At 38.7% G+C, this 144179-nt stretch overlaps 3 protein-coding genes and 1 long non-coding RNA gene across 7 annotated transcripts in view; 2 read left to right on the top strand and 2 right to left on the bottom strand.

The window, feature by feature from the left end:
• LOC116542855 overlaps positions 1-10580 on the bottom strand; it is a 19517-nt gene extending 8937 nt beyond the window's left edge. The window contains exon 1 of the long non-coding RNA XR_004265381.1: positions 10312-10580. This is a non-coding gene — a long non-coding RNA (uncharacterized LOC116542855). The remainder of the gene's footprint in view (positions 1-10311) is intronic.
• Positions 10581-30245: 19665 nt separating this feature from the next.
• On the bottom strand, positions 30246-39614 carry OXSM (3-oxoacyl-ACP synthase, mitochondrial). 2 transcript variants are annotated; one of them, XM_032267987.1, is made up of 4 exons: positions 39293-39614; positions 34635-34884; positions 32791-33801; positions 30246-30688 (listed from the first exon to the last, which is right to left on the bottom strand). In XM_032267987.1, exons 3-4 carry the CDS (start codon positions 33768-33770, stop codon positions 30286-30288), a joined length of 1383 nt encoding a protein of 460 aa, XP_032123878.1. In that variant the 5' UTR covers positions 33771-33801; positions 34635-34884; positions 39293-39614; the 3' UTR covers positions 30246-30285. The 2 variants fall into 2 exon arrangements, with proteins under 2 accessions (XP_032123878.1, XP_032123886.1); XM_032267995.1 differs by lacking the exons at positions 34635-34884; positions 39293-39614 and having other exon boundaries at positions 32791-34621.
• NGLY1 (N-glycanase 1) lies at positions 39078-99851 on the top strand. Of its 3 annotated transcripts, XM_032267965.1 has the most exons (12): positions 39078-39313; positions 53310-53424; positions 55463-55708; positions 66282-66447; positions 79945-80164; positions 82627-82748; positions 83963-84108; positions 86464-86574; positions 87918-88082; positions 91398-91583; positions 98536-98713; positions 99149-99851. In XM_032267965.1, the coding sequence occupies exons 1-12, from the start codon at positions 39183-39185 to the stop codon at positions 99322-99324; spliced, it is 1962 nt and encodes a 653-aa protein (XP_032123856.1). In that variant the 5' UTR covers positions 39078-39182; the 3' UTR covers positions 99325-99851. The 3 variants fall into 3 exon arrangements, with proteins under 3 accessions (XP_032123856.1, XP_032123862.1, XP_032123868.1); XM_032267971.1 differs by lacking the exon at positions 87918-88082; XM_032267977.1 differs by lacking the exon at positions 98536-98713 and having other exon boundaries at positions 99149-99214.
• Positions 99852-111855: 12004 nt separating this feature from the next.
• Positions 111856-112974, top strand: LOC116542803 (60S ribosomal protein L15-like). Its single transcript, XM_032267953.1, has 2 exons — positions 111856-112067; positions 112468-112974. Exons 1-2 carry the CDS (start codon positions 111896-111898, stop codon positions 112908-112910), a joined length of 615 nt encoding a protein of 204 aa, XP_032123844.1. The 5' UTR covers positions 111856-111895; the 3' UTR covers positions 112911-112974.
• The last annotated feature ends 31205 nt before the right edge of the window (positions 112975-144179 follow it).

Below are 144179 nucleotides of genomic sequence, written 5' to 3'. Positions count from 1 at the left end.
GATGCCAGCTGTTATGGGTCTTGCCTTCTGCAAAGGGTGAGAGAAAAATAAATAATAAAACTTAATAAGGAAGTAGATTTTATAGTCTGTTGGAAGGTGGTAGAGTGTGGGGGAGAAACAAAAGCTAAGGAGCATTAGAAGTCTAACAGGTTGGCATTTTTAATGAGGTCATCAGGTAAGCCTCTGGAAGAGTGGCATGCAACAAGGACATTAAGGAGGGAAGAGTTAGACCTCTAGGGCTCTAACACTCATCATTAGATAAGGATTGCTCTAGGCTGGGCGCCTGTAATCCCAGCACTTTGGGAGGCCAAGGGGGGCGGATCACCTGAGGCCAGGAGTTCGAGACCAGACTGGCCAGCCTGGTGAAACCCCCTCTCTACTAAAAATGCAAAATTAGCCAGACATCGTGGCACAAGCCTGTAATCTTAGCTACTCAGGATGGGGAGGCAGGAGAATTGCTTGAACCCAGGAGACGGAGGTTGCAGTGAATCAAGATTGCACCATTGCACTCCAGCCTGGGTAACAGAGCAAGACTCCATCTCAAATAAAAAAAGATAAGGATTGCTCCAGGCAGAGCCTGTCTGCTCCAGAAAGAGTCTGTGCAAATGTCCTAAGGCAGGAGAGCAGTATGGTGAGAATGTGTGTGTTTGTAGAGAGTAGAAAATGATACAAAGTCAGGGGGAATACACCTTTGTGTTTTTTATTAAGATGAGAGAACAGGGAGCCATAGCAAGGTTTTGAGAAGAGGCCTTGGCTGTGTCCTGCTTGACCGCTCATTGTCTCAGGTGTATTTTCCTCAATGACTCTGGCTTAGCTTGTCACCTTCAGAATCAGATGGTTCTTGTACACATTTCAAAATGTTCTGGGCTCCATTTCTTACTCCAGATATTCCTGCAGTTTTATGCAGGCTTTGATCTTTTTTGTGCCCGGGCAAATGGATTGTATCACCTTAAGCTTGACTGTGTACCTCTTGCTTTCTCCCAAGAGATTCCTTTGAGGCTGGCCCAAGATGTCTTCCAAATCACTTGGAATTCACACATTCTTTTTTTTTTTTTTTTTTTTAATTTTGACTTTTAGATACAGGGGGTACATGTGCAGATTTGTTACATGGGTATATTACACCCAGATAGTGAGCACTGCGCCCCATAGGTAGTTTTCAATCTACAATCTTCTTTCCTCCTTTCTTTAGTAGCACACAGTGTCTATTATTCTCATATTTATGTCCATGCGTGCTCAATGTTTAGCTGCCACTTGTAAGTGAGAACATACAGTATTTCCCTGCATTGATTCACTTAGGGATATGGCCCCAGCTCCATCCATATTGCTTCAAAAGGCATGATTTCATTCTTTATTATGACTGCATAGTATTCCATGGTGTCTATGTACCACATCTTCTTTATTCAATTCACCATTGATGGCCCTAGGTTAATTCCATGTCTTTGCTATTGTGACTAGCATAGTGATAAACATAATGACTGTATGTGTCTTTTTGTTATAATTATGTATATTACTTTGGGTATGTACTCAGTAATGAGATTGCTGGGTCTAATAGTAGCTCCATTTTAAGCCCTTTGAGAATCTCTAAACTGCTTTCCACAGTGGCTAAACTAATTTACATTCTACCGACAGTGTGAAAGTGTTTCCTTTTTTCTGCAGTCTTACCAGCATCTGCTATTTTTTTACTTTTTAATTATGGCCATTCTGACTAGTATGAGATGGTATCTCATGGTTTTTATTTGCATTTCTCTGGTATTAGTAAAGATGAGCATTTTTTTAATGTTTGTTGGCCACTTCTATGTCTTTTTTTGAGAAGTGTCTGTTCATGTCCTTTGCCCATTTTTTAATGAGGTTGCTTGTTTTTTGCTTGTTGATTTGTTTAAATTCCTTATAGATTCTGGTTATTAGACCTTTGTCAGATGTATAGTTTGCAAATATTTTCCTTTATTCTGTCCACTCTGTTGATAGTTTCTTTCTCTGTGTAGAGCTCTTCAGTTAAATTGGGTCCCATTTGTCAATTTTTATTTTTTGTTGCAATTGCTTTTGGGGACTTAGCCAAAAATTCTTACCAAGGCTGATGTCAAGAAGGGTATTTCCTAGATGTTCTTCTAGGATTTTTGTAGTTGAGGCCTTACATTTAAATTCTTAATCCATCTTGAGTTAACTTTTGTATATGGTGAAAGGTAAGGGTCCAGTTTCATTCTTCTGCATATGGCTAGCCGGTTATCCAAGCACCATTTACTAAATAGTGAGTCCTTTCCCCATTGCTTATTTTCGTCAGCCTTGTTGAAGATCAGCTAGTTGTAAATGCACGGCTTTATTTCTGATTTTTCCATTCTGTTCCATCAGTCTATGTGTCTGTTTTTGTATCAGTACCATGCTGTTTTGGTTACTGTAGCACTATAGTATAATTTCAAGTTGGATAGTGTGATGCCCCTAGTTTTGGTCTCTTTGCTTAGGATTGCTTTGGCTATTCAGGCTCTTTTTTGGTTCCATATGAACTTTAGAATGTTTTTTTTCTAGTTCTGTGAAGAATGACATTGGTATTTTGATAAGAATAATCTTGAGTCTAGTAGCTCTACTTTAAGTTCTTTGAGAAATCTTCAAATTGCTTTGGGAACTATGGCCATTTTAACAATATTGACTTCCCAATCCACAAGCATGGGATATTTTCCCATTTATTTGACTTATCTCTGATTTATTTCAGAAGTGTTTTGTAGTTCTTTTTGTAGACATCTTTTGCCTCCTTGGTTAGCTATATTCCTGGGTATTTCATTTTCTTTGTGGTTATTGTAAATCAGATGGTATTCTTGATTTGACCCTCAGCATGAACATTATTGGTATATAGAAATGCTGCTGGTTTTTATACATCGATTTTGTATCCTGAAACCTTACTAACATCATTAATGAGTTATGTAGACTTTTGGCAGAATCTTTGGAGTTTTCTCTGGATGGAATTATACTGTCAGTGAAGAGAGATCATGTGGCTTATTCTTTTCCTATTTAGATGGAATTTATGAATTCTTAGCCCAAAGGGGTCAACATTAGTGAGGCCATCATTGATCATGGGGAACAGAAGCCAATGAATAAAGTCTCTTTTCTGGCTTTCCCCATGCAAACAGTTTATTTTATAAGAATCCTCACGGGGTTCTGCTAGATCCAAAACTAGACACTTCCAGCACTGAGCCAACCCAATAATGACTCTTTGTACTGGCTTTCTCCCTCCCTGTGATATTCCTCCATCCTCTACCCGTGTTCCTGGGATTATATTTCCAAATAAACTGATTTTACACAAGTTTATGATCTCAAGCTCTCCTTTAAGGGAAGCCAAGCCCAAGATACTTCCCTACACTTTCAAACTGTTTCCTTATTCCTCCAGAGTGGAGCCCCCTAGAACATGGAATCTCACAAATTGTCACATTTGCCTGACCTTTACTGGCAGCCAGCTCTACACTGATTGCCTCTTCAGTTCCTTCTAGTTTCCAGTTACCTTTCACTATCCCCCGGCTGAGAAGCAGAAAATAAAACTACACAATAGGTGACCGCTAGCTTGCAAAAGCCGTGGATGCCATGCTTAGAATTTATAGGCAGAAGAGTTCCATTGAGTGTTTTTAATCAGTGTGATTATGTTTGAGAAAAATAACCAGTGGTATTATAGAATGCCATGGGAGGAAGAAAGTCTGGAGCCATGAAAATTACAAACAAAAAATGTTGGGGGATATCTGCTCTGATGATTTATCTTCAAAACTGGTCATCTGCCAATAGTCATCTGGGCATAAGAGTAAAGCCATGGCTTGAAGAGACTGGTAGATGTGCACTTCACTGAGATTCTACTATGAAGAGTTGGGTTGCTCTGGATTCTGGGCTATCATGATAGGTGCAGTAGAAGGATAAACAGATGAAGGAACTTGGTGATGTGAGAAATACAGCTGAAGGGATGGATCATGAGTCAGATTGGTTAGGGAAGGTAAAGAAGTCAGGAAGCAAGACTGGTGAATTCAAAGAGTAAAAAAGGGATGACTTTGAGAAGGAAGAAGGAGGCAAAACCTTAAAATGTCCATCTTATTCCTTTATTACAAATTCTGAGTGGAAGACTTATTATAGAAAACGGGGATACTAATCGCTTAAATGAGGTTTGAGGATTATCTCTGGATTTCTAAGATAATTGGATGGAATCTGCAGTGAAACTCAATCCTGCTTAACTTATAGGAACTATCTCATTTTCAAGTCTAAAGTGAGAATGGACAAAAACTTCTATTCATAGAATAAATTCAGCAGAAATGTTAATAGGGACTAATAGTTGTAGAGCTAGAAAAGTGAGGCCAGAACCAATAAGGAACCTTGGTATTAGCAAATAAGCGTTTTAACAATTATTAAAAATAAGATCCAGAGCCATGACCCTAAATTTATTAAGAATAATGCTCATCGTGGTCAGAAACAAAATCACACAGCATTTGAAAGACTGAATAAGCTGATTTTTAAAAAGTAAGAAAATTAACATGTTTCAAGTTTACAAATACATTTGGTCCATTAATTTGGTAATTTCCCCTTGGTTTTAGTAATTTAACTTTTCCATTTTCTTTCTGTAAATGGAAAATTAATTACTTCTTTTTCACTATTGAAAATATTTTCATATATATATATTTAAATCCAAGATAAATGCAAAAAACTAAGTTAGAAATCAGGTTTAGAAACTACCAAGGAGGAGAGAGGGAGGCAAGGAAGAAAGAAAGGGAGGGAGGGAGAGGAGAAAAGGAAAGAAACTACTAAGGAGGTTTTCGCTTGTTTGTTCTTTTATCTAATTTTAATGTATATTATCACTTCAGCACGACTGCATTTGTTACCTCAAAAAAAAAATCAGAGAAATATATCAAGGCTTTAAAAACTGCAAATCAATACAAGTACCAATGTAAAAAATGGTTAAATTCCATTGTATCAGTTGCCTATTTTCACATTAATGCTGTATAGCAAACAACCACAAATCCTCATTGAATACAAAAACAAGTGTTTAGTCTTCATCTACCTGTGGGCTAGCTCGTGGTTCTGTGATCAAGTGGATGTGGGTTGAGCATGTGGCTCTGATTTAGTTAGAAATTTATTGGATCAGCTTAGCTGGGGAAATTGTGCTTCTATTATTCTGAAACTAGAAGGCTAGCTAGGAATGTCCTTCACATGGCAATGGCAGAAGCCTAATTGCAAAATCGCTTTTCAGACATCTGCTTGAATCACATTTCTAACATTTCATTGGCCAAAGCCAGTCATCTTAGCCCAGGAGTGGCACATACACTCTTGCTCACAGAGAAAACGCTGATCACAGCCATTGGTGCAATCTGTCGTGTCCACTTTTAAGAATTTACTCAAGGAAATATTTTCAGAAGCTAAAAGCACAGCTGTACGTGGGATATTCATCAATATAATAATTACAATATGGAAAAATTGGAAACCTAAATATCCATAAATAGGGGCCTCTTTAAGCACATCATGATATAAGAAAGTGAAAAATTTGGCAGCTATTAAAATTGTTGTAGATCTTTTTTAATGCAAAGATGTCCACCACATATTGTAGGGCAACAAAAGAAAAACCTAACAAAATAGAATGAATGTTATGAGCCCATTCATGTAAAATGCATATATGCAGGTATTTCCACATGTATTGACACATAAGAAATATCTGAACCATGTGATTTATAATTTTCTCTGAATTATAGACTTTCAAATGCTAGTTTCTTTCTCTCTGTTTATTTTTTTGTAATGCAAAAGTATTATTTTTATAGAAGGAATAAAGTATTCAAAAAGAATAAGCAAATAACCCATCATTAAGATTAAATATAGAAAAAAAATGGCCTTTTCTCTTAATTTAATTCCTAATTTATTGTCAAAATTTAAATTGGGAGTCCTAGTTTTTATCTATAAAACAGAGAGTATTTATTTCAGAACAAATTTTATTTTTGATTGAACTAGGTGAAAAGCACAAAAATTTTTATGTTTTATTTCTTTTGTATGTCTTCATTATTTCATAATAAATATTTTTACATTGTTTTAAAGCACATCTGTTTCACTTCTTAATGTATTTATATTACAACTGCAATGTTTATTAGTTCTGAGGACCTTAATGCCCAGTTAGGAAAATCTTCAAATTTGAGACTATTTTTAATAATTTGCTAGAAGTCTTTAAGAAACAGGCACTCATTTAATAAAAGATTTGTTAAATTTCTGCTATGTGCAATACACTACATCAAGGATAGTGGGAATTTTATTTTGTTTGTTATTATATGTGACAAAGAGTCTACTCTCAAAGAGCCAAAAACTTTATATTTTGAAGAATATTCTCTAAGTGGGAAATGATATAAACAACTTTTTTCTCTAAAAGTATCAGTCAAATCTAGATTTCATAGAGAAGACTGATCCCATCTATGAGACTCTCATGTTAGACTTCAATGATTTGAAATGACCATGTAAGTGTTCTGGGCCCATCCTTCAATGGGCTTGAAAACTTGCTCCAAAAACTGTGGACAGTCCAACAGCCAACTTGGATTGTGCCCCAATTGCAAGCATCCTGGCCACGGGATACCCAAAGGAATATGCATTAAAGAAAAAGAACAAAAACAATAATCATATATTAACCAGCAAGCCTGGCACAATGATCCCAAATTGCCTAGTGTCTCAAAGTGAATTTTCCTCAAGACTACTTAAAGTTCTCGAGGATGGTTCGTTGTCCAAAACATCTGATATGTTGATCTTGGCTTAGTATGACTGCACATGAGTTTAGCCACCACATTTCCAATTCATTGTCTTCTACTTCCTACCAAATATGAGGATTCCAGCTATCTGCATGTTTATGTACAGTGCAGGAGCTTTGTATCATTACCAAGCAACACATGGACCCCAGACTTCCTAGTAAAATACTGAATAGTTAACACCTTCATCTTAGTTCTTTAAAAGCTGGAGGTGATATTTGTTTCTTTACTCTAAACTTGAATAGTTCATTTTCTAGTACAATCGCACTTATATGTCAATTTACATTTAAAGAATTTTCATTCAGGTCCTGTTTTCCTTCAATGATTATATGTTATTTGAAAGCAAGAACAGCCTCTATTAGCATTTGTAGTCCCAAAACACCTGTTACAATGTCTGGTGAAGAGCAGGCTTTCAATAAATAATTTTTTTTTTTGAGACCGAGTTTCGCTCTTTTTACCCAGGCTGGAGCGCAATGGCACGATCTTGGCTCACCGCAACCTCCGCCTCCTGGGTTCAGGCAATTCTCCTGCCTCAGCCTCCTGAGTAGCTGGGATTACAGGCAAGCACCACCATGCCCAGGTAATTTTTTGTAGTTTTTTAGTAGAGACGGGGTTTCACCGTGTTGACCAGGATGGTCTCGATCTCTTGACCTCGTGATCCACCCGCCTCCCAAAGTGCTGGGATTACAGGCGTGAGCCACCACGCCCGGCTCAATAAATAATTTTTAAATTAAAGGAATAAATTCTAATTCTATTTCTGTTTCTGAGCAATAAAAATAAATCTGATGAAATAAAATTAAAAGAACTGAACAGTGAGTACAGAGATGCAGTACACACTGTTTACTGTCAACATCAACTCCACATTCACTTCCCAATGCTATTGTCTTTTACAGCAAAATCTGCCTCCAATGATAGACATTCCAAATGTCAGACATTTACTTTCACAGCCTTTCTTGCAACTAGCAGTAAAAACGTAAGCAATTCTGGGTGATGAGCTATATGAAAAAATGTTTGAAGAATGATTTCTTGGAAAGATGTTTCTCCTGATTAAAGGAGAGAGGAGAAAGAAGGAATGTGAGTGAGAAAGACAGATGGAGAAGGAAGAAAGAGAGGTACAAGGAAGGAGGAGGAAAGAAGGAGGGGAGAGAGACAGAGACAGAGATGGGAGAGAAAGAAAAAGAGGGAGGAAGGGAGAGAGAAAAAAGGAGGAAGGGAGGCACAAAGAGAGAGGTTTCCTCCTCCCTTCTTGCTTTTGATTCTGCAATGTGAAGATGTGATGTTTGGAGCTGCTGCAACCATTTTGCAGCCTTGAGGGAAAGATTTAAAAAAAAATTAGACACAAATCTATCTTCTTGAACTTATTTTTTCCTTTTTTTTTTTTTTTTTGAGACAAAGTCTTGCTCTGTCACCAGGCTGGGATGCAGTCGCATGATCATGGCTCACTGCAGCCTTGACCTCCTGGGCTCAAGCAATCTTTTCACCTCAGCCTCCTGAGTAGCTGGGACTACAGGCATGCACCATCACACCCAGCTAGCTTTTAAAAGTTTTTGTAGAGATGAGGTCTTACTATGCTATTCAAGTGCGTGGAGGATGCCTGAGCTCAAGTGATCCTCCCACCTCAGCCTCCCAAAATGCTGGGATTATATGAGCCACTGTGCTCAGCCCAGTCTTCCTTTTATGTGAAATTCTTTATTGTTTAGTCACCATTCACCAAATAATCCCATCATGTGCAGCCATATCTCTGATTCTCCATTCTCTATCAAGACCTTCCTCACAGCATTGGAGTAATGAATGGGAAAAACACTGAGGACAGTAAATAGCTATGAAAATTAATTTAACTACAATTTGAAGGGAAAGATATTCTCAAATTTTTTCAACAATTGTTGATGGATTATTTCCTCAAATCCCAAAATCAACAAGTCAAGAAAATCATACCATAAAAGCAAAACCATAAAAGAAAAGCAAAATCTCCTGATGAAGAATTATCAAATTTCACATATCTCTAGATCATCCTCCTTTCAAAGTGAACTCCCAGAACCTCACTTGACCAACTCTAAAAATTAGGGTTTTTTGATGCAATACTACAACGTTATTTTAAATAATAGAGATTTTATTCTCCTTTAAGGATGGCCAGGAAACATTTTTGTGAAATAGAGCACATATGCACTAATTGCAGGATAATTGCAAAGGATCTTTTTCTGTGACAGGTTGCATACTAACCTGTCATAACTAACTTATTGTGGGTAATGGCTTAGTCACCTACATAGCAATATAATTACTCAGCATTTACAGCTATGCCTTTAAGAGTAAAGCCATGCAAATACTATAGAATAGACTGTAAGCACAGCAAATGATTCAGGAAAAGCATAAGTGATTTATTTTCTGGTTGTCTAGTCTACAATTCAGGATGATTTGTTCCTCTCAGTGCACATATTTGTGTGAGTGATCCCAAACCACTTAAATTCAGACATGCAAACCAAACGAGAGAGAGAGAGAGAGAGAGAGAGAGAGAGAGCTCAATCTTCCCCTGAACTAACAGGCTCAGGCTTGAAGCCTTCTTGCTGGCAATGACCACCATTTTCATCTGCTCAGTATACACACTTTCCTCTGTTCTTTTTGATAACAAATTTTCCACTAGCCACAGGGTTGGCAGGTGACCCAAATTGAGTCAGTCAAGTGCCACGTAACTACTGGCCCCAGTGACTGGTTCAGGAATGTACATGTGACCTAAGTGGGGCCAGTCAGAATCCTTCTTTTGGCTTACTATGTGAATCTTAGGAGAAATCCATTTTCATTCAAAGTGAATCAGCTCAGCACATTCAAAGTGAATCAGCTCAGCACACAGGAAAAAAAAAAAAAAAAAAAAAAACTAGTTTCATTGTTTGGATCAGACTTCAGCTTTTGCATTACTGGCAGGTTGCCAATTCAGATGACTTCTGACAAATACACGGTGGTTAATGCAAAGATGCCCCTTGGATTGTTGCTCCAGATTGCTTCTGTTGCTCCTCCAATGGTAGCAAACAAAAAATAGATGGTGAACTCGGCTCTAATCTGAATTCAGGTAGAAAGAAAATATTTGGATTAGCTATACCATTGAAACAATGATTAACGTAACAAAGAGATGTGAAGAGTAATTGAGAGTAAAAATTAATTGACCCAAAGAAGAGAAGAATGTGGAACAGCACTATTGAAACACTAGCCACATTTCAGAAAGTAAAATAAAGTGAAAAAAATTTACAATGTATTTAATTTAATCTACATATACCCAAATCTTATAATTTCAATTTATAATCACTATTTTTATTAGTGAGATATTTAACTTACTTGTATTAGTACTAAGTCTTGAAATCCCATGTGTATTTTATACTAACACATAGCTCATCTCCATTCAGACTGCCCACATTTCAAGTGCTCAAATTATCAGAAGCCACATGTGGCTAGCTAGATAGTGGCTGCATATTGAAGGGTAATAGTCTGGAAAATAAAACATCTTGGTTTGTAATTTTTGATGGCAGGTCCCTAAAATCCTTTTAGCCTAGGAACAAGAAGGCTCCCCTACATCTAAAACCCTACTTACCACTACACTAAGTGGAGTAAAAATTCCATCCTGGGGATTTAAATGGCAAGTAGCAATATTCCAGGTGAATATGGGTCCATCCAATCCTGTGTGCCAAGGATCTCAGAGACCTCTTATGGACTATTATGTCTACCCTGTGAAAACACAAGTATGAATTCCTACTCAGCACTTACACTGAGGTTGGTGACCTCTCTCTTGGAGAAAATAACATAATCATGAGCATAGGTACCATTACAAATTCAAGACTTTAAACCTCAAGTGGAAACTCAGTACTATATATTCTTCAATAGCTACTTATATCTTCACAGTGTTCCTTACAGCCACTGTTTATAAAAAATCATTTTTCCATAGGCAACCCTGATCTTTCTTCACAGAGTAATGGAAGCCTCAAGTAAGAATTCTATTTCGCTAAAACTGTTTGCTAATTGAACCTGCAAACTTAGATACTCTTGACCCATCCTTTTTGCCTATTGTCTGAGTCTCATTCCAGTCACCTCCCATTTTCTTCGGAATTGCTCCATTAACTACTTCCTTTGCATATTCAACCTTTTATTTCTTCTCTGCTTCCTCTTTTTCTTCAGCTTATAAACGTGCTCCAATTTCTCTTGCTTGAAAGATAGCCACATCCACTTATTGCTACTGCTTGCTTTCTCTGCATTTTTCACTGAAGCAATCTATCCTCCTTACTCCATTAAAACTGCCCTAAAATAATCAGGTACTTCCTCCTGAAAAGTCAATACAGCCTGTTCTATCTTTAACTTACTATTTCTTACCAGCATCTGACAGAGTTGGGCACAGCCTTTGTCTTGAAAATCTTCCCACCATTGACTCTATGATGCCAGTATCACTCTTGACTTCTTCCATCTCTGCCACTCTTTAACAATCTCTTTGTAGCTTTTTTCCCTTTTGTCTATTATTTAAATGGTGTTGTTACTCAAGTTTCAATCATCTACCTCCTTGGTTTTCCAAGTGTGCACCATAAACAAGCAAAAGCAGTTTTACCATCTGGGAGCATGAAGCAAATTCAGAATCCCGGGCCAAACCCCAGACCTTCTGGATCAAAATCTGCATATACTTTCTCCCTGAGTAATCTCATCCTCTGTGACTTTCATAACTACCTGTATATTAATGACGCCTACATTTGCATCTCCAGCCCAGTTCTCCCTCATGAGCTCTACTACATATATAGAATTTTTCACTAAACATCTCTGCTCATTTGCATGGCAGGTGTATCAAACTTTGTATGACACCACAGACATACCTGGCTGCATGTGTTCTAATAAGAGAGTAATTATAAGGGATCCCGCATGTTTGGATAAGGAGAAGATCATGAGAGAAGGGTAATTATAAAAGATCTCATGTTGCTTTCTGAGTTGAGCTTGACCTGAACCTTAATGGATAAGTTGGAAGAGAGGAAGGGATTTAGATAAATGGAAGATGAAGGAAAGCATAAAGCATATTTTATCTTCAGAATTGATAAGTTACCCTTTCTCTCAAGCCTGTAGACTTCTGCCAGGGAATCTAAAGAAAAGGGAACTAGTCAGAGTTTCTTTTGCTGGTATGAGAGGTCACCTAAATCTCTTGGTCTCTGTCCCCTACTAATTTCTTTTCACTTCTTGAACAGACATTTACTGAACTTCTACTACTATGTCAGGTACTATCCTAGGTGCTAGAGATAGGGCAATAAATAAAACAAACAAAAATTATTACACTCACATTCTTGGTAGCAATATTTATTTTCTTCCCTTAATGAGTTCTTTGAAAATGAATCGTTGTGCAGGGTGAGTCCCTTTGTGATCAACTCCCTGTTAAGCTCCAGGGCTCAGAAAGAATTACAAAACATCACATGAAATACTGGAAGGCAAAGGCTTTGTATTGGGGAAACTTAAAAGCAAGTCTCAGTAGGAAAAGAAAGCCTGGATCCCTCATGTTCTCTTTGCCCCGACAAAGAAACTTGCTGGAAACTGACCCCTTTGTCACCTGAAAATGACTGATATGACCCTAAAATGTGCTTACATATGCTGATACTACAAAGAGAAATAATATCTCTGCCCCTTTGCAAGCACATGAGGCAAAGTATGAAAGGAATGGTGCAAATCTACCAGTACAACTGAGAAGCTTTCTCAAAGTAGATGAATAGCTTTATCAGTATATGGAAAAACAGTATGAAACATTCTGTTATATCCTTATTTTATACAGATTTGACTTGTGATACATTCCCCATTATTTTGATAAACTAATTAAAACCAGTACCAGAGTTCAATTACAATAGTGCACCATAAAACTAGTGAACATAAAACTAGTGACACACACTCATGAAATGTGAAAGTAATCTATTTGAGTTCAGTTATGAGCAAAAAAATACAGATAACAGAACACCAAACCACAGAAAATGTACAGGGGAATTATAGAGTAACTGAAATATGGGCCATACTCCTGACACTTCCATCAAGTAATGTTTTCCTCAAACCCCCAAGGTCTTGCTCTTAAATATGTTTGACAATCATAAAGAGTTTGAACACCACATTCATCTGTTTTCTGTTTTTATATTGCATTTTAGTGATGAAAAATAGAGAAGAAAAAAAGTAAAGCTTTGATATCGGGCTTCTTGCTGTTTTATTTTATCTCAGCCCTATTATCACATATTTCCAGAAATGCACAATAATCCCAAATCACTTTCTCCATATTGGGTTGGTTCCTCAATATATTAGCTGTCAGTGTAAAATTATTGTGCCTCCTACATGACAACTAAAATCCCAAACAATGGTTACAGACAGATTTCTCTATAGCTCAGTGATTCCTCAAAGAAAATGAATTTTCTACCCAGCTAAGATTAATTACCATTGTTACAGAAATTGGAATGCATCTAACAGCTTGAACAGAAAACACTGTGCTTTGCTTTCTATCTTGTCAATAATCACATGCTCCAAAATCAGTTAGAATCACATAATCCTCCTAAAGAAATGCCTACCTACTATAAATGCTTAACTGCAGAAAAGTCAGGAGATGTGAAAAGAGGAGATGGAGATTTGAGGAGGCATTCTGGAGGCATGTTTTCATTACCTCTAGCCTGCCCCAAGAATATGCAAGATCTGGGAAGACGATACTATGGTTCTAGGAAGCCCAAGGTGGGAAGTTCCAGGCTGTTTTTGAAATGGGAGAGTTCCCTGGCCCCCTCCCATCACGAGACATGTAACACGATATGACTCTCTGTTTGGCCACCATGAGTTCAAACCCCTTACAGGAAGTGGTGCACGCAGACAGGCAGGCGCAGGAACTGGAGCAAGTCCTCTGGAGCTCTGGCCCCACAGCAGCATATCGGGGTAGGTGGCTACTACTCTCAAAGCCCAAGTGGGCAAGTGTTACAGTGCACTCTTTTAGTTTTACTGTCTGTGGATGGCTTAAGGTTAAACCAGCTTATTGGACCCTCTGCCTTTTTGCAAAGGCAGGGGTTCAGTGTGACAGCTTTCTGTATCCTGAGCTCTTGTCCAGTATCCCAGAAGAATCAGGTCACACAAAGACTTGAAGGATGAATGTAGGAGGTTTATTCAGTGGTGGAAGTGGCTCTCAGCAGGACCAATGGGGAGCTGAACAGGGGATGGAGTGGAAAGATGATCTTCCCCTGGAGTTTGGCCATCCAGTAGGCAATTCTCTGACCATCCCCAGCCAAATTCTTCCCAACATTCCTTCTTTTCTCTCCCTCCCTGCCTCACTGTTATGCCGTTCATCTATTCATCTCCTCATCTTGTCTGCTCCTGGAGCCTGGAGTTCAGCGTTTTATATAGGTACAGGATGGAGACATGGAGGCCAAAAGGCAAATTTTGGGGCATGAATACAGGAATGCCTGTTCTCACCTAGGGTCACAGGTATCCAGGCTTGATGGTGAGGGCCTTTGCCGGGGAACCATCTCTTCTACCCATTATTTCCCTCTCTCCTCTCCATATCATTTATGCTAGTTTATCTTCCTAACAAATTGCCTAAACTTCAGTGGTTTAAAACAACATGCCAGATCGGTGGTGCAGACCCATAATCCTAGTTACTCTGATGGCTGAGACAGGAGAATCTCTTGAGCCCAGGAGTTCAAGGGTGCTGTGACCTATGATTGTGCCACTGTACTTCTGCCTGGGTGACAGAGGAAGACCTTATCTCTCTTAAAAAAAAAATTGCTTTCCACAGTGACTGAACTGATTTACATTCTTACCAACAGTGCATAAGCGTTACTTTTTCTCTGTAGCCTCACCAGCATCTGTTGTTTTTTAACTTTTTAGTAATAGCCTTTCTGACTGGTGTGAGTATCTTGGTGTGGTTTTGACTTGCATTTCTCTGATGATTAGTGATGATGACCATTTTTCTCATATTTGTTGGCTGCTTGTATGTCTTCTTTTGAGAAGCATCTGTTCATGTCCCTTTGCCCATTCTTTAAAAGGGTTGATTTTTGCTTATTGATTGAAGTTCCTTATAGATTCCGGATATTAGACCTTTGTAAGATGAATAGTTTGTGAATGTTTTCTTCCATATTGTAGGCTATTTACTCTGTTGATAGTTTCTTTTGCTGTGCAGGAGCTCTTTAATTAGGTTCTACTTATCAATTTTTGTTTTTGTTGCAATTGTTTTTGGGACTTAGTCACAAATTTTTTGCCAAAGCTGATGTCAAGAAAGGTATTTCCTAGGTTTTCTTCCAGGATTTTTACAGATTGAGTTTTATATTTAAATCTTTAATCTATTTTGAGTTAATTTTTATATTTGGTAAAATGTAAGGGTTCAGTTTCAATCTTCTGCATATGGCTAGCCAGTTATCCCAGAACCATTTATTGATTACAGAGTCCTTTTCCCATTGCTTATTTTTGTCAGCCTTGTCAAACATAAGGTGCCTGTAGGCGTGTCACTTTATTTCTGAGTTTTGTATTCTATTCCATTGGTTTTTGTGCCTGTTTTTGCACCAGTACCATGATGTTTTGGTTACTGTGGCCTTATATTATAGTTTGAAGTCAAATTGTGTGATGTTTCTGGCTTTGTTCTTTTTGCTTAGGATAGGGTTGGCTATTCAGGTTCTTTTTGATTCCATACAAATTTTAGAATAGTTTTTTTCTAATTCTGTGAAGAATGAATGACATTGGTAGTTTGACAAGAATAGCGTTGAATCTATAAATTGCTTTGGGCAGTATGGCCAACAATCCCTTTACTGGGTGTATACCCAAAGGAGAATAAATTATTCCACCAAAAAGACTCATGCACTTGGCTGGTTGCAGTGGCTCAAATGCCTATAATCCCAGCACTTTGGAAGGCCAAGGCAGGCAGATCACCTGAGGCCAGGAGTTCGAGACCAGCCTGGCCAACATGGTGAACCCCCATCTCTAGTAAAAATACCAAAATTTGGGCCAGGCAGAGTGGCTTACACCTGTAATCTGAGCACTTTTGGAGGCTAAGACGGGCAGATCACTTGAGGTCAGGAATTTGAGACTAGCCTGGCCAACATGGTGAAAGCCTATCTCTACTAAAAATACAAAAAGTATCTGGGTGGTGGTGGTACAGCACCTGTAATCCCAGCTACTCAGGAGGTTGAGGCAGGAGAATTGCTTGAGTCTGGGAGGTGGAGGTTGCAGTGAGCCGAGATCCCTTCACTGCACTCCAGCCTGGGTGACAGAGTGAGACCCTGTCTCAAAAAAAAAAAAAAAAGAAAAAAAAAGCCAAAAATTAGCTGGGTGTGGTGGCTCATGCTACTTGAAAGACTGAGGCAAGAGAATCACTTGCCCAGGAGCTGGAGGTTGCAGTGAGCCAAGATTGTACTGTTGCACTCCAGCCTGTGTGATAGAGCAAGATCTGGGAAAAAAAAAAAAAGACATAGGCACTCATGTGTTCACTGCAACACTATTTACAATAGCAAAGACATGGAATCAACCTAAGTGCCCATCAGTGGTGGACTAGATGAAGGAAATATGGTACATCTACACAATGGAATTCTACACCTCCATAAATAAGAATGAAATCATGTCTTTGCAGCAACATGGATGCATCTGGAGGCCACAATTCTAAGAGAATCAACATAGGAACAGGAAATCAAATCTCACACGTTCTCATTTACAAGTGGGAGCTAAACATTGAACACACATAGACACAAACACAGGAACAAGAGACACTGCGGACTACTAGAGGGAGGAGGGTAAGAAGGGGGCATGAGCAGAAAAAACTCTTCAGTACTGTACTCACTGCCTCGGTGACAAGATCAGTACCCCACACTTCAGCATCACACAGTATACCCATGCAACAATCCTGCACATGTAACCATGTATCTAAAACAAAAGTTGAAATTTAAGGGAAAAAATTTTTTTAAAGTTCATGTGGTTCAAGTGACAAATAATGAACAAAAAAATTCTCACATGTGTTATGTCTCATATTTCCATAGGTCAGTCAGGCAAGTTGTTGATCTGAGCACACTCCTGTGAGCAGTTAGCTGGTAGGTTGGCTATGGACTGGGTAATTGGTAATGGCTCCAGCAAAGACAACTAGGAGGTCTCGGGTCTGCTCCATATGGTCTTCTCACCTTTCGCCAGCTAGATCAGGCTTATTCATATGGTAGTAGCAAAGAGAAAACAAAAGCACACAAGGCCCCTTGATGACTAGGCACAGAACTGGCATACCATCATATGCATTGCTTAGTATTTTCCAAAGCAAGTCAGTCACCAGTCAGTGCAGACTCAAAAGGTAGGGAAATGGACTCTGCCTCTTGACAAGGAGATCTTCAAAGTCACATTGCAACATATTTAAATTCAGAGGTAGAAAATTAAAGTATTTCAATTGTAAATCTACCACCCATGAGAAATCCCTGGGTAGCCTCTCTGGGTATCACATTTCTACATGGCACTTCCTTGGGGATCATGGTCTTGCTGGGTCTGTATCTTACTGTGACACTGTTTTGCACAGGCTGTTACGCTTTAAAGGGAAAGTCAGAAAAAGGATGGGGCAAGAGGGAAAGAGGAAGATGTTGCCTGTGTCTGTGGAATTTTATATTCCTTCAGCACCCAGCAAAAATACATCCAAAACCCTTTCTATGGCCTCCTGGTGGCTGGAATAAGCCTGCTTGCCCCTCAACTTTGAGAGGGGCCGTGTGCCTTGCTTTGGCCAATGGGATGGTCAAAAAAGGCTTAAAATGTGCATATGCATAAAGCTTATAATACTGCACTTAGCAGAAAAATAGACCCCATGTAGACACTGTCTTTTGAGCATGGAGCAGAATCAGCTCTGCCAACCTGTAGGTGCATGAGCAAGAAACAAATACAGCTGTATGCAACTGAATTGTGTGGCTGTTACACAGCAAAAGTTGGTGAATAAACTGAATTAGAAGAGTAGAAGAAGGCAAGGAGGCAAATGGGGATTCTAAAGGCATAAATCTGGCAGGGAGGTGATGAAATCACCACCTTCATCATGAGTTCGTTGAATATATAAATTTTCTGGAGAGAAGTCATGCATAAAGCCTTTTTTCTCACTGAGCATTGCAAGCATTGATCCAAGAGTATATTTTCATGTGTGTGTGTATCTGTGTGTGTGTATGTGTGTCTGTGTATCTGAGTGTAAATATGTTTCTTGTTTAACAGTAGGTGCTGGTTGTAGCCACCCATTAGAAGAGGATTTGGCATTATTTTTGTTAGCATAACGGGATATATTGGTGTTTGCTCGGGAACTGTCCCATATTACCCCATCTGTGAAATGGAGATTAACATGCTAAGACACCTCAAAGGATTTCGTTTTATGGTTTTGGGTTTTTTTTCTCCAAAGAGTAATGGAAAAAGTAATTGAAAACATTTTTAAAAAAATACAAAGCGATACAAACACTAAATAATAATTACTTGTGAGAATTGAAATGAGGATTGCTTTGCCAAGAATCTTGAGTTGATTATAGTCCCAATATTTGTGAGGAACAGCTAATAAGAATCTTCATTAAAATTTCTAATTTTCTACTGACTGCCTCCTTATCAGGTGAAAATTATTAGCAAATTCATATCAACCGTCATGGAATGGAATGATATTCAGGACAACCAGTTTAATTTTCTTCTGGGATACAGTTGACCAAGGTTGTTTGAAGTTACATTACCATTGAAGAAAGATGTGGTACTTTCAGTTTGAGAGAAAAATAATCTTTCCCCGTGGCAGATAAAGTTCCACAGGAATACTCTTGAATCAATAATAAAAATAACAACAGTAATAGCTGCTACTATTAAACAACTATAGTCAGGCCATATATATATTCATATACATATTTTTATATTATTACAACACCTATTGTGTACAGTTATTTGTATATAACAGATGCCAATAAATCCTTAGTGAATGAACACTTACAAGGTAAGAAATGTTAACTCTTTCTTACAGATAAGAAAAATTGTATTCAGAGAACTTAAATAATTTGGATAGTAAATGACAGAGTCAGAAATTAAAGAAACTTTTTTTAACCCAAAGCCTTGTCTCTTTCTGTGTCACTCTTTCTCCAGTACACACCCAAAAACTGGAATATAAACTAATGGAGTCCTCATGCTTTAGACATTTCTGGTCTAAACCACAGCAAAGTTACCTACAGTAACTTGAGTTCTGCTGGGTCCAGCTGTCCCATGCAAGGAAAGATGGAGGGACATGGACTAGATCAAGGTGACTTTCTCTATATCATTTTCTGATTCCTTTGAGGCTGTGCCCTCTGAAAATCAGTTTGAATAAAAGTATCTGGTGCCTCCAAGCAAAGTGCACCCCAGCTGGTCTCTCAACTATACCCCTTTCCTATTTCTTCTCATCAGTCGACTGGCCTGCAAAAGTACTGATCTTCCCTTGTACCTCTTGTCCTACCAAGATGCTCCTGTTACCCAGCTCCAGGAAAATAAATGGGTAAATTCGGATTTCCAGGCTCCATTTATCTTCCTGTCTAATTTTCCTCTTATAGATATGGCTGCCTGGAATTCTTCATCCTAGTTAGTTCATCACGTTTTTTTCTGATGTCTGCTATAGTATAATGAATACAAAATTTGGAGCCAGAAATCCTAGCTCTGCCATTTACTAACTGATTTTGAGAATGTCTCAAGCAATTCTCCTGCCTCAGCCTCCTGAGTAGCTGGGATTATAGGTAACTGCCACCACACCTGGTTAACTTTTTGTATTTTTAGTAGAGACAAGGTTTCACCAACTTGGCCAGGCTGGTCTTGAACTCCTGACCTCGTGATCCACTCGTATTAGCCTCCCAAAGTGCTGGGATTACAGGCATGAGCCACCATGTCGGGCCATGACTTGGATTTTAAAAGGGTTATTCTGGTTGCTGATTTGAGAATAGGTTGTAGGCAAACCAGTACAGAAGCATGGAGACCTGTTAAGAGGCTACATCAGTGATGCAGACAGGAGATGACAGTAGCACAGAACAGGATGATAGGTGCATGGGAAGCAAAACAAGTGGATGGATTCCAGTTATATTTTAAAGGTCATTAAAATGGGTACAATTCAGAGGCTTGTCCCCTGTGAATGACTGCTAATCTCCACCTATTTACAGCTACTATGATAAATAAAGGTATATTTGAATAATTTTACAATATTTTAGTAGGCAGATCTTCCTCTTGTTCAAAGGAGGATCACCTCCATTGCTGACTTTTATTCAGAACTTGTCAAAACTCTGCCTGTCTGCTAACATCACAGATAGACATTATGTGCTGCCTGATGGAAGTGCACATTACCCTTGAATGGTATGTGTTCCTGTAAACTTCTGTCAAGTAAAGTCTCCAATTCTAATCACCAATTTACAGGAAATACAAGGGATGGAGGACACCACTGACTTGCAAACCGTAAAATATAAGCATGGAAAACTCAAGAGGAAAAATAACCTGTTTCTTAAACAGATTAATTGCAAGGGACAAGAGGACTGATCCTTTTCTATTTCAAATTACTTCAGAGCTACATTTTCCAAATGTATTGACCTCTTTTGAATCTTGATTTTTTTGTTTTTTGTTTGTTTGTTGTTGTTGTTGTTTTAGAGACAGAGTCTTGCTCTGTTACTGTCTGGGGTGCAGTGGCATGATCATAGCTCAATGCAGCCTCAAACTCCTGGAATCAAGTGATTCTCCCACCTCAGTTTTCAAAGAAGTTAGGACAACAGTCATGTGCCACCACACCTGGATATATATATATATATATATATTTTTAAGCTTTCTTAGAGACAGAGTCTTGCTATGTTGCCCAGCCTGGTCTTGAACTCCTGTCCTCAAACAATCATCCCTCCTTGGCCTTCTAAAGTGTTGAGATTACAGGCATGAGCCACAGCTTCCAGCCTGGATCCCAATTTTTAATAAATCATTTTTTTAAGTGTATAAGACATTTGAGAAAATTTGAATACCAGTTGGGTATTTATCAATGCATTGTTATTAATGTTTTAGGTGTAAAAGTGACTAGGGTTATGTTTTTAAAGGAGAAAGAGAGTCTGTTTATCTTTTATGTAAGAATTATCAAACATTTTCTAAAAAGGGCCAGATAGTAAATATATTAGGCTTGGTGACCATACGGTATCTGTCACAACTACTCAGCTCCACCATCATGACACAAAAGCAGCTACACACAGTAAGTAAACGAATGAGCATAGCTGTTGTCAGCGAGGAAAAACTTCCTCTTAGTTTTAGTGATTGGAGACCTGTGAATTATTAATAAATTGGCAAATGACAGATTCACAAGAGAGAAGACTTTCACTCATATACGTAATTGGGAGTTCATAGGAAAATGTGACTTAAGGTGGCCATTAAAATTTATGACTTATATACTATCTTAATGGGGAAAAGTGGAGGGGGGTATTCATGGAAAAACAAATTACTTTTAGGAAAGATAAATGGGCTTTTATATGGAAGCCAGGATAGTTTTGTGACAGTTTGTTTAGGTGTGGTGCCAGCTTCTCTCTATTGTTGAGTCAATATTCCCTGGTTACAAAACTCCTGGAAGAGGAATTTATGAACATTGAGCTCTTTTGAGAGGCTTTTTAGGGAGACAAGAAAATTCAGGGGGAAAAAAAGCTTATTCTCAACTGTTTTCAGCTCAAAATAATGTTTTTGTCACAGTGGCTTATTCTGTAACCCTTCACTTTATTATAAGAAAACTTTACTTATAAAACAGACATTGGGCTATAGTTTGCTACCTCTGTTTTAGAGATATACATTGAAATATTTGTAAATGAAATAATTTGATGTATGAGATCTGCTTCAAAATAATCAAGGAGGAGTAGGCATTTAGGTAAAACAAAATTGCTTATGAATAGATAACTGATGATAAGTGCATGGGGGGTCATTATACTGCACTTCTCTGTTTTGGGATATGTTGGCAACTTTCCATAATAAAAAGTGAAGAAACAAAAACAAAAGGCAAACACAATAAAACACAATAATACTTAATATCTTGAATTAATTACTATTATTGAACACACTATATTCCAGGCACTATGTTAATCACTTTACATGTATTCACTCATTCAATCTTCACCACACCTCTAAGAAATAGGTACTTGTGTAACTAGATGTCAACTTGAGTGGACTGAAGGATACAAAGTATTGATCCTGGGTGTGTCTGTGAGGGTGCTGCCAAAGGAGATTAATATTTGAGTCAGTGGGCTGGGAAAGGCAGACCCACCCTTAATCTGGGTGGGCACAGTCTAATCAACTGCCAGCACAGCTAGAATATAAGCAGGCAGAAAAATGTAAAAAGAGAAACTGGCCTAGCCCCCCAACCTACATCTTTCTCCCATCCTGGATGCTTCCTGCCCTCGAACATTGGACTCCAAGTTCTTCAGTTTTGGAACTCAAACTTGCTCTCCTTGCTACTCAGCCTGCAGACAGCCTATTGTGGGACTTTGTGATCATGTGAGTTGATACTTAATAAATTCCATATATATATATATATATATACATGCATTCCATTAGTCTGTCCCTCAAGAGAATCCTAATGCAGTATTATTATTACCCCCCTTGCAGATGAGAAACACAAGCACAAAGAGATTAAATAAATTCCCAAGGTCACAGAATACATAAAGGTGAGAGCCACTCTCTGAACCCAGGCAGGCTAGCTCCAGAGCCTATTCTCCTTAGGTATTATACAAGTTATTTGTTAAATACAAGACATTTATGGATTTGGAGAATTCTTTCTCTGCTCTCCTCTAACAAAGGGTCTTTTCTAGTTAATATGCTGCTCCAGCAATGTCTTGTCTAGGGGATTACCTCCTGGATCTTTGCACTCTACATTATTATTCATTCATTTTTCTGAACCACAATACAAGTGAGCTTAGTTATTAAAATAATCTAATTCCTTCTATAACTGAATGCATTTTTTATCAGCCTTCTCCCTCGTGCTTTAGACCAGAGACAACTTAAAAAAAAAACTTCTTGAGAAGAAAAAAAAAAAAAAAGACCCAATGGCTTGTATAAAACATAAGCATTTGGGTCCTGTTAATTTTAAGTATACAGTTTTAACCAGGCAGACATAGACTCAGATCATGAGCAAGTGTTTTCAACCAACCTTGTGTACAAAGGATTTCACAATCAGCAAAATTAGCATAATCTTTAAGAAGACATCAAAAGAAAAAAAAAAAAACATAGCTAGAAAGAAACTTGAGAGGTCATCTAATCCACCCCTACTGCTAAAATGGGGTGGGCCTAAGCTAGCCAAGGAAGGCAGCTTTCTAACCTTTCATGTCTACAGAAGGAATTTCATAAGCTTCTTTGTTAATATTTCAATGCCTTAGACTGCTTATTAGGGGAAATTCCTAAAGTCTGGATATGGTTCTTTTTACCTGGACAAAACTTTTCTCCATTTAATAATAGGTCACACTGGGTGCAGTGGCTCACGTCTGTAATTCCAGAACTTTGGGAGGCCGAGGCAGGCAGATTACAAGGTCAGGGGTTTGAGATCAGCCTGGCCAACACAGTGAAACCCCATCTCTACTAAAAATACAAAAATTAACCAGGCACAGTGGCACACAACTGTAGTCCCAGTTACTCGGGAAGCTGACGCAGGAGAATCACTTGAACCCGGGAGGCAGAGGTTGCAGTGAGCCTAGACTGTGCCATTGCACTCCAGCCTGGGCGACAGGGCAAGACTCCATCTCAAAAAAAAAAAAAAAAAAAAAAAATAGGCCACAGGATAACACAATAATAATAGTAGTAATAATAAATTGGATGGACACACACAAATGATAAAATAAAAAACCAATCATTTTTCTGTTCTTAGCAATCAAGCTCCTGGATAATTAATTCATTAATATAAAAAAGACCACAAGGCTCTTTAAATGTAATATCTACTCTTTGTACAGAGGATTATATTTAGTATATTGAACAACTAGATTTGAGTATCAAAACCATTGTTAAACAGGTAATATATTAACTTTATTTTACAGATTGACTCTATCTTCGTGAGAAAAATTAGGCTCAGTGACACTGATTTAGATCCAGGCTTATCAAGCCCAAATCTCCCATTTCTGGCATTGTACCACTCTGGAAAAGCAGAGATCTTCTGGTAGGTTATTCACCACCAGACTACCTTTAACAGAGCTCGACCATGATAAAATTAAGCAGTGAAAGGATAAAGAAAGTTCTTTTTTTTGTTTTTTGTTTGTTTTTTTTTTTTTTGAGATGGAGTTTCACTCTTGTTACCCAGGCTGGAGTGCAATGGTGCAATCTCGGCTCACCGCAACCTCCGCCTCCTGGGTTCAGGCAATTCTCTTGCCTCAGCCCCTTGAGTAGCTGGGATTACAGGCACGCGCCACCATGCCCAGCTAATGTTTTGTATTTTTAGTAGAGACAGGGTTTCACCATGTTGACCAGGATGGTCTCGATCTTTTGACCTCGTGATCCACCCGCCTCGGCCTCCCAAAGTGCTGGGATTACAGGCGTGAGCCACCGCGCCCGGCCTAGAAAGTTCTTATATGCTGTTTGCTGACATTAGACCAGATCAAAATGGCAACACATATTTTAGTGCACTGTGAGTTTGCACAGTGTTACTAACAAGCAGTCAGGGATGTAGAGAAAGGACTGACATAGCTTCTGCACTATTTTATATTTTTTAAATGAGCATATATGAGCACATATTATATACCATCTGTGCTTTTACTTATGGTATAAACCATATATATGTTAAATACCTGTGACAGTTTTATATATGTAAAAATATACCACTGGTGTTTTTACCTGTAAAGAGTCCTTCCCTTAAAGTATTATGATAAAATGTTTAAAAAATTATAAAGATCCACAAACCATAAACCTGAAAAGAGTAGAATATTTATACCTAGAAAGGAATATTTTAATTTTTAGGTTGTGATTTGGTTTTCAGACTTTACCCACTTGAATTATTTGTCAGTAACTGTGATAACAAAACAGATCACATCTTTCTTCTTTTCCAAAGAAACAAAACAAGATGGCCAGTCAAATTTGAGTCTTTCCTTCTCCCCACTCAGAACAGGGTCCCAAAGAGTTAGCTCCGCCCCTCGATACAAGATTTCAATGCTTGCTCCTTGGGAAGGTGGTATATTCATGAGGTCAAAAGCCTGCTCTTTGGAGTCAGAACAGTTTTCAGTCTCTGCTTTGCCAGTGTTTGGCTGTGTGACCGGACCAGCTTTTTAATCTCACTATACCAGATTTCTTATGTGTAAAATGGGGACAGCAATATAATTTAAACTACATAGGTATTATGATAATTAAGTGGGATGATATTAAGAAAGGTACTTGAAACAACGCCTGGCACATAAACACTAGCTCTCTGTGGTGCTGTTGTTATTGTTATGAGTATTACAGTATCAAAATTCAGCTGTATAATCTTATATTGCACAATTTCTGGACACTGACACAGAAAATTTAGCTGGCTAACCATTTCAGAGAATGTACTTCCTTGCAGAGTTGGAGCAAGAGTCATAAAACTACAGCCCATTGGCCAAATCTGGATCCTTGAAGGCCAAAACCTGCTATACCCATTTGTATTTGTACTTTTTTCCTACGGCTGCTTTTGCACTGTAAGGGCAGAGTTGAGAAGTTGCAGATGAGACCATATGACTCACATAGCCAAAAACATTTACCATCTGGCCCTTTACAGAAAACAAAACAAAAATTAGCTGATTCCTAAGCTAGGGGCATTTTTGTTCAAGGTAACATATTTAGTCTCTTAGAATTCAAGATATGTTGCTTGTTCTAAGGAATTCTAAAGATATTACCAAGATACTCATCATCCTTTCCTCTTTGGTACCAAAGATCAAACATGAGTCTCAAGTAACTAGACAGAGAATGAGCATTAGTGCCTCCACTAATTATGGCTATAAGGTCCATCCCTTGCACTCACTCTTGATGGTAATGACAGCTCTCTTACTTTTCTAAAACCATGGATGAACTTCTTCTCTTTGTTGTCCTTCCTATAACACAGATATTTTCAGTCACTGTTGGAACAAAAATTTTTCTGTTTTTGTTGGTATATGTGCTTGTGTGTACATGTATATGTGTACACATGCATGTGCTACACACTTTGCTGAGTTATGGGAATAGCATTTTTGTTCACAATGTTGATAAGATCTCTCTACCATGAAGCTTATATACTACCAGAGGGAAGAAAAAAGCCCCAAAGATAAATATATATTTTTCAAAGGTAATTTCTAATAGTGAAAAAGATATGAAGATTAGTATATTAAGTAACAGGATTTGAGTCTCAAAACCATTGTTAAACAGGTAATATACTGACTCCATTTTACAGATTGAATCTATTTTCATGAATAAAAGTTAGGTTCAGTGTTAGTGATTTAGATCCAAGCCCAAATCTCCCATTTTGCACCACTCTGGAAAAGCAAAGAGATGTTCAGTAACACCACTGCGGGGGAGGGATAGCAATGGATGGGGAGTTGGGGAGGATAACATGGGGAGAAATGCCGGATATAGGTGATGGGGAGGAAGGCAGCAAACCACATTGCCATGTATGTACCTATGCAACAAACTTGCATGTTCTTCACATGTACCCCAAAACCTAAAACGCAATAAAGTATATATTAAAAAAAAAATAACACCACTGGGATGTGGGGAGGAGAAGGATTGGGAAAGATGAAAAAGGGTTACTTTAGAATTGGTGACTAGGGAAGGCCTCTCTCAAGAAGAGACATTTGTACTGAAAGTCAAATAGAAAGAGGAAGCCAATTTTCACATAAAGAGGAAAGTATTCCAGACAAGAGCAGAAATAAGATTGGTGTTTTTGAGGATACAGATGCTGATACACTAGCACAGTTTGAGCATGAGCAGTATGAGGTAAGATTAAAGGGGGAAGCCCTGTGAGGTCTCATAGACCTTGGTAAGGTGTTTGAATTCAACCTAAGTCAAGTGGAAAGCCATCAGAAGATTTTCAGCAGGGAAATGACACAATCCGATTTACACTGTAAAAAGATCAATTTGTCAGCTATTATAAGAATGAGTAATACTTAGAAAGCAATGGAAAGGGGAAGCAAGAAGACCAAAACGTTGGCCCTTGCAGTTCAGGGAAGAAAGGACAACAGTGGTAGAAATGGAGAGCAGTGACTACTCGGAGCATATTTTGAAAATGTAATTGGCTAGATTTGTTGAAGGATTAGGAAAGGGAAAAAGGAAATGGGAGAAATCAAGGATGATTCTTACTAGTCTTGTGATCTGAGCTATAGGTAGTTGGTGGAACAATTTACTGAGATTCATTCATTGTTTATCAAATGCTCATTGAGACCCAGTTTGTACCAGGTACTGTTCTAGACACAGGAACTATAGTAGTGAAAGAGGTAGCAAAATCTCTCCTCTGGTAGAATTTATATTCTAGGTGGAGACGGAAAATAGGAAAGATTAAGAAGCAAGGAATTGGGGAGGGAGGGAGGTGAAGGTATCAATTACCATATCCTGCTGATTCTACGTCCTAAACCATGTCTTACAGTAGTTCAAGTAGAAAATGAATGGCAGCTGCATCACAACCACATTCAGGGATAGCCTTGAAAGATGTTGGGAAGGAAAAATCTTCTCAATAGGAAGAGCTTCATCTGGTCACTCACTTCATACAGTAGAAGTGGCTCAAGAAGTAAGAACATATATAAATTCCTGGGCAGTGTCCAAAGGCCTGGCCGTTAGTCAGCAGTCTAGAAAAAGAAGGATGGAAACAGCAGAACCATATCTTGAGTAGAGGCGTGTGGATGGACATATAGACCCTTTTTGAAGGGTAAAGACTTCTGCATCACACATTTATACCTACCAGAAAGTATCCAACCCAGTAGAGGGACTAAAGAGCCAAGCAGACAAAATGACTTTGCCAATTGACAGCCAGCCTTGGTCATTGGCTACCATATAACTTGCATGAAAGGCATGTGAATCAAGAGGCTACAGTGGGAAAAATGAAGGTTACCTGTGAGCTCAACAATACAGACTTTCACTTACCAATATCTTGCTATAACAAGATATTGTTACTTGCTATATCCAGAAAGATATAGCAATAGCAAGTAACAATATCTTGCTACTGTTGCTTCTGAGTGTCCAACCTACCTCAAAAGGAAGTACCTGTGGTTTATCTTCATGGGTATAGATACCTATTTCAGATGCGGGTTGGCCTTTCCTACCCACAGAGCCTCAGCCAGCACCACTATCTGCAAGCTTATGGAATAAATAATCCACAGGCATGGAATCCCTTATGACATAGCAGCTGAGCAGGGGGACCTATTGTACAGCAAACAAAATGGTCCTATGACCTTGGTTCCGTAATTTGTATCGCATATCATGTCATCTAATAGCAGCTTCAAAGATGCTGGAAGTGCCTTCTAAAGGCACACCTGAATCACCAGCTCAGTGACAATTCTGACTGGATGTGGTGCCATCCTCAGGATGCAGCACGTGCTTACATCAACAACTTTTATATAGGATTAAGTATGCAATAAAAAGAACATATACGTTCAGAAACAAAGGCAGTTGGGAAACATGAGTGGCCCCACTTACTGTCATTTCTAGTGATCCAATCACAATAAGGAATTTCATGCTTCCCATTTTACAATTCTGAGCATTGCAGAGATGTACTGCAACTAAATAAGATTTTATTTAAGCTAAATAAATAAATTATTTAAGTTGGAAGTCCTGGTCTCCAAAGGATACACACTCTTGCCAGGAGACACAAGTACTACATTGAACAAGATGTAGGTGCCACTAGGACACTTTGAAGTTCTTGTGCCCAAGAACTATAAAGTCAACATACTAACTGTGATAGTTGACCCTAATCCGATGGAGAAGGTAGTGTTGTGTTCACACAATTTGGACAGGGAGAATATATGTGGAATCTAGGTAATCTATGTGGGTATCTCCTGGCATTTCCTTGCCTCCTGATCTCAGTGCTCTACATGCAGCAGCCACTGTCTCAAAAGGGAATGGTTTGATTACCAAGGGCTTACATTCCTGAGGAATTAAGGTTTGAGTTACAATACTAGGGAAGCCACCAAGGCCTGACAAGATGATAGCTGAAGGTAAGGGGAATTTAGAATGAATAGTGGATTAGAGAGAAGAATAGCATTTGCGGACCTGAGACCAACTGCAGTCTTAGAGGCTGTTATTTATCCTACTAACTACCCTCATATATATTTTCTCCTCAGAAAGAAAGGCCCACAGGAACCACGAAGGAGCTGTCTCATGAACCTGTTTGGAGAAATAGATCTCTGTGGTGCAAGGGGTAGTTTATAATGGCCACAAGAAATGGACAGTTCAGATCTCCTGCTGTGCCTGGGCAGCTCACAGCCTGTGACCAAGCATGGTATGGGTCCTAATGCAGGCCCATTCCGGAGAGATGTGGAACTCCTTTAACAACAGATTTTGAGCCAGGCAGGGTGGCTCATGCCTGTAATCCCAGCAATTTGGGAGGCTGAGGGGGGCAGATCACAAGTTCAGGAGTTCAAGACCGGCCTGACCAACATGGGGAAACCCCATCTCTACTAAAAATGCAAAAATTAGCCAGATGTGGTGGCAGGCAAGCGCCTGTAGTCCCAGCTACTCGGGATGCTGAGGCAGGAAAATTGCTTGAACCTGGGAGGTGGAGGTTGCAGTGAGCCGAGATTGCACCACTGCACTCTAGCCTGGGTGACAAGAGCAAGTCTCTGCCTCAAAAAAAAAAAGATTTTGCAGCCCATCGGGCTGGCCAAAACGTTATTAGAATGGTACTTCAGATTGAGACCCCCTCCTATCCTCTTTCATTTCTGTGCCCCTCTCCTTCCCAGTTGTAGGACTTTGATCACAGTGGGAAGGCTCTCTCTGACTTTTATCTCTGTTAATGACTAGGTGCCAACATAAAGACAAAAAGAATAAGAAATGGCAAATCAGTTTCAGTTTCGTCTTTCAGAGAACTGATGGCTTGGGAGTTTAGAGAAATTTCATTATACTGAATTACAGTGTGGATAATATGAAGAAAAGAAGGCTAGGTATATAAGAAGTAACTAGATCATTACTGGCTGACAGTTTTACTCAAAGAATGCTGATGCAAACTTCGTTATAGTCCTTTCTATATATTCTATGGGAATGGCACACCTGGAGTTCTATAGTATAGCAATCCTGCCTAGCAAAGAAGAGTTGGTCACTAAATGTCTGTGAAAGGCACAGGAGCAGGTCAAATATTATAGAAAACTCTTTGACCTAAAGTAGTAGGAAGATCCCTGGTTCTCATGGGTGGGGGGAGGGGTATTTTTTCCCCCAGAAAACATTTGGCAATGTCTAGAAACACTTTTGGTTGTCACAATTGGGGAAAAGAGTGCTATTGGAATAGATTAGGAAGAAATCAGGATGGTGTTAAACACCCAACAATGTACAGTACAATCCCCCTTCTCCCAACAAAGAATTATCGTACCCAAATATCAACAGTGCCAAGGTTGAGAAACCCTAACATAAAGGATATGTGGGTATCAATATATAAATATATAATTTCTTCACATATAACATTTAAAAATCAATATTTAATTATAAATGATTTGTTCTACATTCCAGCAATACAAAGTGTTGCATTAGTACCACCAAAACCAAAGGAATTGCTGAGCCCAATAAATCTTTTCTCACTTTTCCAATCCTGTGCCTTTAGTGGAACATAGTTGAGATCAAATTCTGGTTCTGTACAATCCAGGTTTAAAGTAGGTGGTAGTTTTTGATAATAACAAGCTAGTGTGGTAAAAGCTGCCTCGACCGCCCCTGCAGCTCCCAGCAGATGTCCTGTTGCTCCCTTAGTTGAGGAAACTGCAAGGGCATATGCATGGTCTTTGAAGAGATGTTTGATAGCTTTGTTTTCAGCAGCATCTCCCAATGGTGTGGAAGTAGCATGTGCATTGATATAGGATATCTCTTCAGGTTGTACACCTGCATCTTTTAAAGCAGCAGCCATACACCTAATAAAACAAGAAAAGACATTTATCAGGACTAAGTTTAACTTTAACTCTCTTTATCTATATGGCTTATGTGATACAAATGTAGGTATCTGAGCATACTGGATGAAAAGAAACCCTTACTCTAGTAACAGAACCCCATCTTGGATTACCATGTGAGTTAGGATGCCATCTGCATGGGAATAATGAGTTACACTCACTACCTTAAACTGTTTCATCACCAAGAGTTAAATACACAAGCCAATGCAGGATTGTTTAATCTCAAATAAAATATAACTTCATTTATTTGCATTGGCATTTTTCCTCGGAGGAAAAAAACCATGTTGACTCAAGGCTAGAATAATTTTGCTTCTAGGGATTTTTTGAGTATGGTAACTTTTTATGAGAATTCTAATTTTTTCTTTTATATTTAATTTAAAACTTGGCATATTTCCCAATAATCTACTGTTTCAGTGTTTCAAATAACCTTTGAAAATCCTCTTTATTTTGGCTACAAGAGTTCTAAACAAGGAATTACAAAGGCAAGCCAAGCCAAACAAACTTAAAAGTAAAAAATATATCTGAAGGAACCTCTGAAAACCTTTTGGATGTCATCTTCCTCTTAGTTCCTAAAAGAAATATACATGTATGTATGTGTGCTTGTGTGTGTATATATATAGTGTGTATGTGTGTGTGTATAGTGTATATAAATATATATTTCTTAACAGCCAGCTCAGAGTATAATTTGAAGTATGCTGAAAGATTTCCTGTGAACATAACCATTTCATCTAGTTTGTTACTATGCTTGACATTTTTAGCACCAGCAGCTACTCACTATCATTCAAAAGCAGGCCAGGCATAGTCGCTGTAATGTGACTGTAATTACATGCCTGTAATCCCAGCACTTTGAGAGGCCAAGGCAGGAGGACTGCTTGAGGCCAGGGGTTCGCGACCAGCTCCGGCAACATAGCAAGACCCCCATCTCTATTAAAAAATAATAATTAAAAAAAGTAAAATAAAATTCAAAAGTATAATTTAGGGGTAGGTAAACTATGGCACTGGCTAGATGCCCATTTTTGTAGTTTCACTGGAACACATTCATGCCCCCTCATTTACATATTGTCTGTGTCTTTCACATGACAATGGCAGAGTTGATTAGTTGCAACAGACTCCATGGTCCACAAAACCAAAAATATTTACTATTATTTTTCCCATTACAGGAAAGGTTGCTAACTCTGGCTAATTTAACTGCGTAAAACATAATATGACTTAAGAAAGCTAAACTATTAACTACCCATTAACACATTACCAGGGACTTTTTTTTTTTTTTTCATTTTACGTGTACTAATCTATAACAGTTAACTTCAATATAGTCCTTAAACCAGCAAGATCACCATCACCTGGGGGCATGTTAGAACTACAGAATCTTCCAGCCTGGGAAATAAAGCGAGACCCCCATCTCTACAAAAAATAAAAAAATAAACTGGTCTCAGTGGTGCATTCCTATAGTCCCAGTTACTCAGGAGGCTGAGGTGAGAGGACTGCTTGAGCCCAGGAGTTAGAGACTGCAATAAGACCAGCATGGGCAACACAGCGAGACTCTGTCTCTAAAAAGGCAAAACAAAACAGAATCTCAATCACAACACTAGACCTACAGAATCAGAATTGGCATTTTAAGTAATATCCCTAGGTGATTACAGTTTGAGAAGTGCTGACTTGAAAAGAACAGAAGTCTGTTGAAATGGGGCAAAGACCACACACATCTAGAAGGGTTGACTTTACTTTCCAAGTCTGATGAAGGGTCAAAGAGGAGGACTTTGTGAGGGAGCACACTGATGCTTAAGTACAAATGGAGGCATGACAAATTGGCAAAGACATACATGGTCTTTTTTGCAACTCTATTAAGTTTAACTCAAATGCAATTTTTGTAAAGATATTCAAATGCTCTGAAATACTTCAAATGTCTTAAGCAAAGAATTTAAAAATCTTCTTTAGTCTAAAAGGGAAAAACGATAGAGATACTGTACATCAAGGCCAGATACTACAATTTTCCCTAATCTGGGACTCCAATAAAGTGTCTTATTTGGAGAAATATTTTCATTTTGAAGGAAATAACCCATCTTTACCTTAAGGCACCTTCTCCTTCAGGATCAGGGGCAGTTATGTGACCAGCGTCACCTGAGAGTCCATAGCCCAAAACTTCTGCATAGATCCGGGCTCTTCTTTGAATAGCATGTTCATATTCTTCCAGCACCAGCACAGCTGCACCTTCTCCCATTACAAAACCATCTCTCTTTGGATGAAATGGTCGACATGCCAACTTGGGATCTGAGTTTGTGCTCAGAGCCCGGGCTCTGGAAAACCCAGCAAGAGATAAAGGGCTAATACAAGAATCTGTACCTCCAGCCACCATCACATCAGCATCACCACGGGCTACAAATCTGAAAGAGTCTCCCACAGCATGAGCTCCTGTGGTACAGGCTGTGGACACCGCATGATTGGGGCCCTTGAGTTTATATCGAATGCTAACCTGGCCTGCTGCCATGTTGACTAGAATCTTAGGGACAAAAAATGGGCTAACTTTATTGTAACCTTTTGTCTGAAAATTCAAAGCAGTTTCAGAAACAACTTCAAGAGGAATCATTCCCATGCCAATTGCAACACCAGTAGCCACTTGATCAGCTTCTGACTGAGGATGCCAGCCGGAATCCTTCATGGCTAATTCTGCAGCCCCCATAGCCATGATGGTGGGAGAAGACATGGACTTGATATCTGATTTGGACACAAAGTTTTGTTCATTGAACTGACCTTCATCACAACCTCTTGGCACATAAGCAGCAACACTGCAAGGGAGACTCTTATACTCTTCACCTATCAGTGAAACAATTCCACTCTCTCCTCGCATAAGACGATCCCAAACCAGGTGAGCTCCAACACCAAGAGGAGTCACTAAGCCAATGCCTGTAATGACAACTCGCCTATGCAATCTGGATATTGGCACAGTTCCGAAAAACTTCCTTTTACTTCTTGTTAACTGCTGGCATAATCTTGAACACAGAAGATGAGTGCTTGTAATTTTCAGGAAATTTTGCAGGCAGTTGGACATGATTAAGATTCAGATGATCAGAAGCACATTCCTGTAACAGACCACAACACACCTAGGAGATATTCTTTTAAAAAGCTTAAGGGCCTAAGGAAAAACATCCAAGGTGTTCCTTTGGGTGCTTGATATGAGCTGCTAATGAGCACAGGGAAGATGTTCCATAATTTTAATTTATACCTTATCATCAAACCACCTGTTTAAACTTATCTCCTTTTTAAGATTTTAAGTGCCCTCTGACATTTGAAGACAAAGAAATGAAGTGATGATTCATTGGATTCACCGAAACAGAGTAATTCAATGAAAAATATAAAAGCACCTCTAGCCTGATATGAGCTGCAGGAAGCATCCTTTCTCAGGATAACTTCTAAATAGCATTTCTGGTGTCAGTGGCACAGAAAACGCATTTCAGGGCATATTCTTTTAAGTAGGTAAGTGGCTTTATCACTCTTCAATACTTAAGGATAACCAACCTTTTCAAAAGGCCACCCAGGGCTAAGAGCCCTAGACTGAGCGTCTGGATACATGATTTGGCAATCGACTCTGTGACCAAGCTTGCGACTGGGGGAAGGGGACAAGTCTTTCCACTCCTCTAAACTTCTCCAATTGAATCATCTGTGGAAGGAGTGGTTAGGGCTGGCTGATCATTTCAAGGGTGCTACGGAGGCCAAGGGCGGGACTAGAACGGTGTAGCCATTCCCTGTGCCGCCTCTCAGGCACCGCCACACATGTACACACCCGAAGCAGCGTGGAGAGAGAAAGAGAAATCAGGCCCCAGGTCCTCGGACTCCCCTCTCGAAATTCAACCCCGACTTGATGTGACTTTAAAGGAGGAAAGGAAGGGCGAAGGAGGAAGGTAGCGAGCGATACCTGTAACAGGGATCGCGGAGGACACGCAGCCACCGTCCTAGGCGACGACGCTCCGGAACACACGCGCACGCGCGCGCGCACGTACGCTCATGCGCGCTCCCACGCACGGGTCACGTTTGACTCCCCTTCCGCCGTTTGACTTTGAGCCGCGTCCCCTTGGCGGAGGTCAGATTGTGGGAGGCGACGGGGTACCTGTTTGCCTCAAAAGAACCCCTCTCGGAACTTCAGTGACTCGCCGATAATCAAGGACCTGCACATAACGCGATGAAATAGCATTTTCGCCATCAAAAAGACATTTTTCTTTGGCAGTGATAATGCCCAAATATTCCCATGTTGTCAGAGAAGGAACCCCATCGTATCCTACTGGTTGTGTATCTCCAAATGCCATGCAGCTGTTTAAAATAACTCTACAGGTGAATATTAATGAGATGTTGAGACTGTTAGGAGACATAGTTACAAAACAGTGTATATCTGTTTTTTCAAAAATAATTCTTTAAAGGTCTGCAAGATGTGTAATGATTGTGATCTCCCTCATTTTTGCTTAGCTTTATTTAATACCTTTTCTACAATAAACAAATGTTTTTGTAATCAAGTTTTTACTTCTTAAAAGTTGTCACCAGGCTGTTCTGCCTATGGAGTAGCCATTCTTTGTTCCTTTACTTTCCTAAGAAACTTGCTTCCAATTAAAAAAAAAAAAAAAAATTAACGTTATCACCAGATTAGAGACACAGCCTCCCAAAGTGCTGGAGTTACAGCTGTGAGCCACTGTGCCTGGCGATCATACAGTTTTAATGTGCTTTTTTGTTTTTCTTTTATAACATCACAAAATCATCTCGGATAAGAAGTGACAAATTAAATCTTGCAGAAAAGTAAAAAGACTAAAAGTAAAAAGACTATCATTTTTATACCTACCTCTTATCACCTTTTCTTTGCTCTGGAAAGGGTGGGAAATTTTATGATATTTTACAGCTTTATATATTTGGTACCATGTTTCCTGCTATAATACCGTTGTGTTTTCTTGCACCAAAATCTTCAAATGGGCTCTGCTTATCCTAACCTTCTGTTAAGACTTCTTAGGTTTGCCTTAAATTCTTTGTAATCTGATTCAAAACTATCTTTCCAGTTATAGCTCCCATTCTCTATTAAATGTGCTTTCCACCCAGTAAACTGATTTTCTCACTACACTATGTCTTGATTGACCCTAACTTTTCTCATTTCTGTACTTTTGCTATTTTCAACAACCATTCATTTTCTTCCTCTCTATGCTTGAATGCAAAAATGAGTAGAGGTATAGCTCTTGCTTTCAAGAAGTTCATGGTCTAGTAAAGGGAGACAGCCATAGAAACAAGTGCAAACTATTGAAACAGGTGCTATAATAGAATTATTATAACACAAAAGGGACAATGAGGTCTGTGTTACCTAGTGAAGTCAGAAAAAGCTTCAGAGAAATGATCCTTGAACTGCATCTTGGAAATGAATGTTTGTCTAGTAAATTGGGTGGGAAAGGGCATCCTGGCAGGAGGAGTAGAGCAAAGGCCTGGAGAAATGAAGTGCCATGGTATCTTCCAAAACTGCTGAGAATGTGGCCAACATCATATTTGAGGTGTGGGACAAAGCAACAGTAAAAGCATGAAAGCAAGGCAGGGGCCGGATCACAAAAGCCTGGGGTGTCATACTGAGGACTTTGTATTTAATCCCGCAGTTCAGAGAGCATATGCTGGCCTCCAGGGTATAATTTGGAGTGTACCATTCTTTTTTTGTTTATTTTTTTAGACAGAAGTCTCTCTCTCTTGCCAGGCTAGAGTGCAGTGGTGCAATCTCAGCTCACTGCAATCTCTACCTCCTGGGTTCAAGCAATTCTCCTGCCTCAGCCTCCCAAGTAGCTGGGACTACAGGTGTGTGCCACCATGCCCAGCTAATTTTTGTATTTTTAGTAGAGACGGGGTTTTACCATGTTTGCCAGGATGGTCTCGAACTCCTGACCTCATGATCCGCCTGCCTCAGCCTCCCAAAGTGCTGGGATTACACGTGTGAACCAACAGTATTTTATTGAATCTAAAGTCCTCTAGAAAGGACATGGTAAACTCTCTCATTCCCTTCACCAGAGTCTCTATTACTCCTTTCGTCTTGAACAAAGTCACTTAAAAATTTAAGTTGCCAGCCTGGTTCTTAACTTAGAATGTGGGTAGAGGGGGGCCATAGAAATCTTTTTACCAGGAGACCAACATGATCAAATGGGTGCTTTAGAAAGATCACTATTGCACAAAAGAACAGGGTGGGTTAGAAGGATGTGGAAACGGACACAGGGAAGAAAGTTAATAGATGAAACGTGAAGAGGTTCTGAAGGCAATGGCAAGGAGATGTTGAGAAGGAAACATTACTAGGATGTTGTACATGATTTAAGGAGGGTGGGGAGTCTTTCACAGCTAGCAAGTCCTCTCCTTTCTCACCTTCTTAACCTCTCAGTTTAGGGCTTCTGTTCAAATCTCCCCTCCTCACTGAAACTAGAGCCCACAGTGAAATTTTCCTCCCTTAGTAGTTCTCAAAGTTTACTGTGAGTCAAAATCACATGAAGGGCTTGTTACCACATAGATTGCTGGGCTCCACCTTTAAAGATGGAGCTTCAGAATTTGTTTTCCTGACAAGTTTCCTGGTGATGCTGCTGTTGCTTGTCCAACCACTGCTCTAAACTTACTATGACTTCCATGAGAGTAGGGACCATACTTGTCTCCTTCACATTGCTTGGCATCTAGTAGTCACTTCATAAATATACAATGGATGAATGAATTATGGAATGAATAAATCAACATTTATCCTTACATTTGATAGTACACATGCACTTTTTGTGCATTTCTTACCAAATGACTTTTGTGAAAACCAATGCCATAGCATTAATACTGTGATAACAATGTATAGTCCAAAAATCTTAGAAATCACTATTTTAAAAAAATCATCTGAGGGCCAGGCGCGGTGGCTCACGCCTGTAATCCCAGCACTTTGGGAGGCTGAGGCGGGTGGATCACAAGGTCAGGTGTTCGAGACCAGCCTGACCAACATGATGAAACCCCATCTCTTTTAAAAATAAATAAATAAAATTTTAAAATCATCTGAAATTTAAGTCCTTCCAAATAACTCTTTAGCAACACTTCTTTTAAAGTTCTTGAGTAACTATAATCTCTTTTGAATACCACCATTTATAAAGCTATGAAGGGAATCCAATTATAATAAGGGATTTTGTCTCATTTTCCTGGCTGCTTCGTCCATTTCAGTCAAGTTAGAGATATGCTAATTCTACAGTTTCCTTTAGAAAAGCTGAATAAGCTACCCTAACCTTCTTTATACCAATCATTGTTTCAAACAACCAAAGAATGGTCTAATAATCAGTATTTAAATACTTGTTCTTTGATTTTTTTTGTCCCAAAATATTTTTTTTCCAGGATTTCACCTTTATTAAAAACATCATTTTTAGAGTTGACATATCATAGCACTATTCTTTTATTTATTTTTTTTCTTTTTTTTGAGATAGAGTACCACTCTGTCTCGCAGGCTGGAGTGCAGTGGTGCAATTTCAGCTCACTGCAACCTCTGCCTCCTGGGTTCAAGCGCTTCTCCTGCCTCTCAGCCTTCCAAGTAGCTGGGACTACAGGTGTGCACTACCACGCCTGGCTAACACCATTCTTTAATAAAATAGAAAAAAGACACGCCTATAATCCCAGCTACTCAGGAGGCTGAGGCAGGAGAATTGCTTGAACCCAGGAGGCGGAGGTTGCAGTGAGCCGAGATCGCGCCATTGCACTCCAGTCTGGGTAACAAGAGCAAAACAGAGGAATCATATACTAGTTGAGCTGGGACTTTGATTTTCAGTCATTCTCAAAATTCTGAAAAGAATTCATGTAACAAACCCAGCCGAGTTTATAGCCATGGTTTTGTTTTTGACGTCTGTTGCTCCTTCCTTCTGGGATCTTTCATCCACATCTGTGTAGAACGGCCTGACAACCAGCGAAGGAGATGGCTTTAAGGTCGTTTTACTTGTAAGAAAGGAGGGAGGTACATGCGGTTTCTCCGCTTTAGTAGCTGGATCAATTCGGCTGGCCCAGGGCACAGAGGGATCCGGGTTTCTGAGAGGAACGTGCCAGCACCATTCGCCCGGTGCCGTGAGGCAGAAGCCTGCCTCCCGTCCAGCCGAGCTCGTGGGTCCTGAGGATAGAAAACGCCCTCCTCCCGGCCCACGCCCCTCAGTACCGGCGCCCAGGCCCCGCCCCTCCTTGCGGAACCCCGCCCCAACCCGCAAGACGAGGCACCAACCTCGGGTCGAAGCTCCCCGCCCCTGCCGCCCGAGGCCCCCACCCCTTCTGATCAGCCCCACGCCCGTCCCCAAGGGGCCGCCACCGCACGCCGCCGAGCTCCCCTGCTCCCGGCCCAGGCCCCCGCCCCTGCCGGCCAAGGACCCCGCCCCTCCCGGTGGTTGCGGTAGTCGCCGCGCGCTGAGGCGCCTGCTCAGTGTGGGACGCGAGCGCGAGGGGCGGCGACAGCCGCTGGCGCTCAAGCATGGCGGCGGCGGCGCTGGGCAGCTCCTCAGGCTCGGCGTCCCCGGCCGTGGCTGAGCTTTGCCAGAACACTCCGGAGACCTTTCTGGAGGCCTCCAAGCTGCTGCTCACCTATGCTGACAACATCCTCAGGTGCAGGTCAACGGGGTCCGACGGCGGGTACCGGGGCAGGTGGGCCGTGGCGCCTGGTCGGCCAGGGACTGGGTGCGTCTGCCCGAGCCCCAGAGGGCACCGACGCCCGTACAGACCGGGACCTGGGGCGGGTTCTGCTCCTAACGTCCAAGCCCACCGGCCGGGGGCCTCGGGACCGGGCCAGGTCCCATCCCCGCCCGGGAAGAGGAAGTTTCTTTGCAGTTGTGACTTGGCACCTGCAGTCTGGGTGCCGCGGGTGAACTGGAGCCCCGGAAGCGGGGCGGGGCGGAGGAGAGGTAGGAAGGCGCGATTCAGACACTGCCGCTCTTCTCGTCGTTTAACGGCCTCAGATGTCAGGACACAGCCGGTAACCGCGTGGCATTCCCCTTGAGTGCATTTTTTCGAGCGAACTGGCTTACATGTCCACATGCTTATCAAAAGTTAGTCACTGACAAGGTGATGCTTTCTTCCCATGCTTCTGAAGTGGTGGGTTTTTAGATTTTTAGTGTTTTTGTCTGCCCACTTTTGTTGATTGAAACATTAACTGTAGTACTTTGAAGTTACAGTTTTTATTTTAATACCTGGATTCTACATAACCCTTTCAAAATTTGTGGAGGTAGTCGCCTTGGATGAGAGTAATTTGCTTCATTCTCCTGTGAGCAAAATTGCACTTCTAGAGGTCTAAGGGACCTTGTAGATTTGGGGAACTGGGAGGCAGGTTTGATTATTCATTCTAAATGAATACCCACCTCAACTCTTCAGATCAAATGATGTGTCTTAAGGAGGAGCATGATGTGGGGGGAGGGAAATGGAACTGAGGCTAAAGGACCGCCACTTGCTTTAGTGGTGTTACCTCATTTATCAGGTCACCGTGATTAATTAGGTTCTCTGTTCCCCTCAGCCCCTGGTATACATTAAGTGGTTGGTATATTGTCATGAAGTCTATGAAGAAATTCTTCTCAGTTTCAAGGTTGTAGGTTTCATGTGACCCAGTTTTTAGACATTGGTTACATGTGCAGTTTTTAAAATCCAGGTCGGTAATAATGTTCATTTAGGTAATGGTAATGATTTTTAAAACAAATTTAAGGGAAAACATTGAGCCTTTATTTTGTGACAGGTGCTATGAAGGATGCAGCATGTAGCCTGTTCACAGCTGTGTAATTGTGACCTTTGTGGGGACCACCTTTGTGCTCTATGACACCTTCTCAACTCACCTTTTTTACCCTTTGAGGCCTTACAGCTCTTCACAGTACAAGGAAGTGGCCTTGTCATGAAGACTCACTTCTGCTTTAAATCCAGTGAAACCGAAAATGTTGAGGTTAAGTTAGTTTAAGAAAGGAAACCACTGCATGCAAATAATGACTTTTAGCAACATAGTCGTCATTATGAATGTTTACTAAACTCCTAAAAGAAACTTGCCATGCTGTCAGTTAATGTTATAGTCTTTACTAATGGCTTATATTTCTGATTTTTATTTATTTATTTTTTTTTGAGACGGAGTGTTGCTCTTGTTGCCCAGGCTGGAGTGTAAGTGGCGTGATCTCGGCTCACTGCAACCTCTGCCTCCTGGGTTCAAGAGATTCTCCTGCCTCAGCCTCCTGAGCAGCTGGTGTTACAGGCATGTGCCACCCAGCTAATTTTTATATTTTTAGTAGAGACAGGGTTTCATCATGTTGGCCAGGCTGGTCTCAAACTCCTGACCTCAGGTGATCCACCCACCTTGGCCTTCCAAAGTTCAGGGATTACTGGCTTAAGCCACCACACCCAGCCATGTTTCTGATTTTTAAAGAGTTTTTATCTTAAAAGGGAAATAGGAATTTGGAACTGATATAATTGGAGATTATATGAAAAACTGCCCTTTTAAGTTTGTCTTAGGTAATAGTGATAGGCAAAAGAAAGCAACTTGAGTTTCTAGAGTCAAAGAGAAGCATAATGATTAGTTGGGCATGGTGGCACACACGTAATAATCTCAGCTGAGAGAAGCTGAGGCTAGAGGACTTCTTGAGTGCAAGAGTTCTAGGCTGCACTGTGTTATGTTCACAACACAGTCTGCCTCTCTGGTTGACAAAGTAAGGCCGTCTCTAAAAAAAAAAAAGAGAAAAGCATAATGAAAGAGTTTCATGTAGAATAATAATGGGAGAAGACACAAGGCATTGATCCCAATTACGAATCTTAGGGGTAATCATAACTGCAAATCCACGAATGGAATGGAGAAAAGTATTGTAGGCAGGAATGGACAGTTCTCAATGACTGAGTACATGGAGTAGAACTGTAATGAGAGGAGACAAAATGATAAAACATAACTTCAGATTTCTTTTTTTTTTTTTTCAGTAGCATTTTTTTTTTTATTATTGTACTTTAGATTCTGGGGTATGTGTGCAGATCATGCAAGATTGTTGCATAGGTACATTTATGGCAATGTGCTTTGCTGCCTCCATCCCCCTATCACCTATACCTGACATTTCTCCCCACGTTATCCCTCCCCACCCTCCCTCCCCTGTTCTCCCCGAAATGGGCCCCAGTGTGTGATGCTCCCCTCTCCATGTCCACATGTTCCCATTGTTCAACACCCGCCTATGAGTGAGAACATGTGGTGTTTGATTTTCTGTTCTTCTGTCTGTTTGCTGAGCATGATGGTTTCTAGTTTCATCCATGCCCCTACAAAGGACACGAACTCATCGTTTTTGACATCTGCATAGTATTCCATGGTGTATATGTGACACATTTTCTTTGTCCAGTCTATCATTGATGGGCATTTGGGTTGGTTCCAGGTCTTTGCTATTGTAAACAGTGCTGTGATGAACATACGTGTACATGTGTCTTTATAATAGAACGATTTATAATCCTTTGGGTATATACCCAATAATGGGATTGCTAGGTCAAATGGAATTTCTATATCTAGATCCTTGAGGAATTGCAACAGGGTTGCCTTGCACAATGGTTGAACTAATTTACACTCCCACCAAAAGCGTAAAGTGTTCTTATTTCTCCACATCCTCTCCAGCATTTGTTGTCTCCAGATTTTTTAACGATTGCCATTCTAACTGGTGTGTGATGATATCTTCAATGTGGTTTTAATTTGCATTTCTCTAATGACCAGTGATGATGAGCATTTTTTCATGTTTGTTGGCTTCATATATGTCTTCTTTTGAAAAGTGTCTGTTCATATCCTTTGCCTACTTTTGGATGGATTTGTTTTTTTCTTGTAAATCTGTTTTAGTTCTTTGTAGATTCTGGATATTAACCCTTTGTCAAATGGGTAGATTGCAAACAATTTTTCCTATTCTGTTGGTTGCCAGTTTGCTGTAATGATTGTTTCTTTTGCTGTACAGAAGCTCCGAAGTTTAATTAGATCCCATTTGTCTATTTTGGCTTCTGTTGCCATTGCTTTTGGTGTTTTAGTCATGAAGTCCTTGCCTATGCCTATGTCCTGGAGGGTTTTGCTTAGGTTTTCTTCTAGGGTTTTTATGGTGTTAGTTCTTATATTTAAGTCCTTAATCCATCTGGAATTAATTTTAGTGTAAGGTGTCAAGAAGGGGTCCAGTTTCTGTTTTGTGCACATTGCTAGCCAATTTTCCAAACACCTTTTATTAAACAGGATATCCTTTCCCCATTGTTTGTTTTTGTCAGGTTTGTCAAAGATTAGATGGCTGTACATGTGTGGTGTTGTTCTTGAGGCCTCTGTTGTGTTCCCTTGGTCTGTGTCTCTGATTTGGTACCAGTATATGCTGTTTTGATTACTGTTGCCTTGTAGTATAGTTTGAAGTCCAGCAGTGTGATGCCTCTAGCTTTGTTCTTTTTGCTTAGGATTGTCTTGGCTATGCAGGCTCTTTTTTGGTTCCATATGAAGTTTAAAGTGTTTTTTTTCCCGTTCTGTGAAGAAGGTCATTGATAGTTTGATGGGGATAGCATTGAATGTATAAATTACTTTGGGCAGTATGGCCATTTTCACGATATTGATTCTTCCTAACCATCAGCATGGAATGTTTTTCCATCTGTTTGTGTCTTATTTCCTTGAGCTGTGGTTTGTAGTTCTCCATGAAGAGGTCCTTTACCTCCTTTGTTAGTTGTATTCCTAGGTATTTTATTCTCTTTGAAGCAATTGTGAATGGGAGTTTGCTCTTGATTTTGCTCTCTGTTAGTCTGTTATTAGTGTATAGGAATGCTTGTGATTTCTGCACATTGATTTTGTATCCTGAGACTTTGTTGAAGTTGCTTATCAGCTTTAGAAGATTTGGGGCTGAGAAGAGGGGGTTTTCTAAATATACAATCATGTCATCTGCAAATAGAGACAATTTGACTTCCTCCTTTCCTAACTAAATGCCCTTTATTTCTTTTTCTTGCCTGATTGCCCTGACTAGAACTTCCAATACTATATTGAATAACAGTGGTAAGAGAGGGCATCCTTGTCTAATGCCAGATTTCAAAGCAAATGCTTCCAGTTTTTGCCGGTTCAGTATGATATTGGCAGTGGGTTTGTCATAAATAGCTTTTATTATTTTGTGATATGTTCCATCGATACCTAGTTTATTGAGAATTTTTAGAATAAAGCGCTGTTGAATTTTGTCAAAGGCCTTGTCTGCATCTATTGAGATAATCATGTGGTTTTTGTCTTTGGTTCTATTTATGTGCTGGATTACGTTTATAGACTTGCAGATGTTGAACCAGCCTTTCATACCTGGGATGAAGCATACTTGATCGTGATGGATAAGCTTTTTGATGTGCTGTTGCAATCAGTTTGCCAGTATTTTATTCAAGATTTTTGGGCCGGGCGCGGTGGCTCAAGCCTGTATGTAATCCCAGCACTTTGGGAGGCCAAGGCGGGTGGATCACGAGGTCAAGAGATCGAGACCATCCTGGTCAACATGGTGAAACCCCGTCTCTACTAAAAATACAAAAAATTAGCTGGGCATGGTGGCGCGTGCCTGTAATCCCAGCTACTCAGGAGGCTGAGGCAGGAAAATTGCCTGAACCCAGGAGACGGAGGTTGCGGTGAGCCGAGATCGCGCCATTGCACTCCAGCCTGGGTAACAAGAGCGAAACTCCGTCTCAAAAAATAAATAAATAAATAAATAAATAAATAAGATTTTTGCATCTATGTTCATCATGGATACTGGCCTGAAGTTTTCTTTTATTGTTGAGTCTCTGCCGAGTTTTGGTGTTAGGATGATATTGGTCTCATAAAATGAGTTGGGGAGGATTCCCTCTTTTTTGTATTGTTTGGAATAGTTTCAGAATGAGTGGTACCTGCTCCTCTTTGTACGTCTGGTATTATTCAGCTGTGAACCATCTGGACCTGGACTTTTTTTAGTTGGTAGGCTATTAATTGCTGTCTTAACTTCAGCCCTTGTTATTGGTCTGTTCAAGATTTCAACTTCTTCCTGGTTTAGGCATGGGAGGGCGCAAGTGTCCAGGAATTTATCCATTTCTTTCAGGTTTACTGGTTTATGTGCAGAGTTGTTTGTAGTAATCACTGATGGTGGTTTTTATTTCTGCGGGATTGGTAGTGATTTCCCCTTTATAATTTTTTATTGTATCTATTTGATTCTTCTTTTTTTTTTATTAATCTGGCTAGCAGTCTATTTTGTTGATCATTTAAAAAAAACAGCTCCTGGATATATTGATTTTTTTGAAGGGTTTTTTTGTGTCTCTATCTCCTTCATTTCTGCTCTGATCTTAATTATTTCTTGTCTTCTGCTAGCTTTTGAGTTGTTTTGATCTTGCTCCACTAGCTCTTTCACTTTTGACGATAGGGTGTCAATTTTAGATCTTTCCTCGCTTCTCATATGGGCATTTATTGCTATAAATTTCCCTCTGGACACTGCTTTGAATGTGTCCCATAGATTCTGGTACATTGTGTCCTCGTTCTTGTTGGTTTTGAAGAACATCTTTGTTTCTGCCTTCATTTCATTGTTTATCCAGTTGACATTCAGGAGCCAGTTGTTCTGTTTCCATGAAGTTGTACAGTTTTGAGTTAGTTTCTTAACCCTGAGATCTAATTTGATAGCACTGTGGTCTGAGAGAGTGTTTGTTATGATTTCTGTTCTTTTGCATTTGCTCAGGAGTGATCTACTTCCAATTAGGTGATCAATTTTAGAATAAGTGTGATGTGGTGCTGAGAAGAATGTATAGTCTGTGGGTTTTAGGTGGAGAGTTCTGTAGATGTGTATTAGGTCCACTTGTTCCAGTTCTGCATTCAAGTCCTGGATATCCTTGTGGATTTTCTGTCTCATTGATCTAATATTTACAATGGAGTGTTAAAGTCTCCCACTATTATTGTGCAGGAGTCTAAGTCTCTTTGGAGGTCATTAAGAGCTTGCTTGATATATCTGGGTACTCCTGTATTGGGTGCATATATATTTAGGATAGTTAGCTCTTCTTGTCGTATTCATCCTTTCACCATTATGTAATGCCCTTCTTTGTCTCTTTTGATCATTTTATCAGAGTGTGTCCCTGCTTTTTTTTGCTATCCATTTGCTTGGTAGATCTTCTTCCATCCCTTTATTTTGAGTCTATGTGTGTCTTTGCATGTGAGATGAGTCTCCTGAATACACACGAGTCTCCTGAATATAGCACACCAATGGGCTTTGACAGTTTACCCAGTTTGCCAGTCTGTGTCTTTTGATTGGGGCATTTACATTTAACATTAATATTGTTATGTGTGAATTTGATCCTGCCATTTTGTTACTGGTTGTTTTGCCCATTGGTTGATGCAGTTTCCTCATTGCATCCTTGGTCTTTACCAATTGGTTTGTTTTTGCATTAGCTGGTACTGGATGTTTTTTTCCGTGTTTAGTGTTTCCTTCAGGATCTTTTGTAAGGCAGGTCTGGTGGCGACGAAATCTCTCAGTAATTGCTTGTCCGTAAAGGATTTTATTTCTCCTTCACTTATGAAGCTTAGTTTGGCTGGATATAAAATTCTAGGTTGAAAATTCTTTTCTTTAAGAATGTTGAATACTGGCCGCCACTCTCTTTTGGCTTGTAGGGTTTCTGCTGAGAGATCCGCTGTGGATCTGATGGGCTTTCCTTTGTGGGTGACCCGACCTTTCTCTCTGGCTGCCCTTAGCATTTTTTCCTCCATTTCAACCCTGGTGAATCTGATGATTATGTGCCTTGGCGTTGCTCTTCTTGAGGAGTATCTTTGTGGTGTTCTTTGTATTTCCTGTATTTGAATGTTGACCTGCTTTGCTAGTTGGGGAAAGTTCTCCTGAATAATATCCTGAAGAGTGTTTTCCAGCTTGGATTCATTTTCCCCATCCTCTTCAGGTACGGCAATCAAGCATAGATTAAGTCTTTTCACATAATCCCATATTTCTTGGAGGCTTTGTTCTTTTTTTTTCACTCTTTTTTCTCTTTTCTTGCCTTCTCTTTTTATTTCATTGAGTTGCTCTTCAATCTCCAATATCCTTTCTTCTGCTTGATCGATTCTGCTGTTGAAACTTGTGTATGCTTCACAAAGTTCTCCTGCTGTGTTTTTCAGCTCCATCAAGTCGTTTATATTCTTCTGTAGGCTGGTTATTCTCATTAGCATTTCGTCTAATCTTTTTTCAAGGTTCTTAGGTTTTTTGCATTGGGTTTTAACATGTTCTTTTAGCTCAGAGAAGTTCGTTATTACCCATCTTCTGAAGCCTGCGTCTGTAAGCTCATCAAAATCATTCTCTAACCTGGTTTGTTCCCTTGCTGGTGAGGCGTTGTAATCTCTCTGGGGAGTAGAGGCATTCTGGACTTTGATGTTTTCATCCTTTTTGCACTGGTTTCTTCCCATCTTCATGGCTTTATCTATCTTTGATCTTTGAAGTTGGTGATTTTGGGTGGGATCTCTGAGTGGGCGTCCTTTCTGTTAAAGTTGGGGTTATTTATCCTATATGAGGCTTTTTTTTAAACGCAAGTGTCAGTGTCCTGCTTGAAACAGTGTCCGTTGTCGGCCTATGGAGGCACTGCTGGGCTGCCTAGGTCTCAGCCTGGGTGCTGTTTGTTCTTTGCCTGGTTTCTGTTTATGCCAGTGGGATTAGCCCCACCTTCCCAATGGCAGGCTTTTTTCTCCCTCCCGGTTGGAGCTCTGTCTGATGTGTTAACTGCGAAACTCTCCTGGGAAAGGGATTCCGTTTGCCGGATCTTGTGGGGGTGGGACCTGTCTGGCCGTATTCCCCTCCCGGCATTCAACTTTCCCTTCTTCTGTGGGTTGGGCAGTTACTTCTGGCAAGCTTTCTCCGTGTTAGTCCAAGTCTCTGCCCTGGTCTGCGCTAAGGCACTGGTCCAGCTGGGCCTGCGGGCCTGCCTGGGCTGTTGCCCGGGTCTGCAACTCAGGGCGGTTCTCAGCCAGGCGTTTTCCTGGGCTATGGGCTGCGGGTCAGTGAAGCGCTGTATCTGAATCGGAGTACCAAGGAGGTGAAGTCCCCCGATCCTCCTCGGGGCCAGATACGCTTCCCAGGTGGGGCAGTGCCCCAGCTTGCCTCGGCTCTCCCCATTTGGGCTGCTTTCGCCGCCTTTTTTGGGGTTAATCCTGCTGATCAACCAGTCGCTTTGGAACGAACCTGGTACCTCGTTCGGAGGTGCGGCTATCACTCTGGTTCTGTGTCTCACTCGCCAGGAGCTGCACTCTGGAGAAGCTCCCTTTCGGCCATCTTGGTCCCCTCTCCAAAACATGCAACTTCAGATTTCTAATCTAGGCTACCATTGTACTTGGAGAAATTCAGGGAGGATAGTTAATTGAGGTTTGTGAGTTTGTAGGCAGCTTGTGTGGTAGATGTTATGTGAGTTTAATAATCAGACCAGTTGGTTAAATCCTAGTCAACTGTTTCCTGAGATTATGATCATAGGTAATTTGTGTAAACTTTCTGGATTTCTGTTTTCTCATTTGTAAAAGGAAAGACAAATACCTACATGATAGGATGGTTGCAAAACATAAAAATAAATAAGGGACCTGGCTCATAATATGTAGCTGCTGATGATATTATCCATTGTTACTGTTATTTAGTTTTGCAGTTTATTATTTTTATTTTTGAGACGGAGTTTCGCTCTTGTTGCCCAGACTGGAGTGCAATGGTGCGATCTTGGCTCACTTCCGACTCCTAAATTCAAGCAATTCTCTTGCCTTAGCCACCCGAGTAGCTAGATTATAGGCATGCGCCACCACAGCCAGCTAATCTTATATTTTTTGTAGAGATAGTGTTTCTCATTGTTGGTCAGGCTGGTCTCAAACTCCTGACCTCGGGTAATCTGCCCGCCTCGGCCTCTCAGATTGCTGGGATTACAGGCATGGGCCACTGCACCTGGTTGGTTTTGCATTTTAAACAAACTAGATGAGGTGTACGAGTTTCCCTTGTCACAATAGAGAATGGTAGTATTAGAGCCAGAGATGGTTCCCATATTTGAGACAGATAAATGTTTTTGAAAATTTTTAGGTGTGTCTCAGAATAACAGATTTTCAGAGGGACTAGATATAAATTCTTAAATAATCCACAAACCAACTTTTGTGATTAGTAATAAAAATACCAGATTATAGGATACATTCCTGTACTAAGTTTCCATTTCTGAGAAATGGAAAAGAAACCAGAAAAGAACTCTTCCTGGAATTTGTGCATTCGAAAGAGGAAGATGGCTAGTAAATGACCAGATATATCTAATTCTGTGCTTCTGAAATTTGAAAAATAGAGATGAAACACTTAGGTTTTTCTTTCTTCTGACATGCTATTATTGTTGCCTTCTATTAACATAGTTTACAGTCTTAGAAATATGGTAGATTGTGACTCTTAAAGGGAAAAATATGACATTTTCCAACCACTCATTTACAAAACCTAAGAATAATTGTCCATGAGTTAAATTTGGCAAATAACAAAGGGGGTAAGACAACTAGGAAGACACCAAAATATGTTCAAAGTGATGGTTGAGTGAGATACAGGAAATTTTACTGTTCTTTCAAGACCCCATGCATTCAACATCATCAACAACTCAAAAAAATTCCTAAGCAAATGTGCTGCCCAGTAATTGCTAATAAGCAAGACAAATATTACAGGTTGCAGAAATAGTTAATGGACAGTAAAAATATGGGGAAAAACATAGCAAAGTGTTACAGCAAATATAGAGTGTTCTAGAGAGCAAAGTAAATAGAAGATCAAGTCACACTGAAGGTAATTCTTACGGTTTCTTTAGATTCTGAAAGATAAGGAGTGTGGCAGGGAGCTCAAGGATGGTGGGGACACACTGGAATAATGCTGAGAAGTTAAGAGTTAAAGAAAATATTTCTGTGTTGCTTTTCCAAGGATAGAAAACAGGATATGATGGGTTTGAGGCCTAATGTCCCTACAGCCCTCTAAATCTTTGAGGGCTTCAGGGTCAGGCCTTTGGTATCAGTCTGTCCACAAAACCATGATCAGTTTACTCAACATATTTAATAAGAAAAAGATAGAATTTGAAGATCTGGATGTGGCTGTCATTGCTTGACCCTGTTTGCAGTATACTTTTACTGAGAAAAATAGATTAATGTGAGGTCCAGAGATGATACAAAAATAAAATTGCTCACTGGGCATGGTGGCTCATGCCTGTAATCCCAGCACGTTGGGAGGCCAAGGTAGGCGGATTGCTTGAGCTTAGGAGTTCGAGACCAGCCTGGGCAACATGGCAAAACCCCATCTCTCCAAAAAATAAAAAAAATTAGCCAGGCATGGTGGCAGAGACCTGTAGTCCCAGCTATTTGGTGGACAGAGGTGGGAGGATGGCTTGAACCCATGATCATGCCACTGCATTCTAACCTGGATGGCAAAGTGACACCGTGTCTCAACAATAAAAAACAAACAAACAAAATGCTCACTAGAAACTAAAGAGGAAAATCTATACTGTATATCAATAGTTAAATTGAAACAACGTATATCAGAATAACAAAGGCCAAAGTGGCTCCCACCTGTAATACCAGGGCTTTAGGGCACCCCAGGTGGGAGGATTGCAGCCTGGGCAACACAGTGAGACCCCATCTCTTAAAAAAAAAAAAATTTAGCCAAGCGTGGTAGCTCTCCTGTAGTTCTAGCTGCTTCAGAGGCTGAGGCAGGAGGATTGCTGACTCCAGGAGTTCTAAGAGGCAATGAGCTGTGATGGCGCCATTGCACTCCAGCTGGAGTGACAGAACAAGACTTTGTTTTTTAAAAAACAAAACACAAACAAACTGTATGAGAACAACTGATGTATATTTTATAAGAATAGAAAATCAGCTCAGAGAAAGACTGAGCATGTAGAGATCTGAAAGCTGTTGGGAAAAGAACAGATTAAAATAGCTCAAGCAGTTTTGAACCAGTAAGATATTATCATCCTGGTGGTACTGACATGTTTATCACCCTGTGAAATACATTGTCAGGAAAAGATGCCTCATTTGCCTAAAACTAGCTTTGATAAATATAGGATTATTTTATAGTTCAGTTTTCTTAAGTGATAAGAAAGAGAGGCTCACTTGTAACTCAGTGTGGCATGGAAGTCAGGAATGCTGAACGTTCTGCAGTGCACAGGGAATCTCCACTGAATAAAGGCCCCACATGTTAATGGTGTCGAGACTGAGAAACCCTGATCTAATACGCAGAAAAACGAGTTGAGAATAAAATTTTCTTTGTGTTTTATAACCATTTTTGATTCTCAAATTACATATAGTAAAGAACATGTTTTGTTTTTAATTTCCAGTCCTTTATGGACCTATAACTTTTGTAAAATACACTGCAAATTTCATAGCAATATCAAATTGCTATATACTAAATGTTCAATTTCTATACTTCTTGTTTCATTTGTATGCCCTTGTAAACAAACAAACAAAATCTGTATTTCTTGTGTATGGGTAGCAAATAATTTGTAGATTAGCACCCATCTGTGGAAATTTTGAATAGTATTCTTTAGAGCTTTTGTCTCTGAATACTCTGTAATAAACTTGTATGATTTTTGAAATTAGGGAAAAGTTTTAAAATGTTCATTTAGTATTTATGACACTTTGGCAATAGGCAGTTGACTGCTGAAAAATGCAAAATTTGTTAAAACTTATGCAATTAAAATATTTGGGTTTTGGTTTTGTTTTTAATGTCAGAATACCTAGAGAACATGTGTGGATAAGACAAGTTGATAAGTCATTTGCTAGAATTTTCCCACCCACCATGCCATACTCCAGGCAGTACATCTTCCTATGGATCCCAGACACCACCTCAGAATTCTTCTTAACATAGTGCTTAAAGAAGTCACTATCACTTTAAGGCAGTTGGTGTCAGATATGAAACTTACCATCCTAAACTATGTTCTGAGGGTCTTTGAATATAATACTGTTTTTATCTTAACCTTACATTCCTTCAATGATTTTTTTTAAACAATCTTTCTCATTTATCAAGGAAATTAAAAATCTCAAATCAAAGCTTTTTTTGTGCTGGTTACTTGTCCCAAGCATACTATTCAAAACCTTAATTATGGTAAAAGAAATTTATATCTTCCTTTTATTGCCATACTTTCTGTGTCAAAAATGTATCTTGGGCCAGGCACAGTGGCTCATGCCTGTAATCCCAGCACTTTGGGAGGCCGAGGGAGGTGGATCACCCGAAGTCAGGAGTTTGAGACCCGCCTGGCCAACATGGTGAATCCTGGTCTCTACTAAAAAGATGCAAAAATTAGCTGGGCCTGATGCCCTGCCCCTGTAATCCCAGCTCCTTGGGAGGCTGACGTGGGAGAATTGCTTGAACCCAGGAGCCAGAGGCTACAATGAGCTGAGATCATGCTACTGCACTCCAGCTTGGGTGACAGAGTGAGACCCTGTCTCAAAATAAATAAGTAAATAATGTGTCTTAAACTGAAGCAGAACTCTTACGGTAAAAACTATATTGGTGTAGGGAAGAAAATCAAGTGACTGTGAAGGTATACCTAGGTCATGTTTGTTGAAAGTAAAGTCTTTGAAGAACTATGAACTGTTGTTTTTTTTTTTTTTTTTTTTTGAGATGGAGTCTTGCTCCATTGCCCAGGCTGGATTGCAATGCAATCTCAGCTTATTGCAACCTCTGCCTCCTAGGTTCAAGCAACTCTCCTGCCTGAGCCTCCCAAGTAGCTAGGTCTACAGCCATGCACCACCTTGCCGGGCTAATTTTTTGTATTTTTATTAGAGACAGAGTTTCACTATGTTGGCCAGGCTGGTCTCGAACTCTTGACCTCATGATCCACCTACCTCAGGCTCCCAAAATGCTGACATTACGGACATGAGCCAGCATGCCCAGCCATGTCCTGTTTTTTGTTTTTGAGATGGAGTCTTGCTCTGTCGCCAGGCTGGAGTGCAGTGGTGCGATCTTGGCTCACTGCAGCCTCCATCTCCCAGGTTCAAGTGATTCCCCTGCCTCAGCCTCCTGAGTTGCTGGGACTACAGGTGTGAGCCACCACGCCCGCTAATTTTTTGTATTTTAGTAGAGACGGGGTTTCACTATGGCCAGGATGGTCTCCATCTCCTGACCTCGTCATCTGTCCACCTTGGCCTCCCAAAGTGCTGGAATTACAGGCATGAGCCACCACGTCTGGCCAACCTGTTTTTGTATAGCTTTTTAGTTTCTTTCATTTATTTCCCGAATATTTGTTAACCGCCATCTATGTGCTAGGCATCATTCTATATGATGAGGATTCATCACAACAAAACAGATAAAATTTTTTGCCCCTGTTCAGAGCTTATGTGGATTTTTTTCAAAAAACAAACTAAAAGACTCATAAAGGTGTCTCACCTTAATAGTACAGAATTAAGATGTCACATGGATTTTCCTTACGGCAGCATTAATATTATGAGGTGTGAAATTACTAGATGTGTACTGAAGCGTCACAAAATTGTGAGGTGTTTCTAGATGTGTACTGAAGAGTCACAAAATTGGACTACTTTTCCAGACTGCTTCCTGTTTTTTGAAGTTGGAGTCTATGCTACCATCTACAAATGCAGTCAGAATAAAATATTTAAAGGAATACAAAAGCACTGTGAAAAATATAAATCATTATATTTGTTTTTTGTCAGAAACCCTAATGATGAAAAATACAGATCCATCCGGATTGGAAACACAGCTTTTTCTACTAGACTTTTGCCTGTCAGAGGAGCTGTTGAATGTTTATTTGAAATGGGCTTTGAAGAGGTGAGTATGTTCAAGGATTTCCCCTCGCCTTTCATTCACAAAGCAGTCATTATCATGTTGGTGAATAATTGAATAAGATAATGTTTTTTAATTAATTCATTTTAGGAATCTATAGAAATAGTTATTCCTTCACCAATTGGACATTTAAAAATCACAGTCAATATAGTTTAAAATTTACAAAGGATTCGGATGGAATTGACTTTCATGTCATTGAGTAATGTCTTGCTCTGTTGATTCCTATAGGTCTACCATTATCAGGGAAATACAGTAATATTATCAATTGTGGAGTTTCATTTAAATGCTCATGATCTGCAAGTCTGTGTACTGCATGCTGTAGCAACTTTTTTTTTTTTTTTGAGACTGAGTCTAACTCTGTTGCCCAGGCTGGAGTGTAGTGGCACGATCTCAGCTCACTGCAGCCTCTGCCTCCTGGGTTCAAGCGATTTTCCTGCCTTAGCGTCCCTATTAGCTGGGATTACAGTCACCCACCCCCACGTCTGGCTAATTTTTGTATTTTTGGTAGAGACAGGGTTTCACCATGTTGGCCAAGCTGATACTGAACTCCTGACCTCATGATCCACCTGCCTCGCCTCCCAAAGTGCTGGGATTAACAGGCGTGAGCACTGGGCTGCAACTTTTTATCTCATTTCTAGTTGGAGAAATTACTGTTTTAACATTGTTTCTTCTCAATACCTGGAAATTTGATCAAATACATGGTCATTTCACCTTTTTTCTTGTTTTGTAATTTACTGACTGTTTTACATTATACAATTTGTTGTAACACTTTATTTTAAAGCATTCTTAGCATATTATAGTTATTATTTAAATGAATCACTACTCAAAGATACGATTTTTATTTGTTTTGTTTGGATGACCTTCCTGTTACTGTTAACTAGCCATGGTTTTGGATTCACTATCAGGGTGTACTTTTTGTTGTCTTGGGAAAAATTAGTGGACCCCATACACAGACTTCTAATCATGTAGCTGTTCTTTAAAGACTCAGATTAAGGCTGGGCACAGTGGCTCACACCTGTAATCCCAGCGCTTTGGGAGACCGAGGCAGGCGGATTATGAGGTCAGGAGTTCAAGACCAGCCTGACCAACATGGTGAAACCCTGTCTCTGAGAAAAAAAAAAGACTCAGATTAAGACGATTCAAAGGTGGTTATTTAACTTCTTTTTCTTTCTTTCTTTCTTTTTTTTTTTGAGATGCGGTCTCACTGTGTCACCAGGCTGGAGTGCAGTGGTGCCATCTCAGCTAATTGCAACCTCCACCTCCCAGGTTCAAATGATTCTCCTGCCTTAGCTTCCCAAGTAGCTGGGACTGTAGGCATGCGCCACCACACCCAGCTAATTTTTGTGTTTTTAGTAGAAATGCGGTTTCACCATGTTGGCCAGGATGATCTCAATTTCTTGACCTCATGATCCACCCCCTTTGGCCTCTGAAAGTGCTAGAATTACAGGTATGAGCTACTGCGCCCGGCCATTATTTAACTTCTTGTTGGTTTTATGTGACCCTGGATTCTTTTGTGTGGCTGTATCTCTACTTATTCTTTCACAGGAAATTTCGTAGAGAATAGTAGTATCATATACTATTGCAGAGAGATTAGGAATATGCATTTTTGCTACTCTTAGGAGGCCTTCTGACTTACTGTTCCTAGAAGATCAAATATTTTTTCTTGAAGGTCCTTTAAACCCCATTAAATAGGCTAAGGATTAAATGCTAAAAAGGAAATATATTTTCTTAATTTTCTGGTTTATGTTGAGGCATTATTTACCTTAGACTGTATTTAAAAAGTACCATAATGGTAAGAAAACATTATGATTGTAGAAATGTGCATTCTATACTATTGGCTTCATTATACCCCTCTCTGTCTGTCTGTCTCTCTCTCTCTCTCTCTCCCCCCTCCGCCATATCCCTCTCCCCCTCCCCCACCGTGTGTGTGTGTGTGTGTGTGTGTGTGTGTGTGTGTGTGTGTGTGTACAAAAGAATGACTGCATAAAGCAAAGGTTCACATTTTTTTCTTTATAAATTCCAGGGAGAAACACATCTCATCTTTCCTAAAAAAGCTTCAGTGGAGCAGCTGCAAAAAATTCGTGACCTGATTGCCATAGAGAGAAGTAGCAGATTGGATGGCTCCAATAAGACCCACAAAGTAGAGTCATCTCCACAACCTGTAGCCAGTAGCCAGCTTCCTACAACATCATCTTCAAATCCCAGTGGGTTAAACCAGCACATAAGGAACCGTCAAGGGCAGTCATCAAATCCACCTTCTGCTTCAACGGTAATGTTAGAATTAAACCTTCTTTAACTGTTTATTTCAAAGTGTTGAAACAGCAAAAGCTTTGGAATGTGTTATGATTTATTCCTGAATTTATATTCATATTTTATTCTTGGTTCTTATCACTCTAACACATGCAGATTTCTTCAGCTCTTTAAAAAAATTGTCAAATTTTTAGCAAAAGGAGGAAAAATGGCTGTCTTTTATTTATATTTTTTAATTTTAGTTTGTGACTTATTGCATCTGAGGCCACTTGAGTTATGTTTAGTCATTCATGAATGAATTATTGCCTTGGTACTTATATATCAGTGATGCAGATTAGCATATATCATTAACCTAAAACAAATAATGGACTTTTTGAACAGGTGTATGTACGGCCATCAAATTAGTAAATTTTCTCTACTGCATTAATACTTCTGATCTAAATTGTACCTGCTGCCTTTCACTGTGGGGTTATTATTTCCAAGAGCACAACCATTATCAACACCTTACTTCAATTTTAAAAAGTTAGCTTTTTTAGGTTTAAGGTAATTAAGAATGGATTAATTTACTGATAGTGGATGTTAGCAAATTAGTGAAATTTTGTTATTGGTATACACCATATATACTTGTAAAGAACTAAAATCAAACTTACAGGCATTCTTGGTAAACCTAAATGATTCCATTTGATAGGAAATTATCCTGTTTACAAAAATCCCTTTTGACCAAGTTCCTTATGTATTCTCCTAAATTTTTACTGTCAGAAAAATTATTGCGATATTTCTGTAAGTCTAAGAAGCACCTCAATGCATGATGCCTCTCCCTGAGATCATGTGCATTCCATTTTGAATACCTTAGGTCTTCATCAGTTTTTCAGTTAAGGTTGGTGCAATTACAGAAACTCACATAACATCTTTCTTGGTTTTTAATACCTTTTCTTAGAAGTTTTCCAATTACAGTGTTAGAATATATTTTTTAAGATTTCCTACTTTATCTTTTTAATTGCAGTTTTACAGTTTAAAATACACATAGCTAACCAATCTGCAAAAACCCTTGCAAACATTTTATTTTACCAAATATCTCTTTCCTGGGCTAAATATTTTGTTAAGTGTTCTGGCTCAGGAAATCCATTCACATTTTCTAAATCTTCTTTAAACTCCTGTTTGTTTGTTTGTTTGTTTGTTTTGAGACAGAGTCTCATTCTATCCAGGATATATTGCAGTGGCACGATCTCTCCTCACTGTAACCTCTGCCTCCTGGGTTCAAGTGGTTCTTGTACCTGAAGCCTCCTGAGTTGCTGCAACTACAGGCATGCACCATCACTCCGGACTAATTTTTGCTTTTGTTGTTGTTGTTGTTTTGAGATAGAGTTTTGCTCTTGTTGCCCACACTAGAGTGCAAAGGCTCCATCTTGGCTCACTGCAACCTCCGCCTCCCGGTTTTAAGACATTCTCCAGCCTCTGCCTCCTGAGTAGCTGGGATTGCAGGCATCCACCACCACGCCCAGCTAATTTTTTGTATTTTTAGTAGACATGGACTTTTCTCCTTGTTGGCCAGGCTAGTCTCAAACTCCTGACCTCAAGTGATCTACCCCTCTTAGCCCTCCCAAAGTGCTGGGATTACAGGCATGAGCCACCACGCCCAGCCCTATTTTTAGTTCTTAACCTTATAATTCAGATGTAGTTCAGAGTCTTAAATCCTGTCAGTCACCAGAAAGCCTTTAGACACTACACTAAAAACAGAATGTCATTCTGTTGCCAAAACACGTTCTAGTGTAGAGGAAAATAAACTTTCTCAAAGATATATGCTATTAATAGGCTAGTATATATCATTCTTACTACTCCAGTCCTTCAGACAAAGTATCTTCTTCTGTATTTCTTAAAGAAGTTGAGAGAAATTAGAATAAGTCTTGTTTTTCTTAGGCAACTCTTGGTTATTCATGGATCACTGGAATATACATATTTTTTTGAAGTGTTTTGTTAATTATGCTTTTAACATCATTAATTGCTATACTGCAGAGTTTGACAATTTTCTTCTACCCTGTCCATTTTAAGTGGGGATACTAAGAATTAAAATGTACCAAAGTAAGGGAGCAAGAGAGATATTTTTAAAAGCATTTAACCTGTGTATAAACTAGATGAATCCTAGCGAATTTATAACTGTTTTTTTTTTTTGTCGTTGTTGATAAAACTATATCAAATAAAATGTTGATGTATGAGTCCAGATTATAGTCACTGATGTTGACATTTGCCATTAAGCTTTTCTTTCTTTCTTTTTCTATTTTTTGTTTTTTGAGATGGAGTCTCACTCTGTTGCCCAGATTGGAGTACAGTAGTGTGATCCCAGCTGATTGCAACCTCTGCCCCACCCGGTTCAAGTGATTCTCCTGCCTCAACCTTCCGAGTAGCTGGGATTACAGGCACCTGCCACGGCACCCAGCTAATTTTTGTATTTTTAGTAGAGATAGGGGTTTCACTGTCTTGGCCAGGCTGATCTTGAACGCCTGACCTCATGATCCACCCGCCTCAGCCTCCCAAAGTGCTGGGATTATAGGCATGAGCCACTGCACCCGACCAGTAAGTTTTTCTTTTAAGATACAAAGCACTGGAATATATTGATACTCAAAAAATGGTGATAATGGTGGTAATTGTTAGAAAGTTAATTTTGCTACTTTTTCTGGACATTTTATGTTAATGGAATTATATAGTATGTAATCGTTTCTTTCTGGGTTTTATTTTGTGTAACATTTTTGAAGTTCTTCATATTGTAGGGCATTTCAGTATTTTGTTCATTTTTATTGCTGCATAATATTCCATTTTAAGGATATGCCACATATTGTTTCCATTCATCAGTTGATGGACATTTGGGTTGTTTCCCATGTTTGCCTATTTATGAATAATGCTGCTGTGAACATTCACATACAAATTTTGTGTAGACATATGTTTTTATTTCTCTTGAGTAGATTCCTAGGAGTGGAACCACTGGGTTGTATGGTAAGTTTATATTTATGTTTTTAAGAAATTACCAAGCTGTTTTCCAAAATTGTACCATTTTACTTTCTCATCAGAAATACGTGAGGCTTCCAATTTCTCAGTGTCCTCACCAACTATTGTTACTATCTTTAGTATACCCATTTTAGTGGTTGTTAAGTAGTGTTTCATTTAGTTTTTAATTTGCATTTCACTAATGCCCAAATTGATTTTCAAATTTGCTGGTTGTACATACTAAGTGTTTAGTGTTCCTAATGGAAATAACTTTCTGATAATCCTTTGTTTTTATACCCTTTGCCTTCCAAAAGCATTCAAAACAGCAAGGACAATTTTTCAATGACATGGTACCTAAGAATGTTAGAAGCATTATGTTTCCAGCTGCACAACTTTATCTAGGTTGAAAATGTGATTCTGAAGCATGATGTGCTTAAAGTATACATTCAGTACTTTTTACTCAGCTCATCTAAATGTATGCTTTTATTTAGTTCATGACTACTTTGAGTATATATATGAAATTGTTAGGAACTTTTCATCAACTCTTTATCACTCTAGAAATTACTACCAGTTTATATATGGGTATGCGTTTATTTGAACCAATTATCGTAATTTGTGATTATTTCGTTGAAATTATAAAAGTCATATTATTAAATAATGTTAAATAATAAAATGAGCTGGTTGACTTTAAAACTAATTTTCTCTGATAAACCAACAATAAGGCAACCTCTTAGTCTAGATCTATCTGTGAGCTTTATAAGAGAAGAAAGCTATTTGAACATAAGATTTAAGCATCCAGTTTCTTCTTCATGAACCTATCACTCTTTTTTTTTTTTTTGAGATGGATTTTTGCTCTTGTTGCCTAGGCTGGAGTGCAGTGGCGTTATCTCAGTTTACCACAACCTCCGCCTCCTGGATTCAAGCGATTCTTCTGCCTCTATAGCTGGGATTACAGACATGCACCACTATGCCTGGCTGATTTTTTGTATTTTTAGTAGAAATGGGGTTTCTTCATGTTGGTCAGGCTGATCTCAAACTCCCAACCTCAGGTGATCCGCCCACCTCAGCCTCCCAAAGTGCTGGGATTACAGGCGTGAGCCACCTCACCTGGTGAACCTATCACTCTTAAAGGTTAACTAATACCTACATGCCTTTTGATAAGGGATTACATTGCATCCTTATATCAGCATACTTAGCATCTGTTAAAAATGAAGATGTGGTCTGTTTTGACATGAAGAACATTATTATATGGGAAAAAAAGGTAAAATGAGAATTCCAAAATTAAACAACATATATTGTATGTATATGTGTAATATTTTGATTATTTCTTATTAGAACCATATACACATATATATATATATATGTTCATATTTTTAAAGGTTCAGAAAGCCGTACACAGACATCTTAACCATAATGTACTGTAAGTGATGAAATTATGGATGCTTTCATATTATTTATACTATTCAATATTTTCTGCAGTGTTTTCTGCAACATGTATAACTTTTATAAATAGAAAAATTTTTCTTTAAAGAAATAAGTTTATTGAATTCACAAGTTGATTAAAACATATTTAAAATAACAAAACTTTTCTGTCTAAAAACAGGTTCTAAATTTTAAAGCCTCAGAATAAAGCATTGCGTAAAGTTAGAAAGAGGGCAAGCAGGCTTAACCCTTGATTTGTTTTTTTCTTTTAATAAAGAAGTGAATTTGCTAATCCAGCTTCCACTGATTAATTCCCATGATTTGACAAAATTATACACATTGTACTTTTTTTCTTATGAAGAGTCTTAAATATATCTTACATCAGAAATCAAAATAATTGGAAGTGTGATTAGTGAAGAAAAAAACTCTTTGCTCTAAAACCAACATATTTCACATTTTAGACTTCCATTTGTACTCCATGTAACTTTAGTCTCTCAATTAACTGCTGCCTTATGTCGCATTAGTACATGGTTACCCAGCTGCTGTAATCGCCATGTAATCAGCAACCTTCTATTTTTATAACTTAGTTTTTTCAGAGTTGTGCCAATGAATATGTAAGGAAATAAGTCAAGAAAATAAACTTCATTGTTTAAGATCGTTTGAGTGCCATTAAAACTACAATGAATGAAGTAATTTCCAGATTGAAAAGAATTAAATTGAAAATAAAAATACTCTGGATGAATTCTTACTTTCTTGGTAAATGAAAGTCTGCATTTAAGAAAAAGAAAATGAGGCACTATAAGTGCCTCATTTTAGTATGAATTCTTTCAAATAAAAATGGAGATAGTTCATTTTTGTGCGTCTCTATATTAATCCTAGCAAAGGAGCATATTTGTTTCCATGGCGAATTCCCTAGTCTTGTCATCACCAGATCTGTATTTCTTCTGTCAGCTCTTGCACCCATCTCTCGTGCAGTGGAGGTAACACCTCTGCTCTTAATAAAGGCCAGTTGCTCCTATGTCCCTGTATCCCTTCTACTCTGGTCAATATGGAATCTCACATGAACGGTGCCCTGTCCTGGACCTATTCTTTTCTTGGGAATTTTTCTAGTGGCATTTAAACCTTGCTTTAGGCCAGTTTTCATTTAAGGTTGTTCCACTGGCATCACATGCAGATTTCTGAACATAATTCCAGGCTAGCTGAATCAAAATGGAAGGGGATGAAGTCTGGAATCTACATTTTTAACAAGCAATGTTTAAGAACTTTACATTTGAGCTTTCCTGTCTTAGAAACAAGGCAACATACAAATATCCCTGGTCCTCCATGTCCTGTGTTTCTCACTCCCTTTTTCCAGTACTCATTATTGAATCTTTATTTCTTACACACTTTTCTAGTGGGTCTTCATACTTTAATTATATGTCCTATCAGTAAAATATTTTTGAGCATATATTCTCAATATATTTTTGTTCATTTATTTATAAGTTATATACATGTACTACTATGGCAACATACTGTACAAATTATAAAACAACGTAAAGGGTCTAAGCAGTAAATAATATGTTTAATTCAAAAAAATTTATTTATTTTGAGACAGGGCCTCGCTTTGCCCCTCAGGCTGTAATGCAGTGGCATGATCACAGCTCACTGCAGCTTTGACCTCCTGGGCTCAAACGCTCATCCCACCTCAGCCTTCCAAGTAGCTGGGACTACAAGTGTGTGTCCCAAGCCCAGCTAATGTTTATTTTTTGTAGAGATGAGGATCTTGCCATGTTTCTCAGGCTGTTCTGGGACTCCTGGTCTCAAGCAATCTGCCTGCTTTAGCCTCCCAAAGTGCTAGGGTTACTGCCATAAGCCACCACACCCCACCAAAAACTTTATTTAATGAATGTATATTATTTAATGAACGTAGACAAATCCATATTTAAAATAGCCTTGATAATTTTGAATTTAGGGGGCTTTGTTAGATCTCATTAGATTGTTAGTGATTTTCTTTTTTTTGCATTTAAATTTACATTTACATTTTAAAATGTAGCTGTTGAAGGGCTCATGTTAAAAAAGCAGATGATGTGTTTGCCCTGCCGTTTTCTCCTTGTTAACGTGTGCTTTTATTGTTAGTAATAACCTCAGTGCCTAGAGTTCTTTGTAAGCTTTTTAAGACAAATTGAGGGTTAGTTTAGTTAAAACAATATAATCTGTAATTCCACTTAACCCAGCACATTTGAACTGCACAGCTTTGTCACATGACAGCTGCAGAAGTGGAAGTAAGGATGCCACTGTTAACCCTTTGACTTTATAACATTTTTTGTCTTACCTCAGGGTAGCTTCTCCAGTCTGTGAGGGAGGCATTGTTAATCCAGAGAATAAATATTATTATAACTTAATGGTTTTATTTGTCAGACAAAAAACAATATAAATAGAAGTTCTCATACTGTCCACGTCCCCGTGCACCATCTCGTACATCCACCTTTGGTACAGCTTAGCCAGCCCACTGTCGCACATCACTTATATGATTCAGTCTCTTGCAAATAGTTTTCTTTATTAACACTGTTGTAAGACTGTATTCTTACTAAGATCAGTGATTTCCATGTTGGCAAATTTAATTGACTTTTTTCAGTTGGTTTTACTATTTGGTAGTCTTTAACTGAGGTGGTCATTTCATGGTTTTTCTTCTGCTGCAAGTGGTTCAAGTGCTGACCCAGTTGCTCATATCCAAAAAAAAAAAAAAATGACTCATCTCTAATGTGTTTTTCTCCTTTTCCAAATACTCTTGACTTGATAGTATGGTCACAGAAACTTAATGATTTTACTTCCTAAGTTCTTTTCACACTCTACATAATGGCTAAAGTGATACTCTGAAAACAGATCAGATCATTTTACTCTTGCTTAAATCTCTTTAATGCCTTATCAATCATTGCAATGAAAAGAGACCAGAAAGATCTAGTTGTTTACTAGCCCGACGTCATCCTTATGTGTACGTCTCTGCTGTTTTCCCCTTGGTTCTCTGGGTACTAAACACCCATATCTCTGATCTTTCAAAATATGCTAAGCAATCCCCAGCTATCTTTGTGCTGTTCCTTTGACAGGAATGGTCTTTTCCTTCCCTCTTTGTTAGCTTCTTCTCATCCGTCCTACACTGTCACAAATACCTCTTCAAGAAAGTCCAGGTTCAAGGACCTTGTTGTAAAGTCTCATTTTATGGTATTTATTTGCTTAATAATACTTATCATGTCTGTGACTAAACTTTTAACTATTATATCCCCAGCACCTAGCAAATAAAGGATAAATAAATAGTTGAGTAAATGAACATTGTTTATCAGTATTTGCTTGTTTTTATATCCATAGACTGCCTGCTGTGTGAGGGTAATGCCCATGTCTATTTTTGTCTCCATTATTTTTCCAGTATCTAACACATTCACACACAGACAAATATTTTTGAGTTACTGTGGTGGGTCTGTCATGATTTGTTTAATACCTTTTCCCCATAGACCTTTAATTGATCATATCTGTCTTGTGCACCCATTCCAGTGCTTAATACAGTGCCTGACATGTAAGTATTTGGTAATGGTTTTTTGGGTTGTTCAACCTGTCTCTTTGCAATATGAATATTTAATCCATTCACATTTACTCTAATTGCCAATATGTTTAAACTTATTTCTGATGTCTTATTTTGTGTTGTCTATGTTCTTGCTTTTTTTTTTTTTATTTTCTCCCTTTTTTGTTTTGTTTAGAGCAAGTTTTTTTCTATAATAGGATTTATCCCTTTAAGAGTTAGGAAGTTAAATGTAATCTTTTTAGTCTTTTAATTATTGACCTGGATTCTGTAATGCAAATTTTTAATTTTGTATTTTTCTACCAACATCTTACCATGAGACAAAAACCTCTGTTCTGCTCCTTTCCTTGCTACCTTCCTTATGAAAAAAATTGAGATTTTGTTTTCCAGTTGTGATTATTTATACCAATCGAAACTTGCACCACTGCTTTTATTTTAGATCCTCCTCCTGAGTATGTGTTGATTTTTAAATTTTTATGTAGGCTATATTTATACTTTTTGGCTATAATAACTTTTCTAACAATTCTTTTAGGTAGGATTTGAGAGTGATATACTTTCTGTATTGTTACATATCAGATGTATTTACTTTACCCCTCTACATGCTTAGTTTGACTGGGAATGAATTTTGTGTTCCTAATTATTTTCCCTCAGATTTTCAAAAAATTTGCTTCATTGTTTCTAATGAAGTATCTGACATCAAATTATTTTTTCTTTACATGTAATTAATGTTTATCCTTAAAGACAGGATTTTGTTTTTAGCCTTGCTATCATAAAATGTCACCATTATGTGCTTAGAATTTGTTTTTGTTTTGTTTTCCTTATATTCTACCTCTTCAGCTATGAGAAATTTATTTCTGGGTTTTGTTTGTTTGTTTGTTTTTGAGACAGAGTGTCGCCCTGTCACCCAGGTTGGAGTGCAATGGCGTGATCTCGGCTCACTGCAACCTCCGCCTACCAGGTTCAAGTGATTCTCCTGCCTCAGCTTCCTGAGTAGCTAGGTTTACAGCCACATGCCACGACATCCAGCTAACTTTTTTTTTTTTGTATCTTTAGTAGAGACAGGGTTTCATCGTCTTGGCCAGGCTGGTCTAGAACTCCTGACCTCATGATCCACCCATCTTGGTCTCCCAAAGTGCTGGAATTACAGGCGTGAGCCACCACACCTGGCCTCTGTTATTTTTTTGAGCAGTTGCTTTCTTCCATTATTTTTATTGTCTTTCTGAAATTTCTATTAACTGGATTTGAGAAGTTTTGGATTTATTCTTAATGTCTGTTTGTTCTTTTTATGCCTCATTCTCAGAAAATGTCTTTGCTTACTAATTGACTGATCACTAGCCATGTTTATTCTACTGCTTGATGCCATCTATGCTCTCTTCTTTATATTATTTTATATTTTTTATTTATTTTTGAGACCACAGCTCCCAGGCTGGAGTGCAGTGTTGAAATCACAGCTCACTGTAGCCTTGACCTCCTGGGCTCAAGCGATCTTCCCACCTCACCCTCCTGAGTAGCTGGGACTATAGGCACACAATACTATGCCTTCCTATTTAAAAAAAAATTTTTTTTTTTTAAGAGATAGGATCTTGCTGTATTGCCCAAGTTGGTCTAGAACTCTCGACTCAGTCATGCCAGCTTGGTCTTCCAAAGTACCTGGCTGCTTCTTTATTTTAATGTTTACATTTTTATATCTGAGATCTATAGTTGAGTCTTTCTCTGAATATAGTATACTATTGAAACATCTTTTTGTTTTTTTCTGTATTTGCTGTCCTTGCTACAGGATTAGTTCTTCTGATACTGATTCTAATGCATCTCCTCCACAGTTGTTGTAGATCCATATGCATTTGAGAGATCCTGCCAGTTTATGTGTGAATACTGCATTTGCTTCTGACAACTGTGGGGAAGGGCAGTACATGCTGAACGGTGGAATGTGCCAGAGACATCAATTCTGAGCGTGGTTACTCCCCATTTCATTTGGGACTCTGAGCATGCACACTCACAGCTCAGAAGCAGACCTCTTTGTTGATAAGGTGACAAGGAGGGAGAAGCCAAAAGAATTAACTGTTCCTCCAGAGTCCAACCACTCTCCCTAATGCTTGTTCTGAGGACACTTCCTATTCTGTAGATCCTGTGGCTTCTCCGCCCTTGGGGATTATTCTGGAAACTTTTTTTACTTTTCATCACCACCCTCTCTAGAGGGTATATTGCCATGGTTTCTTCCTTTAGTCCTTTCATATTTGCCTTTTCTCTTTCAGGAATTTTTCAAAATTCCCAATTCTTCTAAAAGCACGCCTCTTTTGCTAATGTACATTACAGGGATTTAAAGTGGAAGGGGCCATTGGACGCATAGATCAGAGCGCTGTATTGATTTACGCTTGTATTCAAGAATTCTGCATATCTTTGTTTAAATATATCCTCAGTAGTATATACAAAGGTAAAAAAATAGATAGTTCTTAGGCTCTGACACAGATGTGGCTGTCTCCTAATAATAATGTTATAAAGGCTGTGGGTATAATTATTGTATTTAAGTGAATCTGTACAGTCCCTTCTATCTGTAAAACCATAAAACTATAGTGTTTTTTATTATATACTATTTTTGTAGCATATAGTGAAAAGTTAATTTCAGTTTTTTTTTCCTAATTAGGTTACTGCTGATTCAGCCATTCTAGCAGTTCTTCAGTCCAACATTCAACATGTGCTGGTCTATGAAAATGGTGCTCTTCAGGAGAAAGCATTGGCTTGTATTCCAGTCCAAGAACTAAGAAGGAAATCACAAGAAAAGTTATCAAGAGCTAGAAAATTGGATAAAGGTAGTAGCTTTACATAATCACTTATTGCTAAATGTAAATCATTGCTAAATAGAAATACTGAAATACAGCTGATCCTTGAATAACATGGGTTTTAACTGCATGAGTCCACTTATATGTGGATTCTTTTAAACCAAATGTGGATTCACAGGATGAAAAACCTCCATATACGGAGAGTCAGCTTTTTATATACGTGGGTTCTGCAGTACTCAATGTAGGACATGAGTATGTCTGGATTCTGGTATAGGTGGGGGTCCTGGAACCAATCCCTGGCATATACTAAGGGACAGTTGTAGTACCTTTTGCTTTTTTACATTGTTTACAATGTTATGCATTATAAATATTTAACCATTTCAATTTGAATTTTTAAGAAGTACAATAATAGTATAATTTTATTGCATATACTTCATGGACACATATTACCTTTTTTCAATTTTTTTTTTTTTTTTTTTTTTTTAGTGCCATGACTCGGATACCTTTTTTCAGTTTTTAAATTGACGTAAAATACATATAACAAAATTTATCATCTTACCCATTTTTAAGTGTATAATTCAGTGTTATTAAATATAGTCATAATGTTCAGCCATTACCAACATCTATAGCTTTTTTTAACTAATAAACCCGAAACACTATACTTACTAAATAATAACCCTTCCCCAGCTTTCCAGCAACCACTATTCTAGTTTTTCGCTGTGATTTTGGCTATTCTATCTCATATAAGTGGCATCATACGGTATTTGTCTTTTGGTGATATCTTTCATCACTGGATGTCTTTCATCCAGTGATAATGGTTTGGCTCTGTGTCCCCAGCCAAATCTCACCTTGAATTGTAATCCTCATAATCTCCACATGTCAAGGGTGGAACCAAGTGGAGGTAATTGAATCATGGGGGTGGTTCCCCCCACCCCCACTGCCCTTGTAATAATGAGTGAGTCTCATGAGATCTGATGGTTTTATAAGCATCTGGCATTCCTCCTACTTGCACTCATTCTGTCTCCTGCTGCCCTGTGAATAGATGCCTTCTGCCATGATTGTAAGTTTGGTGAGGCCTCCTCAGCCATGCAGAACTATGAGCCAGTTAAACCTCTTTATAAATTACCCAGTTTCAGGTATTTCTTCATAGCAGTATAAGAATAAACTAATACATCCAGATTGTAACATATTGCAGAATTTCCTTCTTTTTTTTTTTTTTGGCAGTTTTTACGGCTTTATTTGAACACAAAACATGCACATGAGCTGTCTACTCATATTTTTCACTTCGCAGCTTCGCATTAGGGTTGGTGATTCTGATGGCCAACTGGGCACCTCTTTCCATGATAGCTTTGCAGTTCTTAGAGGAAACATTGTGAGCAATCTCAGCACAGTAGGATTTGCTGCATATCAGTAGCACTTCCAGCTTCTTGACTTTGTGGACCAGGAACTTCCGTAAGCCTCTGGGCAACATGTGTGTTGTTTTTTATTGCTCCCATAACCAATGTTGGGCATCAAGATCTGGTCTTTGAACCTTCTATGAACCCTGTTGTCAATACCTCTGGGTTTCTGCCAGTTATGCTTAATTTTGCTATATCGGTCAGGCTGGTGTCAGATGAACTTCTTGGTTCCCTTTTCTACTATCTTGGGCTTACAAGGGGTCTAAGGGTAACCATGATGCCGAGGAGATGGCTGCCACCTCCCTAGGCAGCCTCGAGGAAGAGAGAGCTGCCTTCCTTTTAAGGCAGAATAATATGCTACTGTATGTGTATGCCACATTTTGCATCTCCTTTCATTCATTCATGGATACTTGGGTTGTTTCAATGTTTTAGCTATTGTGAATAACGTTGCTATGTACATAGGTGTGCACATACTTTACTGTGAAATCCTGGTTTCAATTATTTTTGGTATACACTCAGAAGTGAAATTGCTGGATCTTATGGCAATTCTATTTTTAATTTTCTGAAGAACCACCATAGTTTTCCACGGTGACTGTACCATCTTACATTCCTGCTAACAGTGCACAAGTATTCTAATTTCCCCACGTTCTCACCAACACTTACTATTTTCTCATTTTTCAATAGTAGCCATCCTAATGGAAATGAAATGATATATCACTGTAGTTTTGATTTGCATTCCTAATTCATGATACTGAGCATTTTTTCATGGGTTTATTGATGATTTGAATATCTTCTTTGGAGAAATATTTATTCTTTTGAATATTCTTTTTAAAAACTTTTTTTTTAAACTGAATATGTATTTGCAGTTTAATCATTAGTATGTGAATATTGTTAGGTAAAGTAGAACTTTAGCCCACAGAATATATGATAGCATCGTTAGTGAATTTGAATTAGTGAATTTTAATGTGATTCTAACAGAGACCATATTCAGAATTAATCCATATGATTAGACCATTGACTCTTTTTTTTCTTTTTTGAGACAGAGTCTCGCTCTGTCACCAGGCTAGAGTGCAGTGGCACGATCTTGGCTCACTGCAACCTCTGCTTAAGCGATTCTCTTGCCTCCGTTTCCCCAGTAGCTGGGACTACAGTCACATGCCACCATGCCTGGCTAATTTTTGAATTTTTAGTAGAGATGGGTTTTATCATGTTGGTCAGGATGATCTTGATGTCTTGACCTCGTAAATTCGCCTGCCTCAGCCTCCCAAAGTTCTGGGATTACAGGCTTGAGCCACCGTGCCCAGCCCAACTCACTTTTATTAGTAGAAAGACGTTATTTATTGATTAAGAGTAGGTTTTGGAGCCAAATGTATACAAATCTTTGTATAAATTCAGCTCTTCTACTTCCTGTGCATCACTGAGCAAGCAATTTAATCTCTATGACTCAATTTCTTCATGCAGAAATAAGAATGATCATTTTTAGAAATAAATGAAATAATACATTTAAACAAGTCAGAATAATACCTGCCTAGTTCTTCACCGACTAATTATTTGTTATTGTTATTATTAATGGTCTTAAGATTTTGGTTGTTAATTTTTTCCAACTATAGTATTTACTTTGAATTTTTATGTAATTGGTTTTTGTCCCAGAAGTCATTTTTTAATGCTGTATTTCATGGGGCATTGTTTAAATATTTTTTATGTAGTTCTGCTAGTTTATAATAGGCATTTTAAATTAATCTAAGTCCACCTTTAAAAACACTATAGGGCTTCATGTATGGTTGCAGTTACCTTTTAACAGAATTGTTCCAATTCTTTCCTCTTGTCCCTAGGACATCGTTGTCATTCATTCACCTATCCATATATGGTAATCACCCAACATATTGCTATTGTTTTTATTTAAAGTTATTTTTTAGATTAAGAAAGAATAAGAAAAATACAATATTTCATTTTACTTTTATTTATTCTTTTCTGATGCCCTTTCTTTCTTTATATAGATCTGGGTTTCTGTCCTATATCATTTCCCCTTTCCCAGAAGAACTTCTTGTAATACATTCCTTTTATGGCATGTCTGCTGGAGGTGAATTCCCTCAGTTGTTGTTTGCCTGAGAAAGTACTTCTCCTTCACTTTTAAAAGACAATATTACTGGGATATGGAATTCTAGGTAGGTGGGTTTTTTCTTCAAAACTTTAAGTGTTTCACTCTGTCTTCTTCTTTGCATTGTTTCTGATGAAAAGTCTGCTGTCTTTTCTTTTCTTTTCTTTTCTTTTCTTTTCTTTTCTTTTCTTTTCTTTTCTTTTTTAGACAGAGTCTTGCTGTTTTGCCAGGCGCCAGGCTGGAGTGCAGTGGCCTGATCATGGCTCACTGCAACCTCCACCTCCCTCCCAGCTTCCAGCAATTCTCCTGATTCAGCCTCCTGAGTAGCTGGGACTACAGGCGCCCACCACCATGCCCAGCTTATTTTTGTATTTTAGTAGAGACGGGGTTTCACTATGTTGGCCAGGGTGGCCTCGATATCTTGACCTCGTGATCCACCCGCCTCGGCCTCCCAAAGTGCTGGGATTACAGGCATGAGCCACCGCGCCCAGCCCATCTGCTGTATTTTCTATACTTATTCCTTATTCAAGATTTTTCTATTTGTCTTTGGTTTTCTGCAGTTTGAATACAGTATTACCTAGTTAAAGAATTTTTGGTATTCATCCTGCTTGGTGTTCTTTGAGCTTTCTGGATCTGTGGTTTGATGTTGCATTCATTTTAGAAAATTCTCAGACATTATTACTTAAATATTTTATCTACTTCTTTCTTTTCTTTCTGTTATCCCAACGTACATTTTACTTGATCTTCATGTAGCTCTGCGACTCAGTTTGCCACAGTTCTTAAGTGTTCCATTTCATTTTGAAATTTTCCCACAGTTCTAGAATGTTCTGTTCTTTTGTTCTGGCCTTTTCTCTTTGAATTTCAGTTTGGAAAGCTTCTATTAACCTATCTTCAAGCTCACCATCTTTTTTCCTTTAGCTATGTCCAGTCTACTAATGAGCCCATCAAAGGCAGACCTCATTACTGTTACAATGTTTTTGATTTCTAGCATTCCCTTTAGATTTTTGTGTTAAAAAATTTCCATCTTTCTGCTTATACTATACATCTGTTCTTACATGTTGTCTGTTTTTCCCATTAAAGCCCTTAATTTAGTAATCATATTTAAAGTTCCCTGTTAATTCCAAAACTTTGCTGTATCTCCGTGACAGATCTTGCTGAATGACTCTGATCTGATGCATGGTTTGTCTCTTCAGACTTTTTCAGATTTTTTTTTCACCTCTCAATATGCCTTGAAATTTTTTGTTAAAAGCGGGGCCTGATGTATTGGATAATAGGAACTGAGGTAAACAGGCCTTTCATATGAGGTTTTATGCTAATCTAGCTCGGAATTAATCTAACTAGAGTTGTTTTGATGTTTGCTATAGTCATAGGTAAATTCCTCCAGTGTTCTTGTTGTCTCCCTCATTGTCTTTAGGCTTCCCTAAGAGCTCCTCCTTAGAGTCTGCATTTATCTTGCTTGTTGTTCATTTAGTTGTAATCCATTGTTATTATACTGGAGCCCTATTGATGTGATGATAAGTTATCAAGGAGAAAGTTTTATAATCTTTTGATTAAATCTCAGGGTTTTAGTGGGCCTATGTCTCTGGGTCTGTGCATTTCACAAGTGTTTGTTAGCCTTTTTACCCACATAGGTGAGACAGGAAGGCTACAAGGGGCTGGAGTCAGGGAAATATAAGCCCTTCCCCCAGTTCAGAGAAGACTGGTAAAATCTTTTTCCCTGGAGAGTAGGCCTTAATTTGAGGAGAACACTCTGGGTATGTATACCTTACAATTGTTACTCTTTCCCTGTTTCTTAGAGCCACAAAGGGATTTTTCTTGGTTCTTCATTGTGAAAACCTGCTGGGCTTCCTGCAGGCAAAATGAACAAAAGTGTGGGGACCCTCTCCCAAGACTGAATTTCTTATTCCCAAGATAGTCCATACTTAGCTTCCAGCAACCTTTGTCAAAATTGCTATTTAAATGTCCTTACCAGTGTATGGCTCTAGTGATTTCTGTTACATGTAAGCAGATTTTGGCTGTGATTCTTTATATCTATATTTTTGGATGTTGGGGTGATGGTTCACTCTGTGACCTCAGTTCTCTAATGGGTCCAAGAAAAGTCATTGACTGCAATTCAGCTTTTTATTGTTTTAAAGGTGGCAATGTCGACCTTTGCTTTGTAGAAACTGGAAGCTGAAATCAGAAATCCCTCTGAAGGCTTAACTATATGTGTGTCTCTCTCTCTCTTTTTTAACCATTTGATCAGTTTTCACATATGTCATTTATATATTTTGCTACTCATTGTATTTTTGTCTCCTTTTTTAGAGACAGAATCTCACTCTGTTGTCTAGGCTGGAGTGTGGTGGCTCAATCTCAGCTCACTGCAACCTCTGCCTCCGAGGTTCTAACAATTCTCTTGCCTCAGCCTCCCAATTAGCTGGGACTGCAGGCACATGCTGCTTATGCCTGGCTGATTTTTTTTGTATGTTTAGTAGAGATGTGGTTTCAATGTGTGGCCCAGGCTGGTCTCGAACTCCTGACCTCAGGCATCCACCCACCTGGGCCTCCCAAAGTGCTAGTATTAGAAGCATGAGCCACCACGCGTGGCTGATTTTTGTCTTTTTAAAAGTGTTATACTATGCATTTTTAAATTTTTGACAACTGGCTTGAGCCTTAGACTTACTTCTACTACAGGCCCGCTAACCTTGAAACAGTACTTCTTTTCTTGTATTAACAGGTTTTTTTCTCTGTGTAAAATAAGAATGCTAATTAATATGTGATTATACAGGCCCTGAGCAGCTTCAAAGTACTGTGCTCCTTTATATGATGCCTTAAAGAAATGCCTCTTGATCAGGTACTTACTGAACATGTTATGTGTTTGAATCATTGGGCTCAGCCAATGACTCGAACACAAATGATTTAAATGACTCAAAATAAATAAATAAATAAACCATCTGAAGAGACAAAACATGCATTGGACCAGAGTCATTCAGCAAGATCAGTCACTCAGATACAGCACAGATTTTGGAATTAACAGGGAACTTTTGCAGGGGAGAGACAGTATAATAACATAGCCTTGCCTTAAGCAGCTGAATATAAGACAAGAATTAAAATATACAGATCAGTTAGCCAGTCGTGGTGGCAGACACCTGTAATCCCAGCTACTTGGGAGGCTGAGGCAGGAGAATTGCTTGAACCCAGGAGGCAGAGATTGCAGTGAGCGGAAATCGTGCCATTGCACTCCAGCCTGGGTGACAGAGTAAGACTCTTGTCTTCCAAAAAACAATACAGATCAACTGAGTGTAAAGCAGAATCCAACAAATATAATGTATGAAGTATAATTTTTAAAATATTATGTTGCTAAGTGAATAAATTGCGGTGAGAAATGGCATAGACACAGAATGTTCCTGTTTGTGTCCATCATATTCTCTCTCTCTAGGCAAATAACCAGGAAATTTGCTCGAGGAACAAGAATCTACAATAAAGTGCATTGGTTAGGTGAATGCTGTGTTTATCCTGATGCATTTGTCCATCTGTCCTCACAGTGGGAATGATATTATCAATGGACCAAGAATCCTTCAAGTCCATTAGCTAAGACTTAAAGGCCATTTCCCATAAAAATCTGCTGATGTTCCCTGCTGACATTTGCTCCAGCATTTTTTCTTACTACTTATAAAGATACTACATGGGTTGTGGAAAATTTGGAAAATAGGGAAAAGATAACTATCAATAACTTTATCACATTGGAGTATGACTTTTAAGATCTATGTATACTTTCACACTTAAAAAGTTTTCACTAAAATAGGAAAGAAAAGACACAGCAGATTAGTAGTGAAAATTATAAAAATCTGTAAAAGATTGGGCTTTTTTTTTAAAGGCCATGAAGGATGAGTAGGATTTATAACCTAATATGTCAAAGTACATGCAAAGACAGGGTTAGGGCATTTTCTTCTAAGTGTAGTGATCAACATGCATAGAGGCAGAGAAGGACAGGCTCTATTTGGGAACAATGAATAATACAGTTAGACTGTGTGAAGGGTAGGGTGTATATAAAGCAGTGGAAGATCAAGTAGGCTGAAACCATATTTTGGTTGACATTGAATTTCAGACATAGCAGTGTATACTGAGTTCATTTTTAACTGTTTTCAAAAAGAATTAGTGGTAAAATGAAACAAAGCATATTTCTAATAAGGTTGGAAATAGTAAAGACCAAAGAAACTCAAAAGAAACACATGTCTTGGTGAAAAGACTAATGTTATATTGTTACTATAATGAACATATAACAGAACTATTATATAACCTTATTCGTCAGAAAGCAGGAAATGATTTCTCAGGGAAATCAGGTGTTCTTGAATAGGTAATTCAGCACGATTAACTATTGAAGCTTTGAGTGACATTAAACTGTATTTAAGGAAGATTAATAACAGCTTGTAAAATGAATTAAAATCAAAAGAGTGCAAGGTTAGAAAAGTTAAAACACAATAGTAATCAAATTTACATAAGAGGGATAAGAGGGTGAACAAAGGTTGAGATTACAAGGGAGAAGATGTATGTGAAAGTTGTTGGGGCTATAGAATATGTGGTATTTGCAGTTGATAGGATAAGGCATCATGTATATATAAAGAAGATGCCAAAGATGACTGGGTAACTTTGAATCTAGGCCACAGGAAATTCAGGGAGCCAGTAGAAACAGGTTTTGAAGGGAAAGGAAGAGTGAGTTGAGGTGCCTACTATCTGGACTGCCAAGTGAAAACATAGGCCTGGAACTTTGATAAGAAATCAAGCCTTGAAATATACTTTAGGATGATAGGTAAAGCCGTGCAAGTAAATGAGATTGCTAAAATTGAGAGGACGGGGTGGAGAGGTAGGATTACAGAGGTTCTAGAAAACAGTGTAGCACTAGCCACATGTGGATATTTACATTTAAATTAAGTGAGATGAAAAATCAAGTTCTTCAGTCGAATTCAGCACGTTTCAGATGCTCAACCACAAGTGGTTAGTGGCCATCCCATTGGGCAGTAGAAATAGGAATTATTTCCATTATTACTGAAAATTCTATCGGATGGTGATATTTTAGAAACACAACAGAATATGGGAAGAGGAAGAATAACAAGTGAATGAAACTTAAACATATAATGAAATAAGTGGTATAATAGGCATAATGAGCATATTAATTAGGGTTAGGTCATGCTATAAGTAAAATGACTGGTGGCTTAGAGATTATTTTCTCATGTAAGAAATTATGAAAGTAATCAGTGTGGTGCTAATGGTGAGCTATCATCAAAGACATAGGTGCCTTCTGTCTTTTGGCTCTGATGTGCATGTTTTTCATCTTTTACATTATCTCATAGTCCAAAACGGCTGCTGCAGCTCCAGCCATTACATTTGCAGACCAAGCATCAGGAAGAAGAAATGGAGAAAAAGCATAAAGGCTTTATCTCTAATTTGAGCTTCTTCTCTTGAAGTAGTCTTCTAGTAGTCACATGAAGGTTAGTCATTTAGCCACAAGGGAAGTTGGGATCTGTAGGTTTTAAATGAAAAATAAGTGGCAAATGGATACTATATGGCCACCATCCGCTTCTGCCCCGGTTGAGTGAATGGCACTGAGATGATGACGAAGTCCCCAGTGGCCAGGTTGGTGATTTTTCATTAATGCATTGGGCTGTTTTTTCCTTTCCAGACAAAATCATATTCTGGGTCTATGAACTGGGGAAAGTGTTTTGGTTTGATGCAGCAATAGGGACCTTGTGGCACTGCTGAATGAGAGAGAGAAGCATGGTTTGATAGCTTTGGCCTGGTAGACTGAAGGTTTGTCATGATTACATGTTCCAAATACTGGTAAAACACCTTTTTGGAGGAGGAAGAACCCATTTTTGAAAAGTGGTAACAAAATATATTGTGGCCTACTAAATTGTATATGAAGATATGAGATGGAGAACATGCATGAGGCTACCTCTACTGATGTTTTTACCCATTTTCTTATTTCTTGTGTACATTGAAGAGGTTTTCAGAGGACGGAGTTAGGGCTTAAACTTGTTGATTTTATTTTGTCACTTATAAGTTACTAGAAATCTACATTTATATGGTATTTTTGAAGATGCTAACTTTAGAAATGTGAATTCTTAATTACATTTTTGAAATAAACCCCAAATACTGTCTTCACAGAATTTAGCATCTAAGTCAGACTACTGTTTATCCTCCATATCTGTGAGACTTCTGAGCTCTTATACAGGAATCTACTTTTATTTCTCTGAGCCCCTAGTGAAGGATATTGCTTAAATGAGGAACATTGACCCTTAATTGGGTGTTACTGTTTGATAGTCATACTTCCAGCTGGAAACACGCTGAATTATACCTGGAGTATGTAACATTGAAGTACAAATGGGCTGTTTTCCTTTCCCTTCCTCTTGGTCTTGATAATGACTATTTGGTGAACATTTACAATCCTAAGTAATATTCTGAGGCATGTTTGTTCAGTCCCTGCATCATTCAAATATTTACTAAGCATCTAGTGTATAACAAGCAAACAGTAAGTGTGGGGGATATAGCAGTGAACAATAAGCACACACACACACACACACGTGCACGTGTGCAAAAAGTGCTAGGAAGACCAGTGGGATAACAACAGAGTGAGTGACTAGTTAAATGCTGTTTGATACAGGATTGTTAGGGATGGCTTTTCCAAAAAGCAACGATTTCCCTTTTAGGTAGAAGGCATGAGCAACTTCAAAGGCCTTCTGAGGTGGGAGTGAGGTTGGCAAGTTTAAGAGATGGCAGGGAGAGCATGGTGGCTATAGGCAGTGAACAAGACAGGAAGAGATAGGGTTTGAGGTCAGAGAGGTAAGAGGGTATTTAAGATTTCTGGAGCTGCCATAACAAATAACCACAAACTTGGTGAAATAAAAAGAGTTTATTCTTAAAGTTCCAGAGGCAGAAGTCCAAAATTATTTTCACAGGGGGAAATCAAAGTGTCCCAAGAGCCACGCTCCTTTTGGAGAGGAGAAAGTGGTGGCTGCTGGCAGTCCTTGGCTTGCAGCTGCATCAGTCCCGTCTTTAAAGTCAGCATCTTCAAATCTCTCTCTGTTGCATCTTCACACTGTCTTCTCTGTGTGTAAAATCTCCGTTTACTTCCGTCTTAAGAGGTTACTTGTGATTGCATTTATCCAGATGTTCCAGGATAATCTCCCCATCTAAAGATCCTTAACTTTATAACATCTGCAAAGATCTTTCTTTTTTTGCCACATAAGGTAACGACATTCATAGGCTATAGTGATTAGGAAATGGATATCTTTTGAGTTTTTAGCCTACCACAGGGGGCAGCTGAAAGAACAAGAGTTAGGACTTTGAATTTTATTCACAACAAGATGGAAACCCATTGGAGGGTTTTTTACATCATATAATCTGGCCTGTGCTTTTAAAAAGACCACTCTAACTGCTGCATGGTAGGTACCAGACTAAGGAGGAGAATGACAGTCCTCTGTTTCTAAAACGTTGTTTTTGATCAAACTAACTCATGAATATCTTCCTGTTGGAAAACTTTCCTATTACATGGGAAAGACCAGATTCTCCCTGCCATTCAGTTCTGTTCCTTTTCATGTCTTGGGTATTCATACCTGTTAATAATTATCTATAAAAATAGTTTAAGTTGTGTGAGGTTTACATAAAATTTATCATCTCATGTATATTTAGCTCCTTGGTGTTTTTCATTTGCAAATGTGTGTTGGACATCTTTTTAACTCCATAGTATTTGATAGTACATATATTATTATTTATATAATGCTCTATTGATGGACATCTTTTTAACTCCATAGTGTTTTTGATTATACATATACTATTATTTATACAATTTTCTACTGATGGACATAGAGGTTGTTTCCATTTTCTCTGTTCTAAATGCTACCACAGTGGAGATTCTTATAAAGCATATCTCCTGGCACACATCCACAAGTGTTCCTCTTGGATAGATACCGAAATGTCAAGTATGTGTAATACTTTTATACTATAATGGGTCCTGCCAAATTGCCTTCCAATTTATACTAGAAGTGTCTAAGAGTATTTGTTTCAACGTAACAAAAGTATTGAATTTTTTTTGTGGACTTGGTGAATTTTTCTAATGAGTTTCTTAATGTTCTCATTGATTTGTAGAGGTTCTTTATGTATTTAGAAATTTATCCTTTCTTTGTTAGACCTGTTCAATTTTTTCCTCTCAGGGTTCTTTAGGGTAGCTTCTGAAACTCAAAAGTTTATATATTTTTTGTCATTATTGATTTTATAGTTTATTTCTTGCTTAAGAAGACCTTCCCTAACCCAATGTCAAAAACATAAACATATTCACCTATAAACTCCTATTGCTACTTTTATAGTATTCCAGGGAGATAGATTTTTTTTTAATGAAGTGTAGTAGGGATCTGATACTTAGATAGCTATTTGTGCCAATATCATTTATAGAACAGTCCATCCTGTTGGAGCTGCTTTAAAATGCTAACTTTATTAAATACTGTGCATTAGCTTAGAAATCTTTTCTTTGTTTCATTGATCTGTTTGTTACTCTTCACTAATATCACGATGTTTTGATTATGAGAGTTTTATAATATGTCTTGACACACTGTAGGCAAATTTACCTCATGATTCTTATTCAAAGTTGTGTTGGCTATTTTGTGCATTTTCTCTTTCACATAGGATTTTGTAGTTAGCTTGTCAATTTTTTTTTTTTTTTTTTTTGGTGGGGGGATGGCGCTTTGCTCTGTTACCCAGGCTGGATGCAGTGGCACAACCTTGGCTCAGTGCAGCCTCCACCTCCCGAGTTCAAGTGACTCTCCTGCCTCAGCCTCCCAAGTAGCTGGGATTATAGGCACCCACCACCACGCTCAGATAATTTTTGTAGCATTTAGTAGAGATGAAGTTTCACTATGTTGGCCAGGTTGGTCTCGAACTGCTAACCTCAGGTGGTCCGCCCGTCTTGGCCTCCCAAAGTTCTGGGCTTATAGGTGTAAGCCATTGTGCCTGACTAGCTTGTCAAATTTTATGAAAAAATATTTTATAATTTTAATTGGGATTATGTTAAATTATAGATTAATTTGTGGAAGGTTAACAACTTTAAAAATATGGAGTTTTCCCTCCAGGAACATTAATATTTCTGGCCTTTTTATGTTCTCTGTAGTTTTTCTTCTATAGTTTTTTTTTATTTTGAAATACATCAAACATAAATACAAGAACAAAGTATAATATATCAAATGCCTATGACCAACATCAAGGTTTATTAGATTTTAACATTATGCTATATATGTCCTTCATATTTATGTGTTATCACTGTTTTAATCATAAAGCATTAAAGATAGAAATGAGAACCCCCATATATGTTTTTAAGTTGATTTTCCCTCTCCTTCCCTTCTTCCTAGAGATACCATGGTCTTGAATAAGATCAAGAGAGATCTGTTTATGGAAAAGTGGGTATAATATTAACTGTCATGTTATAACTTGCTAGGGTTATTATATATCCTAGAGATATGGTTGTTTTTATGTGTTTGGGAATGAGTATACATGGATAGATTATATTGTACAGTTGAAGCCCTAATAGAAAAGCTAGTAGTATGATTTTTTAAATATCTGGAATTCTGTGATTTCTGCCTTTTGTGATTGTTTCGTGTTTACTTGTGTATATACCTGATAGCAAATTTAATGTATCCCATTTTTAAATGTTTTTCAAAATCAGATTTATGTTTCTACCTCCCTTGTACTTCAGGATCATTTCTAAACTGACTATCGTTCCCTAAGAGGTCATTGTGTTCAGCTCACTTGTTAATGCATAATATCAGTTAGAGAATATAAAGTGGTAAACATTCTACTGTTTTTGATGTGCAGTTATACATCTCATTGTATTTCAGCCTAGTGCACAATGAACTGACAGTTTCTTCTTGCCTCTTATTAGTGAAAACCTCTAAAATCATCTTATGTTTTCATATTTCTCAGGTTCGTATTTGAGAATAAATATGTGTGGATATTTTTAGATTTTGTCAGCTTTAGATCTTACTTGGTCCTCTCTTAATTTCTCAGGTACTAATATAAGTGATGAGGATTTTCTTTTGCTGGAGCTTTTGCACTGGTTTAAAGAAGAATTTTTTCACTGGGTGAATAACATTTTGTGCAGCAAATGTGGTGGACAGACTAGGTCCAGAGATGGATTACTGCCCAATGATGATGAGCTGAAGTGGGGTGCAAACAGTGTGGAAGATCATTACTGCGATGCCTGCCAGTTCAGCAATCGATTCCCAAGGTGGGTGTTCCAGACAGTAAAGTCAGAGCAATCTCTTAGTGAAATAGTTAGAAGTGAATTTTTACTAAATGAACTTTTAAATATTTCTTTTAATTATCAGAAATATATTCCTCTAAAACACAGGTGAGCAAACTGTGGCTGAAATCCAGCCAACATCCTGTTTATAACTAAAGTTTTATTAGAACATAACCATGCTGATTCATTTGCTTATGATCTGTTTTTATGCTGCAACAGCAGAATTGAATAGTGGTGACAGAAATGATAGGACCCACAAAGTCTGAAATAGTCACCATCTGTCTTTTATAAGAAATTTGTTGTCTCTTGTTCTAAAGTATAACTTGAGTATAGTCATACATGTTTAATGCTATAAATCTTGTTATTCGTTTTTAATACCTAATTTTTAGCTGTCCTATAACTAATAATAATGATAATAATGCTGATTATTGTGAGAGTAAATACAATTATATGTTTAAAATAATCATCCAATGATAATATAGAAGGTAAAAGTATACTTCAGTATGATTATATTATTTTCTTTTTAAACACAGAAGTTTAATTAAGTGCTTCTCGTGCCCAAGCTAACCTACTCCTCATATCTCTAAATTTTAAACTAAAGAAATTTTAAATTTTAAATTAATTTCCATTTAATTTATAAGCCTGTTATCAGATTTGCTGAATTGGTGATGCTTATAAAGTTTGGTTGTATTATCAGTCAAGAAAAGATACCACGTTTTAAAAATATCTAATTTTTTTTAACTTAGGGACATAGTTTCTAATCATGTGCTTGTTTTAACCTCTAGCTCTTCCCTATATGGGGCTGGGATGATGAACACTGTTAATTAGAAGCTAATCTGGTTCTTTGATTTGTTTACACCAGTAGTATACATAGAAGGTAGAAGCATAGGATGCTCTAATTCTACCTCCGTACTGTAAATTTACAACTTTTAAAAATTATTGGCCGGGTGAGGTAGCTCATGCCACTAATCCCAGCACTTTGAGAGGCTAGGGTGGGCAGATCACAAGGTCAAGAGTTCAAGACCATCCTGGACAACATAGTGAAACTCCCATCTCTACTAAAAATAGAAAAATTAGCTGGGCATTGTGGTACATGCTTGTAGTCCCAGCTACTCAGGAGGCTGAGGCAGGGGGATCTCTTGAACCTGGGAGGCGAAGGTTGCAGTGAGCCGAGATTGTGCCACTGCAGTCCAGCCTGGGCTACAGAGTGAGACTCAATCTCAACAAAAAAAAAAAAAAAAAAAAAAATTATTTAATTGCCAAACTTCTAAATTCATTTTATTTAACTTAAATGCTTTGTTAAGCCTCTGCTTAACAGACTTGTCATTACAGAGCCCATTCATTTATGCCACTGTTTGCTTCCCTTCCAAAGTGCGAGGCTGATCTCTCTGCTCAGCTACTGCACTTTTCCTGCTCAGCTGTATCAGTTCAAAACCCATCTCAACACAAAATACAAAATTTAGTGTTCTCGAATTGTCTGCTAATTTTATAATTGGAGTAACTTCTGAAAAGAGTGTTACAAATAAATCCCAAGAAACAACTTCGAAATTAGCAGCCACCTTTAAATACTTCAAAAGAGTAAAATTTTTATCAAAATGATTGTTAGAAAAATAATATTTTAGATAAAATTGAATTAAACTAAGTTAAAATTTTTGTTGAGTAATTTGTTAAAGTTGTTTACCTTTTAAATACAGTGAGGTAGTTATACCACTTTAGTGCTAATGCTTTAGGCAAATTTCCTAGAGATTTTCCTTGTCCAAATCTTACGTTATTCAAAACCCAGATCAAATACAAGCTGTCCTCCCCAGCCACTTTCACATAACACTAAATCTGACCTGTTGTATTGTTTAATCACATTCTGCCATATATTAAAATTATTTGTGTTCATTTCTTTTCTCAGGATTGTGAACACTGCTAAAGCAGAACTACTGTTTAATTATTTTTTACCAAATATTCCAACACTGTGCCTCATATATTCTAGATTCCTAAATCAATATTTAAAAACAAATTAAGAAACATTTCTGTTCAGCATAGAGGTAATGTAATTTCTCTTAAAAATATTGATTTTGAGCCGGGCGCGGTGGCTCAAGCCTGTAATCCCAGCACTTTGGGAGGCCGAGGCGGGTGGATCACGAGGTCAAGAGATCGAGACCATCCTGGTCAACAAGGTGAAACCTCGCCTCTACTAAAAATACAAAAATTAGCTGGGCATGGTGGCGCGTGCCTGTAATCCCAGCGACTCAGGAGGCTGAGGCAGGAGAATTGCCTGAACCCAGGAGGCGGAGGTTGCGGTGAGCCGGGATTGCGCCATTGCACTCCAGCCTGGGTAACAAGAGCGAAACTCCGTCTCAAAAAAAAAAAAAAAAATATTGATTTTGAAAAAAAATATATATATATATTGATTTTGATAATAAATCAAAATTTTTTTTTTTTTTTTTTCAAACCAGATATAATAACCCTGAGAAACTTTTGGAAACAAGATGTGGACGGTGTGGCGAGTGGGCCAATTGTTTCACACTGTGCTGCCGAGCTTTAGGGTTTGAAGCTCGCTATGTTTGGGATTACACAGGTACAGTAGGGCTTTGCAGGCTTACAGGTTTGGGTTTATGTTCTGACCCCATCATTCTCTGTTACTTTTCAGCATTGTTAGTCTGACCTTCCATTTGCCTTGTGTAAAACAGTAATAATACCAACCTTCCAGGTTTTTTGAAGGGATCACAAGTTTTATAAAACACCGAGCACTGTGCCTGGTGCTTTGCACTGTAAATATTCTTTTTTTCCCTTTATTTTATTTTTATTGATGCATAATAGATACACATGTTGGGGGGGGATACTTGTGATAATTTAATAATACATTTATATAAATTCTACAGAGCAAATCAGTATTATTGGGATATCTGCCATCTATATTTGTCTTTATGCTGGAAACATTTGAATTACTTTCTTTTAGCTATTGTGAAATATCCAGTAGATTATTGCGAACTATAAACACCCTATTGATCTATCAAACACTAGGTCTTATATCTTTTATTAGCAATTTACCATGGTATTTATAGTGATGCTGTTTATATATGGATAAAAACATGTCATGTGCCATAGAAATCTTCATTGCTTCACTCAAACCCATACAAAAAAAAAAAAAAAAACGAAATCTTCATTGCTATAGGGATTACTATAAAAGATTTAGTAAACTTAAATCACATTATATAAAAATAATAAAAGTCATGTGATATTTGTGTTATCCTTATTTAAAAATGACTTGTGTGGTCTACATGTTAAAAAGTTGTTTTCCTTGTCTTTCCATTTTTTCTAAAGAATTAAATGAAACCTTCCCTTAATAGTTAGTGTTCTCTTAAAATCAAATATACAGCGTATATTGGCCAGAGATTCTGTTAGCCCTCCTGCTGGTTCTGGTTCTTAAAGTCCAGAAAGAGAGACTATAGTTTCAAAAGTGGCATTAACTCCTTCATGATAGTAAACTCAGAATGATATTTTTTATGCTGCTGTCCAATATGTCTACCTTCTCAAGAGTTATAGCATACATTAAGCCTAAAACTGACCACATTAAAGGAGATTGGAAAAACATTTTAAGGATTTCAGAGAGACAGAGAAATTAATACAGGTATTCTTAAATCCTGTGTGCCACAAAATGCTCACTTATTAACTAAAATTTAGAATATTACACATTGCTTTATGATTCTTAGGAGTTTTTATATAGTTATTGATAGTCATTCTGGTTTCATTGCCTTTTTTCCATTGCCCTCTTGTCTCTTACTTGAGTAGACCATGTCTGGACAGAAGTCTATTCTCCTTCTCAGCAGCGGTGGCTGCACTGTGATGCGTGTGAAGATGTCTGTGACAAGCCACTCCTTTATGAAATAGGATGGGGCAAGAAGCTTTCCTATGTCATAGCATTTTCTAAAGATGAGGTAGGGCATAAAAGAAAAAAAACTTTTTCTAAAAATAAAATATATTTTTTTCTTTTTTGGCAATTTTATAAATGTATAATTAACATAAAATAGCCTGCATATATTTAAATTGTACAATTTGATAAGTTTTATCATTTGTATATACCAAAATCATCACTGCACATCAGTATCCATTGTATAGATGTGCCATAGTTTACCGTGTCACCTGTTAATGACTGTTTGGGTAATTGCCAGTTTTTTTCAGGATTTCAAATTAAGCTGGTATGAACATTCAGGCATACAAGTCTTTTTATGGGCATATGCTGCCTTTTCTCTTTGCTTAATGCCTAGGAGCAGAATAGCTGCATTATATGGTAGATATACATATAACTTTTAAAGGAACCGCTAAACTGTTTTCCAACGTGATTGTGCCATTTTACATTTTCACCAGCAGTACATGAGAATTTCCAGTTTCTCCATGTCCTTGCTAACAGTATGATTTGACTTTCTAATTTTATCCCCTTTAATAGATGTGTAGTGGCATTTCATTTTGGTTTTCATTTGTACCTTCCCTAATGACAAATAATATTGAGTATCTTTTTATGTGTTTGTTTACTATCTGTATGTTCCCTTTGCTTATTTTTTTTTTAATTGGGTATTGTGTTTTCTTACTGTTGGATTTTGAGAGTTCTTTATATAATCTTATATAAGTCCATTATCAGATATGTGCTTTGCAAAGATTTTTCTCCCTATCCATGGTTTGTCTTTTCATGCTCTTAATAGCTTTTGAAGGGAAGAAACTAGTGTTCAGTTTACCAATTTCTTCTTTCATGGATTGCGCTTTTTGATGTTATATTTAAGAAATATTTCACCAGGCATGGTGGCTCTCACATGTAATCCCAGCACACTGGGAGGCCAAGGCGGGTGGATCACAAGGTCAGGAGTTTGAGACCAGCTTGGCCAATGTGGTGAAACCCTGTCTCTACTAAAAATACAAAAATTAGCCGGGCATGGTGGTACATGCCTGTAGTCCCAGCTACTCGGGAGGCTGAGGCAGAAGAATCGCTTGAACCTGCGAGGCAGAGGTTGCAGTGAGCCCTGATTGAGCCACTGCACTCCAGCTTGGGTGACAGAGCAAGACTCCATCTCAAAAAAGAAAATAAAAATTTTGCTTAGCCCTTGGTCACAACAATTTTTTCCTATGTTTTGTTTTAGAAGTTTTATATTTTTAGTTTTACACTTATGTCTGTGATCCATTTAGAGTTAATTTTTTTATATGACCCAAGATATGAAGTTTTTTATAACATATGGATAATGAATTTTTCTAGCACCATTTATTGAAAAGATTATTTTTTTCTCCATTGAATTGTCTTTCTACTTGTATAAAAAATCAGTTTTATATTAGAAAACTTATAAACATAAAATTTATACTATAAATTTAATACAATAAAAATGGATAAAATTTTTATTTGTTGAATTTTGTGGAATCAGATTTGCAGGCAAATTTTATAAAGGTAATGTTTTGAAATTTTCACTTTTTTAAAGTGTTTCTGTTAAACTATCACTGTTTAGGAATGAATAAGTGATATATTCTCTTCAGTTTCTTTTACAGGCTTTTAAATTTTGTTTTATTGTATTTTTATTTTAAAAAAACTAGTATTTTTTTGAGACGGAGTCTCACTCTTTTGCCCAGGCTGGAATGCAGTGGCGCAATCCCGGCTCACTGCAGTCTCCACCTTCTTTCAGTTTCAAGCAATTCTCCTGCCTCAGCAGGATTACAGGGACGTGCCACTACACCTGGCTAATATTTTTGCACTTTTTTTAGTAGAGACAGAGGGATTTCACCATGTTGGCCAGGCTGGTCTCAAACTCCTGACCTAAAATAATACTCCCATCTCAGCCTCCCAAAGTGCTGAGATTACAGGCATGAGCCACCGCACCCGGCCCCATGGCTTTTAAATTTTAAACAAAGGATAGTATTTTAAAAGTTGAATTTAAGGCCAGGCACAATACTCATGCCTGTAATCCCAGTACTTTGGGAGGCCAAGGTGGGTAGATCACCTGAGGCCAGGAGTTTGAGACCAGCCTGGCCAACCCATCTCTGCTTAAATACAAAAATTAGCCAGACATGGTGGTGCGTGCCTGTAGTCCCAGCTGCTTGGGAGGCTGAGACACTAGAATTGCTTGACCCTGGGAGGTGGAGGTGGCAGTGAGCCGAGATCGTGCTACTGCACTCTAGCCTATATAACAGAGCAAGACTTTGTCTCAAAAAAAAAAAAAATTTGCATTTAAAAATTACATACATTCAAAATATTTAGTAATTAAAGGTTGATGGTTGTAATCTTGCCGAGATTTGTATTCTGTAATTTCTTTTAGGTAGTCGATGTTACTTGGCGGTATTCCTGTAAACATGAAGAGGTGATTGCCAGAAGAACTAAGGTTAAAGAAGCATTACTTCGAGAAACTATTAATGGACTTAATAAGCAGGTATGTGGTGGCTGTCATTTTTGAAAGAAGTGTTGACATTTTTTATATAATCGAGAATAGCCATTTGTTAGCCCATTGAAATTCTTAAAGCAGTAGCATTATTTTGTAAGCAAGAATATTTTAATATGTTATATCTTTTTGTTCATTGGAAATTTTAATGACTCATTTTAAATATTATGAGTTATTTTGGATTAAACTGTCTCATCTCAAAGTTCTGTGAAACAAAATTTCAATATTTATAGTGCCCAACATAAAAAGTGTGTTGTGTTGTATTATGTATCAATGTAACTGTGCCTTGGATATAATGACACACACTCATATTTATGTAGTATGTACACACACACACACACACACACACACACACACACATCCATGTGAGGAAATTTCTGAAACAAGGCACAGGAAATTATTAACAATGACTACTTCTCAGGAGAGGAACTGGGGTTCCAAGATGAAAGGTTCAATTTTTATTTTATACCCCCTTGATAGTACTGAAAATTTTAACTCTGTGTGTGTGGTATTTTTTCATAACTTAATAAGCTATGAATTTTGCTGTAGCGGGCAGTTAGAACAGGGCAGAGCACATGAATCCAATCAGTAATTATGATTCCAGGGAGGTTTCAGTCTGTTTTGAATTTGCTCTTACCCCTAATGTGTAGCCCTTTAGAGATCTTTACCTGAAAACCTAGAGTATTTGCTAGTGCCCCTTGCTTTAGAAGACTCTGACCCTCAGTTTATCTTTACTCCAGCGCTGTGATTCTGCTACAAATTCTGCTTTGATTTCCGGCACTTTAGTCACCATTTTGTGCTTGGCTTCCCAGCCTCTTCTCATGCCACTTAAAAATTGACAAATAACTGGAAGGGAAAAGCAGTGCAGTATGTGCCCTTCACCTCAATTCATTTCTTCTCTTGGAATCTTGACTTCTCAAATTCTGGCTGCCTTGATAGTTTTCTGTTGCATTCAAACAGGTGTTTATATGTGAGTGTTCTTCATGTGTGTTTCCACTAGCTTTTCTAGCTTTTCTCCATAAGACATTCTGACACAAGCCAGTCTATCATATCCAGAAACAGAAGTTGCTACCTTCATTATAAATAACTTTAGGACAGTAGAGGTCATGGAGAGTTGGAAATTGGTGTTAAATGATTTCGCAACATAATATTTGTAAAATTATTTAAGTGTTCCACAGTGTCCTTTTTATTTTCTGAATATATGTTTGAAAATAAAATTCATTACTTGTTTCAAGACCTCTTAAAATGCAAGTGTTTTAAGTATATTCCTACTTGGAGATGGACCTATACATTCCCCTAATCTTAACAACTTTTTTTAAAAACATGAATTACAGAGGCAACTATCTTTGTCAGAGAACAGAAGGAAAGAACTTCTCCAGAGGATAATTGTGGAGCTTGTTGAATTTATTTCTCCCAAAACCCCTAAACCTGGAGAACTTGGTGGAAGAATATCTGGGTCAGTGGCTTGGAGAGTAGCCCGAGGTGAAATGGGTCTAGAGGTATTTAATTCATTCTAGCATGATGATCCTTTTACTTTCGTGCTTCCTATACTATACTCCAACTGCATTGACTATGACCTTTCAGTATCTTTAGAGTAATTATTTTAAGATGCAAACATTTAAAGAGAATCAGTATCTGATTAACATAGCATAATCTTGTTTAAGAGTTAGCAAAGAGCTTTTAAAATGGGATTTAACTTTTTTTTTAATCTTATGTAAATTTTTAGTGCAGTATAATGTTCACTGAAGAATATACAGGAAAATGTGCAAATTATAAATGTACAGTTTAATGATTACAAATTTAACACTCATGTAATTGCCAACTGGAATAAGAAATAGATCATTAGAACCACAGAAGGAAGCGTGAGTTTCTTTCCAGTCACTGCCTTACACCCTGGAAAGTAATCATCATTCTGGCTTCTAACATTATATATTAGTTTTGCCTGTTATTTTGCTTTATATAAATGGAATCATATGGCATGTGCTGTTTTGTATATAGCTTCTTTGGTACAGCTTTGTGTCAGTGAGATACATGTTGTAACATGTATGGTATGTTTATTCTCATTGCTGTACTGTATAATATTTCATTGTATGAATGTAATTTTTCACTGTTGATGGCTATTTAGGTTGTTTCTAGTTTGGGCTGATATAAATTGTGCTACTCTGAACATTCAAATTCATGTTTTCAGTGAATATGTTCAGGCATTTTGTTGGATATATACTTAGGAGTGGAATTGCTAGGTAATGAGTATGAGTATATTCAGCTTTAGTAGATACTGCCAAACAATTTTTCAAAATGATTATGCCAGCTTATACTCTCACCAGCAGTATATGAAATTTTTCGACATCTTTATGTATACTTGGTATTGTCATTTTCATTTTAGCAATTCTGGTGGCATATAGTAGTATCATGATTTTAATTTGCGTTTTGGTAATGACTAATTAGGTTGAATACCTGTTTTTTAAATTTTTGGATAGCCTCTTGTGAAGTACTTAATTAGGTCTTTTAAAATGAGATTCTAATGCATTTAGAAGAATGCAGTTTTACTTTTTTCCTCGCCAGATGAAAACTTTATAGAGTGGGGAAAATACAGGATTTTGGTAATTCAGCTGATGAAAGTCTATATTTCTTGGTATATGCTTGCATATATCTTTATTGGCTAGAAATTACTGTTGGTGGTATGATTACTGTTATATTAAAACCTATTTTAAGATATCACATGATTAATCTCCCAAAATTAAATGACAGTGGAAATATAATTTCTATAGGTAGGTCCTAAAGTTAAGAGTCTAGGTAAAAACCTGTGTAACGGGCATTAGAACATTATAGTAGACTGTCCTTTGCCCTTAGTGAGCTCCAGTTGAGTCACTGGTGAGCATTTAATATAAATGTTTAGGAAATTTGCAATGAAAAAATGTTTGAAAGGAAAATAACTCATCACAATATCAATCTCAAGCAGTTCCAAACTAAAGTTTTATTTATCTAGTTTTTCTAAATTTTGCCATTGTTGCAGCTCATTTCTCTAGTAACAGAATTATGTTTAAAAGGAGTGTATTATCCCTAATAAATCTTATGTTTGCTTTTTAATTTATCCCATCATCTGTAGCAGGCAGTTAAAAGCGTTGGTTCAGCTATGGGATTACAAGATCTAAATTTAACAAAGAATTCAAATCACTGCCTTGTAGTACATTACAAGTATAAATCTAAATACAGGCAGTTAAAAAGAGCCAATTTAATTCACAGCTGTCTTCAATTTAAAACATGGATATCATTTAGGTCTTCATTTCATTTTTTTTTTTTTTTGTGTGTGTGTGTGTGTGTGTGTGAGAGAGAGAGAGACAGAGAGAGAGAGAGAGAGAGAGAGAGAGTCTCACTCTGTCGCCAGGCTGGAGTGTAGTGGTGTGATCTTGGCTCACTACAGCCTCTGCCTCCTGGGTTCAAGCAGTTCTCTGCCTCAGCCTCCTGAGTAGCTGGGACTATAGGCACGTGCCACCATGCCTGGCTAGTTTTTTGTATTTTTAGTAGAGATGGCGGTTTTACTTTGTTAGCCAGGATGGTCTTGATCTCCTGACCTCATGATCCACCCTCCTCAGCCTCCCAAAGGGTTGGGATTACAGGCGTGAGCCACCATGCCCAGACAGGTCTTTACTTCTTTTTATGCATGGGAGTGCTACGTCTTGCATGGCATGGAAGTTGAATAACTTTTAAAATATGAATTGGGTTATATACCGCATTGTTTTCCCTTTTGAAATTTTTGTTAAGTTTCTTAATTGCCAGAGACCATTTTAGGGCCATGGATTTAAAAGGAAATCATTTTTTTTCCTTTAGAAATGGATGTTTGTTTTAAAAGTAAATAGAAAAACATTATAAAAACTTTTGGAACTAAATATTGCAATCAGTTGGAAACAGAAAGAACATTGGTGATATCATTTCCAGAAAGAAAAGTTTTATTTTTATCTTAGAATTAAAATATTTTATGAAATATCAATATTATTTTAGACTAGAATGCAAAGATTGCCTGGAATTTTAAGGTAAAAATACAAGCTTTTGTAATAATTTTGCACATGCAGAAGACTGTTACAGGCTATACCTCTTAGCTGCTCTCCTAGCTTAGGGAATTAGGAAAGGACACTGAGGAAATGGTTGAGGACTGAGGATGAGAAAGAATCAAGTATACAGAGAACAGAAAGGACAGTATCCAGACAAAGGAATCAGCATGTGTCAAGGTCATGAGGCAAAATGAGCTGGATTTTACTAAAGGAAAAGCAACATGATGTGAGTGTAGAAATGAAAGGGAAGAGTAACAGGAGATCTGGTTGGAGAAGCAAGCAGAGTGAACCTATAGGGCCCTGGTAGCCTTGGTAAAGAGCTTGGAGTTTAAGTCACTGAAGTGAGTTAAGCAGGAAAGTGACATATCCCAGTGTACATTTTTTCAAAAACCATTTTCATTGCTATGTGGATCATGGATAGGAGAGGCAGGAGTTGAAAACTGGTAGTCAGCCTCAGGAGACAATTGTAGAAGTCCAAGTAGGAGGTAGTGGTGGTGGTAGAAAAGAAGAAAAATTAATGAATTAATTGAGCGCAAAATCACAGAAACGTAAGTCAGAGCTCATACTTCTTGTTTTTCTCCCTAGTAATGTTTGAAGCTATAACATCATACTGGTTATGTATAATTTATAAAATATTTTCCAAATTTTCCAGTGGCACTAATTTTTCTTTTCAATTTGAAGGATTCTTTTACAACTCAGTAATTTCTCTTTTTCTTTTTTACATCTTTCATAATGTTGAAAAACTAATTCTGCTTTCTTTTTAAGAGAAAAGAAACCTCGTTTATTCCCTCTGAAAATGAGAAGATTTCTAAACAGCTCCTCCTTTGTTATAATATTGTGAAAGATTGTTATGTTCGAGTTTCAAATAACAATCAAACCATTTCTGGATGGGAGAATGGCGTGTGGAAAATGGAATCTGTATTCAGAAAAGTCGAAACCGACTGGCACATGGTAACTTAATGCATAAAACCATTTAAAACTTTTGTCATGGTTTAAAAAAATGTAGATTGGCTGCATTTTTCAGTTGTACAAAATGTGAAAACTGATATATCAAACTTATTTTCAGTAATCCTTTAACCTGGGAAGGAAAATTCTATCCCCAATGTGTAATCAAAAGTCCACTAGAAATTCTTGCATTTATATCCAGGAAGTATCTGTTTTCATCAAAGAGGATGAATTTAATTCTTTCATGGGGAAAAATAATCAAATGTATGATCAATCCATGTGACTGGCTTTTGCATGAATATATATATAGTATATTGCTAATTAAGTCCTTCACAGATATGTATTGATTGTCCATTAAATACAGGCTATTAGGGAGTATAATAGATTCAGTTCAAAATTTCAATAAGTTAAACATCTAACAGCCTTTCACTTCAAAGAATGTGGGTGATTGAGCAGCAGTAATAGTTATTTCTTCTCTGTATCTTAAAAAAATAAGAAGAGGTTAGGGCCATAGCAGTTCACTTATACCGAGTTGCATATTGTCGTCAGTCACATGCTAACAGTAACAAATAAGAGACTTAACTTTAAAACTACGTGCTCTTTAGAAACACACCAAAATAAACTTAAAGCTATTCATATGACCTCCGTAGATCTGATCATATTATTAATAGATTTTCATGGAATTAATTGACTTATGGGAAGCTTTTAATTTATCAAGATACTTGAGTGGAAAGTTGTTCACTTGTAAAATATATTAGCTAGACTAAAAAACTGAGTCACAGATAAACAGCTGCTAGTGTTTATGAGCACCTATTATATGCTGTCACTGTACTAGGCATTAATCAAATTACAAAAGACATACAGTGATAAGGTCTCTGCTTTTTTCTTTTTCAATCATAACTTTTTGTTCCAAAACCAAACTTGCTCTTTAAACATAGAAATGCTGTGTTTAAATTACATTGTCTAATACCGAAAAAGTTGAGGTCTTTTTGTATTAAAGAATAACTTACAGGATTATTATTATTATAAACTTTGGAATTTCCTTCTTTAGCTAAAGAAATGTATGAAAATAATAAAATGTAAAATTTCAAGATATCTGTAATTAGTTGCATAGAGATGAGAGAGAATGAACATCTTCTAGAGGACTATCTGTAGCCTAAGAATTTCTCTGAACAGAAAGCAAGATAGAATAAAAGTGTTATTTATCCAACGACTAGTCTATACTTGCTGAAATGAAGAAAAATCACGTGTTTCCTCCTAACTAGCAATGTTAATAAAGTAGTAATGTTAGGGAAAATAGTGATGTGTTACAGAAGATGTGATATGCCAAGAAACAGAGCTACTCTATAGAGTATTTCTTCTTTGTGTTATACACTCATTTGTGCATCAGCAAACTGGTACTATTGAGCCAGGCATTGTTCTCAGTTACGTGGACAAAAAGATGATTCCTACTCTCACAATCTAACAAGGGAAGCCAAAGCATAAACAGCCATCTTAACCATGATGCAGAGTGCTATAATAAGGATATCAACACATTGCTATGGAAACAGCGAGATGGGAGTAATTAGTTCTGGCTATGGGAGTTGGGCAAACGAGCAGACGACATTTGAGCTGGATGCTGAAGGATGAGTAGGTGTTCGTCAGGCAAGGAAACAAACAAACAAAAAAAGGCATAGGGTATGTGGCATGTTTCGAGATCTCCAGATAGAACATTGCAGCCAGAGAGGATCTATCATTGAGAAAGATTTGAAAAATGTAAATGAGAGACAAAGGTCATTAAATAGAAAATACACCCCAATTCAAGTAAAGCTTATGTCTTGATATACTTTTATGAAGGGTACCATTTTTTTAAGTTGGATTAATTCATCTCTAGCTACAATATTTAGTATCAAATGAAGAAAAGTACTAGAATCTTTACTTATAGAGTATGATAACTTGAAAGTAACAATTGTCATAACTTGGATATTCTGTCTAAATCAGTATTTCTGGTTCTGTCCTAGCACACCCCAATTAGGGATTTTCTAGCTCTGTTGAATAGTAAAGGTATTTCTTACCACACTTTTTCTCAGTAATCTCCAACCAGGTATCATGACAGATCACATGCAGCCTGCTTTCAGAGTTTTAGAACAGATTCTTCACCTCTCAATATTTAGCAAATAACATTGTTCGATAATATCTGACATGAAAAGAATATGAAAACTAAATCAAGACAACTGGTAAGCTTTTTGGGAGGCAAATGATAACACCTTGATAAAAGCAATGTTAATAGCTTCCTAACTAATCTCCCTCCATCTGCCCTAATCCTTTCAAAGCTGTGATCTATGCTATCGCTAAAGAAACCTTTACAAAACCTTAATCCTTAGTGCTCTTAGAGTAAGACACAGCTCCAAGTCTTTTCCAAATCTGATCCTTGCCTTCTTCTCTGGCTTTGCCTTGCACTGTGCTACCCCTTGCTCTCTGCATTGCAGATGTATTGCCCCTTCTTCCTTCTCCACAGAACCTCCTCTACTTCTGTTTTTTGATTAATTTGTTCTTAACCTCACCACTTGGCCCAAGCTTCACTCCCGCAGGTCCCAGCAGACTGAATCCATTTCCCTCTTTATAGATTCATTTCACCATGTACCTCTCTTTAATGACATTTATTCAACAAATACATATGAGAATAAATTACTTGCCTCTTTCCCATTAGATTGTAAACAGTTCTCAGGGAGAGACCCTGTCTTTGTCTACTCACTTTTGTACTCTCAGTATTCATATATCTGGCATAGTGCTTGATACATAGTAAGTGTTTATTATTAAAGATTGGTGAATGTAGAAATGTATGTGATGTGAATTCTGTATCACCCTAGGGCTATGTAGAGCACTATAAACACTTTCTTAGATACTGTTTGGTTTTGGTCAGTTTTATTCCTTTCTTTGTCACTACAGTCATTTTAACATTTTTTTATGCTTGGCATTATGTCAGGAATTCATTCAGCACTCAGCAAATATAGACATTGTCAAATATTGTGCTTGGCATCAGATGTAATGGTGAATTAAGAGGCAAGCCTCAAGCAGCTGGTATAAGTGAAAGACCTGTGGGCCAACTGTTTAGATTAATGGGGTAAATGGTAGAAGAATATCTGTTTATTTATGATACTGAGGGAAAGAAGACAGAAACAAGAGCCACTAACACCCTGAGTCTGAATGGAAAATACCTCATACTTCAAGTGTGTGGGTTGTTTTTTTTTTTTTTTTCTGTTCTCTTTACAACAATCAGCTCAGACTTCTGTGACCAAATATGTAGAGGGGTTTCCCCAAAACAAGCACACAAGCAATTCTGCAGTAGAACCAGCTGAGTGACCTCTAACGCAATCAATTCTAACATGATCTACCCTAGACACACAGGTCTTGTTCTCATGCAAAGGTATATGCCTATATGTGCTTACCGACATCAAAAAGGAACAAGAGTGGGTCACTGGTGGTAGGAGGAGTGGCGCGGTATATGTAGAATACAGGAGAAAACATCCATGATTTCTGACTTTACTAGTACTCCTGCTTAAGTCAGGTAGCAACACTTACCCCTTAGAGACCTGCAAATTACAAAACCAAGATTATAGAATGCACATAATACATTTGAAACTTTTTTTAAAACCAACAGGCCAAAATGTGTATCAAATAACTCACAACATTAGGAGCAATCAATGGTGGTAAAAAAAATATTTTTTCTCTACACCAGATAAGTGTTTGCTTTTTTTCCTTTTAAATAAATTATAGTTACTGATTGTGTTGGTATTATACATAGACAGGACCACAGTTGGAGGTTTTTTTGTTTGTTTGTTTGAGATGGAGTTTTGCTCTTGTTGCCCAGGCTGGAGTGCAATGACACGATATCATCTCACTGCAACCTCTGCCTCCCAGTTCAAGCGATTCTCCTGCCTCAGCCTTCCTTAGTGGGATTACAGGCATGCGCCACCATACCCAGCTAATTTTGTATTTTTAGTAGAGACAGGGTTTCTCCAAGTTGATCAGGCTGATCTTGAACTCCCGACCTCAGGTGATCTGCCTGCCTGGGCCTCCCAAAGTGCTGGAATTACAGGAATGAGCTGCCCCGCCCAGCCAGTTAGAGGTTTTTTTTTTTTATAAATTCTGTTGTTTTCAGGGCACAGTGGGTCTTTGGGAGGCCCAGGTGGGCAGATCACCTGAAGTCGGGAGTTCAAGACAAGCCTGACCAACATGGAGAAACCCTATCTCTTTAAAAAAAAAAAAAAAAAAAAAAAAAAAAAAAAACAAAACTATTGTTTTGGTACTTTTTAATTTACCAACTGAGTATACATATTCTTGGTAACTTTCTAGCACCTCTAAAAATGAGTCTTTCACAGACTATATTGTACAAAAAAGATGATATGAATTTTCTGTATAAATAGCATCTGTTTTATCTCCATATACTGTTTCTTTAACATGAGACCTTTTTTATTTTGCTCATAGTATGTTTGAATGTTTAAACATTTAAGTATTAAATCTTAAATTCTGTCTTATCATTTCACTTTCTAGTCTTAAAAGCTGATGATGCCTTTAGGACTGAAAATTTTGTCTTTAACAGATGTTCTCAGGCATGTTCAACAGCTATTATAAACCTTCTCTTGCAGTTAAAACCACAGTCTGCCCCAGACCCACTCAGTGTAATTAAGGCACTTATTGGAGTAAGCTAGATATTTGACATTTACCTAACTTCAACCTATCATATTTTATATCCACACTTTTGAGGGACATCTGAAACTAGTGAGCTCTGAAATTATACAAGATACAGAAATGGATATTGAAACATAAATTGGAGTATATCTCTTAATATTTCTGTCTTAAGATTGCTTTCCTCAAATCTTTTATTTCTTTTAGTTCATCTTTCCTCAGTAACCTCTCTGTTTGGCTTTTCTTTCTCAGATATCCCCCTTTTCTAGCCACTCCTTTAAAGGAGTAATTAACCTGTGCATAACCCAGATGCCTGATAGTTTAGGGTGGGTGAAACTAATGACTCCCAGGGAACACTGGTGGAGCCCTGAGTCCCACACCTTCCTTACAAACAGCTATAAGATTAATGGGCACACCTGGAAGAAAAATAGCTATAGGTTGTTTGTCAAATAGATGGTGACTAGAATACTATCAGTGATTGATTTTTTACTTGAGGAGTAAAGACCAGAATATAGAACAGTACATGTAATAGGATATTCCATGACAGATGTGTTTTATGTGTTACTTTCAACTATTTGCCTCTGAGCTACAGTATGAGTTAGATATTTCTAAAAAGATCAAGTCTAACGTGTATACAGATCTTTAATACTTAATAAATACTTAATATTTACTGAATATTTTTATTTTTACCTTTTTTTCAGACAGAGTCTCGCTCTGTCACCCAGGCTAGAGTGCAGTGGCATGATCTCACTGACTGCAACCTCCACCTCCCTGGTTCAAGCAGTTGTCATATATCAGCCTCCTGAGTAGCTGGGATTACAGGCGTGTGCCAACATGCCTCGCTAATTTTTGTATTTTTAGTAGAGACAGGGCTCTACCACGTTGGCCAGGCTGGTCTCGAACTCCTGTCCTCAAATGACCTGACTGCCTCAGCCTCCCAAAGTGCTGGGATTACAGGTGTGAGTGACCACGCCTGGCCCTAAATGCTTTTATGAATCCAGAAACTGTGCCCCCAGAGAGCTTATGATTTGTTGAAGGTAGGTCAGAGTATTGGCAGTATAAAAGTACAGTATAGTATAAAAGAATATAAAGGGCCATTGGCAATTCAAGGTGGGATGAAATTGAGGAGGATTTTTAAAGCTAATAGATTAGACTTAATGCAAGAGCCAGGTACTTACTGTACATTTTAGACCAGGCAGATAAAGAAAGTGGGATTTTAAAACACTAGTCTGATTAGAGCCAGGCACAGTAGCTCACCCCTATAATCTCAGCAACTCAGGAGACTGAGGCTGGTGTTCAAGAACAGCTTGAGCAACATAATGAGACCTCATCTCTAAAAAAATTTTCAGTTAGGCAGGCATGGTGGTTGGAGGCTGAGGCAACAGGGTCGTTTGAACCCAGGAGTTCGAGGCTGCAGTGAGCTATGATTACACTCACTCCAGTGAGTGTAAGGTTCAAACTATAGTAGTAAGTGCATTATTAGTGAAGAAGGAGTTTCTTTTCAAGAATTATTTTTTAAAAATACATAGATTTTTGTGGGAATTTAGATATAAGGGATGCACGACTGAAGAGTCAGAGTCTTAGGAGTTTGAGCATGGTTGAATAGAGTGACCTGTGAAAGACCAAGGCTGTGGATGTCACTTTTCATGGCAGTGTTTTGAGGAGTGTAGACAAAAGTATGAGAGAGGATGAGCTGGAAGCAGCCAGTAGATTTAGATGCCTTAAATAGCATACACTTAACCTACTAAAGGGCATTGATGAAGGAACAGGGAACATGGAATTTATAGAATTGAACATGGATATCACCTTTTAAACCATTAGTTAGCAATGGCTGAGGTATTTTCTTGATTTAGAGGCTGTGTGTCACGCTAGGAAAGCTTATATGAAAATCCAGACTTAGAAAAGAAATAAAAATTAAGGAGTAGTTGCATGTAAAAGGATTCTTTGTTTTCAGCAGGATTAATCATAAAACTCATTTTAAAGAGTTGAACTTCCTAATATAAAAGAATATGATTTATGAAAATTTGGTTAGTTTGGAGTCCTTTAGAGCTACACTTACTGGGGACATCTGCATACAAATAATACCTTTCTTCTAGGGCAAAAGATGCCACAGGAAAAATTGCCAGAAAAAAATGTTAGCAGTAAGAACCTTTTCAACAGGGAAAAGTTAGTTTTTGAATAACCACTTGTACATACTCCCCTGTGACAGTAATATTCTTCACTAAGTTTGTTTTCTATACTATTTCATTATTTCTGACAGTTGCTTTCTCCCCATCCCTACTCCTTGTAGGTATATCTGGCCCGAAAGGAAGGATCATCTTTTGCTTATATTTCCTGGAAGTTTGAGTGTGGATCGGTTGGCCTAAAAGTAGATAGCATTTCTATTAGAACAAGTAGCCAAACTTTTCAGACTGGAACAATAGAGTGGAAATTGCGATCTGATACAGCACGAGTAGAACTGACAGGTGGTAAGCATTTGACTGGAGAATTAATCATGAAATATATATATTTACCACTCTGAAGACTAATTGTACTTTTTTGAAATGTAGCGCTAACTTTTTCATACCCAAGACTTATTGATACTATCTCAGTAAAAAAAAAAAAAAAAAAAGTTAACAAAAGCCTGTGTGATCCCATTGTAACAGAAAGGCTGATGTTTTCTGTTGTGAAATACAATCCAAGGAAAAAAATCTTTTTTTGTTGTTGTTTCAAAGGATGCATTTCTTCCATAAAGAATAATTTGTATTTTTTAGATATTTAAAAATATTTAAATATTTTTTAAATGTTTAAATATTTTTTTAAGGTTTAACTTATACATCAGCCTATATAAAATGCATTTCAAAACTATCTGTGTTCTTTAAATTACCAAAAGCAAAATGTTAATTTTTTTTTCCCTCTAACAGATAAAAATCTTCACTCCTATGCTGATTTTTCTGGTGCCACTGAAGTTATTTTGGAAGCAGAATTAAGCGGAGGAGATGGTGATATCGCTTGGCAGCACACCCAGCTGTTTAGACAAAGCTTAAATGACCATGAAGAAAATTGTTTGGAGATAATTATAAAATTCAGTGACCTTTGAGAACCTGAACATTATAGAAAAGCTGGCAATAATCAAGGAGTTACTGAAGTAGTCTGTTGGTTCCGTGCATGCTTAGTTGGCAATTACCACCCTGTGCTAGTATATTTCTTTTGCTAGCTATCTATCATGTAACCCTCATGAAAAATTATCTTTATACTGTGGACTATAATAAAATCCTGAATTAAAAACCTTTCTTCCATATGTGACTATAATTTGGAGTAAAGTCTTGTTGACCCAATATGGGATTTTAATATAAAAACTATAAGTATGGTTTTAAAAGTTGAATGATAGTATTCATGATTAAATGCTATTCACGATTATGATAAAATCTTGGGCTCATAATAGTAATTTGACATTTCCTGATCAGCCATTAATTTCTTCCTAAGTGGTTGAATTAGAGTCTTCTAATATTTTTAATTTTTAATTAATGTGAAAGTATAGTATCTCATAAATTATATAATGCATGAAAATTTATATGATTGTAAATATGTAGGCATTTAAGAAATAAAATGAATTATTTTGCCTTACATCTTTTTAGTGGTTATTTTGGCTAAATAAAACTTTTTACTTTTTGCTAAACATTGAAAAACACTTGAATAGATATGAGTTATGAAAACATTTAACATCAATAGCATAAATTAAAAGGTACATTTTAAATTTCATAATACGTGGACATTTTGAAAATGCCTTACCTTTGAAAAATATATATTTATTTATTTATTTATTTATTTATTTTTTAGATGGAGTCTTGCTCTGTCACCAGGCTCGAGTGCAGTGGTGTGGTCTCGGCTCACTGCAGCCTTCACCTCCCAGGTTCAAGCAATTCTCCTGCCTCAGCTTCCCAAGTAGCTGAGACTATAGGTGTGCACCACCACACCCGGCTAACTTTTTTGTATTTCTAGTAGAGACAGAGTTTCACTATGTTGGCCAGGATGCTCTTGATCTCCTGACCTCGTGATCCACCCACCTTGGGCTCCCAAAGCGCTGGGATTACAGGTGTGAGCCACCGCACCCGGCCACCTTTGAGTTATATTTTTACCTCATTGAATAAAATATTTTTGACTTTGAAACTATGTAACTGTATTATACAGTACTTATATACTGTATCAAGCGTTTTTGTGTATGTTCTCTATAACCTCTCGTTTAGTGAACATTTATTAAGCATTTATGTATAAGCATTGTGATAGCACTATGGAGGAAGCAGTGGTGAAAAAGACACAGCCCCAAGGCTCCAGATTCCTTTGTGTTATTCTGCAAAGTGAGTTCTTAACTCTTTATACAAGAAAAGGACATCCTCAGAGAGTCTCACCTTGTGCCCCTCAGTAGAACATGACATGTATTATAGAATAAGATGCTGAAACAAAAGCCTTATATTTGCTTTATTCTTTTTTCTTTTTAGAGATGAGATCTTGCGGTGTTGCCTAGGCTGCTGGGAACTCCTGGGCTTAAACCATCCTCTCACCTCAGCCTTCCAAGCAGCTGAGACTATAGGCATGCACCATTTGCTTTGTGATTGCGGTAAAACGCTGTTTAGAATCACTGCTAAAAGGTTATATTTCAAAAGAAGTAATGTATGCATCTGAAATCATTAATATGTCTTGAATATAAGAATGTTTTTTGGAACTCTCAGACTCTAAGTTATTTTAGCCTATAGTAGCCAAGTACTTAAGATTGGAGAGACTTGACACTTACCTGTCTTGTGGTATCTGCTATTGGGACAGTGAGTATCTTGATCATATGGGCTAAGCCTGTTAACCGGCCTGAGAAAACCTAGAGCTTTTTAAGCAGTTTTATCAAGATGGTAATAGAATGTGGGAACTCAACTGAATGGATGCATTCCAACTTTTACTGTGGCTTTAAGCAGAAAAAATGATTGGAGTCCAAATATTAGAGAGTTAAACGTCAAAAAGAAAATGTAGTTGCACACTTTTTTTTAAAATACTTTTCAATATATATACATATTTTTCATTTTACTTTAAGTCCCGGGATACAAGTGCAGAACGTATAGGTTTGTTACATAGATATACGTATGCCATGGTGGTTTGCTGCACCTATCAACCTGTCGTTTAGGTTTTAAGCCCTGCATGAATTAGCTATTTGTCCTAATGCTCTCCCTCCCCTTGTACTCTACCCCATGACTGGCCCGGGTGTGTGTTGTTCCCCTCCCTGTGTCTATGTATTCTCATTTAACTCCCACTTATGTGTGAGAACATGTGGCATTTTTTTTTTTTTCTGTTCCTGTGTTAGTTTGCTAAGGATGATGGCTTCTGGCTTCATCCATGTCCCTGCAAAGGATGTGATCTCATTCCTTTCTGTGGCTGCATAGTACTCCAGGGTGTATATGTACCACATTTTTTTAATCCACTCTGTCATTGATAGGCATTTGGGTTGGTTCCATGTCTTTGCTAGTATAAATAATGCTGCAATAAACATACGTGTGCATGTGCCTTAATATTAGAGTGATTTATATTCCTTTGGGGATATACCCAGTAATGAGATTGCTGGGTCAAATGGTATTTCTGGTTCTAGATCCTTGAGAAATCACCACATTGTCTTCCACAATGGTTGAATTAATTTACATTCCCACCAACTGAGTGAAAGCATTCCTGTTTCTTCACAGCCTCACCAGTATCTATTGTTTCTTAACTTTTTAATAATTGCCATTCTGACTGGCATGAGATGGTATTGTGGTTTTGATTTGCAATTCTTGAATGGTCAGTGATGTTGAGCTTTATTTCATGTTTATTGGCCGCATAAATGTCTTTTGATAAGTGGCTATTCATATCCTTTGCCCACTTTTTGATGGGGTCGTTTGTTTTCTTCTTGTAAATATGTTTGAGTTCCTTGTAGATTCTGGATATTAGACCTTTGTCAGATGAATAGACTGCAAAAATGTTCTCCCATTCTGTAGGTTGCCTGTTCACTCGGATGCTAGTTTCTTTTGCTCTGCAGAAACTCTTTAGTTTAATTAGATCCTATTTGTCAATTTTTGCTTTTATTGCAATTGATTTTGGCATTTTCATCATGAAGTCTTTTTCTGTGCCTCTGTCCTGAATGGTATTGCCTAGGTTTAATCAATGTGCAAAAATCACAAGCATTCCTATACACCAACAGTAGACAGAGAGCCAAATCATGAATGAACTCCCTTTCAAAATTGCTACAAAGATAATAAAATACCTAGGAATACAGCTAACAAGGGATGTAATGGACTTCTTCAAGGAGAACTACAAATCACTGCTCAAGGAAATGAGAGGACACAAATGGAAAAACATAACATCCTTACGGATAGGAAGAATTAATATCATGAAAATGGCCATACTGCCCAAACTAATTTATAGATTCAATTCTAGTCCAATCAAACTACCATTAACATTCTTCACAGAATTAGAAAAAAAATAAATTTCATATAGAACCAAAAAAGAGCTCGTATAGCCATGGCAGTCCTAAGGAAAAAGGTTAACAAAGTTGGAGGCATCAAGCTACCTGACATCAAACTATACTACAAGTTTAGAGTAATCAAAACAGCATGGTACTGGTACCAAAACAGATGTAAAGACCAATGGAACAGAACAGAGACCTCCGAAAGAACACCTCATCTATAACCATTGTGACAAACCTGACAGAAACAAGCAATGGGGAAAGGATTCCCTATTTAATAAATAGTGCTAGGAAATCCCACTAGCCATGTGCACAAAATTAAAACTGGTCCCCTTCCTTGTACCTTGTACAAAAATTAAGATAGATTAAAGACCAAAATGTAAAACACTTTTCTTAAATGTATTTCATCAGTTTTAACCCTGAGCATACCCAATATGTGTTAGTAGATATTTTATCATATAAAAAAGTTTGGAAATGATACAGAAGGTATGGGACAACACAGTTCTCAATAATGTGAAAAGTTTAATGACAGTAAACTGATAAGGCAAAAGTAACTTAGTCAAAGAATGGCAGATTAATTACAGAGCCCTCAGTGAGCCACCAATATTAAGGTACATTTCATTAAGGATCTTCTGACTGATAAACTTTCCACTGCCATTGCACATTATTTAAAAAGAATCTATACCCTGGTTTCAGGTCAGATCTCGTCATGATGAATTCCACAGACACTGCTTGTTATTGCAGTGTTTTATTTTTTAAGAAAGTCCTTTGCTGAAAACCACATTCTCGTGGTGAACAAGAAGTAAAACTGATGCTTTGATCAATTTACAAGGAAAAAGAGTGCTTCTGATTAAAGGAGGGCCAGAGAACACTTTGTTATAGAACACTTTTGAGATGGAAAGGGTTGTTAGAGATAATTTAACCCAGACTTCTTAATTTTCGATGAAGAAAACTCAAGCCCAGAGAAGGTAAATGACCTGTCCTAAAAATTCAGTGAATCAGTGTAGGCAAGATTCATTTCTACATCTATCAAGTTGCAAGGTTATAGAATCAGGCCGGCAAGTGGGTTGCTGTTTTAGTATGTGTTATGTGAATAGAGATATTTCAATAGAAATGTTCAAGTTGAGAAGGTATTACAATTGAAATTAGAAGGTATTAATATTGAAATACAGAAATTTTAATAGAAATATTCAAGTTGAGAAGGTGTCACAATTTAAATTGATTTTTCTAACTATAGTTAAGCTTTTCTAAAGATTTTTTTTTCCTCTACAACAATAAGTTGTGTTTTTATTTTGTAGTATCAGCAAATACACCTTCATAAACTAATAGCAGATCCAGGTAGCTTACCTTCCTTAAATACTTTTGGGAGAAGAAGGAGAGGAAACCAATACAGGTCATGATTGGTTTTATTTATTTTAGCATATATTCAGTTACATTCTCCATATTGACTAAAACACTGTTTTATTTTTGATAAGAGATTTAGAATAGACCTAAACCAACAGTCACCACTTTTAGAGTTTTTAATAAGTGCTAGTGACTTTCAGTGTCTTATTTTATCATGATGGCATTGTACAGTAGACACTGTATCTTATCCCCATTTTATAGGTGATGAAACTGAGGAGTTCAGTGGGAGCCAGTATTTTAATGCCAGTGTGTTCAACATAGCTTTCCTATTTCTTAAGTCACAGTAAAAACAGACTCAGAAGTTGAGACCTTGCTTTCTTCTCTCTTAGTTTTCTAAAGACTTGCTCTGGAATTAACAAAATTGTTTTATAATGATATAACAAAATATTATAAAGTGAAAGTGCTGCCTCTTCTCCCCATGGTCTATATTATTTTCCAAGCTAACTGCCAAAAATTTTGCATGTGTCCTTCCAAAGGTTTCCTATGTATTTTCATGTCTATATTTCCCTGTTTACTTTTGAGGTTAAACTAGTTTTAAATGTTCATTGGCCATTTTTGTTTTGTATATAAATTTTCTGTATATATTTATGTAGTATATATAAAATTATATGTTAATATATTTACAATATATAAAATTGAATTTATATGTAAACACACTCGTACCTTTTTCTATTGGATGGGTTCTTTGTTTTGATAATCATGTTTAATATCCAACTCTTTATGATTGCTCTTTTCACATCAGCTTGCAATTGATGAGTAATTATCTTCTCCATCTCTTGAGATTAGTAATTAGAACTATTCCAGAAGTCTCTTTTGTTACTGAAATGTCTCTATTTTCTCTTGAATTGTATCACATTGTTCACCTTTGTTCTCTTATGTTTTCCTTAAATGTTTGATCCACTATATTTATAATTAAGGACTAAACTGATATTAACAGGTAACTGGCCTGAGTTTTCTCACTCATTAGTTTTTTTTTGTTTTTTTTTTTTTTTTTTTTTGCCAGACCCCTCCCTTGGGTGGGAGGGCTGACTGCTGGAGTATAAGTGGTGGGCATGGCATGCCAATCATGAGCTTCACCGTGGGGTTCCTGGGCATCTGACTCTCAGACCCATCACTCCCTGCTCAATACTTAGCTTCATTTGTTTCGATGATTTTCTTTATTACTTCTTTCTTACGTAAAGCATACACACGATTCCGAAGTGAAAACTGTATATCAGAGTGAGTGCAGAAGTTTTGCTTCCATCTCTGTGTTCTTCCTTTTGTGCTTCCTTCTTCCACCCACCCCACCCTCATGTGTAACCACATTCATTAGCTTGGATTTATTCTTTCATCTTTCCCATTTTGAAAATAAAAGCAAAAAGCATTTCTCCCCCTTTCCATCACTGTAGGCACTAATCTGTACTCAGAAGCTGTTTTGCACCTTGCCTTTTTTAACTTAGTATTTCATGAAAATCATGCTACATCAGTATTTTAAGAGCTTCCTCATTCTTTGTACAGCTGTGTAATATTTCTTTCAATATATGATAATTCACTGTAGAGAGCCAGAGTAGCCCACCCCCACTCTGGGGGGATCAGCAGCAAGTCTGTTGTGAACTTTGGGTGAACTCCAGAGAAGTGAAACCATAATAGGAGGATGTGTATGTTTTGGGGTAGAACAGAGACAGGCCTAGAGAGACAACCAGCTTTCACTGACCTTGCTGCAAGATAGCTGTTAGCTAAAGTACATTAACTGGAGTATGAGGATAATATTCACAGGCTGTTCTAAGTAACTGCACCCTCCCTCTGCCATGTGCTTTGTGAACATACAAAATAAAGTACTCTGAGACAGGTAGGGACCAAAGAGACTGACATTCTCATCTCTTGGACCGCCTGGCTCAGCTTTTTCTATGTTATTTTTGTCGTTGTGTTTTTCTTTATCCCCCACCGTTTGCTCTTAGGTCTTTGAATCCTTGTGTAGCGCAGGATGCAGTGTGTGCCAGAATTCACATTTTGACTTTTGACTTCAGTTTTTTTTTTTTTTTTTTTTTTTTTTGAGATGGAGTTTCGCTCTTGTTACCCAGGCTGGAGTGCAATGGCGCGATCTCGGCTCACCGCAACCTCCGCCTCCTGGGTTCAGGCAATTCTCCTGCCTCAACCTCCTGAGTAGCTGGGATTACAGGCACGCGCCACCATGCCCAGCTAATGTTTTGTACTTTTAGTAGAGACGGGGTTTCACCATGTTGACCAGGATGGTCTCGATCTCTTGACCCCGTGATCCACCTGCCTCGGCCTCCCAAAGTGCTGGGATTACAGGCTTGAGCCACCGCGCCTGGCATAATTGTTTTATATTACAAATTCTTAAGATGATTTGACATGTTGATTAGCTTTTGGGGAAGCTGTTGTCTTTGAATTGATAGAAAGACTTCCATCAATAAGCTACATAAAATTGTAGGACTCATTACTGTTATCAAACAAAATGTAGGACCGAGATTCACCAATTTGTATGTCTTAATTTCTATAACTTGTACCTTTTCTCAACTTTCAATTTTCTGTGAAGCAAATATGCTCAGTCCTTGTAGCTATCTTTGGATTTTTGCAAGGAATAATTCTCAGAATGCTTAGTAAATATCACCGCTGCATTTTGTAAAACTAGCTCTGCAGAGCTAGCTAGCTCCACCATAGCACTCTCTTAATTTAAAAGAATTGTCGGCAAGGCATGGTGGCTCACTCCTGTAATCCCAGCACTTTGGGAGGCTGAGGCGGGTGGATCATGAGGTCAAGAGATCGAGACCATCCTGGCCAACATGGTGAAACCCCGTCTCCACTAAAAAAATACAAAACTTGGCTGGGCGTGGTTGCGTGCACCTGTAGTCCCAGCTACTCAGGAGGCTGAGGCATGAGAATTGCTTGAACCCAGGAGGCGGAGGTTGAAGTGAGCCGAGGTTGCACCACTGCACTCCAGCCTGGCACCTGGCGACAGAGCAAGACTCTGTATGGAAAAAAAAAAAAAAAAAGAATTGTCATTAGTATCTTTGTTTTTTCCCCCAGTTACTTCCTGCTATTATTTAGTTTTAAAAACTAAAATACAGGGAAATACAAAGAATAATATAAATCAGTGCACTCTCCGCTCAAGTAATATATATTAGCATTGTTTTATTTGCTTCATCTTCTAATGAAAAACAAAACAACACGTATAAAGATGAAGTCTCCTATAGACCCTTGTATTAGTCCATTATCATACTACTATAAAGATACTACCTGAGACTGGGTGATTTATAAGGAAAAGAGGTTTAATTGACCACAGTTCTACATGGCTGGGGACACCTCAGGAAACACAATCATGGCGAAAGGGGCAGCAGGCATATCTTACATGGCAGCAGTTGATAGGCAGCATAAAAAGCCCAAGGGAGGCCAAGCACAGTGGCTCACGCCTGTAATCCCAGCACTTTGTGAGGCCTAGGTGGGTGGATCACCTGAGACCAGCAGTTCGAGACCAGCCTGGCCAACTTTGTGAAATACTAGCACTACTAAAAATACAAAAATTAGCCAGGCATGGTGGCGCACACCTGTAGTCCCAGCTACTTGGGAGGCTGAGGCAGGAGAATCTCTTGAACCTGGGTGGCAGAGGTTACAGTGAGCTGAAATGGCACCTTGGCACTCCAGCCTGGGTGACATAGTGAGACTCCATCTCACCAAAAAAAGCCCAAGAGAAACTGCCATTTATAAAACCATCAGATCTCGTGAGAACTCCCACACAATGACAAGAACAGCATGGGGAAACTGCACCCGTGATCCAGTCACCTCCCACCAAGTCTCTACCTCAACATGTGAGGATCACCTGTCAAGATAAGATTTGGGTGGGGACATAAAGCTTAACCATATCAACCTTCTTCCTTTTTATTTTTTTAGGTAGGGTCTTGCTTTGTCACCCAGGCTCGAGTGCAGTGGCACAATCCTGGCTCACTGCAGCTGCAACCTCCTGAGTTCAAGCGATCCTCCTGCCTCAGCTCCCCAAGTAGCTGGGACTACAGGCATGCGCCACCATATCCAGTGAATTTTTGTATTTTTCAGTAGAGACAGGGTTTCACCATGTGGCCCAGGCTAGTCTTGAACCTCCCCAGAGTGTTATGACTACAGGCATGAGCCACCATGCCTGGCCAGACCCTCTTTCAGTCCTGTTTCTCCTACCTTCCACAGAGGCACCTGTAATCAGGAATTCTGTTTATTCTATGATCTTTTGCTATATACATATATTACCTAATATATAATGTTGATTTGCATGGTTTTAAGTCTACATAAATATATATAATACATAAGTTTCTGAAACTTGCTTTTTTATTCATTTTCTATGTCCATGTTGATACATATAGGTCTTGATAACTCCTCTTAACTGCGACATAGGTTCTACCATGTAACAGTACTCCAATTTCTCTCTCCCTTACCAACTTGATGGACATTTAAGATATTCCTAGTGTTTATTACAAATAGTTGTTAGTATCAAAGCTAATGCTTTATCCTCCTGCAGATAAGTGCAAAGTTTCTCTAGGATATATTCCTAGAAATAGAACTGATGGGTCATAGGATATGTATATTTTCAAATGTATTGTCAGTTGTTCTACAAGATGTTTAATGCTAACTTACTCAAATCCTGCTTCTCTACATCCTAGCCTATGTGCAGTATGGTTAAATGTTATAATCTTTGACAGTATGATCTGTGTAAAATGGTATTTTGTTACTTACTTTTTTTTTCTGTTTATGGGTGAGTTTGAGTATCTTTTCACATTTATTGATCATTTGGACTTTCTGTTCTGTGATCAGATATTTGCTTTCTTTTCTCCTGTATTGTTTGTCCTTTTCTTGCTGGTTTTTAGGTCCTTTTGTATTCTGGACATTCATCTTTTGCCTGTTATATGTTTATATAATATTTTCTCCATATGTTATCCGTCTTTTGAATTCATTGATGATTTTTTGTCAGAAACAACACAACAAAGCCATATTCTCTACAAGATCTACTTAGAAAGATAACCTTTGACTTCTACCTCTTTAGAAGCACTGCAACCACTTATTAGAAAAAGGGCTTTGTGGGAAGAAAAGGGACAGTGGTTTTTGGTAGCAAAAAAAAAAAAAAATGGTGTGCTAAATTCCTGGAGTCCTTGAAACATAACAGTGAATAAAATTTTTTGTTTGATGGCAGCGTGCTTTTATAATTTGGCAAATGTTTAGGCTTAGAGAGAAGTAAATGCTTGAAAAGGAAGGCATTCTCATGCTGAATTCCTTGGACAGAAAGACTATCATCTGACGTGTATGTCATCCCTTTCAGATGCAAAAAACTTAAAAAAGCAAAGAGAGTCTTTGATCTTCACTTAATAAATATGGAACCATCAAAGCTCTTGAACCCCTTGTAAACTTAAATTTGAAACAGATTAAATGCTGAGGGGGAATGATGGCAGGAGAGCTTTGTGAAATGAATCATGAAGTAGCTGAATTTCAAAAAAGTCATCGCTGAGGAAATGAGGACTATAATTTCACTTGGATCCAAATCATCTGACAGAATGAGGAGTGTTAGCACTGAATGGTCGTGCAATCAAGCCATGTATCTTTGCCACAAAGGGGAAATGTGGTATTTTTCAAAATAAAATACTATTAGCCTGAAAATACCAGGTGGCAGAGAAGTTACCCAAAGGATAAAGCACAAACTCAAGTACCACTTTTTCCATGTACGGGAGTGTGCATCTACACTGAAGCAGTCACGAGGTTCCTGAGGACCAGGACGTTTCACTTCCTGCCCTCCTTCCACTTCTCTGTAGAAACTTCCATGCCAGTCCCTGGATGCACACAGGAGCTGCATGAATGCCTAATATATGCATATTAAATAACCGTGACTCCTAAAACATATTTTCAGTGGGAGAATGAAAACATTTTCCATTTGATATCTCGAACTCTCCTCTCCACATCATAAACCATAACTCATGAAATCTTTTGGAAACTTCATTTTGCTTTGTGAGTGCAAATTAATTATTTTTCTTAGTTTGAATGCAGTGTTGTGTTTAAGCCTCATTTTCTGATAAAAGCACAATTTTTATTTCAGACCAAATTGCATACAGATTAAGTTACACTTCTATTTCTGAAATAATTCCTCCTGTAAACTATTTGTGAATGTATTACAAGGGGAATACATGAATAGAAAGAGAAGGAAAAGAAATTACAAGATGTGTAGCTAATATTTCTGCTATTTTCCTTTCGTAAGGGAGCCTTGCACAGAGTATCATCTCTCAGGCAATGTTCTCCAGAGCAAGGACTACACATCACACCATATGAGGGGTGTGTTTAAAATGCAGACTCCTGGGTCTCATATAGGAGGTTTCAAGTCAGAATCCTTGGGCTGAAACTAGGGAATTTAGTTGATTAACAAGTCCCTGATTCTTAAGTGGACAAACATTTGAGAACTGTTCTAACCTTAATGCTCACATTTTTATAATGAGGAAATTGAAGGTCAGAGAGTTAAGACACAGGCCAGGGTTACACAAGGCAGTAATTCCTTGACCAGTGCCTGATATTTGGAAGAGTCTCTAATTGCTAACCTGTCTCATTCTCATTTTTACCAATATTTTACTAACATGGGTTTTTGTGTGTTTTGTTGTAATTTCCCTTCAGTCATTATGTGCTGGCTGCTTTTTTAACTCGAAAAAAAAAGTAGCTTCAGCTTTTTCTGGTTCTCTTCTTCCAACTCATTTAGAACAGAAGGTTACCTCCAAAGAAAGAAGAGGAAAGAAAAGAGAGAGGAAGAAAAATGGTGCCTTAGATGAACTGTGCGCATTTCTTTGCATCCTATTGCATCCTGAACTCACTGAAGTTTGTCTTTTACTCATTCACTCTGCTGAAACGCAAGATGACAAGCCCCTCAGGGCCTGTGTTCTGGTTTTTTTTTTTTTCCTTGGTGCCCCTACTATACTTAGCACAGCACCCAAGAGGGACATAGTAAGAGGCAGCAAACAGCAAGCAGATAAACTACAGAATTAAAAGAACCCAAAGTGGATTACCTGCCTCTCCAGGGAGCTGTGACTCCTTTGGGGTATATTTAATAGTTTTGCTCCAGGACAAATTCTAAAAATTTGCATCCACTTTAGTGTAGATTATTGTACAAATTCATGAAATGTTATGGAAGATCTGCTTTTGAGCTCTTCTTTGTGTTAGTCTTTAAGTAGTAGTTGCAGATACATGGATTTTTTTTATTCTCCCTCAGTCAGGGGGACTAGATCTCCCTCAGCCTGAATTCTGGTTCCTTTTCTGATGGAATCTCTTAGCATAATCCACCGTGGCTTTCTGGTACCCTAATCAGTTAAACAAATGATCATCTTATATTAAAATTGTCATGTATGTTATTTAAATTAAAATTTATGGTTCAAATCATCACTGGGATAGCTTGACAGCAGTGCACATACCACGCCTTTCTTAAAACTTTTTTTTTTCATGGTCAATTCTTATCTATCTTTCAGCTCTTCCTGCCTGGGGCCTTTTATCAAAGCTCAGTTTGGAGACCTCTTTCTAATTTCACTATGCCTTTTATAAAACTGAATATACCTCATAGTTTTGCTGATCAGCCTAGACATAAATGACTCCCACAGTTCAATCCCAGGCTGGCAGATATCTCAGTGATGTCTGAGTTTCACGTCTGTGACCAGCTGGGTTCCATTTCCATGCAGATATTCTACTGCCATTCTCAAACACAGTCCGGTCTTTCATATGACAATCTTCTTGTTAACAGCCGTGTAGGGCTTTCCATCTGGCAGTAGCCATCAGGTAAGCCAAGATGGGTGCATACAAGTACATCCAGGAGCTATGGAGAAAGAAGCAGTCTGATGTCATGCGCTTCCTTCTGAGGGTCCGCTGCTGGCAATACCGCCAGCTCTCTGCTCTCCACAGGGCTCCCCGCCCCACCCGGCCTGATAAAGCGCGCCGACTGGGCTACAAGGCCAAGCAAGGTACGTGATTGACTGCGTGGGTGCTTGGATGAAATTATATTCGAGAAAAGTTGGAAACCAGCTGTTAGGAAGACACTGTCGCCCCAGTGTCTGTCTTCGCATAGGGCTTCGGCGGAATGGAGGTAGCAATACTGGTCAGTTACGGAATGCACCGTTGTCTAAAGTGGCAAGTGTGTCAAAGGTTACAAATTTCAATGAGTTTAGACTAAAGCAGAATCAACAGTGTGCCTCCTGTGTGATTAATTGAAAAAGACTGGAATGTGTTTTATTTTTTTTTCCGTTAGATAGCATTAGCTTACTCTTGAAGTATTTTTGGTGCAGTGTTAGTGACAAGCCATTGAGTCTTAAGCCTTACATGGTTTCCTATAAAGTCACTAATTTTGTGTGTGTTTGTGTGTAGGTTACGTTATATATAGGATTCGTGTTCGCCGTGGTGGCCGAAAATGCCCAGTTCCTAAGGGTGCAACTTACGGCAAGCCTGTCCATCATGGTGTTAACCAGCTGAAGTTTGCTCGAAGCCTTCAGCCTGTTGCAGAGGAGGGAGCTGGACGCCACTGTGGGGCTCTAAGAGTCCTGAATTCTTACTGGGTTGGCGAAGATTCCACATATAAATTTTTTGAGGTTATTTTCATTGATCCATTCCATAAAGCTATCAGAAGAAATCCTGACACCCAGTGGATCACCAAACCAGTCCACAAACACAGGGAGATGCGTGGGCTGACATCTGCAGGCCGAAAGAGCCGTGGCCTTGGAAAGGGCCATAAGTTCCACCACACTATTGGTGGTTCTCGCCGGGCAGCCTGGAGAAGGCGCAATACTCTCCAGCTCCACCGTTACCGCTAATATAAGTAAAGTTTGTAAAATTCATACCTAATAAACAATTTAGAACAGTCAAAAAAAAAAAAAACCGTGTAGGAGCCAGCTCCATATTCATAATATTCATTCAGTTATTATTGGCAGTCTAATCTGTGTCAAGAACTAAGTACTAGGAATATAGCAATAAATAAAATAGACAAAACCCCCTGTTCTCATGGAATTTATATTGGACAGAGAGAGATGAGTTTTAAACAAAATACACACATATTTAGATAGTGATAGACAGATGTTTAGATAGTGATGAATTCCAAAGATAGTAACAGTGAAATGATTGACAGTTTGGTGTGGCTTTATTGTCTACGCTCACCTCTACCTGCTCACCTCTACCTGCCAAATGTTGGTTACAAGGAGGACACATTACCATTCATTACCATCCCTTACCGTAAGTATTGAATAATTTAGACAGGCTATGCATTTTGCACACTTCCTTGAGCTAGTAGCAAGCATCCCCCTTTCTCCCTCACTGATTGCCCTCCTACCACTGTGTCATCAGGATAAAGCTTTTGAAATGCACTTTTTCTTCATATGAAATACTTTGCTCTCCTATGGGTGTGTCAGTGATATTAACTGTGGCCCTACCTGTAGTTGGAGGTTATTGGAGGACCAACCATTGGCCAAGTAGTGTTATACTAAATGTTGATTAGGAGGAATGTTAAAGTGAAACTGAGGGCTTCTCAGCATCTTTCCATCTCTCCCTGGACCAATTTGACTTCTTGCTTTGATCTCACTAATGTCCTGCCGGTCTAGTGGCGTTGCCTCGTTAAATAGGTCTATAGCTTTAAGTAATTTCCTTCTCTAGAGTCTGTTTTATTATATGACACATGAGACAATAACTCCAACTTTTCAAAAGTGTAGTGAGGACTAGAGATATTATATGTAAAGCATTAGCATGATGCTTGGATACAGTCAGATTCAATGAATGGTGGTGGTCATTGTGATTGAGCTTCTCTCTAACTGGAGGGCCAGACCTGGTCAAACCTGGTCTTCCAGAAATTCAGTCTTGGCTGCTCCTGCGTAGATACCTTCCTGCTCGTTCATATTTGCTCCAACTATAACATTCTCCTTGTAAATTTGCAGTTATTTCCAAAAATGTAACAAGAAAATCAGATTCTGAAGAAATTGTTAGTCCCAAATAACATTCAGTAAATATTAACTTAAAAGCAATTAAAACTTATTTTATGCAGCTGAGACTCTGGGTTTATAAATTTTTTTAAATTTTATTTATTTTTATTTTTTCTTATAATTATCTTTCTTATAATACATGTTACCATAGGGGGGGAAAAAAAAACATACAGAGAAGCAAAACTTTAAAAATCACCTGCAAAAAAAAGTAAAAAAATAAATAAATAAAAATAAATAAAATCACCTGTAAGCCCATTGCTTAGAGATAATCACCAATTGGATTCTGGTATGTGTCTTTACCAATATATGTATTTATCTTAAGATAGAACAATTTTTAAGTTAATATATATTTTCAAACTAAAATAAAATTCTGCTATGCATAATGTTCTGTAATTTAAATGTTTGTGAATCATAATGTATTTTTCACTATTTTTTATGACTATAGTAATCAACTATCTAGATTCATTACAACTGGAAGCAAGCCAATAGCTTGCTGGATTTTTTAGTGGCTTTATTAGTTTGTTGTTGTTGTTTTTTACCAAGTTTTTTTTTTTTTTTCTCAAAAATGTTTTTGTCTTGGAGGAACTGCATGTTATCATGCCAAATCCACTCTAGTAACTTTTTTTTTTTTTTTTTTAGCAATCACACAATTTTTTATTTAAAATGCATAATCCACAATAAAAAGTTGAAAGTGATAATGTGGAAAATTAAGACTGGACTTATAAAACTAAACACCTTTAATCATGTACAAATTCCTATCAGAGGTGAGCCTTTGTGGAGTATATTGAGGCAGAGTCTTGCTCTGTCATCCAGGCTGGAGTGCAAAGACGTGATCTCAGCTCCCTGCAACCTCTGCCTCCTGGGTTCAAGTGATTCTCCTGCCTCAGCCTCCTGAGTAGCTGGTACAGGCACTTACCACCATGCCTGGCTAATTTTTTGTATTTTTAGTAAAGACGGAGTTTCACTGTGTTGGCCAGTCTGGTCTTGCACTCTTGACCTCAGGTGATCCACCCGCTTCGGCCTCCCAAAGTGCTGGGATTACAGATGTGAGCCACTGTATCTGGCCAAGATGTTCTTTATATTTCAAGCTCAATTTTGTTAACCAGTCTAAACATATAGAGTGTCACATATACCATTTCCTGATCTCCTTGTTTCCCACTTACCGTGTGTTTAAAAAACCAAAAGTAATCTTTGCTTAATCTCATGTACCATAAAGACAAAGGAATATCAGGAGAATTGGAAAGAACTTTTGTAATTTGTGACAGATATATTTGGCATTGCAGAAATTTTGAAGGGGAAGTGAGATTAAAATAGAGCTCAATGGCTAAGTGCAGGCCTGGTGGTTCTGGACTACAGCTTGTTTACATCAAAGTATAGAATTTAGAGATCCACACTGAGCTGAACACATTAGGATCTGTGAGCTGTTTTAAAGATTATGACATGCTGTGAATAACTCAATATTGTGCGAAATAGTTTTAGCCCCCAATCTCCTGGCAAGTTGTCAACATAGACAAAGTTCGAATGTTTACTGTTCACATATTGACAAGCGGTAGACAACATTCATTGTATAAGAAAGTAGGTTTCGGCCGGGCGCGGTGGCTCAAGTCTGTAATCCCAGCATGTTGAGAGGCTGAGGCAGGTGGATCACGAGGTCAAGAGATCGAGACCATCCTGGTCAACAGGTGAAACCCCGTCTCTACTAAAAAAAATACAAAAAATTAGCTGGGCATGGTGGCACGTGCCTGTAATCCCAGCTACTCAGGAGGCTGAGGCAGAATTGCCTGAACCCAGGAGGCAGAGGTTGCAGTGAGCCGAGATCGCCATTGCACTCCAGCCTGGGTAACAAGAGCGAAACTCCATCCCCCACCCACCCCCCCAAAAAAAAGAAAGTAGGTTTCAAAGATACAGTTAAATCTCAGCTTTCTGCGATAAGTATTCTGACTAGTATTAATTAACAGAAGGTAAATGTGTAAAAATGTAATTAATAGATTGCATCTTTTCAAACAGCCTCATGAGTGCATAAAAATATAGTAGGTGACATTGCTAAGAAATCACATATACTTTGGATTCTTATGGTAACTTAAATCGATCCAGCAACCATTTAGATGAACTACCATCATCTTAAATGGAAGAGATTCCACACCAGGCCAAAATTTACCTGCTCATCTACAAGGGATTCCCTTTCCCATCTTTCCTATTTCTATCAATAACGCCAATTTACATCATGAAATCTTATGAGGTCCATCTTGTTGATTCTTCTTTAAAAATATTTCTATCTTCCGCTCATTCCTTTCTATTCCCATAACATGGCCCAAGCCTTCATCCCTTCCTAATTGGCTTCTGTGCTCTAATATCTCCTTCTTCCCATATAGTCTGCATGTTACTGCAAAGTGACCCGTAGTCTTCTATAAATATTTACTTAATCAGACCCATCAGTAGTTCAAATTCCCCCTTCATTCTCCACAAGAAAAATCTTGGTTCAATTCTTAGCACGTAGTAGGTCTTCCAGAAACGTTGAGTGCCTGATGGGCTAACCACTGACTGGTTTTCAAAATGTGACGTTTTAGTTTTGTTTTAGCTAACTCATGTGAGTCCTCAAATTTGAACTTATCACTGTGGCATTATATTTCTTCCGGGTCGTGTTCATTTCCACTATTAAATCCACTGTGTGGCATTGTAAAATGATTGTTGACAGTGAAATAAACTGAGGTGATTAAAGCTTTAACTACACTTCCGTCCTGTGAAATAATTCACAGTCACAATCTAACTTGCACCTAATTAAAACTTAAATCATGCACAATGTGTGTCTTTAAATTGAAGATACTGATTTCCATAATGCTCACTGGAAAATCAGTCTTATTATTTTCTACTTCCCTGTGGATACTCAACTCTTCTTCTCATTCTTTTATTTTTAGACCCAGCCGACCTGCCAATCATCTGTGTGTGAGCTGCTCACAGGCAAGACCATTACTAAACAGGATTGTAACGTTAGGGTTTTTAGCTACAGCATAAATGTTTGTGAATCAGCTGCATACATTGAGCATGCACTTTATATTAAAGAGAAAATTTCAATGAAATGTTAAATGTGTTCATTTGGACTGAAAGTATTTTCTCCTCTTCTCCACTGCCCCTTTTAGGATTTCCAAAAATTGTGATTAAATTCAAGCAAGACTTAATATGCACTTTAGAATAATTATGCAGCCAAGATTAAAATGATTCCTGTAATCAAATTTACAAATTGAACAAAACAAATGAGCTGGTAGAGACAATTCCTAGGGTGCTCTGCTATATCACATCCTCTCAATTACCCCAGTTGATAACCACTGCTGTATTTCTTTACCTAGGTTTTAGGGTCCTAAATATTATCTGATAAGAAAATCTCTTAGCTTAAATTTTATAAGTACTCCTGGAAGATGTGCACAGCTTCCTGATCGGTGACTGAAAATGAGGGAAATGAAGAAGATCTGAATGGTTCTGGCTAATATTGGATGATTCTGGATGATTAACTTCTGAATAATTGAGTGTAATATGCATATTTCTTTGATTCATAGAAGCTTTTTTAGCTTTTCTGATTGCATACACTATATTTTCTAATTGTAGGCTGAGTGTCAAATTGCCCATATTCCAAAGACTGGGAAGAAATGTAGGAAGTTAGCTTACGTTTTAAACTTGTTTAAAATATGCATAATGTTTTAAGCTATATAGACTTTTTTTTTTTTTTAAGACGGGGTTTCACCATGTTGGTCAGGCTGGTCTTGAACACCCGACCTCAGGTGATCCGCCCACCTTGGCCTCCGAAGTGCTTGGATTACAGGCATGAGCCATCACGCCCGGCTGCTGTGTAGACTATTTTTACCAACAAGCTAAGTTTAATGTTTCTCTCACTGTGCTAGAGTGACATTGCTACTATAAAACGCTATTGTGTAGATTGGAAATTTAGAGAGTAATTACATGTTCAAAGGGCTTCAAGCCAAGTTCTCTTCATGTTTCTTAAAGAGTTCTGCCTTAAGCCAGTGTGATAATACTAGAAGTTACTCATTCGTAAGTACAAGACAATACCTGTAGCAGAATCTGCAAAGACCCAGCAATAGTTACTAAACAAGTTTTATTCCCTGCTGAAGTGGAATCAGTAGAAATAGATGATGTAATAGGTGAAAGATGCAGGGACCTTTTTTGTATGCTTGACGGTGGGAATAATCTTTAAAATATTTTAAGGATTATTTTTACACGAGGAGTACTGTAGAAGCTTTTTTCTAGTTTATTTTAGTACTATCAAGGCTGGTATTTGAATTAGAAAATGTCAAAAGAATGATTATATACTGTTCATTTGATTGTTTGTACCAAACAAAGAAGGGCCTTAAATGTGGCAAACTGAGGCACATTTAGTAAAGATTTTTGGAAAAGTTACATAGTACAGTGGTTTCCCTCCTCCTCATCTTCCTCCTTCTTCACCCTTCTGTTCCTTCTCTTCTTCCTCCTCCTCCTCCTCCCCCATCCTTCCTCTTCCTTTTCTTCTTAAAAATGAATTGGAGCTGGGCATGGTGGCTCATGCCTGTAATCCCAGCACTTTGGGAGGCCGAGGCAGGAAGATCACGAGGTCAGGAGTTCAAGACCAGCCTGACCAACATAGTGAAACCCCATCTCTACTAAAAATACAAAATTTAGCCAGGTGTAGTGGTGGGTGCCTGTAATCCCAGCTACTCAGGAGGCTGAGGCAGGAGAATCCCTTGAACCAGGGAGGCGGAAGTTGCAGTGAGCTGAGATCACACCACATCACTCCCGCCTGGGCGGCAGAGGGAAACCCTGTCTCGAACCAAAACAAAACGAAAAAACAAAAAAACAGAGACAACTTATTTTTTATCCTTTCATGAGCATAGAGCTTCAGAGTTTATAAATTTGTTCATAGGTGTTATCTCAGGGGAAATACCAAGTTTACAGATAGAGAAACTGAGGCTTAAGCAAAATCACTTGCTCAAAGTCATGCAGTAAGTTAACAGCAACATAGGAACTAAAATTAGTTTGTTTGATTTATGGAAACATTTGCTGAGTGTATGCCAATCCTGGGGGAATGAAAATAAATACACCTTCCACCACTTCCTCCTGCCAACACCTAACACAGTCTAGATCTTCCTCTCTAAGGATTTTCACTTTCCTCTCTGCTTGGGCCAAGTAAAGAATGGTGAGCTGTGCAATCCAGAACAGAACTTTTTTCCCGGGCTTGCCAATTCTGGGTAATGCCAGCAATGCATTAGTCGTCTGTCATTCAATAAGAAGCCTCTTGGGCAGGGGCCACAGGTTCCCCCTTCTCCCAAGTGTCCAAACTTACCTTCGAAGGTCCCAGAACCAGACAGAAGTTCTGTTACACCAAGGCAGGGTGGACCAGGATTCCTCCAAAAAATCTTCATCACTCGCATTTGAGTATTTTGGTTGTTAAATACATATTAGTAATAGTTCACCACTGACACTTAAACTGCCAACCTAGTACCCCTCGAAGCACCAGAAGTTAAGGCATCTTATGTTCTATAATTCAGCGATATCCTATGCTGATCATTGTCTCATAATAGGTTTTTCTAATGTTTTGTTGGTTTTGTTTGTTTGTTTGAGACAAAGTATGGCTCCATTGCCCAGGCTGAGTGCAGTAGTGTGATCTCAGCTCACAGCAGCCTCTGCCTCTTGGGTTCAAGCCATCCTCCCACCTCAGCCTCCTGAGTAGCTAGTACTACAAGCGTGCAACACCATGACTGGCTAATTTTTGTATTTTTTGTAGTGATGGGGCCTCACCATGTTGCCCAGTTTGGTCTCAAACTTGTGGGCTCAAGTGATAGGCCTACCCCAGCCTCCCAAAGTACTGGGATTACAGTCAATGTTTTTAAAGTTTAAAAAAATAAAAAATAAATAAATAAATAAATAAATAAACTTTGCAAAAGTAGAGATGACACAAACAAATTGAAAAATATTTCATGCTTCTAGATAGGAAGAATCAATATTATTAAAATGGCCATACTGCCCAAAGCAATTTATAGATTCAGTGTTATTTCCATTAAACTACCACTGACATTCTTCACAGAATTAGAAAAAAAAATTGTTTAAAAATTTATATGGAACAAAAAAAAATCCCGAATAGCCAAGGCAATCATAAGCAAAAGAACAAAGCTGGAGGCATCATGCTACCCAACTTCAAACTATAGTACAGGACTACAGTAACCAAAACAGCATGGTACTTGTACAAGAATAGACACATAGATCAATGGAACAGAACACAGAGCTCAGAAATAAGACTGCACACCTATGACTATCTGATCTTCAACCAACCTGACAAAAAGGAGCAATGGTGAAAGGACTCCCTATTCAATAAATGGTGCTGGGATAACTGGCTAGCCACATGCAGAAAATTGAAACTGGACCTCTTCTTTACATCAAATACAAAATTAACCCAAGATGAATTAAAGACTTAAATGTAAAACCCAAAACTATAAAAACCCTGGAAGACGACCTAGGCAATACCATTCAGGACATAGGCATGGACAAAGATTTCATGACAAAGATGCCAAAAGCAATTTTAATAAAGCAAAAATTGACATGTGGGACCTAATTAAACAACTTCTGCACAGCACAAGAAAATCAACAGAGTAAACAGACAGCCTACAGAATGGGAGAAAATTTTTGCAAACTATGCAGCTGACAAAGATCTAATATCCAGCATTTATAAGAAACTTAAAAAAATGTACAAGAAAAAAATAAAAGACCCATTAAAAAGTGGCCAAAGGACATTAACAGAGACTTCTCCAAAGAAGACATACATGCGGCCAACAATCGTGCAAGAAGAAGCTCAACATCATTGATCACTAGAGAAATGCAAATCAAAAGCACAGAGTCTCATATCAGTCAGAATGGATATTATTACAAAGTAAAAAAACAAAACAAAAAAACCTATTGGCGAGTTTGTGGAGAAAAAGGAACACTTTTACACTGTTGCTGGGAGTGTAAATTAGTTCACTGTGGAAGATAGCATGGTGATTTCTCAAAGACCTAAAGACAGAAATACTGTTTGATTCAGCAATTCCATTACTGGATATATATCCAACGGAATACAAATCGTTCCATTATTAAGACACATGCACGCATATGCTCACTGTAGCACTATTCACAATAACAAAGACGTGGAATCAACTCAAACGCCCACTAATGGTAGACTGGATAAAAAAAATGGGGCACATTTACACCATGAAATACTATGCAGCTGTAAAAAAGAATGAGATCATGTCCTCATGTCCTTTGCAGGAACATGGATGGAGCTGGAAGTCATTATCCTCAGCAAACTAATACAGGAACAGAAAACCAAATACTGTATGTTCTCACTTATAAGTGGGAGCTAAATGATGAGAACACACGAACACGTAGAGGGGAAACAATACACATTGGGTCCTATTGAAGGGTAGAGGGTTGGAGGATGGAGGGAAGCAGGAAAAATAACTAATGGATATTATGTGTAATACCTGGGTGATGAATTAATCTGTACAACCAACCCCATGACACTCCTTTACCTGTGGAACAAATCTGCACATCCTGCACCTGTACTTTGAACTTAAAAGTTAAAACAACTTTGCATTCTGGTTTTATAGAATCCCAGCATGAGGCTAAAATAGCATACAGACAACATGTCTAGGATAGATGTTTTCATTTTTAAAAGCAGGAAGCGCAGTTCTGCCTTCTCTCTGTTTCCAGTATTTATAGTATTTCAAGCACAGAGTCCCTGATTAAATAAAAAGAGGTTTGAAATTTTAAGGATTCAGATCATGATTGTGTTTTATTACTTCTCTCCAAACCATAATATTAATAGATTACTGGGGTTCTCTTCCAAAATCGAAATAGCAAATAGTTTTTGTCGAACTGTGTTCTCTTCCCCCCCAAAGGAAATTCTAATTAACTCAACAGATGCTGGTGAGGTTGTGGAGAAAAAGGACGCTTTTTCTCTAAGCAGTTTTCAACCTCTGAGCAATTTAAAGATTGGGGGTTGTGCTACGGTTGGTCTCAGTTTTTCTAATGTCTTTTGTTAGCCTCGTAGAAACTCCTATGGATATGAATCTTTTTTTTTTTTTTTTTTTTGGATATGAATCTTAATAGATTTCAGCTCTGTTCTATTTTCACATTCCTGCTTGTCCTGAGGGAGTAGTAATAGTTTGGTTATTGTTGGTCTGGCATGCAGCTGGAAAAAGAATGTGGAGTTTATGGGGGTAGGGGGCCTCTCTGCATATTGCCGCTGCCAGAAATGGATATTCTGCAACTCCTAGGTTTTGTGCAAGGCTTGTGTTGTAAACGGAATCACGTACCTTGAGTCCACAAAAGTTGGATTTAGTTGCATGTAACCTATTTTGTCAAGGAAGAGATAGAGAGATTATCCATATTCTGGAATCTTCTCCCTTCCTTTCTCGTCTCATTCTTTTCAAATGGCCTGACTCTCACCGTTGGAGAAAGTTACTTGTTTGAATGGAGGAACTGTGTTTTGAGGAATCCTCTTAATATATCTATCAGATAGCTTATCTGTCATGTCAGAGAGCAGAGACTGGAACCGTGGCATAGATACATATGGAATGTGTAAATTTTAAGAGAGATGGTAAATGACAGACTCAGGATTACCCAGCTGGTGAGTGCAGTGACCACAACCAATCCCTTGGCTTTGTCTCTTTCTCCAAATCTCTCAACTCGCTCATGGCATTGCTTTCTTTCCCACTCTGTCAAGACTCTGGGTTGAAAGATTTCAGCTTCTGCCTCATTCACTCCACCAGATCCCTGTTACTCAAATGGCCTGTTCTCCCCTGCGCTACCTGCTATTTGCCAGGCTGCTGGTAAACACCATGCAGTCAAGGAGACCGTCCTGCCCGACAGCCTCTTTCCACGCTCTTCCTGGGTCATCTACCTCCACGGCGCAACCTAGTAGACCTTTGCTGGCATGTTGCAAACTTTTACCTGCAGTGCAGGCCTAGGTCCTGAGTTCTAGGGACATCTTTTCTCATTTAATGACGATTTTCACTTAGACGTCCCAGAATTCACCTACTCGAGATTTTTTGGTTTTTGGTTTTTTGGTTTTTTTTTGAGACAGAGTTTCATTCTTGTGGCCTAGGCTGGAGTGCAATGGCGTGATCTCGGCTCACCGCAACCTCCACCTGGCGGGTTCAAGTGATTCTCCTTCCTCAGCCTCCCGAGTAGCTGGGATTACGTCACCTGCCAGTACGCCTGGCTAATTTTTTCTGCATTTTTAGTAGAGATGGGTTTTCTCCATGTTGGTCAGGCTGATCTCAAACTCCTGACCTCAAGTGATCTGCCCACCTCGGCCTCCCAAAGTGCTGGGATTGTAGGCATCAGCCACAGCGGACAGCCCCAATTCACCTACTTCACTCCCTCAGATCTGTATCTTCCTCTATAATGAAGACCCTGGGAACTCTGGAGGGAACAAAAAAGCCAGGAAATCAAAAGCCAAGAGTATGGAGGTCTTTGCCTCTTCTTCTCATCCAAATCTAATTAGAGCCAAGTGCATTGAAAGTTTCCGGTTGGCATTGTCTCATGCTTTCAGCAGTAACTTTATGATCTAAGTCATTGTGCACAGAAGTTCAGGGTTTCAAGATGCGACATGTTCATTCATATATTAGGCATCAATGATGCCAGATATGTGCCTGAGATAAGGAGAGTTGTTTAAGTAAATAAAGCCTGTGTGTGCTGTTTTCTTTATATCCACTGAAATATCTTTTAAATTTCCTGAATAATCAGTCTCCCTGGCATTTGTACACTCCTTCTAAGCTTATGTCCATTCTCCCTTTCTCTGCCCCCCACCAGGTGAATAATTTGTATTTAAAGCCTTATTCTAAATGTGTACCTTTTGAAAAGGGGGCCATAAAAAGACCACTTATTTTTGGAGGAGTTGATATAAAACAAATAGCACATTGAATAGGTAAAAATTATATGCTTTAGTGAGGAAAGAGCCACAGGATTAGATATGATTAAACCTTGCCTGAAGGACTGAGCTATTTGAGAAGGCTTCAACTTGTGGGGCAGGTTCCACGGTGTGACTTGGTTCAGAGTACCGTGATTGCTTAGACTTAGGGATTTCTGAGCTCAGTTCCAAGGGCTTCTGAGCATGCCTCGCTCCTGCCTCTGCAATTGACGTGTCTTACCATTATCTCCACACAGACACACAAAAAACAACTAAATGATTTGGTTTTTAATTCTTCAACAAAGGTTGTCAAAAAATAGAGCTGCACCTGTTGAAGTCTGGCTTTTCTTCAGGGATATGTTCGAGTGAAAAGAGCAGTAAACCAGGAGACAGTTTACGTTCCTATGAGTTGTGTGATCTGAGCCTGCCACTTTACTTCACAGCTTCAGTTTGCAGTTCTGTGTAATAATTTTTATACTTCATGTCACAGTTTCCTGATATTGCTAACAGAACACTCAGAAATCCATTGCTTTGTGATAAATCTGTTTTCGTGGGCCGGGCGCGGTGGCTCACGCCTGTAATCCCAGCACTTTGGGAGGCCGAGGTGGGTGGATCACGAGGTCAAGAGATCGAGACCATCCTGGTCAACATGGTGGAACCCTGTCTCTACTAAAAATACAAAAAATTAGCTAGGCATGGTGGTGCGTGCCTGTAATCCCAGCTACTCAGGAGGTTGAGGCAGGAGAATTGCCTGAATCCAGGAGGCGGAGGTTGCGGTGAGCTGAGATCGCGCCATTGCACTCCAGCCTGGGTAACAAGAGCGAAACTCCGACTCAAAAAATAATAATAATAATAATAATACAGAAAGTAATACAGTAATACAGAAAGACCATCTATATTACTTTAAAAAGTTTGTAGGCTGGGCGCGGTGGCTCACGCCTATAATCCCAGCACTTTGGGAGGCCAAGGTGGGTGGATCACGAGGTCTAGAGATCGAGACCATCCTGGTCAACATGGTGAAACCCCGTCTCTACTAAAAATACAAAAATTAGCTGGGCGTGGTGGCGCATGCCTGTAATCCCAGCTACTCGGGGGGCTGAGGCAGGAGAATTGCTTGAACCTGGGAGGCGGAGGTTGCGGTGAGCCGAGATCGCGCCATTGCACTCCAACCTGGGTAACAAGAGCGAAACTCCATCTCAAAAAAAAAAAAGTTTGTTACTTTGATTCTGAGATAATTTCTTTTTCCTGATAATGGCAAAAGGCAGACACTTTTTTTTCTTTAAGTTCCTGGATGCATGTGCAGGATGTGCAGGTGATGAGATGATTCTTATATATTCTTAAAAAAAAAAAAAAAAAAAAAAGACCACATCTGTAATCCTGGTACTTTGGAAGCCTGAGACAGGTGGATCACCTGAGGTCAGGAGTTTGAGACCAGCCTGATCAATATGGTGAAACCTCATCTCTACTAAAAATACAAAATTTGCCGGGTGTGGTGGCATGTGACTGTAGTCCCAGCTACTCTGGAGGCAGGAGAATCACCTGAACCTGGGAAGTGGAGGTTGCAGTGAGCTGAGATCACGCAACTGCACTCCAGCCTGGGCAAAAGAGCGAGACTGTGTGCCTCCCCCATCCAAAAAAAGTCCTTAAATTTGAAGTACTTTTATTACTTGTTGGCTGGCTACAGCATTATAGACTGTGAGCTATTAGCAATCAGGACCCCTCATACAGCATAATGGTATATTTAAAACTAGAATATTGTATTGAGGTTCTCTGAAACCTAAGAAGGAGAATGGGGGTTGTAAGGGTCAGATGATAGAAGGGTCTTTCACTGAGATGGAGAGCACAGGGAGAAGGCTAGGGAGGGGAAGTTTGGCGGATAGGAATCACGCCAGAACAAGTCACTCTCCTGCTCAAAACTCCAGTGGCTCCCATCCCACTAAATGCAAAAGCAAAGTCCTTCTCACAGCCCACTAAACCCTCTCCCCTCTCCCTGGCCCCTGCTGCCTGCCAAGACTCACCTCCCGTCACTGTGTTGTTCAGTCTGATTGCTCCAGCCTTATTGTTTCTGGGATGCCCCAAACACTCTGGCCTCATCCTCCCTCAAGGCTCATTTCCTCCCTTTCTTCAGCTCTCTACTCACAGGCCAGCTTATCAAAGAAAAGGCTTTTTTTTTTTTTTTTTTTTTTTTTTTGAGAAAGAGACCGGCTTTGTGTTCTAGTCTGGAGTGCAGTCACACAATCTTGGCTCACTGCAACCGCCACCTCCCTGGCTCAAGCCATCCTCCTGCCTCAGCCTCCTGAGTAGCTGGGACCACAGGCATGCTCCACCACACCCGATTAATTTCCTTTTTTTTTTTTTTTGTAGAGACTGGGGTCTCCCTGTGTTGCCCAGGCTGGTCTTAGACGTGTGAGCTCAAGCCATCTGTCCACCTTGGCCCCGCCAAGTGCTGAGATTACAGATGTGAGCCACTGCCCCCAGCCTAAAGGGGCTTTTCTTGACCACAATCATAAAATAACCCTGACCCCAGCACCTTCTCTCTCCCTTACTTGCCTTTTTTTTTTCCACATACCCTCATCACCACCTGATATCTATTTGTTTATTGACTCTATGCCCCCTCTCCCCATGTAAGCTACAGAAGCTGGGAGAGGGGTATTCTTATTACTGCATACCATTACCTAGCATGGGCTCATGGTAGGTGCTCAATAAACAGGTATTAAGTGAGCAATGAAATCAGTTTGAGACATGCTGAATAAGAGTTGTTTCACTTACACCTAAGCAACACACAAGAAGTTTAATAACAGGTTGATCAGAGATGTCTTGGCTATAGAATGGGAATCATCAGCATATGGCATGAGAATGGCTGAGATCATGTAGTGAGGAGAAAGGAAGAGCCAAAGATGCATTCCTGCATTCCTGGGAACAGCAACCTTGAGGTACACGTACAGGGAACCAATACATAAAGGAGACAGAACATATATATATGTACAGTTGTTTATTTTTGAGACAGAGTCACGCTCTGTCGCCCAGGCTGGGGTGCAGTGGTGCAATCTCGGCTCACTGCAACCTCTACCTCCCCGATTCAAACGATTCTCCTGCCTCAGCTTCCTGAGTAGCTGGGATTGCAGGCACGCACCAACATGTGTGGCTAATTTTTGTATTTTGGTAGAGACGGGGTTTCACCATGTTGGTCAGGCTGGTCTCGAACTCCTGACCTCTTGATCCGCCTGCCTCAGCCTCTCAAAGTACTGGGATTACAGGTGTGAGCCATCGTGCCCAGCAGAGAGGTATTCTTAAAGTGAACAACAGAAGGGATCCAAATGAGAGAATGACAAACAGCGTCAAAAAATGGTGCAGAGTGACACTGGTTCCTTAGAGCAGTGTCCCTGGAATGGTGAAGGGAGATGCCAGGCTGCAGAGGTGACACTTGAATCGGAGATGAGATGGTGAGGGTAGAAGCTGGACGTGAGAGGATGAAGCTAGCTGAGGCAGTTACAGAAGTATCTATAAATGAAAATGGCAGATTAAATTTGTCTGTGGATGGAGTGACAACTGGGAGGTGGAGGAAGCTGGATTAGAGGGTACAGATGAAAAACTGACCACAATCTGTGATAAAGCTACTTCTGCTGTTGTTGAAGAGAAGGGAAAAGGAGTGCACACAGAGGTAAGCAAAATTGTGATGGAATTTGGGCAGTGAGGACAGCAAAGGGAGAACTTTCTCCCCTCCCATTCCCCCTTTTCCCTTTCTCCTTTCTTTCTCCTTTCTCCTCCCCTTCTTTCCTCTCCCTTTTCCCCTCCCCTTCCTTCCCCTCCCTTCCCTCTTTTCCCTCCCTCCCTTCCTCTTCCTCCTCTTCCCTCCCCTCCTGTTCCCTCCCCTCCCCTTGTCTTTCCTTCCCTCTTTTCTTTTGTTTTCTTTTCTATTGTTTTCTTTTCTTCAGCAAAGGAAAAGGTAACGGTTATTTGCTAATGATAAGGGTAAAGCAATGCATTAACTTCCAAAGAGAGGATTAAGTTTGAAATAGCAGTCCTGAGGAATGGAATAGCCTGCTGCCCAGGGAGATCTGCCTAGGGTATTCAGAAGCGCTAAGGTCAATTGCCACTCAGTTGCCTCTGGAGACCGTGATTCTTGTAGCAATACCTGTGTTTTCTGTTAATGTTTGTCAGTTTTAATGGGCATATGAATCATCTGGCGATCTTATTAAAATGCAGATTTTGATTCAGTGGACCTGGGGCAGGGCTGAAATTCTGCAGTTCCTACGAGCTCCCAGGTGTTGCTAATGCTGTTGGTCTTTGAGTAGCACGAGGTTTTCGCCATTTTCTCCAGCACCACTCAGCAGGCCTGGAGCAGAATGCAGCTGATGGAGAGTCAGAGGTCAATTCAATAGAAGGAAAAGTGGAAACACGAAGTTGAGGAGGTTAAAAAGAGTAGAAAAAGCTAGAAGCTGTTGGTTTGGTGAGGATGAAGAAGGGAGTAAAGACTGGAGTAGGCGTCTGATGGGGCAAAAGCAAAGAATTCACGGAACCGAAGGTAGGTAAGAGTTGTCGGATATGCTTGGCAAGACAGGTTAAAAGTAACTGATGCAGTTTGTAAAGGCTGAAATAGAAATTCAGCTACCTAATAATGGCATATATATAACATGATAGGGAAAACACAACCTACATTCAGTTTATAGTCTTCCTAAACGCAAAAAGTTAAACTGGGTGCATTAAAATTCTTATCTTCTTTCTTTTTAATTGAATGTGTTTTATTCCTGTTATCTTTGCTCTAGATTTTAAATTTCTACTAGGTAAAGATTTTACCTTGGGATTAACATTTATATAGCCTGACATTGCACAGGGAGCTTGGCTGATCGACATATTTAAGTGCTTTTCTTCTGGACGAGTACATCAACTTTACTCATCCATAAATCTAATCATCTTTTGTCAGGAAAACCTATTGTCATCTTTCTCAGTAAAGCAGTGTAATGCCATTATTTCAGAGTTTCCTTTTCTTTGTAATAGGGCTCACTCGCATTCTTAGAAACATAACTCTATTGAGTAAAAGACTGAAATAATGCGGCAATCCTGTAGTCTACCATCTGTCCAATTATGTTGTACTTACAGCAAGATTATTTCATGTTTGAGTGGAACATTAAACTTTAAGAAGTGGTGCTGTATCATGGGAATATAAATGGGCATAAGATAGAATCCCTTGCTGGGCTGTGTTCAAAGACTGAGGTATACATGTGTAAAGTCCTAGGAAATAATATCAGGCAGTATTTTAGCTAAATCTCAGAATAAAGGATATAAGGAGTTTAAAGGCAGTTTGAAAGGAAAAGTATATGTAATTCAAAGCAAAAGCTGTCACCAGATTTTTTTTTTTTTACTTTAGGATCAATTAAAGGCATAATTTTCAATTAGTGTTAATTCTATCTGTCTTGAGTGCTACAGTCTCTCAAGCCTGAAATCAATAATATTAGCAGTCGTTAGTTATCAGCTAGCCCTAACCTGGAACAATGTAACTAGCTCTTAAAATCATTGTAAAATATTTTAGACAAGCAAAAAGTCATAAGGATAGATAATATAATAAATACAAAACAATCTTTCATATTTGCCAGTCTTCAGCCTAGCAGATACTCAGTAAATGTTTGCTGAATGAATAAATGATTCTCATTTATTATTAAATGCCTTCTCTCCATATTTATAGTATTCTTGGAGCCAAGGACATTTGTCATCTTTTCCATGGTGCCTATAAAATGATGGTTATGTGGTTGGTGTTCAACAAATACTTGTAGGTTTGTTGATTTATTCGAGGCCTAAACTCCGTTAGTAGCTCTCTGTAAACTTGAACCCTAACTTATAGCTCTTTTTAACCTAATATTTAGCCTAGATGAAATTACTTTGTTAAACATAGTTGATAAAATATACCTCTACAACTCGAAATTAAGAAGAGCTAGAAATTTAAGCTATAACTTTTACTTTTTTATATCCTAATGTCTTTTTTTTTTACTACATCCTATGTTTAATGTTTGAATTAAAAATGACTTCATGTTGTTGCTTTAGAAAAAAAATAGGACATTGCTTAAAGTCCCGATTTGTAATTAGAGTAAGAATAAGTCAAAACCTTATATCGCAAAATAGTTAAGCATAGATTATTTTTTCCTTTTTCAAAAATGAACTCAACTTCAAGAGTCCTCCTGTGACTAACAGGATTCATCTCCAAAAATCCCATAAAATCTTTGTAAAATTATTCCGTCCCTGCTGTGCATTTATTTTCTGCTCCTTCCTCTAAGTTCACTGTTTTAATGTGGGCTCAAGGACCACTTGCATTGAAATTGTCTGTGCTGCTTGCTGTATAGATTCCTGACCCTCGTCTCGGGTCCTTCTATATGCCAACTGGGGCAGTGAGGGTGGCAACTTGTCACCCACATTTTTCAGCTCTCCAGATACTTCTTAAAGACACTAAATTTAAATACTTTGTTACTGCTGTTTTCTTAGCTATGGCTCTCTTGTTCAACTTCCAGCTCTGAATCAGCTTTATATTTCTGTTCCTGTTCTTCCTCTTCCATACCCTACCCCTGCTCCCAACTGTGGCACTTGGCTAACAACTCTCTTCTCTCAGTCATGGCTTCGTGCTCTACCTGCTAAATGGAAATCTGAGAGTAGCCACTGTTGGAAGATTGCTTGCCCTCCTCACTTTAGTCTCTGTAGCCATAGCCACCAAAGACACTAAAAACCATTCTATTTGGTGTGTGTAGTGCCACAGATCAGTGTTACTCACAGGAGCCTATGAATGAGATAAGCCTGTGCTTGGATAAACATTACACTTTGTTTTCGAGAAAGTCTTGTTACAATTTTATAGTGGTGCAAGCTCCTTAGCTCTTTGTGGAACAACAGCAGATAGTTCCATGGAAGGAGCTATTCCACTGAGCACATTTTGAGGCCTGTGCTACAGATTTTTGGGGGAAATGGCTTCACTGAGCTATAATTCATACACCATAAAATTCACCTATTCAAAGATCACAAGGCCAGGCGCGGTGGCTCAAGCCTGTAATCCCAGCACTTTGGGAGGCCGAGGCGGGTGGATCACGAGGTCAAGAGATCGAGACCATCCTGGTCAACATGGTGAAACCCCGTCTCTACTAAAAACTATAAAAAATTAGCTGGGCATGGTGGCGCGTGCCTGTAATCCCAGCTACTCAGGAGGCTGAGGCAGGAGAATTGCCTGAACCCAGGAGGCGGAGGTTGCGGTGAGCCGAGATCGCGCCATTGCACTCCAGCCTGGGTAACAAGAGTGAAACTCCATCTCAAAAAAAAAAAAAAAAAATCAAAAAAAATATATTCAAAGAGATGTGCAACTCTCGCCACAATTAATTTTAGAACATTTTCATCACCTCAAAAAGAAACGCTGTGCCCTTAAGCAATCACTGTAAATCCTCCAATCCTGTCTTCCCCCAGCCTTAATAAATCACTAATATATTTATTTGCCTGTTCTGGATACTTCATATAAATGAAATCATATAATATCTGATCTTTTGTGGCCGGCTTCTTTCACTTAGCATGTTTTCAAAATTCGTCAGTATTGTAGCATGTAACAGTATTTCATTAATTTGATGGCCAGATGATACCCCATTACATAGATATATCACATTTTGTTCATTCATCCATTGATGGGCATTTGGATTGTTTCCACCTTTGGGATACTGTGAATAACATCCACAAACAAGCTTTTTTGTGGGCTTATGTTTTCAATTCTCTTGGGTGTATAGCTAGAAGTGAAATTCTGAGTCAAATGATGGTTCTGCATTTAAATTTCTGAGGAACTGTCAAACTGTTTTCCACCATTTTACGTGCCTATCAGCAGCGTGTGAGTATTCTCCACTCTGTATTCTGGCCAATGTTTATTAGCCTCTATGTCTTTGATTATAGCCATTTTACAGTTAAGAAATGGGAGCTTATTGTGATTTTGATTTGTGTTTCCCTGATGACTAATGATACAGAGCATTTTTTCATGCATTTATTGGCTGTTTGTATATTTTCTTTGGAGAAACGTCAATTCAGATCCTTTGCCCATTTTTTAATTGAGTTACTTGTTTTATTATTGGGAATTGCAAGAGTTTTTCCACTGAAAACAAGTCTACTATTAGATACGATTTGCAAATATTTTCTCCCATTCCATGGATTGTCTTTTCACTGTCTTAATAATATCCTTTGCAGCACAAAAGTTTAATTTTGACAAAGTCAAATTTATTTCTTTTGATTGAGGCTCATGGGTTTGGTGTTATATTTAAGAATTTATTGTCAAATCGAAGTTCATAAAGATTTAACCCTATATTTTTCTCTGAGAGTTTTATAGTTTTGACTCTTCCATTAAGGCCTTTCATCCATTTGGGATTAATGTTTGTATATGGTGTGACGTAAGGGAGCAACTTTAGACTTTTGCGTATGGCTGTCCCATTGTTTTAGCACCATTTGCTGAAAAGACCATTCTTTCCCTATTGAATGATCTTGGCACCCTTGTTTAAAATCATTTGACTGTAAATACGTGGGTTTATTTCTGGACTCTGAACTCTATTTCATTGACCTGTACATCTATTCTTATGCCAGTTCCACACTGTCTTCATTACTGTGGCTTTCTAGTAAGTTTCAAAATGGGGAAGTATTGGTCTTTCAATTTGATTCTTCTGTTTGAAGATTGTTTTGGTTATTCTGGGTCCCTTGAGTTTCATGGGTCTTAGAATTGACTTGTCATGTTCTACAAAGCCAGCTGAAATTCTATTGGGGATTGTTTTGAATTTGTAAGTCAATTTCGGGAGTATTGTCATCTTACCAATATTGCCTTTCAATCCGTGAACATTGGATATCTTTTCATTATTTATATCTTTTAATTTCTCTCAACAATGCTTTGTGGTTCGAGCACAATTTTTAAACTTTATTTGTTAAACTTACTCTAAGTATTCTTTTTGATGCAATTGTAAATGGGTTTGTTTTTTCAATTTCATTTTTGGATAATTCATTTATAATTTTTAATCCTTAGGGGCATTTAGAGAAAAATAAAACTGTTTCAGGGAAAACTTGGCAGATGGCCTGTCAGCCAGCATTTCTCAAAATGCATTCTTTGAGATTCTATGCAGAGGAAAAAAGTGTTCTGTGGTCAAATAATTTTGGGAAATGTTGTATAATATGTTTATGATACTTATAAACATATAGAAGGGTCTGAGGAGTCAGCACCTTAAACCTTTAAATCCTGTAAAAGCAAAGCCCTTTATCCATTTTGAATTACTTAATCTTGAATGCAAATGAATTTCAGATCCTCCTCAATATGTGATCAAATATAGAATTTATGTGACTGCAGTCTTGAAGGACAAAGTTAAGATACTTCATAATTTTGCCCAGAATAGATAGTAATGGTTGGCTATGATGTTTATTGTAAAAATGCACTCTAAGTGCCAGTGAAAATTGTTCTTTTTGAAAGTACTATTTAAATTCAACCAACAGCCTGGCACAGTGGCACATGCCTGTAGTGCCAGCTACTCAGGAGGCTGAGGCTGGAGGATTGCTTGAGGCCAGGAGTTCAAGGTTACCATGTGCTATGATCATGCCTATAAATAATCACTGCACTTCAGCCTGGGCAACATAGTGAGATCCCATTTCTAAAAAATAACGCAATAACCTGGAAAATACTTTTTTTGAATTTTTTTCTTTGAAGTATCTTAAGTGAAAGTTGGCTGTTTATAACAATATAATGAAAAGAGTAGGACGATTAGGAGTGAAGAAATGGGGCTTGAGGGAGCTATTAGATAAATAAGGATACAGTACTTTCAAGATTAGATAAGGTATAAAAAAGGAGCATAGCCTGAGGAGTTGAACACACCCATGTTTGAATCCTAGCTCTGTGTGTATGACTTGAGTGATAGTGGACATATCTCATGGTTTTTCTGAATCCCAGCTTCATCACTTTAAAATACTTTTATTTATTTATTTATTTATTTATTTATTTTTTTTAAAGACTATTTTTTTTAAAGTACAGTAGAGAGAATGGGGGAAAGAGTAGAACAAGGAGTTTGATCTGTAACTGACTGAACAATCAATTGAGATAACTCACTACCTTCGGACCAGCCTAAAATAGTTTTAATAGCTACATCACTTTCCAAAATACACAACCTTGTTCTCTGGAGGAGGGGTATAGTATTTATAATTCCATTTTTGCGTAGGCTTTACAGGGTTCAGTGCCACACACCTGAGATTCATTTCTGGGGGCAGCTTAGAGCCTCGCATAAATGGAGTAGATTCAAGAGTTCCACCCAACTGAAGTACACCCAAAGGCAAAGCAAAATTGGGAATCACATGAACTTTACCCACACTTTTCCCTCAACTCTTAGTTCTGTCTTCTTTCCCTGTAATGCATTTCTTTTTTCTTTCTGAAACAGTCTGTCGTGACAAAACCAGCTTTCTCAAAATGTAATATCAAATAAAATCAATAATATCGAATCAAATACAATTGAATCAACAGGTTACCTGTAGGATATTTTCAGTTTTCTGTCCTCTCTATGAAATGAAAGACATTATTTCTCATTAGATAAATTTTGAAAATCACAGATGGAAGTGAGAAGGTATGGAATTCTATTTGAATAGGTGATTCTTTCCAAAAGATTCTGATTTGATTTGCTTTGCTTGGTGATTGATTCTGTTACACCTTTTGCATGTGACTTTAGATCAATTTGGGGTTTTTTATGCTTTCTTGGTTTTAGCTGGGGTGTTAGGAAGCTAGGGTAGGAAGAAGAAGGAGAATAGCTAGTTACAGGCAGACTGAGTAGACAGATGGAAAATAATAGAATTCAGGTCCAACAATAAGGCATACAAATGTGGCTACTTGTCTTTGTTATTACAATTTCTAGAAGGGTTTATTTACTTATTTTTTTTTTTTGTATGGAGATAACTTCCCAAACAAATCTGTTGACATGAAAATAGAATTATAGCCAAGTTACTGGGGTCTATGGCAGTTTTTTAAAATTTTTGACCTTCCTATGATTTGAGTTTATTAGCAAATGATGTTGTGACTTGTTCTAAACTGATGAATAAAATGTCACCTACCAATCATGGGATAGAACAAGGGAGCATCAAAAATTGGAAACAAATCAGTTCAACAATAATTCACCTAGTCTACATGGAAGAGAATATTAAGGATTAGAGAAAATCTATGTATCTCTTCCTTAGGAGGGCTGAAATGAACAGTCAACTCATTCAGGGTCTAGGCAGTCCTAACTCTTGGACATTACTTTCGTTGGGACTGAAGGCTTAGTTCTCTCCAGTGGCAAAAGATGTTGGATGACTGAGATTAGGTGAAACAGTCGTCTCCTAGAAGCATGATTTCTTCTCCCGTGACCTTTGAGGAGTCTGCTCTAATAAAAGGGCAAAACAATTTTTTAAACAGCTAAAGGCATTTTCGACAATACCCAAACCAAGCACAAAATGGATCTAGTCACACCTCTCCACCCCTCCCCTCCACCCCTCCTTCCCTAACTTTCCCAACTCCTATCTCCCCTCCCCTCTCCCATTCCTCTTTCTCTGAGGCCTCTCTTCTCTCTTCTGTCCTCTCTCCTGGTCCTATTCCACTCTCCTCAACCCAATTCTTCTTTCTTCCTTCTCTCCCCTCCCCTCCTCCCCCCATACCCCTCCCCTCCTCCCCCCTCCTCCCCTCCCCCTTACCCCTCCCCCATCCCCCTCTCTCCATTTCTCCCTCCCCCACTTTTCCCCACTCCCTCCCCTGGCTCTGCCCCTCCCCCTGGGTCTGCCCCTCCCCCTTGCTCTGACCCTCCCCCTCCTCCTCCTCTTTCCTTCCCTCTCTCCCCACCCTCTCTCTTGTAATTGTTAAACTAGAATATTTGATTTTTTTTCTTTTTTTAAAGACAGAATTTCACCATGTTGGTCAGGCTGGTCTTGAACTCCTGACCTCAGGTGATCCGCCCACCTTGGCCTCCAAAGTGGTTGGGTTCTCACAACAAGCTGTGAAGGGCCAATGCAATTCATTGATGGTATTTTTCAAATTATTACTCTAATTGAAATAGTAGGAAGATTAAAAACATAGAAATATTTAGCTAGGGGCCGGGCGCGGTGGCTCAAGCCTGTAATCCCAGCACTTTGGGAGGCCGAGGCGGGTGGATCACGAGGTCAAGAGATCGAGACCATCCTGGTCAACATGGTGAAACCCCGTCTCTACTAAAAATACAAAAAATTAGCTGGGCATGGTGGCACGTGCCTGTAATCCCAGCTACTCAGGAGGCTGAGATAGGAGAATTGCCTGAACCCAGGAGGCAGAGGTTGCGGTGAGCCGAGATCGCGCCATTGCACTCCAGCCTGGGTAACAAGAGCGAAACTCCGTGTCAAAAAAAAACAAACAAACAAAAAAAAGAAATATTTAGCTAGAAGGGAATACCAAATCTAAGTCCCTTTCATTTTATAGATTAAGAAACTAGAGACCCAGATAAATTATACTTTGAAAGAATTTTTTAACAAATAAAATCTGTAAAAATTGAGGCTGAGGAATTAAAAACTGCTGTGCAAAATTTCATTTGCGGTTAGTTACTGGAGACAAACAAGAAACTTAATGTGGAAAAGTGGAGGTGGAAGACAGTTTAATTAAAAGCAACAATTGAACAGCATGACAGATTCTTGGGAGAAATTCATGACCAAGGTAATAGCGAAACACTTCAGGCTTTTACTATATCCTTTATTATCAGATGTCCATAATCAAGTGAAGCAATCATTATGTGGTTGTCAGAGACCTTCAGGGATGGGTCAGCTCAGCTATTATGGAGATCACCGCTGGTAAAATAACAAGGCAGTGAATTTATGGATGATGTGTTCAGGGAAACAGATTTTAAATCAGCCCAGAAACTGTGGTTGACATAATACTAGATTAACTGAGAATTTTTATAGTTAGAACTCTACTAACAATCACCCTTATTCATCAGAAGAAATATTCTCATTTTACAGGTATGAAAATTAAAGAACAAAATGGAAACAAGGAATCAATTGTTACATATCTTCTGTAAGGCTTTTAAGGACTTCCTTCCAAGTTTAACTGGAGATCCTTTAATCTCTTGGGAAATGTCTAAGGGCAGTATTTCGAAGGAGCCATTACTTGTAAGAGGAAGACAATAATTGTGATCCACGTTATTTTATTTTTCTGGTGGTGAAGGGAAAGAATATATTGTAGCAGGCAAGTTAGTTTAATTTTTAAGACTTGGTCCCTGATTTTCCCTTTTGTAAGAATGCGGTAATAGTAAGAATATGAGAGCAAATAAAATAGAAAACTCCAGGCTGGGCGCAGTGGCTGACGTCTGTAATCTCGGCACTTTGGAGGGCCAAGGCAGGCAGATCATTTGAGGTCAGGAGTTGAAGACCAGCCTGGCCAACATGGTAAAACCATGCTCTACTCAAAATACAAAAATAAGCCAGATGCAGTGGCCAGCACTTGTAATCCCAGTTACTCAGGAGGCTGAGGCAGAAGAATCTGGTTTTTTTTTTTTTTTTTTTTTTTTTTTTGAGACGGAGTTTCGCTCTTGTTACCCAGGCTGGAGTGCAATGGCGCGATCTCGGCTCACCGCAACCTCCGCCTCCTGGGTTCAGGCAATTCTCCTATCTCAGCCTCCTGAGTAGCTGGGATTACAGGCACACGCCACCATGCCCAGCTAATTTTTTGTATTTTTAGTAGAGACAGGGTTTCACCATGTTGACCAGGATGGTCTCGATCTCTTGACCTCGTGATCCACCCGCCTCTGCCTCCCAAAGTGCTGGGATTACAGGCTTAAGCCACCGCGCCCGGCCAGAAGAATCTCTTGAACCAGAGGTGGAGGCTGCAGTGAGCTGAGATTGTGCCATTGCCCTCCAGTCAAGACAAAACAAAAATAGAAAACTCTAAATGTAATTGTGACCTGCCACTGCTTACAAATTTCTTCAGTGGTTTGCCATTGTGTATTTTTGTATGTATGTTGGTTGGTTTGGTCCAAAGATAAAAACCCGTAACGTGACCCAATAGGCCCTGCTTCATCTGACTTTGGTCGTCTTCCCTTCCAGCAGTAGCTGTCTTTTCTCACTTCAACTATACTGTGCTCCAGTATGCCTGAGAGTGTCATGCATGCTACTTGCTAGTCTTGAAATGTTAACTCATACATCATCTTCGGAGCTTAACATCATTTTCTTAGGAAAGCCTCCAACTTCCTGCTTCATTGTTTTTCCCCCAACAATCACAGTTACTCATTTAAGCAAGTAGTTATTTAATGTCTTTATTTAATGTCTTTTTTCCACATGCTTCTTAGAGGTGTGCTCTAAGTCTCTCTAGTTTATTTCTAAAACTGTAGCACCTGGTGCCCCATATGATACATCGTAGGTGTTTAGTAAGTATTTGTGGAATGAATTAACAAATATAAAAGACTTTAAATACCTGGTGCAAAGCAAGTAATTGAGTTTCAGAGGTAAAGGTTTACAGGTAAACATGGTAATTAAAAGATTTCATTAATTTATATCACTTCAGATGGGATAGCATTCATTTTTCCATTACGTAAGAGTTTTCTTTTGTGCTTACTGAAAGAACTATTTCATTTTATATCATTTTGTGCACATGTCAAAAGGAAAACATTAAGTGAAAAACATTGGTAAGAGTATTCCTACCATTTCATATCCAGAGTGAATCTTCTGAATCACTGATGGACTCAGAGGCATCAATGATCCTGTTTTTCTCTTAAGGTGTTGGAAATACAGCATTTTTTTTTTTGGTAAACTTTTTTATTAAAAATCATGAAAAGTATAAAATTCAAAAGGGTATAGCTGAGTGAGTTTTCAAAACATACTTATATATTCACCACCTAATTCAGCAAATAAAACTTTTTAGCACCCAGAGTCTCCTTCCCAACAGGTAACCACATCTCGACTTAGAAGATTATAGATGAGTTTTGTCTGTTTTAAAATTTTATATAAAAATGCGGGGCACGGTAGCTCATGCCTGTAATCCTAGCACTTGGGGAGCCCGAGGCCAGTGGATCACCTGAGGTCAAGAGTTCGAGACCAGCCTGGCCAACATGGTGAAACCTTGCCTCTACTAAAAATACAGAAAATTAGCCAGGTATGGTGATGGGTGCCTGTAATCTCAGCTACTTGGGAGGCTGAGGCAGGAGAATCGCTTGAACCCAGGAGGTGGAGATTGCAGTGAGCTGAGATCGCGCCATTGCACTCCAGCCTGGTCAACAGAGCAAAAACTCTGTCTCAAAACAATAAATAAATAGATAACAAAAATGTATATGAAGGGAATCATATAGTGTGTATTCTCTTATGTTTGAGTGTAGATTGATATATTTGTGAGACTCATACATGTTAAGTATAGCAGTAGATTTCATTTTTTTTTTTTTTTTTTTGAGATGGAGTCTCGCTCTTGTTACCCAGGCTGGAGTGCAATGGCGCGATCTCGGCTCACCGCAACCTCCGCCTCCTGGGTTCAGGCAATTCTCCTGCCTCAGCCTCCTGAGTAGCTGGGACTACAGGCACGTGCCACCATGCCCAGCTAATTTTTTGTATTTTTAGTAGAGACGGGGTTTCACCATGTTGACCAGGATGGTCTCGATCTCTTGACCTCGTGATCCACCCGCCTCGGCCTCCCAAAGTGCTGGGATTACAGGCTTGAGCCACCGCGCCCGGCCAAGTAGATTTCATTTTTATTGCTGACCGGTACTCCAGTGTACACACATACAATGTAGCCATTCTATCACTGATGGACATTTGGATTGTTTCTAGTTTGGTGCTGCCATGAAGTGTTGCCATATATGTTCTTGTGTGTATCTTGGTTGTGCGTGTCTCGGTACATATGTATGCATTTCTATTTGTATATACCTACTGATGGCAGCGGTCGGCCATCTGGAGCAGCTCCTGCCATCACGCCGGCTCCAGTGGGGAGGTGCAGGTGGTAACAGCAGGAGCAGCTGCAGGAGCAGCAGTAGCAGTGGTGGGACCTCTGCGCCCCGCATCCCCAAGGCAACTGAACTATGTCACCCCCACCTCCCATGGCTGGGCAGGACCCACTCCAGGCCTGGAGTCTCTGCAGTAGCCCCAAGCTCACTTCTTGCCGCCTCTGGGGAGCTCGCAAGCACTCGGCTGAAGGTGGAGCCAGGACTTGTGGAGCCATCCCTGAGAGCCTCGGGTTTGTTTGTGTCAGGTTGGTTTGTGTGCCCTGCACTTCACCTGCTATTGCTGTAAGGAAAACATGGCCAGGGCTGTGCATTCCATGGGGCCAGTGGGAGCCAGGGACAATTGGGAGCCATGCCCCTTCTAAGTTGGTGAGGAGGGGGCTCATTAGGTGCAACTGCAGCCGCCCAAGTCGTGGGTGGCTGCGACCTGGGAACCCCTTTGATCTTGGGAGCTGGCAGCAGGCAGAAGCATTGCTCTCCCAGGCACAGCTGTAGCTGCCCAAGCTTCGACTGTGGACTCAGGCATCTCTGCAGTCTCGGGGGGCCCCAGGAAAGCCCTCCCTGCCCCCACAGGCTTGGAAGTGCCTGCTCCTACTCTATGGTTCCTCCCCTCTGTTGTCACCTGCTCTGATCACAGAGAAAAGTTGAGGCTTAGCTCGGGCACTGTCGCTACCCGGCTGGGTGTGTCGTGCTCGGGGCAGTGCTGACATGCCAGCTGCCTAAAGCCTTGCCTCCCTCTGGACTATGGATGCCAACAAACATGGGAGGGAGGCCAGGGGGTGCTGAGGGTGGTTTGGTGCTGGCCTGAAGGTGCCCCTAGGCACAATCAGCCTTGGCACCATGAACAGTAGCAGGATGCAGACGAGCTACTGGGTGGAAACGGGTGGCCCTGGGGGAAGCCCCACCTTCAAGCCGGGGAAGGCATGGAGCCTGGGGTCAAGGCTGCTGGTCCTGTGGACCAGAGTGGGAACTTGTGCTTTTTCCAGGCCTACCAGTGGCAGCCCATGTACTAGTTGGCATGCATACCCTTCCCTCTAACACCTATAAAAGCCCTATACTCAGCCAGACCCAAAGAGATAGTGGGATGATCAGCTGCAGAGAGGAGCTACGCTGGTCAGGACACCCTGGCCACAGGGAGGAGCTACCCGGCAAGTCTTCCCTGAGCTGTTCTATCGCTCATTAAGTCTCCTCTTCATCTTGCTCACCTTCCACTTGTCTGCGTATCTCATTCTTCCTGGATATAGGATAAGAACTCAGGACCTCTCAAATGGGGGGCTAAAAGAGCTAAAACACAAAGAGAGCTGAAAGACGCCCCTTCCTTGCCACATTGTGGGCAGCAAGGAGAGAAGAGAGAAGAGGGGAAGAGCGGTGGCCTTTCAGGAACCCCAGACCTAGGAATTCCCCGAGCCAGTGCTGTGATACACTCTTGAGGGCTCTGAGGTTCCTAGTGCCTCTAAACTTCGAGACACCACTGTGCTCCCTGGTGCCAGCATGGGAGATGCTTGTGGTATGCCCGGTCCAGCCACAGCCTTGCAGGGAACCAACACCCGTGCCAGTGTCTGGAGCTGCCTGCTTTCCCACAGCCAGCATGCCTGGCTGTGCTAAGTGGCTGGCTCCCATGCTTGCTTCCTGCCACTCTATGCCTGGCTCACCCTTGGCAGGCATAAGATCCAGGACAGTAGTGTGAGCTGGGCACAGCCTGCCAGAACAAGTGGGCAGAACGAGCCCAGTGGGCCAGAGCAAAACTTGGGTAAACGCTTCACTGGCCACAGGTTTCTGGCTGGTGAAGTGACACCCCAAGGATCCCATGATACAATGAGTGAAATTTGATTCATAAGATATGTAAATGCTTAGCTTTAGCATGTACTGAGAGACAGTTATCCAAAGTGGTTTAGTAGATACTGAGAAAGTTTTCCAAACTGGTATCTAGAGGTAAGCTCCATAATCCTAACCAACAGTGTATGAGAGTCTGTGTTGCTTCACATTCTCACTAACATTTGGTATAGTCAGTCTTTTAAATTTTTGCTATTCTAATGGGATAGCACTCATTTTTAATTTTAAATAACTTATTAGAGCTTACTGTTATTTTTTTTAAGTAGAAGTTCTTGAGCATTTGCAAAAGGAGTAGAAAGATATTCACCAAACTGTTAATAGTAATTACCTGAAAGGCAGAATTGTGGATCAATTTGTTCTTTGATTTTTATTTCAACCAGAGATATAGTTTCTAAACATATAAAATATTCATGATTTATTTTATTTTATTTTATTTTTTTTTGAGACAGAGTCTTGCTCTGTCACCCAGGGTGGAGTACAGTGGTGCAATCTCAGCCCACTGCAGCCTCCCCTTCCTGGGTTCAAGCTATTCTGGATTGATTCTCTTAGCCTCCCAGGTAGCTGGAATTACAGGCACCTGCCACCGCACTTGGTAGATTTTTGTATTTTAGCACAGACGGGGTTTTGCCAAGTTGGCCAGGCTGGTCTCAAACTCCTGACCTCAAGTGATTCATTCACCCATTTCGGCCTCCCATAGTGCTGGGATTACAGGTGCGAGCCACTGTGCCCAGCCAGCATGTTCTAATAAAAATAAAAACTGGCAGTAGTTCCCAAAGTCTTTACAGTAAAACATAAGTTCAAGGATGTTAACAGATATTCCTGAAAAGACTGTCAAGGCTAAATATGTTTGATTTTGTTTACTGCAGGACTGCTCAGAGCCTTTAAAAATGCTAGTGAGTTTTGTGAATTCCTTGTGCACGGGTACTATATAGTAGTGTGTCTGGTTTCTGAAACTTATAATTTCCAAAATATTCATTTATACCTTAAAGATCTAGTATACTGAGAGGCAAGATTTACTAAATGCTGGAATGGAAGAAGCAAATCTATAACATACAAAAGTAGATTACTAAAGGGCAAATAATTCATACAGTAGATGGAGTGTTCACAAATAAGTCTTCCCTGTAGAATGAAACACTTTGAAAAATTGGTATGCTATTTTCAATACCTTCTGAATTGAAGATATCTTTAATACCTTCTATTGTAAATTTGAAATTATCGAAATGTGAATCCAAGAGTAGAATCCTATAGAATGTCTGTATTTTTCCCTCTGCATTTGAATGTTAGCTTTTTGAATATCTTCTGTGATCAGGACACTGGATTTGCATTATAGAGTTTAAAATTGCATAGATGGTAAGATACCACAAGATTCACAGGACCTTGAGCTTTGGGTTCTGTTTGATAGTTTGGATGTCAAACAGCAACTTTGCTTTTTGAACAAGGTAAGACAAAGCAGATTCAGACTGATTTCAAAGAAAACATCTAGACAGTCATACAAATGATAGACATTTGTCACCATAGTTAAGCAATACAATTTAACAACCAAAGGGTTCTACTGAGGACCAACGGCTAAAATTATTCACCAATGTTGCCAACTCTTTAACACATTGCCAAATATGCTGTGTTGCCAAGTATGTTAGCCAACTTGGCAGTATGACAAAAGGGTGTGGTTTGGAGTAAGAGAGACTTGGGCTTGAATTTCAGTTTCACTACTTACTCAGCTCTGTGATTTTCTTTCTTTTGAGACAGAGTCTATCTCTGTTGCCCAAGCTAGAGTGCAGTGGCACAATCTCGGCTCACTGCAACCTCCTCCTCCTGGGTTCAAGTAATTCTCCTGCCTCAGCCTCCCGAGTAGCTGAGATTACAGGCATGTGCCACCATCACACCTGGCTAATTTTTGTATTTTTTAGTAGACATGAGGTTTTACCATGTTGGCCAGCCTGGTCTTGAACTCCTGACCTAAAGGGATCTGCATGCCTTGGCCTCCCAAAGTGCTGGGATTACAGGTGTAAGCCATTGCGCGCAGCCAGCTCTGTGATTTTCTAGGAGCTTTAATTTTCTTGACTGAAATAAGGATGATAATGTTAGCTCTGTTAGGGTTGTTGAAAGTTAATTAAGCTAGTATGTGCGAAAGGACCTGCCTAGTACTATAACAAACTGATACCAGGGTTCTCAATAAATGAGGTTTTCTTTCTTAATGAAATAAAATATAAGCACTGGCAAGGCTACAGCTGATCTTTCAGACCGGAATGTGTTTCTTTTCTCCACTCAGTTTCACACAATTTGATGTTTTTGTTTTCTGTCTCCCCTCACCCTCAATTCTTTTTCTTGGTACCTACCAGTAATCTCTTTTCTTCCTTCCTTCCTTATACCGTCCTGTTTCTCACTGCTAAAGAGACATAATGCTTTAACCAATTCTTA

This window comes from Sapajus apella, unplaced genomic scaffold (assembly GCF_009761245.1).
Source record: "Sapajus apella isolate SASKATOON/1434 unplaced genomic scaffold, GSC_monkey_1.0 scaffold4, whole genome shotgun sequence".
Classification (NCBI taxonomy): Eukaryota; Metazoa; Chordata; class Mammalia; order Primates; family Cebidae; genus Sapajus; species Sapajus apella.
This window is presented reverse-complemented; position numbering and strand designations above follow the sequence as displayed.

Excerpts from the sequence above, each read along its gene's own strand:
- OXSM (XM_032267987.1), bottom strand. The coding sequence starts at position 33,770 with ATGTCCAACTGCCTGCAAAATTTCCTGAAAATTACAAGCACTCATCTT. Across the intron at positions 30,689-32,790 it reads GAAGGAGAAGGTGCCTTAAG|GTGTATGGCTGCTGCTTTAA; the intron begins GTAAAGATGGGT and ends TTGTTTTATTAG.
- NGLY1 (XM_032267965.1), top strand. The coding sequence starts at position 39,183 with ATGGCGGCGGCGGCGCTGGGCAGCTCCTCAGGCTCGGCGTCCCCGGCC. Across the intron at positions 39,314-53,309 it reads TATGCTGACAACATCCTCAG|AAACCCTAATGATGAAAAAT; the intron begins GTGCAGGTCAAC and ends GTTTTTTGTCAG. Across the intron at positions 80,165-82,626 it reads TTCAGCAATCGATTCCCAAG|ATATAATAACCCTGAGAAAC; the intron begins GTGGGTGTTCCA and ends TTTTCAAACCAG.
- LOC116542803 (XM_032267953.1), top strand. The coding sequence starts at position 111,896 with ATGGGTGCATACAAGTACATCCAGGAGCTATGGAGAAAGAAGCAGTCT. Across the intron at positions 112,068-112,467 it reads GGGCTACAAGGCCAAGCAAG|GTTACGTTATATATAGGATT; the intron begins GTACGTGATTGA and ends GTTTGTGTGTAG.